General features: G+C 39.6%; 9 protein-coding genes and 2 long non-coding RNA genes across 13 annotated transcripts; 5 read left to right on the top strand and 6 right to left on the bottom strand.

Moving 5' to 3' along the window:
• Window positions 1–12,466: 12,466 nt before the first annotated feature.
• Window positions 12,467–15,121, bottom strand: LOC103715019 (laccase-11-like). The gene is made up of 6 exons (XM_017844694.3): window positions 14,919–15,121; window positions 14,688–14,839; window positions 14,355–14,599; window positions 14,136–14,264; window positions 12,956–13,879; window positions 12,467–12,852 (listed from the first exon to the last, which is right to left on the bottom strand). The coding sequence occupies exons 1-6, from the start codon at window positions 15,015–15,017 to the stop codon at window positions 12,722–12,724; spliced, it is 1,680 nt and encodes a 559-aa protein (XP_017700183.2). The 5' UTR covers window positions 15,018–15,121; the 3' UTR covers window positions 12,467–12,721.
• A 2,298-nt stretch (window positions 15,122–17,419) lies between these two features.
• Window positions 17,420–19,385, bottom strand: LOC108511571. Its single transcript, XM_039131564.1, has one exon. It carries the CDS (start codon window positions 18,795–18,797, stop codon window positions 17,640–17,642), a length of 1,158 nt encoding a protein of 385 aa, XP_038987492.1. The 5' UTR covers window positions 18,798–19,385; the 3' UTR covers window positions 17,420–17,639.
• Window positions 19,386–25,917: 6,532 nt separating this feature from the next.
• Window positions 25,918–29,828, bottom strand: LOC103714988 (anaphase-promoting complex subunit 10). Its single transcript, XM_008802487.2, has 6 exons — window positions 29,483–29,828; window positions 29,277–29,337; window positions 29,064–29,156; window positions 28,764–28,834; window positions 26,391–26,495; window positions 25,918–26,308 (listed from the first exon to the last, which is right to left on the bottom strand). The coding sequence occupies exons 1-6, from the start codon at window positions 29,659–29,661 to the stop codon at window positions 26,239–26,241; spliced, it is 579 nt and encodes a 192-aa protein (XP_008800709.1). The 5' UTR covers window positions 29,662–29,828; the 3' UTR covers window positions 25,918–26,238.
• A 7,041-nt stretch (window positions 29,829–36,869) lies between these two features.
• On the top strand, window positions 36,870–38,254 carry LOC103714989 (protein RADIALIS-like 1). The gene is made up of 2 exons (XM_008802488.3): window positions 36,870–37,452; window positions 37,959–38,254. The coding sequence occupies exons 1-2, from the start codon at window positions 37,218–37,220 to the stop codon at window positions 37,961–37,963; spliced, it is 240 nt and encodes a 79-aa protein (XP_008800710.1). The 5' UTR covers window positions 36,870–37,217; the 3' UTR covers window positions 37,964–38,254.
• Window positions 38,255–39,119: 865 nt separating this feature from the next.
• On the bottom strand, window positions 39,120–46,507 carry LOC103714990. The gene is made up of 3 exons (XR_605296.3): window positions 46,180–46,507; window positions 41,939–42,034; window positions 39,120–39,544 (listed from the first exon to the last, which is right to left on the bottom strand). It is a non-coding gene; the product is annotated as an uncharacterized LOC103714990 (long non-coding RNA).
• A 316-nt stretch (window positions 46,508–46,823) lies between these two features.
• Window positions 46,824–48,200, top strand: LOC103714991 (protein RADIALIS-like 3). Of its 2 annotated transcripts, none has more exons than XM_008802489.4 (2): window positions 46,824–47,392; window positions 47,929–48,200. In XM_008802489.4, exon 1 carries the CDS (start codon window positions 47,111–47,113, stop codon window positions 47,345–47,347), a length of 237 nt encoding a protein of 78 aa, XP_008800711.1. In that variant the 5' UTR covers window positions 46,824–47,110; the 3' UTR covers window positions 47,348–47,392; window positions 47,929–48,200. The 2 variants fall into 2 exon arrangements, 1 of the variants encoding a protein (XP_008800711.1); XR_003387148.1 differs by having other exon boundaries at window positions 47,101–47,379.
• Window positions 48,201–52,622: 4,422 nt separating this feature from the next.
• On the top strand, window positions 52,623–53,969 carry LOC103714992 (protein RADIALIS-like 3). Its single transcript, XM_008802490.3, has 2 exons — window positions 52,623–53,107; window positions 53,675–53,969. The coding sequence occupies exons 1-2, from the start codon at window positions 52,824–52,826 to the stop codon at window positions 53,697–53,699; spliced, it is 309 nt and encodes a 102-aa protein (XP_008800712.1). The 5' UTR covers window positions 52,623–52,823; the 3' UTR covers window positions 53,700–53,969.
• A 2,101-nt stretch (window positions 53,970–56,070) lies between these two features.
• Window positions 56,071–60,382, top strand: LOC113463248. 2 transcript variants are annotated; one of them, XR_003387149.2, is made up of 3 exons: window positions 56,071–56,402; window positions 56,510–56,604; window positions 57,938–60,382. It is a non-coding gene; the product is annotated as an uncharacterized LOC113463248 (long non-coding RNA). The 2 variants fall into 2 exon arrangements; XR_003387150.2 differs by having other exon boundaries at window positions 56,072–56,402; window positions 56,510–56,600.
• Window positions 60,383–63,767: 3,385 nt separating this feature from the next.
• LOC103714994 (zinc-finger homeodomain protein 6) lies at window positions 63,768–71,985 on the bottom strand. The gene is made up of 2 exons (XM_039131562.1): window positions 70,639–71,985; window positions 63,768–69,252 (listed from the first exon to the last, which is right to left on the bottom strand). Exon 1 carries the CDS (start codon window positions 71,729–71,731, stop codon window positions 70,739–70,741), a length of 993 nt encoding a protein of 330 aa, XP_038987490.1. The 5' UTR covers window positions 71,732–71,985; the 3' UTR covers window positions 63,768–69,252; window positions 70,639–70,738.
• A 19,726-nt stretch (window positions 71,986–91,711) lies between these two features.
• LOC103714995 (probable DNA-3-methyladenine glycosylase 2) lies at window positions 91,712–93,091 on the bottom strand. Its single transcript, XM_008802494.4, has one exon. The coding sequence runs from the start codon at window positions 93,058–93,060 to the stop codon at window positions 91,987–91,989; it is 1,074 nt and encodes a 357-aa protein (XP_008800716.2). The 5' UTR covers window positions 93,061–93,091; the 3' UTR covers window positions 91,712–91,986.
• Window positions 93,092–99,478: 6,387 nt separating this feature from the next.
• Window positions 99,479–110,722, top strand: LOC103714996 (sugar transporter ERD6-like 6). Its single transcript, XM_039131561.1, has 17 exons — window positions 99,479–99,924; window positions 100,023–100,112; window positions 100,241–100,300; window positions 100,403–100,468; window positions 100,563–100,628; window positions 100,745–100,820; window positions 101,117–101,181; window positions 101,255–101,347; window positions 101,516–101,596; window positions 101,694–101,778; window positions 106,009–106,055; window positions 106,195–106,257; window positions 106,344–106,403; window positions 106,604–106,669; window positions 106,754–106,813; window positions 109,985–110,099; window positions 110,246–110,722. Exons 1-17 carry the CDS (start codon window positions 99,640–99,642, stop codon window positions 110,356–110,358), a joined length of 1,491 nt encoding a protein of 496 aa, XP_038987489.1. The 5' UTR covers window positions 99,479–99,639; the 3' UTR covers window positions 110,359–110,722.
• Window positions 110,723–116,245: the final 5,523 nt, after the last annotated feature.

Raw genomic sequence — 116,245 nt, 5'->3', positions numbered from 1 at the left:
TTTATATATGATAACTGAGGCATATTATGTGCACAAAACAAGAAATCTTTTATTGATTTCCAAGACTGCTTTTAGTTAAATGCATGTATTGACTAGAAAATTGCACAGCTTCATATTAGCTGATGTGGGCCTATAAGAAAGATAACCAAGTTTCCATATCAACATTTTTTTTAAAGTTATGTAAGATAAAATTTGCCATAAAAAGAATTAATCGAATTGGTTTGAGCGTGTCCAATGAAAATTTAGTAAGGCTCGATTGAGTAGATTAGCTTTGGACCGTTGCGAAAAATTTAGGCAAGAAGGGAAAGTCCTAAGTGATAGAAAATGCAAGCAAAAAAATGAAAATTAACAGAGGGGAAAGCTTGTAGTGACAGGAGGTGTAATAATTAACAAAATTTCTCTACATCAAAGTAAAATTTTGATTTATCAATTATTGTCATAAGTGGTCAAGACCGAGATAAATCGAGAACTTAGTTTATCTTGGCCAATATAGTAAATGATGAAATTTGGAGAGAACCATGATTTTTCTAGATCCTGGGTGATATTTTGGGACAAAATATCGAAATATTAACCAATACAGTAGATTAAAATTACATTTAAAAATTAATTTCAAGATTTATTAATTAAAAATAAATGTTTTAAAAATAAAATAGATTGAAAATGAGAGCTGATATAATATATCGTATCAGTTGATATCCTGGATTTTATCATTTAACGTTGATTGAGGAAAGGAATGAGAATTTATATATATTGCCTCGAGGGTTCCCATTATTAATACAAACCAAGATCTCGGCCATCTCAATGGAGATAAAAACTTTGCTCTATACGCAAAGAAAAAGGATTTGTAGGTGGATTAAGGTAATTTTGGGACACTTAAGGGCACAGATAGCTGCCAATTCCAAATTGATGTGATCAAACTAGGTAAGGCTGGCAAACCAGAACTAACCACAGCCATCTATCTTCATATGCCAAATACTAGATAACATGTAAGTGATTTTAAAATGTCTTGTATTACCAGCAGTAGCAGATGCTTAACTTTTAATTAATACAGACAATTTTTTAGCAAATCTGTAATGGAAATCACTGGCATAAAGAATTATCAAACACACTGAAAAGATTGGAGCAATTCTCCACGATTATGGTGCATGTCATAGTATTATAGGATGAGCAGATGGTACTACAGTGTATGAAATCAAACATGGTGAGCGGAACGAAACAAGGCTTAGGCCTTTTAGAAGGTCAACAATCATAGTTAGGAAAAATATGCCCTTGATACGCTATAGTGGATAAATATACTTGGGTTGTACATGGGTGATGCCAATTTGAACCAAGGCCTGCCAAACTCTGGTTGAGATCTTGAGCCCCTAGGCCTAAGCCCTCTCCTTCTTCCATGATGAGATGTTCAAGGTTTTGCTGCTAAATTGGCATTGATAATTGTGATTAAGCCTCAAGCAACAAGAAGGTTAAAAGTTTCGGCTGCACATCTACTTACTTTTCTTTCTGTTCTAAACCCTAACAGCAATCCTGTATATTCTCTTCTTCTTCTTCCCTATCAGCTTTCTTACTGTAAATAATTCAGTTTCAATAAATTTTGGGTGGCTAAGCCTCCCTTTTCATCACAAAAAAAAAAAAAAACGTAACTGTGATTATTCCTCATGGTTTGACAGCTAATTTATGTGAAGTCATTTCTTGACTAGAAGTTTTATCAACTGCATATTCAAATTCTAAGGAGCTCAAGATCATCTGAAAGTTTTATATTAAAGGCTCTATGTTAAGCTATAAACAATTAATGATGAGTCGTTTGATCTTAGATTTTGAAGTCACTTAGCATCTCTTTCTAGAGTCATGACATGATTGCACATCATCGAAAGTGATAAATCAAAACACCTAGCTCTACTTCTCCAGAATCTTTCTTTAGGTGGCCCTGGAAAAAAATTCTACTGAAAGGTCCTTAAGAGTATATCAAACATTCTGAATCATAAGGGAGGAGTTGAATATTTGCAAACAAATTTGTCAGTTTAAATGTCCACTTGTCCAGTTGTCCTACAGAAAAGTCTAAATAGTCATTTCGTGTTCGATAGGCCAAAACATTTTAGCCAATTAATGGTTTTGCTTTTAATGATTGCCGCTGAAACATGCCAAAACGAGATAGATTTGATTGACCAATCTGTGAGAGGAAAGGAGGAGAGATGGAGAGATGATCCCAGCAGATGGAGCATAACTGTATAGCTTTTTAATTTATGTTCAATCCAAGCAAACTGGACACGAAGTTATCATACAATAGGTAATGGAAATAATTTAATTACTTCAGAAATAAATTCTAAGTTAGGATCCACATGAAGAACTGGAGACTCCGATTCGAAAAGTTGTTGTTCATAAATCAAGATTTGTTTGCTTCTTCTTATTGTTTCTTCAAGATATATGAGCTTTGTATCAACCATCTTCAACCCAACAAACAAAATAAAATAAAATAAAAATAAAAAATCAGGCTCACTTTAATAGACTAGCTTTTTAGCTTCAAGAAACAGATGGGTGATGCTTAGCGAACCAAGAGATATACGGGGCAAAAAAAAAAACCAATCTGAATTAAATCAATGAATTGAATCTTACCAATTTACAAGAACTGCTATTAATGTTCATCTCTTATATAAAAAAAATATCAATCTTTACACCAGATCCATACCAGTAAAGGTCGCACGTTCGTCACCCAAACATGCCCAAGAACAGTCAACACACTCTCTTTCTTTCTTTCAATCTCTCTTTCCCTCTCTCTCTAGTTTTCCCAAGGCCAAGGGGCGGTCGCAACGCTTTCAAAGGTAAAGCAGTACTCGCGCAGGGCCTTCCTCCCCCTCTCCTCCTCATCCTCCAGCTCTGCCATCAGCTGCCGGAGCCGATTCCTCTGCCCGGTCGACGCCGCCGCCATCTCCTCCTCCCGGAGTTGCCGCCTCCGTCTCCACCGCTTGGCCGCCTGGTCCAGCTCCTCGTCCCACCCGTCCAAGATGGAACGGAGCTGGTCCAGCTTCTCCTTGTACTCGCCCACCTCGAACCCCTCCTGCTCCGCCGCCTCCACCTTGGCAGCCAGGTGGTCAATTCTCGTCCGTGCGTACGGCCTCTTCTCGAGCGACAAGAACCGGATTTCCTCGGCCGCGAGCTTGAGAGAACGGTGCACGGCGAGCCTGATCTTCTCGTGCATCGATGAGCGGCTTGAGACCTCCATATTGCTCTCCATATTCTGTTCCTGGAAATCCTGGAGGTTAGAGATTTAAAGGAAACGCTTCCCACGGAAGGAATGCCAAATAACAATCCCTACCACTGCAAATTGACTCCCGTTTAAAGATTAAGGCCGAGCGTTAAAGCAAAAAGAAAAAATATCATAAAATTAAATAGAAGGAGGGAAGATGAAATCCATTGAGAGCACCCACGGATAAAAAGTCTATAAGTCTAAAAATAATCAATAAACGAAAATTTTGTTTTCTAGAAAAAGAAAAAAAACAAGCCCCTTTTCTTGATACTATCTCAGTCCTCCCATCCTGCAATTATGCAAGTGAAGCAGGAAAAGAAGGGGATGAAAGAGAGGAGGTGCTCAGAGTCTTGGTTTGAATGGATTCGAGGTTGTCCTCATAGCATCGTTATAGATCGGATTAACGAGAAAACCATCACTGCTACCTCCTCTCTTCTTCTATTCCCCATCCATTGTGCCTCAAGAAAAAGAAGCTATTTGGCAATGAAAACAAGCAAAATCGACAGAGAGAGAGAGCTCTTCCCCTCTAAACCCCCGATGGATGGTGTCCAACGGGCGCCGAAAAACCCTAAGCTGGATTGGGCATGAGGACGAGCGAGGGGCCTTTTAACGTGGGGATTTTTAGGGCTTCCTGGGCCAATTACCGAACTGCCCGTCATTATGACATGTCAAATTTTGAATATTTTTCCAAAAAAATTACGAATTAGTTGCATAGTGACATCGTTTTCTTTCAATATTTTATTTCAAACAATTTTTTTTTCTACATTATTATTATTATTATTATTATTATTATTATTAAAATTAAAATTAAAAAATTAGGCCGACTCTAAAACTTGAAACCTGAAAGTTTTAATAAATTTGATTTAGGTCCTAGCCAAGATCGGCAAGGGTTCTAGGTAGCAAACTTTATGAAATGGACTAACAGAAACCTAATAACTCTCCAATCATAACAAACGCTAGATTTGAATCCAAAAATCTTAAATATGCTTGGATGGTGGATTTAGGGGTGACAATGGGATGGATCGTGTTTGGGTTGGTTTAGAAAAATTGCCAATTGGATCGTTACATTGGCTTGGCCCAAACCTAATTATTATAGTTGGATTCTTGTCGGTTGGCTAGATGGGTCATAGATTACCACTCCTACATAAAATTTAATACTTTTCCAAAAAAACAAATTGACCATAAAAATTTGAACTTTTACAGTTGAATTGAAAATCTATGGAATACAACATGAAAGGCTGCATTATTTTTTTTTTCAATTCTTGCAACATTCTCACCTCAGCTGGCACAAGCCAGTTAAACGTTAAGCAATAATTGTGAACCGTCTGCCATTCCAAGTTACATAGTTGGCATGAAATCGCATTAAGGGTTGTGTATGTCGTTGGTCATGCTTGTGTAAGCTTTATGGTTAGTAGTAATTTCAAATCTCTTAGAGCCAGTATAGAACCCCCATAATGAGCTAATATACAAATATAAAATCTTGCGAAACAATTTGTAGGAGGATAAGATTGTTCTTCTAGGCTCCATTTGGTTCGGGATTATTGTGGAATAAGAGGTATAATAGGCCCCTTATTTGCCAAACAATTACCTGCACATCTGGACCAATCCAGGTTAAGCTATTGCTATCAATTCTTCCAATGAACCAACTTTAGCCAGGATAAGATTATTAGTTCGAAGGAAGGGTACAGTAATTCTATTCCAGTTCATTAATTTTACTCTGTTATTGCTTAAATTCATTCTAAGATGCAGCTGGATGCAGATTGGAAATTTTGGAAATTTATGAGAGGATTAACATATCCTATCACTGCAAATTCTGTCCATGTTCTCAGTTTATGTTCAGAAGTTTCCTATCTCTATAGAAGATATCTCAAAAACTATTGCTCTATAACATCATAGAAATATCTGTATCAAAGTGAAGGAAATGAACAACTTTGACAAGAGCTATGAAAGTATGACTCAACAGCCTTGGGTAAGTGATTTCCATCTACAAAGATTTTCTACACCCTCCTTGCAAACTAGTAAATCTTAAATCTGCTACCTTATCATCCACTGCTGCTAAAGGGATCTCCCACCCTTTGTTGTTGAGTACCAAAGAGAACCTTTGAGACAACTAGTTCCCACTAGCTTTATGATTGGAACCTAAAACCCCCTTTCATCCTATGAACTTCTGTTTCATTCCAAGAAAAGCCAGTATGTACTTCCATATAGTTCACTGCTGGCATTTAGATTATAATCAAGAGTTACCAATAAAACTAATTATAGCAATGCTATTATAAAAATAAACACTAACAATGGTATCTTATTCAGCTCAGTTTCAGGGGGTTATTGAGTTGGTGTCCCTAAAGTCTATCTATTTTTTGTCTTTCTTTTTGGTAGCCATCTCTTACGGTCATTAATGGAGCTGTCTCTGAAAGTTTTTCTCTGAACCTCTGAATCTTATATGATGGCAGAGATTTCACCTACAAGACCTCTTATTTTTCTGTTCTTTCCTCCTTTTTCCCTTTTTTCTTGATGAAAAGGTAGGGTAAAGCTCAGTTTCAAGTACAGGCCATAAGGTCTATCACTGGAGTCATCTTATCTCCTACCAATATTTGCTTATGGTGCAATGAAGCTTGTTTGCAGATATTCTATGCCTCATGTCTTGATAGACATAGATGTGTAATTATAGTGGTTCCGAAAGGAATATTCTTGCATTTCTTATGCTTGTCAATATTGATCATTGAATGAATATGGTCCTTATCTCTATTGCAACCACCCTACTGGAGAACCCCTTCAAGTACCAAGCATTAGCAATAGGATCTCAATTCCAAGCTAGAGAAAGTTAATTGAGAAATTTGTCAGGTACACTAGTGAAGAACTGATCAATGATGCCTTTGTCGCTACTCAAAGAGACATTACAAGCCAAGAAGTTAGCCAACTGATGGCTGAAATTGAAGGCATTTCATGTGATCCATCCGCAAAATATTCAAGAGAAGATTGATCGATCTGCTGGAGGTTTCTCATCACAAAATTCATTCCAGTTTTTTTCCTTTTTTTTTTTTGAATTGATTTAGGCAAGACTTTTGGCCAAGGAGTTTTACCACCTTGATCTTCTTGTCCTAATGCTGTGCTCTGAATTGCCTCTTCTTTATTTTTTTGAGGTGGTACGGAGCCCCTTGACGCCGATTAACATCAAGATTTGTTTGCATCTTTTCATTACAAGATATATGAGCTTCGTCTCAACCATCCTCTCCCCAAAAAACAAAACAAAATAAAATAAAATTAAAAAATCAGGCTCACTTTTATAGACTGGCTTTTTAGCTTCAAGAAACAGATGTGTGATGCTTAGCGAACCAAGAGATACATGGGGCAAAAAAAAAAAAAAAACTTGTCTAAAACAATCTGAATTAAATTTTACCAATTTACAAGATCTGCTATTAATTAAAAAAAAATATCAATCTTTACACCACATCCATAGCAGTAAAGGACGCGCTACTCACCCAAACAGGCTCAAGAACAGTCAAGACATACTCTGTTTCGCTCCCTCCTCTTCCTCTCTCTAGTTTTCCCAAGGCCAGGGGGCGGTCGCAACGCTTTCAAAGGTAGAGCAGCACTCGCGCAGGGCCTTCCTCTCCCTCTCCTCCTCATCGTCCTGCTCTGCCATCTGCTGCTGGAGACGCTTCCTCTGCCCGGTCGACCGTGCCGCCATCTCCTCCTCCCGGAGTTGCCGCCTCCGTCTCCACCGCTTGGCCGCCTGGCCCAGCCCCTCGTCCCACCCGTCCAAGATGGAACGGAGCCGGGCCAGCTTCTCCTTGTACTCCCCCACCTCGAACCCCTGCTGCTCCGCCGCCTCCACCTTGGCAGCCAGCGACAAGATTCTCGTCCGTGCGTACGGGCTCTTTTCCAGCGACAAGAACCTGATTTCCTCGGCCGCGAGCTTGAGAGAACGGTGCACGGCGAACCCGATCTTCTTGTGGAAGGGCGAGCGGCTTGAGACCTCCATATTGCTCTCCATATTTTGTTCCTGGAAATCTTGGAGGTTCGAGATTTAAAGGAAACGCTTCTCAATTCCTACTATGATTTGGAATTGTCCCGCGATTCAGAATTCTTGTGAAGTTGGAAACTTTTCCTGTTCCTAGTAGGATAACGAATTATCATGGATTTTTTTGAAAAATAAGAGGGGATATATATATATATATATTCAAAAAGCTCACAATCCAACAACTCTTATATGCGTGTTACTGGGTGAGACCTTTAAAAAATAAAGTAATTATAGGCTTCCTCCACTCAATACAGGATTTTGTTATATTAATTATGCTTGAAACACCTTTCCCCTGCCACCCATCTATTGTAATTCATCATGCGTGTCATCGGGCTTCAGCATATGTAGCCGGACTCGAGAGTCTTAATGTCACGCCCGCGATCCAGCATATGAGTTGTCGCACCCCAAATTCCGCGCATGATATGGCCGTGCTATTATAAGATATTGCCCATAATAACTGTGAGGACCCGAAAAAAAAAATATCCTTTAGGTTGATGGGCCGGCCTTGGGCACGATCGTGCAAGAGGGAGCGTCAGAGGACTCGCTGGGGGAGATAAATCACCGGAGAGGGGACGGTTCCGAGAGCTGGCCTGCCGTGGAGGATGTCTTAAAGCCTTTCTTCCCTTCAGCGAAGATCTCCCCCACAAATTTGGTGAAGATGCCTTGGATCCATGGGTTTTGATCCGAGTTTGTTCATGGATTTCTCCTTCGATTTCTCGCCGGAAAGGTTGCCAGAGCACCCCATCGGATTGAGGTAATCATGACTCGTCCCCTTGTGCTTCATTTTCTAGATTAAGGGCTGTGTTGGCTGGGTTTTGGCCGATTAAATCGTCAGAGAAGGATCCGAAACAGGGTACCCCTGTTTTGGCTCCTCTCTTCCGGATCTTGCCACCACCGGCCGTCGGGTTGGCTGGGATCCATGCCATTTAGGGGTGAATCGGGACTGCGTGAGGGATTTCTGGGTTTAGTTGATAATGGGGAGAGGTGGATCCGAGGTTTTCTTCCTCGGGATCCCATCCTCTTCTTCTTTTCCTCTCGTCGGTTGGCCACCGGTGGCGACGACTGAGTCGTGGGCCACTGTGGTTGCCGTCGGGTGGGGGCCGAGCCACCATCATGGTGGCCTTCTGTTGATGATGGTGGAGGAGGGGGAGTCCTTCCGGTTCTTGGGGGAAGAAGAAGAAGAGACCTCTTCTACCCTTCCTCTCTTGGCCACCACTATTGCCGGTGACTGCGACAGTGGCAGCCTGCGATGGTTCGGCCAGTGGTGGCCGAGATGTTGTCGGGTTGGGAAGGAGAGGGCACAGCCACCATGGCTGCTGCCCTTGGACCAAAGAAAATTGAGGGAGGGAGATGTACTCCCATCCATGAAGAGAGAAGGGTCTTCTCCCCTTCTCTCTCGTTTACCCCTTCTCTTGGTCTCTTCACCGAGATCGGCCATCGTCGTCGGCATGGCAGCGGCCATGGCTGGCGATGATATAGGCCAGTGGTGAAAGGGTGGGGGGCCGGGCCACCCCGACTGCCCCCTAGATCTGGAGGGATTGAGATGTTTGGGGACCTGGTAATGGGCCCCATAGTAGATGTGATTTATGGTTTAAAATATTTAAATATTACATAATTTAGTTTGTGATTTGTAATTGATGTTGTAAGGGGAGAGTCAGCGGTGCCAGGAGGTTTTGATCAGGGGACTCAACACCCTAGCTCGTAGGTTATGATTTGGATCCGTGTTTGAGTCAGTCTTCAAATTGCAGTCAGAATCCTTACATCTGAACACCTCTATTTATGCATATATTTGATTTATCGTTGGATTTATTTTATAAGTATGTTGTTATTAGTTTTATGAGCTGGTATGACATATATGAGGTGTGCATCTTGGTTGCTATGGACATATTGAAATAATTAAATTGAGAGGAATAATCATATTTTTGAGAATACATGAAAATATGTGATGTGATTGAAATTTGATTAAACATATAAAATTAGACATGTAAAAATGGGTTGGACTAGCCTCGTCATGAGATAGCCTCTACGTTATGCGTAGGATAGATGCTACAAGCTGATGCGTGGGATAGCCTCCACGGGCTTACGCATGGAATAGCCTTTACGAGCTTATGCGTAGGATAGCCTCCACAAGCTTATGCGTGGGATAGCCTCCACGCGTGGGATAGCTGCTACGAGCTTATGCGTGGGATTTGTGCAGTCTTAGACTGGGTCATGATCTTAGTTAGTCCAAAGCCAGAGGTGAAAAACTTTGAAACTTGGGAATCATATTAATACGAAAGTGGATAACATAATGTGTAAAAAGTTATTTATGTATATGTACTGGTTTATATATACTTGTTGTTTATTGAGCTTTTCAAATGATGACATAACACTTATTTGTTACTTGGATTATTTTCTTATTATTACTGGTGTGGCTGTTGGGATTCTTACTGGGCTGGAAAAGCTCATACTACACTTACTTTTTTTTCAGAGGCACTGGATTTGTAGAATCCGTCGGGAAGGACGAGAAGTGAGATCGATCTGGGGTCAGACTACTAGATAGCTAGAAGTTAATTTATCTTTTGCTTATGGACATTTGAAATTATGTAATCAATCGGTATATTTTTAGTTGGTTTGATTTAATTACATTAATCATTAATTTTTGGCATTTTTGTGAATATTGTATTTTTTAGGCCTTACATGATCTCTAGGATTTTACTTTAGGAATTATGTGGCCGTGTCACGTGGTCGACTCGAGTAGTGGGTTCGGGGCGTGACAATAACACAAAGCTCATGATAATAATATTCTTTCATATTACACGATAAAATTTATTCAATTTTATTTGCTAATCAAAAAGAAAGAAGTACAGAGCATCTAAAATCTAACATCATGTCCAATCCATCATTAGCTACACTACTATTTTTTTTTTTCAATATTGTCAAGCTTGCTAGTGTGACCTCCAAACTAATTTTCGTCCCTACTGATCTTATTTGCCTGGAGAGAAAAAAAAATAAAACAAAGGTATATGAGCAATACAACTCAGTAAGTAAATCTTATACTATCTTATCGGATCAAGCATAAATTTTTCATATCAATGCATCATTAATTTAAAAAAAAATAAATAGATATTATAAAATAAAATATTTCATAGTAGAGTATATTAAAAGAAGTCATAAAGCCAATCATGCATGCATAAATCCGTCATAAAACATAGTTTCCGGTGTATATTATAAAATCATAAAGTATTTATTATTGATCAAATTATTGCTCTCAGACTAACTGCTAAGATCATTATTATACCCGTGACAGGGCCGTAATCGACGAACACCAACTATTACCCGTTGGCAGGGTTGTATGCGAGCTACTATTACCCATTGGCAGGGTCGTATGCCAATTATTATTACCTATTGGACAGGGTCGTATACTAACTACTATTATCTGCCGGCAGGCACAAACTTTGGCAGGCACAAGTTCGGACAGCCATGAGCTCAATCGAGAGAAAGGAGGAAGGAAGATAGTGGAAGAAAGGAGGATGGAGAAAGAGGTGGTGGAAGCCCAGTGGAGTCAGAGTTTTTTATAACGCCCTCTGGAATGGATAGGGATGTTGAACGACCGTACCAGCCATACCAGTCGGCTATTGGACGATTGCAACTGCCTCTAACGGCCGCAACCTCCCCTGACCAGTCTCTGTGGTGCTCGTTCCGAATCTCGGCAGGGGATCGTGCCCCTGCCCTGACCAGTCTCTTGACTTTGGTCCAGGTCAGGCCCAGCTGGCCTGGTTCTTACACTTGATATGCCATCTTAGTTCCTTTATCAAATTGGGACTTGAGTTGGCATTCCTTGTTCAAAGCTCAATTAACAAAATCAAGCAATAGCAATTTGATGGACACATCACCAGCCCAAACATTTTCTCAGAATCCACCGGACTTGCTATTTCCAAGACGAAAGGATATCCGTTCTGTTTGGAAGGTGAAAGCCATGAGGCCCCATGAGGGAGAGCTCCCGTTTAACGAAGCGAAGGCTCCTATTATGATCTTTGGTTGCCTTGTGTGTTTTACCCAAGTGGAGATTTATATTTTACTTATTAGTTATTTTGTACTATAATAAATTCATGTGATAAAAATAGTTTCTCGTATTAATTTTGGGATAACATATTTTAATTATTCTTTGACACCACCCTAAAGCAACAAAAGCTCGAAAAATTCAAGAACTTCAAAAAATGGTATACGGACAAACCATCTAACCATTTCATTTTTTACATTCATGCTATATGCCTCCAAATCCGTGCGGACAATATTTCCATCTTCAATACATTGTTGCCTCAGCGTTTTCTTTGCAAAAGAATGCTCAGATCGCACAGAAAACACAATCTCCTGATTCTCTTGATTCTGGGAACACATTTCTTAACTACAATTCACCTGCCCCTTACAGAGAAGAATTAGCATAGGTTGGAAATCAGAAATCCAAATAATCCAAGAGAAAAGGACTTTTTAACGATTTTATATCAAATTAGAAGAAGAAGAAGAAGGAGAAGAAGAAGTTGACCTGCCAGGATAGAAGTTTAATGAGACCTTGAAAGTCTCATTTCCTTCAAAAATCTGGAACCCTGGAGCGTAAATCTTGGAAAGAAGCAACTTAATGACTTCGTCTTTTCTTTGTCGATTCCAACAGAGTTTGTTTAGCGGGTGTTTCAAACTTTATCTTGTTCCAGAAATTTTTAGCTGCAGAGTACAGATTAAGATGTCAAATCCTTGGAATTGAGCCTCGACGCATATGCAGGCACATATCAGGTCTTGTCAGCGTAGGGCTTCATCAAGCACCAGGAAGCACAATTAAGCCACATATTACTAGTGGATACAGCTTTTACTTCCAAATGCTATGAGTTGCAGGTTTTAAGAAGAGGGAACTCTGATTTCCCATGCCTTTTCTATTTTTAAGTTACCATATACATCTGGTTTAAGCCATCTTACTCCAGCTCCATTGGTCCGAAAGCTCTTTGAGAACGTCTCTGTTGATCCTTGATGCATATGACGACTGTGGTACATAAACCAGATGTATAGGCACTTTGTTATCGTATTATCTAATTAAGAAGAGATTCTTGACTGATCTCTAGACTCATAATTTCAAATTGCCAATTTCATGCTTGTTTTCTTAAATGTGCAACCATTCACATTCGGATAGCATGTTGTTATTTGCGGTCCTGCCAATTGTACTTCCAGCCTAGTAGTCAAGAACAAAAGAATTCATTAAAAAGATGTAATATATATATATTGGTTGACATTAGCCTCCCTTGATTCCTTGGCAGGGCATCTTATTCACCCAGAAAGGCTGCTTCTGTGGAGCCTCTTGAGAAATCTTAAATTACATCAAACAGACCAAATCAATGATTATGTTAAAACTCATCATCCACAAACCTCCTGCAACTTTTGCAGGAAGGACATCACAAAACCCACAAGCAAACACCTCATCCTCCAGTTCACTAGCATGGTGGCAGATCCTTTGGAGGAGGTAAGATGGATTGTTCTGGCCCATTTCCATTTTCCACAACAAATGCCATCTTAAGCCCCCAGCTGGTGTGGAGCTCTAGATGACAGTGCATGAACCAAACACCTGAAACAGTAAGGGAGAATTACACGATAGTTCACTTCAGAGAGCTAAGGTCGACATAAACTAGTTTAAGAGAAGATGCATGCAAATAACTCGCAATATTGACCTGGATTATCGGCTCTAAACCGGATTGCAGTCCAACCTCCTGTAGGAACACCAACTGTGTTTCTTTCTGGTGGATCGACCAGGTTATATTTAGCTGGATCTTTCTTCGGGTCGAAGTTTCCGATCCCCCTCCCGACAACAAAGAAGTTGTAACCATGGAGATGGAAAGGATGAGATTCTGCTGCCAGGAGATTTGTGTCTTGCAGCACCAATTCGACCGTTGTGTTGTAAGGAATCCTGCTCAGCCTGGTGCCCAGGGATGTGCCGAGGTTTGCTGTGAGGGGCGCACCGGTGTAGTTGAACGTGGTCGCGGGCTTGTCAGGGAAGTCCAGCCTGAACACGCCCTTGACGTTGAAGTAATGTGCTTGAAGTAGCCCAATTTTGGGCATCACAAAGGTAATGTTGTTCAAGGATGCAGTGAGTCGAGTTCCATTCAAGCAAGTCGGGCATGAGTCGACGCCCAGGCTAGCTGTGTAGAAGAGATGCCTGTCGACGCTGCGAGGCACATTAGCAGGAAACTGGGGAGAATTTAGGCTTCTGAGCTTGTTGAGGAAGTCGTGAACAAATTCAGTATCATTTGGTGCAGGCAGTTGAGGCAGGATGGGGATGATGGTTGTTGGGATGCCTTTGTATTGTAAAATAGCCGTTGCAGTTTTGTTATCTACAGCAATTGGGGCATCCATGAAGGGTCTTGCGGCCATGAAGTATCTACCAGGGGCTTTGTCAGCCTTGACGAGGACATTAGTGGTTTGGCCGGGTGCAATTTGTATGGCTTCAGTGGTGAAGGGCTTGCAGTAGACTCCATCAATCTCGACCACGGTCATGTCATGACTGGCGACCGCAAAGAAGAGATCGTCGTTGAGGGCAGCGTTGACAATTCTAAGGAGGTAGGTCTTGCCCCATTCAACTTCCATTGCAAATGTATCTGAAACAAGAGTAGGAAGAAGAAATGAAATGCTATCAACATCTCCTCCTGAGTAAATATGCTTCACAATCCTGCCATGTGTTTTTCAGGAAAACGGTGCCATGTCTCGTTAAACCATTCTACTTCTACCTTTTGTATTTCACCAGGATTATATAAGAAATAATATACAAAATCATACTGTATGTCATCGAAACAGGACGGGAATATAATGAGTGCAAGGCCATTGAGCTAATGAAACTGGTCCATATGATCTTACGTTTCTCTGAGCATGGGAAGAGAGGTCCTGGCTTCCCATTGATCGTATGGGCATCCGACATATTTGGTGGCAACCCAAGCATGCTGCCTTGCTTCTCAACCTCTTCAACATCTGCATGCCACCATTCTCCTGCAGACCAATATCAGAGTTAGCTCCATATATAAAGAAAGACACCGAGCTCACTAGCTAGCTAGGCTGCAAGATCTAAGCTGAAGTCACCTAAAACCAGTTCAGTTTCTGCATGAGGTTGTGGGAATGGGTATGGAACTCCTTCCTTCGGCATGATCACGATGGCACCATGGATGGTGGCCCGCAGCCATAAGATATGAGCATGCCACCACAGCGTTCCTCTCTGTCCGGTAACATTGAAATCGTAGGTGTAGCTCCTTCCACTCTGAATCGGGCATTGAGTAATGTATGCCGGACCATCAGCCCATCCATTTCGGAACTGCTTCACTCCATGCCTACATTGACACTCCTCTTTAATTAACCTTCTAATCATTGTCATCTAGAGTACAAAGGCATCAGAGTATCGATCTAAAGAGATCCTACCAGTGTATGGATATGTTATATTGCGCATAGTTTGTAACGTTGATGATGACTCTATCTCCTTCACGGGCATAGACGGTCGGCCCAGGGAACCTCCCATTAACCGTGACAATTGGCTTAGCATGGCACAATCTGCTCACATTCTTGAGTACAACCTGAGGCCCGAAGAGAATATGAGAGGAAAAAGATGGAAGTTTTAGGGAGTTGGCTAGTATAATTAGAGGAAGTACTCACGTCAAACTGATAGTTTTTTATGGCAGCCTCGGTAGGTATTGACATGAAAATGAGAAACACCGCGAGCAAAAGAAGGGATCCGTAGAAGGAGAAGGCCATCTTTCTCGATTGAAAAACGACTTGGACTTGAATGGTGGTGAGACGTGGGTTGATTGGTTCTTATGTATGTGGAAGGGGCTCAGGGCGATATTAGTTTGTTAAGAGAGAAGGGTGTTGGTGAGCCAAATTTATGCGAGGAGATCCCCTGGGTTGTATACTGATGCTTGGAAGCAAATGGTGATGGAGACTATGAAGGAGGGAAATGGCAGGAGTCTAGGCTTGAGAGGTATGTTCGGCCAAGAACCCGCCAACAGAATGAAACTTTACCTTTAAGACAAAGGAATTGTTGGTCTCTGATTTTGTTTTAAGAGAGAGAGAGAGAGAGAGAGAGAGAGAGATGAGCAGTGGAGATAGGAATGTACTTTTTCAGATATGTTTGAGTTACTTTGAAGAGCAGTTCAGATTATAGTAGTCTATTTCAGATTTAGTCAGTTGAGGTGTCACTATAGTGGATTTGTTTATTTTCATCACAGTTTTGTGAAGTCAGGAAAATTTGTACGGATGTGATAGCCTTCTACGAGAGGGAAGGATGCGTACGCCTGATAAGCAAGTGAAGTCTAGGTAGGTTAATTAGTTCTGTGATTGTCGAGTTAAATATGAATATTAATCTTGACCGGATCATCATCATCTTTTCAACCTCATTGGCCATCATAATCCAAAATTCAACGTCTATGCCAATCCGTATTTCAATGCAATTTTGACCTTCACCTTGATCTAATTCTCTGTGCAAAATTTTGACCGTCACTTGCACCCACCTGATTCTAATCTCCATTTTGATATTGACTTTACCTTGGACTTCAAGCCATCTCCAATTTTACCTCTATAGTGACTTCAATTTCAATTTCGGTGTTATTCTCAATTCCACTTCCGTCCATGCTTGATTGTTTTAACAGAAGGTTAGAAAACCCATGGATAGGACTAGTTCCTAACTTTCTGAAAGTGGTATTGATTTCTTTTGCAATACTCATCCAAAAAGTCGGAGGCAATATGCAAGCATGGACTTTGTTTTTCTTTTCTGAAAAAATATAAAGGAAGTGAGAAACTTTCCCCATGGTTTATTGGAATTCAAAATTGAAATAGAATATGGTGTAGGGAAAGGAGTTCCAGATGAGGAAAGAGAAATAGTGCAAGGCCTTGTAAAGGATCGAAGAAGCCGACGTCTTCCTTTTCAAGAAAATCCTTGCATTTCTTTCAGATGCGCCGCATGGCTGCAATGGCTGATTCGGTCGTTACTTTTTCTGTGATTTTCCTACAATTTCCGCTCCTCCAGGAGGTCCAGAAACAATTAAGATTAGAAGGCAGACCTCTGAGACCAAGGCAAGAAACAATAGGCAACCAGATCGCTCGGGACAAAGACTTCCCTCTTGTGGAAGGCTTAGATGTGTCGTCTTCCCTCTCGCATGCATATGAGAAAGCCTTCGATTGTATGCAGGCAACAGATCATTTACAGCCCAAGTTGTAGAAAGTTCTAAGAACATGGAATATTTTGGCAGGCTAATGAATAAATAAATAAATTTTAAAAACATGACAGATTTTGATAGGCTGAAAAACATTATATTAAGCACTGAATATGTGATTGCATTGGTCTTAAATGACTTCTCTAGAGATGGCAGTACCTATGTTGGGAAACTGAGGCAAGTGTTCTCGTTGATTCCGCCATGAGTTGCTTCTGCATCTTCCTTGCCAACTTATAATGATCTTTTGGAATTCTAATCAGGTCAAATTTTTATGGCACCAAGTTCACTGTTTAGTACATCTAGCCTCCTGGTGATGCTACGGTTAGATTGAATAGTTCTCCGAGTCGAAGGATCCATTTGAAACAGGTCCCTTCAAGAGTAGCTGCTGGTAATTATAACGTTGCTATCATCTCTTATGAGCACAATGTCTTTTGAACCAGGGGGCCAAGGAGAATGCATGTCATGATGCATTCAATTCCAGCCTTGGCAATACAAGAAGGGGGAGATGCACCAGGTTTTTCTCGCAGGGAAAGAGCAAGTGATACTTCAGTTTCAGAAACTAGGAAGCGACATCTTCACGATGGATTATTGGGTACCCACTCTCTGCATTCGAGGCATTTGCTATCTGTTTGAGCAACTTCGACGCAAAACCTGCAAGTGAATGAATAATGGAGACATGTTGAAGCCTCCTAGATTATTTTCTACTCAAAATATGATGCTGTAAATATATTTATTTATGGACAGCTTTTGGCTCATCAGCCTTGAACGCTATTGAGATAGTTGTACATGTGCTGCTTGTATCTGGGGGATCAAAGTTGAACATGGGAGGTTACTTAGATTGCTCTTGCATGTGGATACCATGCTTTGCGATGTTGTTACTGATTATGTAGAGATTAAGTGCAATCAAGTCTATTTCAGAAAGGAAATCAGACATAACTTTCTTCTTCTTAAATTGAGAGTGCTTACAATGTTTAGAAACTACAGACACATTCATATTATTACAGTCATCAAACATAATTTTATCCCGGATGGAAGGAAACATTGCTGAAACAGACTAAAAACTGATCATTTTAGCCAGCAGTTCTCAAGAAAAAATAAAAGAGGATTGCTGCTGTAGTAGCTGCAGCCCATGTCATTGTTGTTTGCGCAACTGCGAATGCTGGTTTCACGCTCTACTTGTACCTTCCTCCGCTTGCCTTGCCCTTGCATTGCTGTTAGGTGTGGAAGTGGCATCAGTATCAGCCTTTCCCTTCTTTTTCTCCTCGCAGCAAAAACGGCATCCATGCCGCTGTGGCTTCTGGGGGTTCTCCGGATCGCTCTCGCTGGATTCCATAAAGAGTCCTCGAAGGCACCGTCTCCTGACTCTGGGCTCGTGGGACGGTCTCTGGTCTGGGGTTACGCGAGGGGCAGTCTTCTCTGGTTTAAGTGGCTCTGTTTGTCCCCTTGGGCTTGCGGCCTCCACCTTCTTGCTTGATAGGTTCAGGTGAACCCCAGGGTCTCTTGCGTTGCAGGAACTACGGTGCAGGGCCGAGTTGTTGATGCTTTGCGCATTGCTATTTACGTTGGCAGTAAGTGCTGGGTCTTCGGTACATCTATGTTTCCACCTCTCTTCAGCATTATTCCAGCTTGCCTCAATATTGCCCCTCGGAACTTGGGTGTCGGAGCCTATAACCATGGAAGCTCCGTTGTTTTCACCAGCTAAGGTTATCATACTCACTGGTTGTCCATTCCCTATCCTCTCTAAGTGCCCAACGTCCAGCTTCAGGACCAGTCTAGAAAGGCCCTCCTTGGTCTCCTTTTCAAACGGAGCTCGCTCACCATCGGAGAATGAAGCCCATGGCATGGTGGAGATGGCAATCTTACTCTCTTTTCCGCTGGAACCATTTTGTGCTGTCTCCTTTCTGGCTACGTTATCTTGCTTCTTAGAATGCTCAGGTTTTGAGATTCTAAGTTCCGCTCTGATTTCGCCGGCTTTCAGAGGAGTACTGGATGGCTTGGCTTCGTTTCTTTTCTTCAGCTCGTCCCTTGCTTCAGTTTGGGGTTTCTGGGGCTGTATTTCTGGCTGTGTTTTGGACTCGTCTTCGTTAAATCCTTCGATAATTTTATCTGGTTCTTGATTTTTGCTCGGATTTATCTCATGGTTCCCTTCTGCTTTTGCTTTAGGCTGCTCTTTTGAATCCGGTTTAGAATTTTCTCCCGACTCGAGGAGTTGGCCACCCTGCTTGTCTAGTTTTCGTTGAGAACTAACAGGCTTTGGTTTGGACTCTAGATCTTGTGCTGGCTGAATATCTGTCGGCTTCGAAGCTGGTTGGATTGGATTCATTTCTTGTGTCTGAGAAAGAGTTTGTAGCTGCAATTGTGCAGGTGACTTGGGTCGTACTAAATTCGGAGATTCATGTGGCTGGTTTGATGGTGAAGTACTTCGAATTGGCGATTTAGGTGGTGAGGAGGGAGGCAGAGGTTGAGATAGGAGCTGAGTTTCCACCTGAGTTGCTACTGGTTGTGCCTGAGAAGCACCTTGGGCTGGTGATGGAGGTCTAGAAGTCCTTTGAATTCCAAGTTGTTGTTTTGGCCGTAATTGAGTTGGCCGTGAGGGCTGAGACGCTTTCCTGGCTGTCGTCGGGGACTGAACCCGGTCGAGATTGAGATGATTTTTGCGGTAGCGATGGAGGCTGAGAAACTCCTACGTCTGGAGTTGCCGATCCTGGTGGGGACTTTGGTTGGGTCCGAGACGGGAGGAGTTGAGGTTTAAGTGGAAGCGGTGGAATAGATGCTGGAGTTTGGAGCAGGGGCTGCTGCCGAGTTGGGATTGGAGGACGCGGAGGGGTTAGGGATGGCTTGGCCCGGCGGAAATGGCTGTGGCCGGTTGGGTCTCTCTGCCATGCCTTCTTTGTTGGAAAGAAAAACAAGATTCTGATGAACAGCCAACGCATGGAGGTTCGCAGATTTCGTACATAATTATAGACAAAGTGACTTAATCGCAGACCCTTCGGTGTGGATTTGCATCTGATCCTTAATACAGGTATGGTTCATAAGTTTGGTATATTTCGGTAGCTTCTTAAGGGCAGACCTCTTGCCCTAGCAAGTTGCATTCTTGTTGGAGCTGCCTTGGTCATCAGGCAATGATTCGCTATATATATATATATATATATCATAGTTGCCAAGGAGGTGTATGAATGAAGGAAACGTAGAAGTTGGAGATGTGAATCTATGGTTAGAAAAGGATGTATGCAGTCTAAGGAAACAAGAAGCATGCAAGAGAATTTGCAGGACAAGCAAGTTCCACTTGTTTAATATTTCTAGCTCACAAGAAGCATGCTGTCTTAATCTGAGTGCTGCATACTTTTGTGTTTTAAATATACTATGAACCAAGCTTCTAATGTCTATCATCGTCCAAGGACATTATCATAGATATACTTCTTTTTGCTAAGTTCTTTCGGGTTGTCTTCATGAAACCTAAGAGGTTAGCTCATGGACCAGAACTACTGGGGACTTAAGGTGAAATAAATTTATCTAATAATTTCGTCCTACAATGAATTAAATCCACCTAAGATTATTTTACCCTAGGTTCATAATGGATTGGATCCATCTAATATTTTTTCCATGATCGTAAACTGAACATGTGTATTAATAATGTAAGCTGAGAAACCTTCACTTCTTAGACCTTATTACATGTCGCAAATCTCTTCTTAAGTTTGTGCCATGTCAGTTTATACCAACTTCAACTGATGTTGCAGTCAAATTAAGACAGATTTCTAATTAGTTATAATCATTTTTCAACATAATTTTCCCCCCACAACTAGGAGCAAAGAAACCAGCCGCACAAACAATATTTATTGATATTTCGACCTAAAACTACAATGCGCAGCTACACATGAGAGGAATGGCCAGTGTGACTGGCTAGAAAAGAGGGAGATTGAAATGGAACAAGCAACTTGGAAAAGGAATTTACACTAAAAAAGGTGACAGATGTCTGACACCACAATTCACCAGAACTACTTTTTTTTTTTTTATGGCAGAATTCAAATCTTTAGAGTTGTATATAGCATAGATAATTAGATATAGATGTCTTAGCGAATGAACAATTGTATTCAAATCCCTCTATAGACTCTTGATGTAAGAAAATATATGCATATCTACCAAAAGCGCACTAGTGGATTCAAATGATAAACGATCTTATCATATATAACAGGATAATGATCATATATAAAATATTTCTTCCCCTCGACAGCCCCTCGACAGCAAAATTCAAGGTTGCATGTCCCATATGCCCATTGCTTTTATGGGGGATTATGGGTTTAAATTTCTTGGTAAAATGCATGACATGAAATAGTTTGAGCAAGACAGGACAGAGGATAAATGCTACGAGAGCTTGAGCCCAGATAAAACTAAACAAGAATGGTGTTACACATTACACAATTGGAAAAATGTCTATCGCCAATGTATAATTATCAAATAAAAATTCTGCAGATGATTTTTTTTTAACAAAAGAAAATTTTGCTTAATCCAAGAAAAATTTTTCATATCGCCAGATCAGGTTTTGCAAATCCCATAGCACGGCTAAGGAAAGAATGCCCCTCCACGCCGATTAACATCAAGATTTGTTTGCATCTTTTCATTACAAGATATATGAGCTTTGTCTCAACCATCCTCTCCCCAAAAAACAAGACAAAATAAAATAAAATTAAAAAATCAGGCTCACTTTTATAGACTGGCTTTTTAGCTTCAAGAAACAGATGTGTGATGCTTAGCGAACCAAGAGATACATGGGGGGGGAAAAAAAAAAAAAACTTGTCTAAAATAATCTGAATTAAATTTTACCAATTTACAAGATCTGCTATTAATTAAAAAAAATTATCAATCTTTACATCACATCCATAGCAGCAAAGGTCGCGCTCCTCACCCAAACAGGCTCAAGAACAGTCAAGGCATACTCTGTTTCGCTCGCTCCTTCTCTTCCTCTCTCTAGTTTTCCCAAGGCCAGGGGGCGGTCGCAACGCTTTCAAAGGTAGAGCAGCACTCGCGCAGGGCCTTCCTCTCCCTCTCCTCCTCATCGTCCTGCTCTGCCATCTGCTGCTGGAGACGCTTCCTCTGCCCGGTCGACCGTGCCGCCATCTCCTCCTCCCGGAGTTGCCGCCTCCGTCTCCACCGCTTGGCCGCCTGGCCCAGCTCCTCGTCCCACCCGTCCAAGATGGAACGGAGCCGGGCCAGCTTCTCCTTGTACTCCCCCACCTCGAACCCCTGCTGCTCCGCCGCCTCCACCTTGGCAGCCAGCGACAAGAGTCTCGTCCGTGCGTACGGGCTCTTCTCCAGCGACAAGAACCGGATTTTCTCGGCCGCGAGCTTGAGAGAGCGGTGCACGGCGAACCCGATCTTCTTGTGGAAGGGCGAGCGGCTTGAGACCTCCATATTGCTCTCCATATTTTGTTCCTGGAAATCTTGGAGGTTCGAGATTTAAAGGAAACGCTTCCCAGTTCCTACTATGATTTGGAATTGTCCCGCGATTCAGAATTCTTGTGGAAGTTGGAAACTTTTCCTGTTCCTAGTAGGATAACGAATTATCATGGATTTTTTTGAAAAATAAGAGGGAATATATATATATATATATATATATATATATATATATATGCGTGTTTGGAAAATCCGAGACTAAAAGATTATCATAATTAACCAAAAAATCGTATATTCAAAAGCTCATAATCCAACGACTCTTATATGCATGTTACTTAGTGAGAGCTTTAAAAAAATAAACTAATTATAGGCTTCCTCCACCCAATACAGGATTTTAGTATATTAATTATGCTTGAACACCTTTTCCCCTGCCATCCATCTATTGTAATTCATCAGACCTAAGCTTCGGCTTATGAAGTAGGTAGGACTCAGTCTTAATATTCCATTTGTCAATTCTTTTATCAAATTAGGTTTTTTTTTTTTTTTTTGCTAGACCAAAAGGGGAGGGGGGAAGGAAGGGACAAGCCCACCCCCGCGTAGTATCCCCCACTGGGCCCCCGCCCCGCTAGGAGAATGTTCGATGCGGATAGAAATGGCCATGTATTGGGCACCTCGACCGGTTTTACTCGTACCCTCCCCATCCATGGGCCCGGCTCAGTTACCCCTCTAGGCTTTGGCTTGAGTCTCACGTGTGAGTACGTCACACCTGGCACCACCCGACTACTAGAGGTCCAAGAAGCGTTCCTATGCCTCATGTCCAAGCAGTAGCCAAAGCCACATTTTTATCAATGCCGCAGCGACTCGAACTTGGGACTATGAGGATAGAAATTACGTCCAGTACCACTAGGCTACCACCTTGGTGGCTTTAAATTAGGACTTGACATAGCATTCTTTGTTCCCAAGTAAATTACACTGGCTTAGTCCTGTAGGACCGAGCGCTTACCATTACACCAAAAGCAATTGCTGTTAGTGAATGCGCTACTCTAATACCTCAACCATCCAGGGGCCCTTATAGCGCAAAGCGCCTCGAGTCGACGCCACTGACACCCAACCGGCCTCTGCCACGTATGACCCACCTGCCAGAAACACCAGGCATCCACGCTGGCAGGCAGCAGGACTGACTCGGTTCTTCAGGCCTCCGCCAACAAGTCCAAACCTAATTATTATAGTTGGATTCTCATCGGTTGGCTAGATGGGTTATAGATTACCACTCCTACATAAAATTTAATACTTTTCCAAAAAAAAAAATTGACCATAAAAAATTGAACTATTACCATTTGAATTGAAAATCTATGTAATTCAACGTGAAAGGCTGCATTATTTTTTTTTTCAATTCTTGCATTTGTTTTTGGTTTCATCTGAGAGCTTCATGTGCAACATTCTCACCTCAACTGGCACAAGCCAGTTAAACGTTAAGCAATGATTGCGAACTGTCTGCCATTCCAAGTTACATAGTTGGCATGAAATGGCACTAAGAGGCGTGTATTTCATTGGTTATGCTTGTGTAAGCTTCATGGTAAGTAGTAATTTCAAATCTCTTAGAGCCAGTATAGAACCTGTCTCCACCAGATCAGCTTGTCCCCCATAATGAGATAATATACAAATATAAAATCTTGCAAACAATTTGTAGGAGGATAAGAGTGACCTTCTGGGCTCCATTTGGTCGGCATTATGGTGGAATAAGAGGTATAATAGGCCCGTTATTTGCCAAACAATTATTTGCACATCTGGAGCAATCCAGGTTAAGCTATTGCTATCAATTCTTCCAATCAACCAACGTTAACCAGGATAAGATTATTAGTTTGAAGGGAGGGTACAGTAATTCTATTCCAGTTCATTAATTTTACTCTATTATTGCTTAAATTCATTCTAAGATGCAGCTGAATGCAGATTGGAAAATTCATGAGACATTATATGATGGAAAAAATACGAGTCAGAGGTGAAAAACTGTGAACTAAAAAAGTGTCGGAAAAGGCTTTTTTTTTTTTGTAGCGTAGGAAAATCCTTGTGGCTAAAATATTGTTTCTAAGTGTCTTTATTTTCGGATGCACTCAAACTCCATTTTGTATAGATTGAAACTCAAATTTTCATTCCGCATACAAAGAGGTAGATTATTGATGATACATAACTAATGCGCTATTAATGGAGTCATGGTTCTGGGAAATTTCAGCCAAGAAATGTAGCATTTAATCATGAGTTTCTTCAGCGGACAATCAATCCAGAAAACTATTGATGATTCCACTTCTAAAACAGCTTTAATCTTGACTTCACACCTTCAATTTCTGTTAATCCAAAAAGTTTGATTAACTAACCTTCCTACAAATGCACATATCTTCTGATTATTCAGTTGAATTTGATATGGCTGTGGATCTTATTTCACGCATTGGATATGCAAGGTGTTGCTCAAGCAATATGTTTCTCGCATTCTACAGCATATTGGCAAGAAGGACAAATTTTCCTGGTCTAACTTATTTAGGCTCTTTGAGGGTGCTACTTTTACTCCTACCTTACCTCATAGGGGATTGGAGAATGCAGCAATTGTAGAGCTCCTGAAAGCAAAGGGAGAAGATAAGGCAGGAGCGGGATGCCAGTGTCTTACCACAGACAGTCTGATACTGCAATGAATGCAGGAACTCATTCAATTTTGGTTGTGCAGAAGAACACAAGCTTAATTAACTGATTTGAATGCAATCACGGTCCAGATAACATTCACAACAGAAATTTATATTTGCATATGACACAACACAATATTGGAGCTTTGGTTGTTGTAAGCCATGGAAAGAAAAATTGCTTGCAGGAATAATAACTGAAAGAGGTAATCAACATTTACTTGTTCCACTATCCAAGAACATGAAGTTTAAACCTATTATGAGCAGGAAAACTTATTTCTGATTCGTCTCAAAGCTTTGGTAAACAAAATGAGTTTCAAAATATGAATCATATAATATAACAAATGCTTATAAAAGAATAAATATCCCATGGATGGACTTAATCCGACATAGGATAACCAATGTAGTCCTTGCAAGCATTTAGACGATCATTAGCCATAGAGGAACATGATTTTCTATGAGAAAGGAAACTACAGGTCTGACCACACACTCAATATTTTGGTTCCAATTGAATTTCCAATTCTGTGGCAGATTATCTCCAAAAGATCCTTGTGCAAGGAAGATCTTCCAACATCACAAGAGCTGAGAAATTATGACTGAAGACTTACACTCTTGCATAGGTTCCGTAACAGTCTGAGAATATTTATTATAATTCCTTCATCTTCTTCCATTTTTCTGAGCATGATCTACAGAACAAGTTCATAAAGGTGTCTTCTGAAACAAATATTCTCCAAGCAATGCAGTCAATGACAGTTATGCTATTATCAACCATTCCTTGAGAGTCCTCTTACCCAAATTTTGTCTGACAAATCATCAGAATAAGCAAATAATGAAGAAACCAATTTTAACGTTTGGTGCAGCCAGATAAACACATTCGACAAGTATCCGTGAAAGATTCAGAAGGTAGCTGGCATGATTTCCATTGTAGATTTTGTCCGAGCAGTAGAACAACAGCGTGAGGAAGTGAAGCATCTGAATGAATTTATGAGAAGGGATTACCATTGAATGTAAACAATCAATAGTTTAAGCAATATTATTTATTTGTGGATCTGTCTTGACGGTCAATAGATGGGTAGTTAAACACCTATTGCCAATTTGAAATAAAACACAAACAAACTCTCGGATCCCTGTTCTTCCATCAAATATTTTGGTTGATCCTGGATACTCGGGTTCTAATTAAAAAAACGTCCGCTAATGCTCATGGGATAAGATCTTTTTGAGACCAGGCTTGAAATTCCAATCGGTCCTCCCAAATTGTTCCAGCAACAGAACAAGTATTCCTACTCGTAATAATTGCATCAAGCCAAAAAAAAAAAATCGCTTATCTGTAACAATCATAGGCTCATAGGGTATGTGGAACATGGAACATCTGGAGCAGCCACATATACAAGGCTTTTGCATTCTGTCAAAGCTAACAGACTGCATAAAAATAAAAGCATACAGGTTTTAAGGCTGTTTCATAATATAACAACAATAGAGTCCATGTTACCAGCCATAAAATGATGCACAATTGGTAAACCAGTAAATATCCTACTCACTACACCAATGTATGTCAAATATAAACTTACTACAAGTCTTAGGAGAAAATGGTGGGTTGCACATTTTAAAGTTGTGGATTCCAAATGCTTTCCAAGATGTATGAATTTCTTCATGCTTGCTATTGCCACCATTTTTTGCCTGTTTAAAATATTGTCACCATTGATCCTATCTAAGAGTTGAATAGGTGATGAATTCCTTCGAAATAAAATGAAATGGTTGATGGGGAACAGGGTTCCTGCAAAAAAGCACAAGTAGAAAGGCCTTAGTAAGGGAACTTGTAAAATTACAGATAAGAAAATTTGATAATTCTGACGTACGGACGAGGCCCATATATTTTGATCTGGCGCACATGTGTGTCCCTCCCATTTAAGTGATTGGACAAAACCGCAAGTTGGAGCATGAAAGTGTGAATAAATGTCTCACTGCAAGATGAAGGTATTCTTAGAGTACTTTTAGCATATAGAAGAAAGTTTGTATCAGAATACTAATTTGATTGTCTTCCATCTCATGCCTTAGTATTGCTAATGGGGGTCCCATCATTAGGACATTTTTTTGACTAACAGAGGTAATACATCAGGTATTTAAGATGACAAACATGATGGTAAACCCTCCATTGTAGGAAAAATATTAGACTAAACATGAACAATGGTATTCTCAATAATCAAACTTTTAATTTCATGCTTTTGGAAAAATCTAGATCAAAAAAAAAAAAGAAATTTAAAAAGTGAAACAATAACACACAGAGGTACAAGTAAAGAAGAGCATTTTAAATTTGAAGCCTCTAATGTAATCCAAATTTTAATCAACCTAGCTTCAGCTGCAACATAACAACGCTGTGGCGTACAAATGGCTGTTAACACAATTTTTCATTCTATACTACATATTCAGATTTTAACACTAAATCTCCTAAGTACCAATCTGAGATCTCAACCACAATCATCACCAATGCATTCTACCAACAAATATGGGGTTCTCTACATAGCAAAACTCAAAGCCAAGAATTCTTGGCAACAGCAAAAAAGAAAATGTCTACAGTAATGAAAAGGTTTTCTAGGATGAGAAACCTAATCCCGAGGCAGAGAAACAAAATTATTTAAGTGAAGCACAGACTAAATTCCCATAAACCCAACTTGCTTTCTCAAACACTTAAAATAAAAGATAATGGAATTATATTTTCCCAGAAAAACCATTATATCCCCCACCAGTCTCCTCTGCAGAAATCACTTGAAAGGGGAACCAAATTTCAACTTAGTTAGAATACTTCAGTAGATTGAAAAGGGTTCCCAATTAGTTATATAATGATTCTAAAACAGTTGTTAATATATAGATATTCAGAATTTCTAAATAATGTTAAACCATGGAATGGCTGCCCAATTTCCTTTGCGAGTTAACAAAAGGGACATTTTTCTCTGAAAAGTGGTGAGGATTTCTTTTGAAATCCAACAAATGGCACCCTACAAATTTTGACAAGTACGGCCAACATTATAACATAAAATAATTTGAAATGCACGAAGAAGTGAAAGATGTTCCTAACAAGGATAAGGGTTGGATCTTGTGGAAAAATACCTCAGAAAGCTATAATCAAAGAGGAGAAAAAAGGGAAAAACATGTACCATCTAATGAAGAACATGATATTTCATAACAATAAATTATAATGGTAAACCTTGTTGGTTTATAGCTAAAAGGTCCCATAACACTTGAACTTCCACCTGGAAATCTTAAGCCATTAATATGGAGCCCACTATAAAAAAAAATAAAGACGAAGCAATTAACATTTTACAACACAAACAAAAATAACTAGAGAGAAGAAAACAGTTAGAGGTAAAATGCAGAGAAAAAAATTAGTATCTTCTTTTGAAAGAAAAAACAAAATTCTTCTTAAAACCGAGAGATAAGGCCCATTCTTCATGTTTATATTGCTAATAAAGCATAAAATTTGTATTATTAATTAAGAAGACAGTATTAAATAAAATTCTTCATAAGATCTATGATATCTACATAAGCACGGACCAAAAATTGAAAACAGGGCATAACAAAAGTGGAATCTGATGTGTTTCAGAAAAGAATCAAGAAGACATTACACAGCTTGGTGAAACTCCTGGTATGAAGAACATGAAAAAGGACATCAACACAGGTGCAGAATGTCAAAATTGTCAAAGTTATTCCTGCATATCATTATGATAAGCCTTCAATTACGTAATGGCTAAATGACACTTCTAAAACGAATTCCAAAGCATCCTCCCAACTACAATAGCAAAGATTATAATAGTGACTTCAAGCACAAGCACTAGCATATTAATTTGTTATTTAATTTATAGACCATATATGACATCGCATCATCAACATCTAAACATTTTAGTATCCACTGCAGAACACAGGACAGCATACTGAAAAACAACTTTAATGTGAGTTATGATAACTCAAATGTGATTCTCCAACCAAAATCCTAAAACTTATTGTAGCCAGATGGAAAGAAACATAACACTAAGCTCAGTGATGCCAAAACATCTGGCTCCAAATCATCGATAAATCATTAAACAGTACTGGAAAAAAATTAATGGTAAGTATAAAATGTAATGTTTCATCTACTTCAAGAGATGCAAAGAAAGTGGTTCTCAAACGTTACAAGAGCTAAAGTATAATGTACCATTTTTCATAACCCTTGAAGTAAATGTGGAAGTGACACATACCGAGGATCAGTTCCAGATAAAGGTATGTGAACCCAACCAACTGGCTTCACGAGCTCCACAGTTTTTATCTCCTGGAGCACAAAGAGCATGACATTCAAAGGGCATCAAGCCACATACTAAGAACAAAGAAAGAATCACTGACTGCTAGTTAAGTTCCAATTCTGTCCGGGCTAAAATTATCAGAAGACAAAGTGGGGTCATCAATAAAATTCTCTGTATATCCTATCAAACCTACTGACAGGTGAAAGGAAAAAGATTGAGAAGTAATTTTATTTAAATTTCTGGATCAAGAAGGACCACCTTCAGGTTGTGGAAACCATCGCCAGCACGAATAGAGATCTTGCTCGGCGTGTAGCTCTCATCAACATTGAAATCCACATAGAGAACCAGAAGCTGAACCAGATGTTAGGCATTCCATTCAGCACCAATTTAACAACAAACTTCGTGCACAAAAATTCGAAAAAAGGGTTTAAATCGACAAATAGAATAGCTAATAGGGAATCGAAATCATACTTGCAGCTTAACCTTCTTCTGGAACTGGATATTCACCAAATGGGGCTGAGCTCCATCCGATCTGAATCGAAATAACTCAACTTTCATCAATATTTCGACTAAGAAAAACCTTCTTTTTAGGGTTTCATCGATTTTTAGAGATAAATCTTTGGAAAAAGGGGGGCAAAGATTGAAACTTTGGAGGGAAGGGAGATGGATGGATTAACTGCCAGTAGGTGTCGAGGTTGTCGTCACGGAGGGCGAGGACGCCATTGCCGGGCTTGCAGGAGCTGACGCTCCAGGCGGCCTTCTTGGCCATTTCCCGGAGATCGTCGTCGACGTCCAGGTGCCGGCTCCCCGTTAGCTTCCCTGCCGTATCCTCCTCGCCGTCGGACTCCGTCGCCATTGCCGACCGCTACAAGCCCTCAAGATTTATTTTTACCTTTTTTTTCCGGTAAAGTTTAGATTTGATACCGGGTTGGGTCTTGTTGTCCGCATGATCCAAAGGGTGCCCATGTTTGTGATGGGTAGGGATCCAGCTTGATTCAAATCTGGGCCATTCGCTTATTTTTTTTTTATTCTAACTAGAGGGTTTATAAAACGAAAGAGAAAAAAAAAATAAAAATGGATGTTTCCACCGTCTAAGTCTCACCTTATATCATAAAAAAAAAAAAGTATTTATTTTTAGTTATAAGCCTCCTCCGTGAGGGTATAGATTGTTGCGACAAAGGTTTATATTGTAAATTATTAGAGCTTCCTAAAGGAGGAAGCATCATCCTATTTTCTGATGATCGTTAGTCATTAGGATTTGAAAAATGCACTTAAAGGAGACAGCTACAAATAAAAAAAAGTCTAATAATTTACAATTTCTTTCATGGTGGTAGAGGTAGACTTCACTTGGAAGGAAAAGCCTGAAGTCGTTTGAGAAAAGAACAAGAAGAATGAGGAAAAATAAAAAGAAAAAAAGAGGAAAAAGGAATGTGATAGGTTAACGAAATCCTAATTTATCAAATTACTCTAGATTGTCCAATCTCTCCAAGTCTAGAAGGTCTAGTAATAATAGAGAAGCTTAGTTACAAAAGAAGAATTTTAGTCCCATGAGATATGCTCCCATTAAATAGTAGATATTAGGTCTAATCAAGTTAATCAGATTGGCCAACTTTTGATACCTGTGCTTGACCTAATTGGACATGTGGGGTTTAACTTGGGATTTATGCTATAAACTAGATTTGCTTCAGTCGTCCCAGCCCTCTTCTTAGCAACTAAAAGTTCTGAGCTCGAATTTTGGATGGTGCATGGAGCAAGAGTTTGGCGTTGGCCTAAGACCCATAATTGACATGTCGATGAGCTCGAACTACTTGCTCTTATGGTTACATAAAATTAGCTTATCTTGATCCTGCTGATGATTCTGATTGAGACCTCAGTTACCTCTAATATTTTGATCTTGAAATCATATTGAGATTGCTTTCAGTTGCACAGAAACTTGTCTTTGTCTTAGCAAGCACGGTCTTCTGTTTCATTGAACAGATATAATTTAGAGTTGTTTGTCTTCTATTAATTCATTCTTACAGGTTTGCCAGACCACATATTCAGAAAAATAAATGGTTTACTTGGAAAAGAAAAGAGAAAAAGATTATGGACTATATTCCTTTTGAGTGTTGCATTATTTGTCTAATATGGATCTTAGACTTTAATTCTATTATTTCCAGATAGAAGCAAAAATGAGAGCTAATAAGTTTTTTCTTTTCTTTTTCGATAGAGAGAAAGAGAGAGTGTGATTGGACAATAATATTTTCCGGTCCCTCTTTTTTCTTTTTATTTTTTTCTGTTTCTTCGAGAAAGACAGGAAAAACCCTTGAACCTGAAATATAAGAACAGGCAATAAAATGAACTAATTAGTTGATTGCTGAAAGCGGTGATTGGTGCTATGCTATGTTCCGATTCAAATAGTTAGTTATTTGATTATAGAGGTTACATTGTGACATGGATCCATGAATGTCTTAGGCACCGTCGCAGGTGCACTCATGAATCTGCATAACTCTGGATGATCAATGGCTGTGTCAAGCCCACCTCATGCAACTGCTTGCTGCAAGTCATTGAATAGAAGATATGATGGGTCTACCAGCTCTCATGACATCCCAACTGGTGGACAAGTTATGTTACAAATTGGGTCAATCTGCAGTAGTATCATGAGAGCATTGTTATGGCCAATACCAGTGCCCGGACATCAAAAGAGGAAGGAGAAATGAAAAATAAACGGACGATGCACTCGTTCCAAGCGCAGATCCTAACTAAAATTTACCCAAAGAGTGGACCTCTGGATCCAAATACTTTGGTGTTACAGACAAGTGCTAACTTCGCGGTGATTAATCATCTATTTTCATGAATAGTAGTAGGCATCCTCTTAAGTCATATCAAGGAAATCCATGGAAATATATAGCTACTATTAATTGGGTCGTCATCAAGTGGGATCCAATGCAATGATAAATGTCACTCTCGTCAAGGCAACCATCCTGGATGTGCAACCTACCAAGACCATTTGTTGGAGAACTCTATCTCGCTTCAACCATCCTAGGCGTACATATATAAGCGATCCGACCCCAATTTAAGCTATAGTGGCTTACGAATATTTTTATTTTTCAGCTTCTCTTTACATTCAGAGAAAAGAGAAGATTTATCGGGCATGATGGACACGAGGGGATTGAGACCATGCAATGACTACTACAGCTTCAACCAAAGACATGGTGCAGTAGGGAGGACAATGGGATAGGCTTGGAGGTCTGAAATTTTTATTCTCATCAACCTCTAGTTGTGAAGAAACCACTGCAATCCATTACTTCCAAATTCTCAATGCTACTTATCTCTAAGTTCGAGCATTGGTTTGGAAAATAACCAACCTGGCTCCCTGACAAGTACTACTATGTACTTTCTGCTTACATGGTTCCTCAAGGGAGTGACTGGCCTTTTAGAGCAGCATGAGAAACTAAATGCATGTCATACTTCATGTGTAGTTATTGACTTGCTCAGAAGCAAAAGAAACATTTTCAACAAGTTTACACCAAGTAAAAAAATGCAGCCTGGTATCTGTTGTGGGGGGGTGCACCCGAATTTAGTCCCACATCGGCTAGTAGCGGAAAGGTTCTGTGCCTTAAATGGGGGGTGGAAATCCTTTCCTCCCGAGGGCCCTTTTGTGGGACAAAACCGTGAGGGCACCAGTCTCCCCCGCCTGCGCTGGACGCGCGGGCCGGAGCGCCCAAAGCGGACAATACCTCGGGAGGAACGCAGTCCTCTTTCTCTGCTAGCTTAATGTGGGCTAACTGTTGCGTGAGGCTCCGGCCAAAGCGTCCGTCCCCGCAACAGATTGGCGCTAGAGGAAGGGCCGCGCCCCTTGCCGCAGACTACCCCCTAGGACTGGGAGGCGCCACAGGAACCTTCCCGCTAGGGGGGCTATGTTGTGGGGGGGTGCACCCGAATTTAGTCCCACATCGGCTAGTAGCGGAAAGGTTCTGTGCCTTAAATGGGGGGTGGAAATCCTTTCCTCCCGAGGGCCCTTTTGTGGGACAAAACCGTGAGGGCACCAGTCTCCCCCCGTCTGCGCTGGACGCGCGGGCCGGAGCGCCCAAAGCGGACAATACCTCGGGAGGAACGCAGTCCTCTTTCTCTGCTAGCTTAATGTGGGCTAACTGTTGCGTGAGGCTCCGGCCAAAGCGTCCGTCCCCGCAACAGTATCTATCCCGAGGATTTTTATATCTTATCTGCACCCTAAAGCTTCAGAACCTTCATCATGGCAATTTGAGGATTGATTTAATTAATAGAGAGACCAAAGGGAATGTCTGCTCTTTTTCCAAAGGGCTTGCAGAGTATCCCTCCAAAGCGCCCTTTGTTCTAAAGATTTCCGTCAAAAGGTGGTTCTCATTTGTTTGGACCAGGTCTGGTGGCTCAAGTCCATCAATTCGTGCATGCAAGGTCCAAATACCACCATTTAAGCAAGTGATTTTAGACCACCTGAAACCATATGTTTATCTTATCCTGGCTCCTCTCTTCTATCCCTGCTTCTATCATAAAGTCATTTTAGGTGAGACGAATTGAATCTTGGTATTGGATGGTCTGCAGAAATTCCATTAGATAGATACGGAGACCGACCCGGATTCTTCCAACCTGTGTGAAGGGACCACAGAACTTGAAATCGTACCAATCCTGTAGTAATATAAAAGAAAGGAATCCACAGCCGTTGCTTTATGGAGATTGGCATGGGATAGAATATGAGACTTCTATTTCGTCTGGAGTCGATCTCAAAGGAAACTTTTTTTAGCAGCATAGATTCCCAGCACAATTGGCCTTTCTTTCCAAGGAGCACCTAGTTGGATGAGGGGCTGTTCTTTGAATGGATCTTAACCTTCCACACCTCTCAAGAAAGGAGAACCTTTTGATGTTGTGCTCCCAAGTCTTGGGGAGATTCTAGCTTAGCCGACTTCTGTTCTTGTCATTCAGTGATTATATTATGTGAGATCGACACATGATAGGTTTGAGCATTAAAGACCAAGGTCGTAGCAGGAGCAGCATACCTGTATCCCTTCATGCGGATGTCGCAAAATGATAAATACACTTAAAGTTATGGTAAATCATATCAAAATGGAAGAATTAATGACTGATAATACCTATTGCTAATGATAATTATAGGACTAAATATAATTTACAGGAACTTGAAACTTACCCCATCAAGTAATCTCTACGTTGATTTTCATGCCCAATTAGGACCATCCTTGTTAACTTAGTCATATATATCAAAAAGTACGAGCTGACGAAAAAATTATTATTCGAGCAAATAAAAAAGCTCTATTATTTAATTAGTCTGATAAGTTATTATATATTGTTGTTATTGCTATAATATTGGCGATGACTGCCTTGACAAGTCCAATATTATCGGCATGAATTTCACAATGAAAGGTAGTGTTGTAGGTCCATTACTTATCCTTCCTATACATTATCTTTTACTGTTAGTCCTTTAATTAGGTTAAACTTTAAACTCTATATATTTGAGTTTGATTTTTAATTAGAGTATGATATTTTAGTGAGAGAGAGTGTGTGTGATTTTATAATTAAGAGGAGAGTTACACAAAGGAACTAGAAGAATTTTTTTATTTGGTGAGATGGAATCTCTTGGAGAAGCTTGAGGCTTCTTTGTGAGAGAATACAAACTTTTTATTCTAGCTTTTATTTTTTTTTAAATAAATATATTTTTTCTCTTCTAAATTATTTTTTTCTCAAGAAAGAAGTAGCTCCGTCTTAAGAAAGAGCAAGCTCTCGTTAGGTTTCGTCCTTGCGGCCTCCCATGCTCTCTTCTGCACCGATGCTCATGAACGCCACTCGCTTCTGAGAGTGGCGATGACGTGCGGCGGAAGGTCGACATCGGTGCTGATTCGTTGGTAAGCGTTGATGTCCAAGACTTTGTCCATTCACATGATGCCATCTCAGCGACGAACACCAACCATGACGTCATTCCCTCGGCAAAGAATTGGATCCGATGTCCATTGGACCATCAATGACAGTCTGATTCCCTTCGAGGGGTAAAAAAGGGGGGCTTAGGTGCGATGCTTATCAAACCATGAAATGATCTGATGCATCACATTCATCGGACCCTTGGCTCTTTATTCTTATTCATGTAAAGCACGTCCCATGCCAGCATTCAACGAATCAAAATTTATTTTTTTCCATGAATATTGTTGAGATCATCATTTGTCCTCAAAACTTAAGTTAATAGATGAAGTAGATTTATTTATATATTTTATATTTTCTAACACTCCTCCTCATACGTGGGCCGGACTTTCTTTTGATGGATGTGAAAATTTTTAATAATAAAGTTATAGAGTGCGAGGATAGGATTCAAACTCAATACCTCTACTTTGATACCATGTTGAAATCACCACTTATCCTAAAAGCTAAAGTTAATAGGATGAGGTAGATTTATTTATATATTTTATATTTTCTAACAGATATGACCTTGAGAAATAGAAGGGATTATAATTTCCATTCCATCTAAAATCTTAAAGATTTGTCAATAAGTAGAATAAATTCTTAAACCAGGTCGTCCATATACTTTAAAACATTTCTATATTTTTCTTTTCAAGTCTTTGTATGTTATAGGGTTAAAACTAAAAAATATTTATACCTTTTTATTGAATGTACATGCTACATTGGATAATCAAATGGATTGATGAGGGTCACAACCTATTTAACTCATACCCAACCTAAGCCTATGTCGATATTGTGGGTCGGATGCTTTATATTTACCGCAAGAACACTCTCTCCGGCAGAAAAAGAACCGAGAATCTATCAATAGGGAGAGCACTCGATGAAATTTTGTTTTAATTACGACAGGAGAGCGGAGACAACAGCAAAGCAAGGACGAACCACAGGCCATATGATTTCTTATCCCCTCTCCTGGACAGGGAGACAGATAAGGGTGATCAGAAACAGAAAGAAGGCCAAGTCTTTCCCTAAAAGGAATAAAGCCAGCTAGATTTGTCCAAATCCCTTTGGAAAGAGCGTTTCTTTAAAGTAAATGGCATCCTTACGCTCTAATCCCAAGTCATGATGAGACTAATTTAAGGTCAGCACAAAGTTGGAATTGGTGGACTTGCAAACTAGAGTAGTTGTCGGGATCGGAAACAGATAACAAATAAAAGTAGAGAAAAATGCCGTCTCCTAGGTAACCTTCCACAAGCAGCTGCAGACCACGAGTTTAGGGACTGCCATGGACAAAATTGGCATTTTTCGTCCAAATTAACATCCATATCACACTATGAACCTGTGAGGATCCGTACTGTTTAGTTTCACATTGATTATTTGCTGGATAGATCTCGGATATTTATACAGAATCAAGGAACCCAAATAATAACTTCTAGCTAGCCATTTTAAATAAAGTCCAAGGCTGTGACAAATGGTATCAGAACGGATCCAGCTCATAACCTATGTGGACTAGGAAACACTACAGCACGGATCCATTGAGGCTGACTATGAGCCAGTCGTAGTGTTTGGGATTAGATTTGAATCTTTAGTCTGACGAGGACGTCAGAACTCGAACGAGAAGAGTATGTGAGGACCCGTGTAGGCGTGTGTTTAGTCCCACATCGATTATTCGCTAGGTAGATCTTGAGTAATAATATCTTCCGGCTAGCCATTTTAGGTGAGGTTCTGAATTGTGACAAAACCACCCTTTTCTGGGTGGGGTTAAAGAGAGACGCAGCAATATCTTATTTCTCAAAAAATGTAAATGATTTATTTGAAAGATTTTTTTAAAATAAAGAAAACGTTTTAGCCTAGTTCTTTAAAAAATGATCCACCTCAAATAAGATGTCAACGCATTATTTAAAATAATAAGGGCATTGCTCTTAATCAAAATGCCCCAGGGCAGTTGTCAATGGAACCCAAATTTTATCAGCAAATCATGAGACTTGAAACCATAAGAAAGATAGTGTTGATCTTAGGATTTAATATGACAGTTAAGAAAGATTTAATGTATTAAAATACTGAATTCATATTCCTTTCTTTTTGCTTCCAACTTATATGATCATCACAGTAAGATTAGAGGTCATGTTAGTAAAGATCCCCTGCCTCAGCTGAGGCCTACGCAGCCTTGTTCTTGGTCCTCACTCTCTGTGGTTCCCCTCTCATATTCTGCTATCCTTCGCTCCTTTATTCGCCAACTGGCTATACCTGAGCACCATCCACAACCTCACTCCCCTCCTATTTATGAGGAGCACCATGGGCAACTGCCTCCCCACATCCGCCCACACTAAGTCCATAGAGTCTAGAACTCAGAACAGCCTCGTTCCCTCTAAACTCACCATTTTCCTCACTGCCACCAACTTCTCCACTACTTAGAATTATATCACCTCCCTCTTCAGCAATCCTTTCAGTTCCTTCTTCTTCTTCTTCTTCTTCTTCTTCTTTTTTTAACAGATGGCATCCACTTCATTGAGCTCTCCCTGGACACCAAAGCAGAACAAGATGTTTGAGACAGCCTTGGCGAAGTACGACAAGGATACGCCTGACCGCTGGCACGATGTGGCCCGGGCTGTTGGTGGGAAGTCCGCCGAAGAGGTGAAACGCCACTATGAAAGGCTTGTTGAGGACATCAGGCAGATTGAGTCAGGCCATGTACCATTCCCCAGTTACCGGTCGTCCGGCGGCAGGGGTACTCTGTTTCACTTAATCTTAACTCCTGTTCCGTTCTTTCCTCTTCTCTTGCACTTACTGTTTTCCTGAAGTATAAGACTTGGATTTAACACTTGCTTTTAACTGTCTTAAGGGCAACCCAAATAATCAATAATTCTATTCTAATAACGGGAGCCTTGATCCCTTTGTCAATCCACAACAACAAGGCCGCATGAAACAAAGATCTTGCATAAATTTTATGCGTAAAAAGAGGCTTTGATAAGCTATCTTGGCTCTGCTAGATTGAGCTATGGCTGACTCAGGCTTCATAATATGCCTTTTGGGGTCACTTTCACTTGTGACACCATTTTTTCCGTGTAGTGCTGCTTTCCTGCCCTAAAAGCTATACGTTTATTATTATGCTTCTTCATCGCGTGCAGCCAAAATTGATTTTCTTGGCTTGTTGAGAATAGTGTCTGATGGGATATCCCTTTGGGTCTTGTTCTAACTCTTCTCTCCTCCTCTGTTTTTGCCCCCATTTGTCAGGCTGAAGTATCTAAAGCTCCACTGAAGCAACAAGTAGGAAGCAGTGCCTGTGTTTGTATCAAGTAGCTAGTAGGGGGCATAACTCTTCTCTGGAGATGCAGATAGAACTCACAGAAGTAAAATGCATGCGACTTTCAGAAGAAGATCACATGTCACTATTCTTATCGAGCCTTCTGTTTCTACTCTTACCTACCTTCCCTCCATTTTCATCCTACTGTAAATCTATGCCATAAAATGTCTGTCTAGTCTTCTAGTTGGTGTGCTTATTGTTTAATGAAGCTAAGTTTGACACGGCACCATCTGGTGTCCTCTCTATTCTTCCAAATGAGAAAACCTAGTATAGTCATGGAGCAGGTCTTGCAAACAAACTTCAGTGTCATTAGAAGTTAATTTTAAAATGAAAAAACTTAGTAGAGCAAGTGCAGCAATCTATGGTTATTCTTCATTTTGACATGGCCCAGAGACTGATTCCTTCTTTACGAACTATGGATTTCTTTGAAGCTAACCAGTTCAAATATCGCCATCAACACCTCTTTAAGCTGCCAAATTAGGAGTTGAAACCAGACTTTCTTTTAATGGGTGAGCCCAACATGTGAAATTTTTAATAATGAGGTTAAAAAGTGTGGAGACATACTTTGAACTCAGAACTTCTGCTCTGATACCATGTTAAAATCACCACTTGTCCCAAAAGCTTACGTTGATAGAACGAGATAGATGTATTTATATGCCCAACCCCTTCCTTTCTCCCCTCCCTCCATCTTTTTCTAGGAGTCACAATATATTAACTAGATTCCTCTCTCTCTACTTGAGCCATCAGTTATTTCAAATGGAATGAATTCAATTTTGAGTTGAATTATATATTGAAATCCCAGGCAGATGGATACCGAGACCACCATGGATTCCTTCAAGTTCGAAAAGGATCAAACCTATGGTGATAGCAATGTAAGGAATCCACAAGACGCAAGATGGCTAAGATTTTTCCAGGGAAAATTCATTTCCGCCCCCCCAGATTGTCCATCATTGTATATTAGTCCTCATTGGCTGGACATGTTATTTCCAGCCCTTGATTTTAGTAGCGTCCTGGTCCGTGCATAAAGTAGACACATTTGCTTTACAGTCGGTTTCCGAAGGCAAGCTTAACCATGCATAAAGAAGTAAACATAAGAGGACTCACAATGCAAGGATTAATCATTAAACGTAGCCAAATGAAGGACCAGGTGTCAAACATTTTGATTTTTATAAATGTCAGTAGAGGCTCCTTATCAACGGCTCCAAAATATTGTTCCAACTGCCATCAACAGCTCCGCTGCTTGGAATCACGCTTCCTTTCACCTTGTGCTCTACAAACGTATGTCAAGGACACTGCCCACTGCTGTCACAATGCGGCTGGGATGTCACCTGGAAGCCTCGAAGACGCCCGCAGAGGTGAAGAACCACCATGAACTGCTTGTCAGGGACATTAGGCATACTGAAACAGGCCATGGCTGCCCTGCTATGATCCCCTGGTGGCAGGGGTGGAAGCATGGTAGCCAATGAGAGGCGGTTTTTATTCTCATGCTCTTTCCTATATAGTTTCTTCTCCTTTCCTGCATTCCAAAGAATAAGCCTTGAATGCAGCATTTGGTTTCAGTTGGTCTCTTGTTCAACCCACCAACTCCACATGAAATCTAATCCTAGCACAAAACAGTACATAATAATAAAAGTACAGCTCTGACGACCTTTCCCAGCTTGTGGCTGACACAGCCACCCAGGCTTTACAAGATGCTTTCTGAGTCACATTCGTCTAGAAGTTGTTCCTGAAATTTACATAGTTGTTGTTTTTTTTTTCTGCCAAAGCTACATACAGTTTGGTCATATAGTAATAAATTTCTATGAATACCAGAAGACAGACCTCGTGTTCGTTTATTCTAATATATTTGGCTGGCTGAAATTGAAAAGTATTAATTAGCTAGGTCTCTATGAGATAGTGGGAGCATTAAACTTCTTTATAGTTTCAGATAGATGTGAAGTATCAGATGCAAATAGTGCTGGATTAAAGATCACAAGTGACTTCAAATGAACTAATAGCAACTGCTGAGAGAACATTAGTTATTGCTTATCTTATAGGAGGAAGGCCTTCTGTTTCTCTTCTTATGTATATGCCCACCTACACTCTCCTACCATCATTTTTTGTCCCTTCATCTTATTTTTGATTAGGAGAAAGATAATCAACATAAGTCTAAAGACTGTCAAGGTCAAGACAAACAGTTGCCATGTTAGCAACCAAAAGCTGACCCAGCTCAGATCTATGATTGGTATCTTCCCAAAGCCAATCCCTCCCTGTACAACGCCCAAGATCAGCAAGCTCCCCTTCCATCATACCGTAAATCTACTGAAGACTGTGATAAGCATGATTCTTATTTCATTTTTTGACAGATTCTCGAAAAAAATGTCATAACATTATTTGGTGTATTTAAAGCAAGTGAAGTATACTTTCTTGAGTGGACATTTCTATGATTCTCCCTGTAATTCTCCTTATCCCAGTACATCTTCTTTTATAACTTTAAGAAAACTGGGGGAAGTGTCTTACTTCCTCCATTATCCCTGTAAAGACATCTCTTCTTATCCCTGTAAAGTTCTGTTTTCTCCAAAAAAGAGAAGGAAAGGAAACCAGAGGAACATGTATTGGCAGAGTTGTGGAGTAGATCTCGCAAACTGATATTGGTAAATAAAGTTAGCCAAAAGGTTTTTTGAGCCAACCGGTGGTAGAACTACCTCTCAGTCCATAGATGAGTGAAATAGGAAACAGAGGAGAGGGAGAACAACCCCATCAGGAATTATTCTTTATATGACATGGCTTGGAGTTTGAATGCTACTCTTATTCTCTTTTGTTTAAAAGCACGAAATTTCTTAAAAAACAGAGGCATCTCTCTTTTAAGAAAAATTCTTGTCAGCTATCATCCTTCGTTCCATTCATTCATATTGTTTCTATTTATTTTTTCAAACTTTCAAAATCATTTCTTCAGCAATCCCCTTTCAATGCCAAAAGTCATACCATCTCGTGGCACACCTTTTCTCTTGGCATGCTCATGACTGTGCACTTCCACATGATCTTAGTCTATGATAAGCTTATATCAGAGGTATTTTCCATAGTATTTGACAGAAGCTTACTTTTAATCTTGCTGTCTTCTTGAATGGTTTGTACTTTATCTATAATGTGGTAGTCATATCTCAATTGTTTGGCAGGCTAGTATTTACAGCTTGACTGATGCACATTCTATAAAGCATTATCTACTTCTCTCTAGGAGCATTTTTTGACTCTGAAGTTCCAGAGATATAAATATAAAGTCAGATGCATCTAAGTGGCCCTGAGAAGTAGATCACTGATCACTGATCTTATAAAATCCAAAGTCTCTCTTCTTGTAAACATCCTATTGACTACTGTAAATCCACTGAAAACTGTCATCAAAATGTCTGGCCAGTCTGCAAGTTGGTCTGCCTATGCCTTTGAGAAAACAAGTTTGGTATTATTCCATATGACTCTATTTTCTTTTATTTTCTTTGAGAGCTAGGATGGGTGGAAGCCCAGCTGAGTACTGGAGTGAGGGCAGGATCAAACCCAGCTCTCATGTATTGAAGAAAAAGCATCTTAGCAAAGCAGTGCAGCAAATCTATTTTTACCCTTTGCATGGACATCGCCGGCTGGTTGAATGGTATTTAATGTGGATTATTGATTTCTCTCAGGTGAAAGATTTGAGTGTCTTCATAAAGAAGTCATCTTATCAAGGGACTTCAGAAAACTAAAACAACATAGTATTTTATCTTGATCCTCCTCTTTCCCTGCCTGTATCATCGATCGTTGTGGTAGAAAATGAATTCGATGTCGGAATTGGATAATGAACGGAAAATCAAGCTAAGTGGATAGAAGACCATCATGGATTCCTCCAAACTAGAAAAATAGGGAACCAATAATAAGCTGGATTATGGCCAAGTGTATGCACCTTTTCTCCATTTGGAGGTTCCAGGTTCAAACATTGGGTCGGATTCTTTGACCTGGTCGAATCTCACGGCTTTTCTTTCAGAAATTATTGGTGGTCCTGCACAGTAATTCTCAAGAAAATATTTATCAGAACCAATGGCAAAGGTATCTACAGGGTATATGACTGTAAATATCAGCAAGGACCACTTAATAGCATCTGTGCCTTGCAAATTGTAAGAGACCTGTCACACTTTAGAAAAAGGAGTACTTTGATGTCGCCTTCCCAGGATGTGGGGAGATTCCAATTGAACAACCAATATCTGTTATATAATTGTTTGAATTGGCGCATGATAGGCTTGAACATCTATCACAAAATTCGGAGGTTGTGGTGCAACTCTTTCTTTTCTTTGGGTAATAATTGATGCCAGTATATATTATAAGCTATACCCTTTGAAAGCAACGCTCTAAAGATTGAAAGATAACAGTAATCAAAACCAGCGTCCCTTCCTTATTTGGAGTCACAAAAGATGACAATTGTAGTAGTTTTTTTTTTTCGAGGAATACAATAGAAATCATTACTATGGTAGTTTAAGAACAGAACAAGGTGAAACCTGCAGTGGATTAACTTTTTATGAAAAAATTGAAACCTGTTGGATGCTAGTAGTATAATCTACACTCGTTGTAATTGTGGAACTGCGAATGATCGCACCGGTTCTTCACTTGAAAGAGTCATTATGCATTTTTATAAACATAAAAAAGTTTCAATACATCTAGTTACAGTCACAAGTTTGTCATTCAGGAATTATTCAGCTGAAGCCAAAGATTCATGAATATGAGAAACAAATGCAGGGAATTTGCCAAAAGTATGAAAAATATTCATATAATGTAAAAAAATGTTCACATATTTATATATGTTTTCATGTAAAAGGTAATAATGTGGAAAAAAATAAATAGCAGAGAGACTTGTTAATTTGTAACCATGCATTTTTCTTCAATTTAGGTCAGGAAGAGTTCATAAAGAAGTTGGCAACATCTTGATAAATTTATTTTTCTAAATAACTATCCTTAAATAATTTGCATAAAATAGTGATTCTTTTGAGATTCCTTAACAATCCTAAGCATATTGTTACTACGTTTATAGCCAGCTGAAAGATGACAATGGTGTTGCCTGTAAAACTGATACATCATAAATAATTAGTAAAGTAGCAGTGAGTCTGTTTATGTGCATCATTTATATATTTGCTAGAATGAGCCACGCCTCTATCAGCAGGAGTATTGGTAATGAGAGAATATAATATAAAATTCTTGTGATATTGAACTTGAATAAGGTAGCTTATGAACAATGTGTCCAATGGTTGCTAAACAAGTATACCACGTAGTGGAATCATGAATTATAAAGTGATAAACTATATCAAGACCGTCGACATGTGTTTTCTGGTATAATCCTACTACTATAAGGGCACATTTGGTTTGCAACTATAATTGGTATCAGAATCGGAATTGATTGCAATGAGAATCAGATGGTCATATTCCTGATGTGTTTGGTTCATGATCGGAATCAGAATCAAAATTGGAATGGAATTTGAATACTAGGAGACAGTAAGGATTGGATTTTGGAGAATTGAAGTATCTCATTTCCACCTAAAATCGGAATAGAACTTCCCCAACTCAAACGGTCGGACTAAAAGTCACTCATTTTTGTGAGAGAGAATATGATATCAACTTGTAAAAGTCCAGATCCTATGGGTTAAGATTCTCATTGGTCCAAGTTGTTGGTAATTTATCTCACAAAGATTTCCAGAAATCCATTTTGCAACCAAGGAATAGCTTTTCATTATGTAAAAGCTATCAGTGTTGATACGGTTCTTGATAATATATTAGAATCCTTTTGTACACAAATAACAATCCGTAGTCATAGAGAGAAGGTTAATCTTCACCTTTTGTTAGTTGTTATGCATAACCTATTTTTTTATGAGTGAGGGGGACCAGACTGGTCCAACTTGCAATCATGGCCATCCATGTATTGCATGATAGCAGTGATGCACCATATTGATGCTTTGATGCATCAGTGATCATCATGCAATACACATAAGGTCATGGTCGTGAAAGGCCATTGCCCCACGCATAATGTGGGCTTTGATGCTTCATAAATATCGTACAATACATAGAAGGTCATAGTCATGAAAGTAGACCATCAAGCTCGGTCCAAATTTGAGAGGAACCAAACTCATTTTTCATCCACATCTTAGTGGTCAAATACATTATTTCAGTAATGCTTACATTTTTATGCGATCATTTACTTACACAAAAAATATAAAACTGGAAGACTCATATACATCATTTGGGTTGATAGAATATAAAACGGAACGATATTCTGCAACAAGAGTTAACAATCAGATTATACTAGTTAGTACCATGCACACTTTATATCGGATTAGAGGGAACCAATACGGATAGAACCCCCATACCTAGTGCAGGTACCAAGAGATGCACCGTACTAACATGCAATACAACATATACTAGTAGGGTGCTGATACGAGTACCAAAACCAATACCTAAAACCTCAGTGGGTTGTATATAAAAGGGTACCTTGAGAGACAATGATGGTAGAGTTCCTAGAGTAGTGTTTATTGCCCAAGTGGGTAAGGGGTTGAGTCAACATTGAGCTCCAACATCTCCTTCTGAATACTCTTAAGGAAAAACATCAGTGTCATCAATGGCCATGAGTGCACTCCCCTATCAATCCCCCCTTCCCCAATGTTATCCTCTTCCTCAACTATGTAAATGGTCGTGGTACTTGGGAAGCTAGTGAAAGAAGAGATTGAAGCCCTCTCTCTCATCTTGATTATTCTTTGCAATGGAGGATTTTTTCTGAAAAGTTGATGTGTTTAAGGTTTTATGAAAGCACTCTCTAATATCATAAAACGGGTGCCTTTGTGATGGATGGGTCCTTATTTAAATTTTTTCAGCCTTCCTCTTTTCTTCTTTCCTTCCTCTTTTCTTTCCCCTTTTCTTTTCCTTTACTATTTTTCTTCTCCAATTGCTTCTACCCTTATTTTTTTGGTCTTTATACTCCTACTTTGTCTTCTACCTTCTATTTTTTCTTTGTTTTTCTCCTTTTATTTATTTCTAGATTCTTCTATTGCTTTACATTTTTCTGCTTTTTTAAAGTCCCCCAAGGCACAAGGACATGATTTTTTTTTCTAGTTTGCAGACTCCCTTTTGTTGTAATTGTTCTAATTTTGTTTTTTTTTAATTCTCTATTGCTTTTTTTTCTGAGGGGAGCGGGGGCTTTGGTTAAGTTGGACAGCTGAAATCATGGCAAGCGTGCAAGATATTAATTGAATTGTGATTTAGAAAATGTTTTAATTGATATAATTTGTTTTATTCTTCATACTTTGACCTATCTTGGCCAGAAAGAGAAAATATGAATGAAAATGCAGTAAATTTCTAGTAACAGAAGAATAAAGAAAATCATACATAAGAACAGCAAACCTTAGTACCTTAAGGGTATGTTTGATTGGAGAAAGTTGGGCTTTAGAATGGGGTTGGAATTGAGTGTTCCCATTTCAATCATTTGGTTGAGGGGAGTCTCATTCCAATTCCAATTTCAAGAGAGAATAGGAATGTCCCAATCGCCCAAAACCCAATCTTGATTCTATCCTAGTGTTCAAATCTCATTCCGATTCTGATGCCAATCACGAACTAAATACGTCGAGGAATATGGCTATTCCAATTCCCATTCCGATCAATTCTGATTCCACCTTAAATGGAATCAGCAATTGAGATTCTTCACTATTTATTCATATCCAAACCCACGTAAATAAAAGAAAGCAAGAAGCAGAAGAAATATTGAGGCATCTTTTATTGTAAGTGCCATCACCTTTATTAGGCTGTAGACAATACTTCAATCCAAAAAGATTCATAATTAACCCATTAAACAAACAAAAACCTAAGGAGGAAAAACTTTTTCCCACGGAATTAAACATACTAACAAAAATACAAATCAAGCCACAGCTAATACATACACATACCATCTGTAAACTTGGTCTGGTACTTCTATAGGGTCACGAGTTACGCTGAAGGGATAACATTTTTTAACTAAAATTACAAACTTTGATTCTATAATTCAGGTAATCTTAACTAATGCTCATAATCACCATCCTTCCCTATCTTTTCTGATGAACGATTTATGGAAATTAACGAGGGTGAGGTGATTCTCCATGGACGAGGAGGAGAAAGGGTTATGGTCTAATAGAATACCTTAAGGGCCGATCATGGCGGTACCCAATGGTAGTGCTTGTCGCCCTTGGGCCCGTCGGAGCAGTCGGCGTTGAGCTCCCGGATCTCCTTTTGGTTCCTCTCCCCCGACGATGTCGTCGACGGCCGTGACGGCACTCCGTCGCCAGCGCCGCCGCCGGCGGGGCTCGAGAGGGTCTTGGATGAAGACATCGCGCGCGCTCCCCACTCCCCACTTCGTAAATATCGACGCTTGGATAGCCGGAGGGCCTTTGCGGTTAAATGCGTTATGCCACCAGAAGATGAAGTTTTCTACAATTCTAATGTTGACAGGGGTCCGCGTGTAATAATGCAGCACTTAAGTTTGAATTAGTTCCGGCAAGTAGCTTGCCGAGACCAGTAATACGTTTGGTAGTGCGAGGTGTTTCTACCAGTAAATATATTTACCATCTCTTCGGCCCTTCGTCATTAGTTGCCATTAACGTGCATTGCTAAGAAGAGATACATAAAAGAGATACGAACAGGAATCTGTGGTTGATGCTATAACTTCCAAAGAAAAATATCCGCCATGCCTGCTAAGAGGGAGCTGGTGATTCCTGGTCCTTGCTCCTTGTGGTTCTCGTGTGAACGAGTCATCCCATATTCTTCCCTCATCCCTCCTTTATCTTTTTTGCCAAAATTATTCTCCAACTAGCACCACCCCACAACCCCACTCCCCTCCTCTTTATAACGAGCGTCCTCGGCAACTGCCTTCCCGCACCAGCCCGCACAGAGCCTATAGAGTCCATAAACTTACAGAAGTCCTTTCCCTCTGTTTTAATTCTTCCTTAGAGCTTAGACTCAGTGATCGCGCTTCCCATCTTCCAACTCTCCACTAGGGTCTGCTACCATTGAACATATTGAAAAGCACCTCTTCCTCTTATCAATCATCCTATATTCTTTCTGATCCTGTTAGATGGCCTCCAGTTCGATGAGCCTCTCACGCACCTCGGACTCCTCCTGGACCCTGAGGGAGAACAAGAAGTTCGAGGAGGCCCTGGCGAAGTATGACAAGGAGACCCCCGACCGCTGGCACAAAGTGGCCCAGGCTGTCGGCGGCAAGTCGGTCGACGAGGTGAGGCGCCACTATGAACTGCTCATCAGGGACATCAATTACATCGAAACGGGTCGTGTGTCAATCCCCAACTACTGATCCCCTGATCACAGGGGAGGCGGCAATGGCCGGTAAGGATCAGAGGTACTCTGTTCCACTGCACCGATGTACTGTTCCATTCCTTTTTGTCGTCCTGTTGCACCTCCCCCACAGTTCTCAACCCTTTCGGTTTCCCAGAGAATAAGTCTTGGATGGAGTTGCTTTCAGTCAGGCAAAAGGCCAACTCGGTCGCCTAACTTGGACTACTATATTTCTTTGATGAAAGGGAAACTTCCGGTATCCACACTTCCCCTTAGGCCTATATCCCTGGTTCAACTCACCATCAAACCTAATCCTATAACAAAATTTAGACCTAAACGAAAAGTATGGTTAAGATGATACCTATGGGCTTTCCAAGCGTGTGGCTGGATCGTGCTTTATAACATGCATTCCAAGTCGCATTCACTTGTAACACTCCATTCTTCTGTGCAGTCTTCCTGGTCTTTCTGAAAGTCATGCGAATGTTGAGTCTTCCTGGTCTTTATACGATATGCCAAAACTTCACAAAGCTTGGTTATTTACAAACGTGTTATATGAGTTACTACTAAGCTGATGATCTCATTGTTTTGTTTACTTGGCAGGCTGAAGCATCTAATGCTCAAGGGGAGCATATAAGTATACATATATCCGTATGGAATAATAGGAGCTTTGTTCTTCACTGGATTTCCAGATAGAAGCATGCAAACGACTCCAGGATGATCAGCGATCGCCGATCTTGTAGCAGCCTAATGTCTCTATTGTATCTTTCACCTTCCCCTTCCATTGTAATTCCACTGTAGACTGCGACAAACATGTCTGTCTGGTACTGTATATGCTTATTGCTTAATGAAAACAAGTTTGGTATAATTCCATATATCAAGTAGTAGAGCAATTCTATTTTATTGTTTGTATGGATACGGCCTGGCGTTGAATGCTACTTCTGCAGACAGCTAAAAACCATAGTATCTCATCTTGGTTCTCCTCTAGTTAGTTGTTTCATCAGTCATTGCAGGCAAAATGAATTCGATGTCAGAACTGATCAATTGATAGAAATCCAGTCAAATAGATACAAAGACCATGATGGATTCCTTCAACTTGAGAATGGACCACTTAAATAATCCAAACCAATTGCAAAGGTATCCAAAGGATATCTGACTAAGGTTTTATAAATCAGAAAGGACCATTTCGCAGTACAGATTGCAAATTTGTTAGGGACCGGTCCTGTTTAATATTTTAGGACTTTTTTTTTTTGTTGGCATATCACATCCCAGATTATTGAAATTTCGTATAACACCTCCTCTTTCATCTCTATGTACAAATGGAGCCGCATCAAATTCTACTATTTTGATACTAGGACCCTGGGTTAAGGTTCCTCTTGGAGGCCTGGGTTAAAGGATTAGCAAAGGAATTTGAGGGGATATTATTTCTCCGGTGATGACTACTTCTTCCTCCTCTCCTCTACCTCTCCTCCCTCTGCCCCCGCCGCTGCCACTGCTGACACCGCCCTCACCATCTTCTCCCCCTCCCAACTCCACTCCACCAGTCGCCATTTATAACCTCGCCTCACTCTGCTGCCTCCATTCCTCCGTTTTCTGTACATAAGAGCGAGTTCAGGTTTGGAGTCACAAACGAGGAAGCGAGCTTGGTACAGATTAACCAAGCGTAGAATAATTGTTTTCTACCGTTTGATTGATTTAAACAAGGTCAGTGGTTAATTGGAGCGACAGATTATTAACTGAAAGGATTTTTTGAAATATATATGGCCTTTATCTGGCACAATTTGTAGCTAGGGATAAGGGAAGAATCTATACGTAATTTTGATAAATTCTTGGACGTGGTATGCAAAAAAAAAAAAAACTAAATTTGGCCCTCCCCATCTCACAGAGGAGCATATTTTATGGTGTTCCAAGGTCTTGGGAAGATTCCAATTCCTCACCCGAGTGATCATTTGATTTGACACATGATAGGCTAGACATTCTATGTTAATGGCAGAAAGAATGATAATAACTGTTCTTTGCTTGACAGAGTAGATAATCATCTTCATAACCACTAAACCTTATTTTAACTATTTATACACACATTCATAAGTTCAGTAATAAGGAACAATTTGGCTTTTTGGCCAAATATTCGAAATTTCCAAAGAAATTTGAAAAGTTTTCGGAAAATGATTTTTTTTTTTAAAGAATGTAAATATGTTATATATTTATATGTTTTGGAGTATTAAAGCAAGAGTAGGATAAGCAACATGAGCAAAACATAGCAAAAAGAACGCTGCTAGCAACCTATACACTCATTACTGTGGAAGCCGCGTATGTTCCTAGAGAACGTTTGGTAGACTGGAGAATAGATGGGCAATGTGAGGCCCAATAGTCCCACATCGGAAAGACTCGTTCGAGAGCCTGGGCATATGAGGCGGGTGTCTCCAAATCCTGCAGACGCATTTTGGGAAGAAAATAAAATCGGGGAGGGGTGAAGGACGCTTGCGTGAAGCCCCAGAACCGGACAATATCTGGTAGGGGAGCCCTGTGTTCCCCCCTCATGTGGCCCCCACGTGGGCACTAAGTGCCTCACGTGCCTCTTAGAGGCGGGGGCGTGACATTTGGTATCAGAGCCGAGGACGGCTCTTGTCCGATGGTGGGAAGGGTGTGAGGCCCAATAGTCCCACATCGGAAAGACTCGTTCCAGAGCCTGAGCATATGAGGCGGGTGTCTCCAAATCCTGCAGACGCGTTTTGGAAGAAAAACAAAACTGGGGAGGGGTGAAGGACGCTTGCGTGAAGCCCCAGAACCGGACAATATCTGGCAGGGGAGCCTCGTGTTCCCCCCTCATGTGGCCCCCACGTGGGCACTAGGTGCCTCACGTGCCTCGCAGAGGCGGGGGTGTGACATTTGGTATCAGAGCCGAGGACGGCTATTGTCCGATGGTGGGAAGGGTGTGAGGCCCAATAGTCCCATATCGGAAAGACTCGTTCCAGAGCCTGGGCATATGAGGCGGGTGTCTCCAAATCCTGCAGACGCGTTTTGGGTGAAAAACAAAATCGGGGAGGGGTGAAGGACGCTTGCGTGAAGCCCCAGAACCGGATAATATCTGGTAGGGGAGCCTCGTGTTCCCCCCTCATGTGGCCCCCACGTGGGCACTAGGTGCCTCACGTGCCTCGCAGAGGCGGGGGCGTGACAGGCAAAGTAGAAAGCAGTGGATTATTTGAGATGACTCAATATTTCAGAGAAATTTGTTACTATGTTTACAATTAGCTGAATGATGGTGATGGAGAATTGGTACATCGTAAATAGTATACACAACGAGCTGTGAATTTGTGTATCAGAGTTCTTTTCTATCAAAAAGAAAAGAAAAGAAGGAATCATGTATCAGAGTGATGTATACTATTTGCTAAACTAGCAACTTTTTGTAGTTATTGTATCATCAGCAGTATCAATATTAATAAAATACAGAATCTACTTCTCTGGGTATGATAATAAATAGCAATGAGAGTGAATATGTAACTGTAAAGCAATGGTATTACTAATTTAAAACCAATAAATCAAAAAAAAATGTTATTTAAAGAACTAGCAATGTTTTGTTGGAGTTGTATCATCAGGAGTTTTCTATCAACAGGATACAATATATTTCATTCATCAAATCAGAAAACATTAATTATTTACTCAGATATCCTGTGAATGATATGTTCAACAATTAATAAAAAGCTGTACCACATAATATGATCAAGGAAAAATTAGAAACTGATAATAATTAAGGTATCGAGACCATTTGAGATTGTTTTCTGTGGTATCATCCTACTGCTTTTATGAAATTCTTCGACAGGATTCCCTCTCGGACTGCCTCTTTCACAGGATTCCTGGCCTCTCGGACTGCCTCTTTCACCTCCAACTTTGGAGGAGCTACTTTCATGAGTTTCCAGTAGTGCGAATATGCAAAAGGCGCATCAACTTGTAAAGGGCTCATCCCAACATGCTTCTAGCTTTGAGATTCTCCACTCTTTAACTTTTTGATACTTCATCCACAAAGATTCCAAGAAATCTGATTTTCCTCCAAGTTGTCAAATGTTCATAATGTAAAAACTGTCGTGTTAGATTCTAGCGTCATCGATAAATATACAGAACCCTTTTGTCAAAATATTTCCATTTGTAGTCATAAAGAGAGAAGGTTCATCTTTACCGAATATTTTTATTTAACTTAAATGTATGGTGTAAGCAATGCAACAATTACCTACTACATGCAGTGTTAAAGATTTTTTTTCTTTCGTTTCCATACTGATGTGACAATACTTGATTGGAAGCAGTTTTCAAAATCTAAAAGCATTATCAAGTTAGATTGTTCTATTAATTCATGTGCTGCCAGGTTACCAGGAATTAAAATTTGATGCACATATAAATTGCTCATATGGACAAGCTTATCTGCTTGACTAAAAATTCGGTAATGTATATTATCTGAAAATAATCTGAAACTCACCTAAAAAGATCTCGAGGGTAAAGTTTTCTCATTCGCTGAGATCGAATATAAACTTCCAGAGAAAACATTCATATTGCTTCCTGCAATGCTTCTAAAATGTATTTCTGTATTTAACTCCAACGACATGCTCGATGGCCTTACACTAAAATAATTAGAATAGCATGATAAAAAGAAGAGTACGATCGAGAAGCATTTGAATTTGACATTTTAAACCGATAAACTTAATTTGGAGAAGCAAAGATGTGTTAAATTATCTAACAGAATAGCACATTTATCGCTGGGTTAGAGGACTCTGCGAACTAAAGCACATCCTATTTTTTAATGGAGATTGCAGTGACGGAAGGACTGCAGGCCATATGACGACTTTGTTCCTACTTCTTGTGGAGTGGGAGAGACGGGTAAAGGTACTTAGTTTCAGAAGGCCAAGGTCTTTCTCTGAAAAGAATAGGCCAGTTAGTTTGTGCCAAAAACCCTGTGGAAGGAAGATCTCTTTTTAGTAAGTGGCATCCTCATGCATGCTTTTGTCACAGGCCATAATCTAGATTTATTTTTAAACTGTTGTTAGAGTAGGGCATGGTATTGGCAGCAAGTTAGGCCCTTAAAGACGACACATAAATTTATAATATAATACACAAGGAACAGGGAGGCTACAACTAGGAAATAGAATATGGGGAAGGAAAGATTCACTCTGGACTGGTCCTCACTCCTAGCTGATGGCTCTCAAGGGTACGAGTCATCAATATTCTGCTCTCCTTCATTATTCTCAACTGGCCGCCATTGCCCCCACAAACGCATTACCCTACTGTTTATAAGTAGCACCCTTGGCAAGTTCTTCCCAGATCAGCTCACATGAAGTCCACAGAGTTTGGAACTTGAAAAAGTATATTTCCATTCCTCCATCCTCCTTGGAGCTGAGTAGTCCTCTCTACTCCCTTTGATCTCACAGTTAGAGACCACTCAGCTTCTCTTTGATCACTTCCAAACTCTCCTTTAGCAATTAGAACTAAGCTTTGAACTTTAGCCCTGAGCAATGGCCTCCAGTTCTCTGAGATCCTCAGGCAGCTCGAACAGCTCCTGGACCCTGAAGGAGAACAAGCTGTTCGAGCAGGCCCTGGCGAAGTATGACAAGGAGACCCCCGACCGATGGCACAAAGTAGCCCAAGCTGTCGGGGGGAAGACACCTGAAGAGGTGAAGCGCCACTATGAACTGCTTGTCGAGGACATTAAGCACATTGAGGCCGGTCATGTGCCGTTCCCCAATTACGGGTCCTCCAGCAGCATGGGAGGCCGCAGGGTGGCTCGTGAGGAGCAAAGGTAGTCAGTATATTCCACTCCCCACAGCTACTGTTCCATTCTTTTTTTCTTTTTTTTTCCCTTCTCATTCCCTTGCTCTCTCTCCTTCATATTTCTTACTCCTGGTTTTAAGGAATATGGCATCAATGGAACAGTTGCTCTCAGTTGGGGGTTTTGTATTATTTTTTGATAACAGGGACAACTCTTCACTATCCACTCTTCCTCAGCCTTTTGTCCCCCTATCCAACCCACCAAGACCACATGACATTATTCTAGCGCAGAACTTACAAAAAAACTATGTGGCTCTGATAATCTATGCATGGGATTTCCAAGGCTGACTTAGGCTTTTTAATAGGTTTTCCAAACGGCACCATCACTTGCGTCACTTTATTCTTTCATTCATATAGTCTTGTTATCCTACCTAAAAGGTACTTTTTTATTTTGAGAATTTACCTAAAAGGTACGTTGTTCTTGTTGTATCCCTTCTAATTCCCATAATGCTAAACTTCTTAAAATTTGGGTGTTTAGAATCATGTTAAAACCACTAAGCAGAACTAATGAGGTTTTGTTTCTTCACTTCTTTGGCAGGCTGAAGAATTTAAAGCTGAACTGAAACAAAAGCTAGAAAGCAATAGATATGTTCGCTTGCAGTAGTAGGAGTATCGTTCTCTCTGGAGATGCAGATACAAGTAAAGAATTCTATGCATATTGGTGAATCTAAGAAGATCAAATATCACTGATCTCTGAAGCCTTATCCCTTGTGTATCTTCCATTGTCTTCGCTGTTCCATCCTATTGTAAATTAACTGAAAAACTATGTTGTAAACATGTCTGGTTAGTCGTCTTGTTGTTGTGCTTGTTAGCTAATAAAAGTAAGTTTGATATATTTTCATGTAGTAACTTCTATTGTCTCTAACAAATTTCAGCAAAGAGGTGCAGCAGATATTTTTCTAAAGAAAAAAAGAGGTGGGAAAAAAGAAACAAAAGTGATAGCTGGTAGTTTCGGCTTTTCAGGGTTTGGTATTGAGTCAGAAGGAAATTTGTTGAAACATTTTAAGCACAAGTTTTCTAGAGTAGTAACTAGTACACCAAACTCTTAACAAGATCAAAGCATAAGCATGCAAGGACCTCCATGGTATGGGGATACTGCTTTATAAGCGGATGCCATGCATGATAGCCATCGCTAGTGGCTGGTTGCAATATTCTTCTCTCTCTCATGAATAAAGATATTAATACCTCAGCCTCTATCTAATGATCACAATAATAAAATATTCTGGCCTATGTCTTGCGACTAAAATATCGACACGTCTTCTCTCAAAAGAAAGACTAGAATATTGAAATATCGACATACACCTAGTCCTTTGCTTCGCTGCTGTTTTATCTATAATTCTTGTGTAAATTTAACCTAATGTTATGCATGCATACAATTATGCATGTTTTCGTACATAATTATATATGTTTTCTACATAGTTATGCGTAGGTGAATAAAGATCAGAGACTTGTGTACTCTCTCCCTTTCTTCTACTACTTTACTCTGGGATCCCCATCTTCACAAATCTGATGTTTTCATCATTTCACAAACTTAATGAAGTGGTGATGACTCTATTGCCTTTTTTTCGAAAAAATATTTTTTTATTTATATTTTTGAAGTATTATGAATGGAAATATTAAGGTATAATTGTTTGATGCAATAGCCAGTGATTATCAGCAGAACAGTGGGTGCCACCACCCTATATATGACCACTAGCTCCAATGTTGTTCTACCAGGGTTTTTTTTCGCTTAAAACTCGAAATATTATGTATGGAGGTACATAGTTAAATTTCATACGCATTAAGCTAGCCCATCGTAAACTTAAAAAACTAAAAATCTCTACCTTAAAAAGCAGTAAAAAAACTAAGCTCCACATAGTTATTACTGAACTTTTGATATGAAAAATGAACACCTAGATCCAAACCATCAGCAGCAACATCGGCCAAATCAATCATCATCAAAGTTCTCGGAGTCACCAGAGTCCTATATACAGGGTAGTGTATTGGCATAGCAGGCATATGGAAAACCTTTTATATCCCACATCCTTATATATGTAGTTGGGATGCAAGCAGTGACCATATGGCAAATCAACATTCAACAGGCACCACGTCAATCTTGAAATCCTCCAGGCATATTCCGGAAAGGATAATTATATGCCATACTTTGACTACAGTTCATGCTGAAGTACATAGTAAAACCCTGATAAAATAATGGAGCACAAATTGGTGAATTTTTTTCGGCACAAGATATCATAAAATTCCTAGTTCGCCATCTGTGGAAACCTCTAAAACTCTAGAAAGTATTACTAAATACCATAGACACACCTTCCTTGCAACAAGGGATCAGAACCTGAGCCTCATGGTGGATGATGCTTCAGCAAGATGCCCGAGGCATCGCCTCCATTGCCACGAGCATGCGCCGATACCCATCTCCATGCACGCGCTAATACCCGTCACCATGTATATGAACCTTTTTCACTCCCTTTATAGGCCAGAAAAGCACATCCATATTCATCAAATATCCAAAACCATGTATTGGCACATGAAGAAATGTATTAGTTTCCTTGTCGTTCACCAAATCAAATTAATGCAAACAAGAACTTGGTTCACATTAAAACACATTAAATTGAGTAGGAAGGAGCTGTTACTAAATCAAAAGATATGGCTCATATGGGGGTGAGTCTCGTTCACAAATTCAAAATATAGAAATAGTCTTTCTACATAGAGAACAACATTACAACCAATCCTCCCCCCACTTTACAGTAATTAGAGCCTTGTATTGTATATGGGGTCATCCCTCGGCTCATATGTTGCTATGGTTGGATGGGCACATATTTACAATACACTCCTTGGGGCATCTTAATAGCGGAGATTTCACTTATTTTGTATCATTTTAATTTTTCTAACTTAGCTGGTTGTACTTACATAAGAGCAGCTATATAAATGTCATTTTTTTATCCAAAAAAAAATAAAGGGAAACGATAGCGATTTTTATCCAACGCCATGTGTTTATCCAGCGCTATAATGCTATTACTCCTCGGGTTTCATAATTAGTTCGATATGTGTCTAAAAAGTCTTTCTTTCTTGGTGCCAGATTTGGGAGATCAAAACGGTCAATCAAAGCCATGAAATAATACAACGCCCGTTATTTTACACCACGCTTCGATGTTCATACTAACCGGCAACGGCTGAGGGGGGTTCGGATGGGATTGTGCGCTACGGCCCGCGAGTTCGGGATCATCCTTCGGAAGGGATACGAAATCGATAGGTGGTAATGGAGTGGGAAGGTAACGGGCGTCTAAAACCCTAATTCCTTTCTCGGACGTGACACCTTTGCTTCTTTGGGATTTGAATTTGCCTAATTTTCTCCTCATTGGATTCTTGTGTTAATTAGGGCAAAGGGCGGCCTCGAGTCCCGCGGCCATGCTTGCGGTGCTTATGATCAAGAAAGAGAAGCTCCAACAAGAGCTCCGCAACATCGAGAAGTAGGTAGTTCTTTGTTCTTTTGTCCCCACTTTTTTCTCCCCTCAAGTTTGATGACTGGTAATGCCAGCGAGAGAGGTCAAAAGTTTTAACTTTTTCTAAGCAGAGTATGATTTTTCTCTACTTCTACGATGGATTAGGTTTTTAGATATTCCTTCATGATGGAATTAGACAAAAGTGCCGATTTTTCCGACAGTATAGTGAATATAAATGTGAATGTTTTCGATGAACCTATACTCGAATTCAGGACAGGGTTCATGATTTGTTTGACTGACCAGGGTTCACTTGCATTCACTTTTTTGTGAGCTGATTGGTGCCGCGCACCAATATTTAAGGATGGGTGCTGATGTTTTTGAGAAGCCATAGTTTTTAATCAATATTGCTTGCGGTATTGTTAGGTATCAGTTCAGTTGATTTGTCGATTGGTACTCGCTGTCAACACAATATTGAGGTCGCTTTTGTTCTCATTAGCCCTATGCTCTTAAGCATTAGGAAATAATTGGTAATATTGTGTTGACAAAAGGTTATTCAATAGTCGAGCATCTTTACCAAAAAATGGTTTTATCTGTAAAGATGGGCAGCATTTATTCACTCATTACAGAAATTTCAAACAGTCAAATATTCTAGATATTGATGGATATGAAAATGGATGCTTATCTATAGGTTGTTGAAAGAGCAATAAAGGCATCAATATTTGCTGGTATTTATTTCTTCCTTTTGCAAAATGGTATTATTTAAGTTTACATAAGTGCTATGGAGTGCCTATCAATTCCCTTGCCAGTTCTCTATTTAGTGTTGCATTGGCGTGGATACTCCTTGCAATACCTTTGATGGTCTACGACTTAGAGACTAGCTACCTACAAGATTCAAATCAGTGGGGAAATGTATTGAGAGGTTTTGAAGGATTTCTATCATCATCAAAGAAGACTATTAAGTAAGTTGATTGAAGCTATCTTCCTCACAGAGCTTTTGCTTTGCATATATCTGGATGAATGGAGGTACACTTATTACCAGATTTATATGATAATCAATGACTATTCCTACATGCACTATCAACAACTTCCTTTACTATTTCCTAGAAATCTTTGGTAGGATATCACATTTATTTTGATGCATCTGCTGCCAGTAAAAGTCTGACATGTCATCATTTTATATCTATGTTTATTGCTGTTCATGTTGTTTTACATCAAGTATTGTCATTTCTGTAGTTTATTTGTCTCCTCAAAGATTTAATTTTTACTTGAGAATTGCATGGTCAACAAAGACCTGATCAATAGTGCTCCATCCACTAGCCTTTAGTGTTCTAAAGTATGTATGCCATGTTTCTATTAATTTTCAGTAAGGTGGAAGTGCTGGAGGTTAGGACCCTGGTCCCTGTCCCCTGGCTGTTGAGTTGTGACTTCAATGCCATCTCCAAGCCATCTGAGCGCAAAGGTCTTGCTGAACCCAGGAAAGATCCATTGACTAAAAGGAGATAAGAATATGGCCTCTACTAGAAGAAGGTTCAATCATATCTCGGCGATATCTTGGCATGGAGCTGATACCTGAGATCCTTCCCTAATGACGAACAATCTAACCAGCTGTTTTAAAGACATCCTGGGAACACCCTCGCCAGCCTCTATTGACTTGGATCCGAACTCTGTTGTTGATGGACTCTCAGTCAATCTTGCAGACCTTGAGGAACCCTTCACAGAGGAGGAGATCAAAAAGGCCACTTTCGGCTTGCCCAACAACAAGGCACCAGGGTCAAATGGATTCCCAGTTTTCTTCTTCAAGGTCTTCTGGAACGTCATCAAACAAGACTCAATCGATCTTTTTAATCAGCTAGCTATTTTCAAGAGATGCAGACCTTGGTCGCATAAGCTGTTCTTATATATAGCACTTGTTCACAAGAGAGAAGCTTCCAAACATCCATCTGACTTTAGGCCTCTCAGCTTGTTGGGCAACTCCTTTAAAATCATTACAAAGGCTCTTGCCGACAGATTACAAGCTTTCCTTGCTCGACTCCTTGATCAATCCCGATCTAGATTCATAATAGGCCGATGCATTTTGGAATGTTAAGTGCCTGTGAGGTAATTCTTTACTGCCACAATACAAAGAAAGAGGAATTCTATGTAAACTAGACTTTGAAAAGGCGTTTGATTGAGTCCAGTGGAATTTTCTTCAGTTCATTACAGAGAAGAGGCTTTGGACCTAAATGCAATAGTTGGATCTCCTCAGTTTTTACTTCAGGATGGCAGTGCTCCTTAACGGCAAGCAGGGCAACTGGTTCTCTTGCTAAAATGGGCTAAGGTAGGGGCTCCCAATCTCTCTTTATTCATACTAGTGGAAGATGTTCTCACAAAAATTCTCAACCGGGCAACTGCTAATAATCTGATAAGGGGATTGGGACCTAATCTTTGCAGTGGTAGACTGCAAAGCCTCCAATATGCAGATGGTGCCATTCTATTTCGTGGAGCCAATGAATCTCGATTGATGGCTTTAAGCATGCTTCAAGCCTGAAGGTTAGTTTCAGAGTCCATTGATCTATATGGGACAGCATATAATAAGGGAGTTCACTTTGCTTCGATTCTTGGATACAAAGTGCTGGAAGCCTAGGAGTGATAAACTTAGCTGAGTTCAATAGAGCTCTCCTCACAAAATGAGCTTGGAGATTGTAATATGATAGTTTAATACCATGGGTTCAACAAATCGGTTTGGCCTACTGCAGGAGATCAAACTTCAAAGGAAGATATAGCAGCTTTTACAAGTTGGAGGAACATGTGTAAATGCTTAAATGATTTCTGGATGAGCATTAAGTTTCTGCGTGGAAATGGATCTGAGATATTCTTTTGGAAAGACACCTGGTTGGGAGAACATGCTCTATCTATGCTTTTTGCCAGTCTCTTTTCTTTCTCCATAAACAAAGAAGCAATGGTCTCAGATTATTGGAATCCATGGATGTCTGCTGGACTCTAATAAAGCTTTAACCTTCCTATGACTCCATGAGCTATAGATGAGGTTCAAAGCCTAGCTGAGTTACTGGAGTTTATTAGGCATCAAACTCAAGGGATGTATTTCGTTGGAAATGTACTGCTAACAAAGTCTGCTCGGTAAAACCCTTCTGCCAGCTTATAAATCATGGTGGAATTATTTGTTCAATTGCGCTAGCCCTTTGGAAAGCTCAGTGCAGAGTGTCAAATTTTGTGGAGGTCATTAGTAAGAAAGGACAGCATGCTTTTTTTAATTGTCCTTCATGCAAAGCAAATTCAGAAGAAATTTGAACCCCTTCAACTACACTACCGTTTTGCTTCGAGGTCTTGAAGAAGTGTTAACATGGCTGTGGGGATGCATCGGCAGCACAGAATAGCTCCCAGATCTCTTCAGACAGATTGGAGGAGGACGCCACATCTCAAAAATTTTATTAATGCTTGGGGATTCCTTCGTTCTTCTCTTGGAGATTATGGATGGAAAGGAAAGGAAGAGTTTTTTTGTCAACAAGGAGCATACATTGGAGGCCACACTTCAGAAGGCTATCAGACTTTTATGCATTGGAACGCTTTGTTCCCTGTGAAGCTTCAACCAGGATGCAACAAGCTCCTCACAGGTCTTCAACCTCTGCTTCTGAATGATAATAACCTATATACCTAGTACTTAACGCTTGTATGTTCCCCATTTTGGGGGGGCCTTTTTTCTCGCTCTGGCTTCAAGAGAAACTCCTTGTAATGCCTTCATTTCCTTGATGAAAGAATGGTGGACCGTAGATAACTCCTTATTGAATGATGGACCTTATTGACTTTTTTCAGTGTTTCTTTTTTTCGGTTGTGACTTTTGTGCATTGATCAAAAATAATACCTCCCTTGGACCCAACTGTTTTCCTACGGAAAACACGCGCGTCCTGTCTGCTTCCATGCACGGTGTCGCTGAGGATCCGGCCAACCTCCCCATACTTCATTGCACCACCAAAGACCGAGACGAAGGCAGGAATAGAGAGAGATGGCAACGAGGGGAAGAAGGGAGTCAAGTTACGTTGCGAGTTCGCTCTTGCTGGCAGGGATTTTCCTCCTGCTACGGGGGACAGAGAACGGCGTTGGCTGACGGTTCGGCCATGGAGGAAGCCGAGGAGAAGACCGAGTCCTGGGCCAACTGGAGTCCAGGACAAAGTAACCGAGTCCGTCCCTTGTCTACTTCCTCTACCAACTAGGCAACTATTAACGTGTGAATGCTCTAAAATTCTTCCATGTTTGTTGTTCTTGCTTCTGTACTAATGGTGGTGGCAATTAATAGTGGTGGTAGTAATCATGGCAGATAAAAGGATTGCCGCAGGAAATGGTGCCAGCAAGCTATCCAGAGTTGCATCTGGTATGATTCAGACATGAATTATCGAAGTAACATTTGAGGTTGACGTGAAATCTCTTTTGTAATAAACCACGCGAGTTAAGGTTCCATGACTACCGGATCATGACCGTCTTGATGGTCTGATTCAATACTAGCCACACACCACATTGAGGTGCATGAAATGCAAGCATGGTCATGTATGCATCACAGATCAACAAAGTTGCAAGCATTGACTTGATCTATGGTCTGTGCTGCATACGATCATTTGATAGCCCTACTTTGCTTTCTAAATACAAGTTGCAGTTAATTATTTTGGTTGTGTGTTCTATGGAGAGGGTCTATATGCGTCCGTGTTTTAAATTAAAATCTTTGTTTTAGATGGAAAACGCTTTAAATTTGATGAATTGTGGACTGGGTAGATAATACCACTAGTCCTTTGTTATTGACATTTTTTAAAAAAAAGTTAGCCAGGCCCTCAAATGGGAGTCGAGGTGGATGATTGTTGTCGTAATCTAAGTTAGAGATGGCAGATCACGGCAGGATTCTAAAATTTCCAAATTTGAGATAAGACAAACGAAGGGGAAGGGTTGACACGCTCTTACTTTTCCTCTTATTCCCAACACTGAAAAATATAATAAAAAATTGGAAAAAAAAAAGAGAGAAACCGGATCACTTATCTAAATTAGAGAAGTGCTACGCCACCACGTGTATTCATAAAATTGTGCTATATATATTGCATTGTCTTGCCACATCACAACCAACTAGTTGGAAAAACAAAATGGAGTGACGAAAGATTCTTCCAAAAAATCTTATTTAATCATTTCTCTGAAGGAGAAGAACGAGGGCAGATGCATCATGTAACTTCGATGACGGTACAAAAGTAAATGGAATTCATTGATTTTGGGTGAACTCAGTAGAAGAAACATAGATTAGGCCGGGAAGAAGCTACAGCAATCTGCTTTGTAAATTAAAAGGAGAAAATCCACCGAGCAATTCTTCAACCAAAATCCTTCTCCAAATTACTTAACCCATGAATCCAAGCTAGAATTGGCCAATGCAAATTACCTCAAATTTTTATATGAATTGAGTATAAAATAGACTCGTGGATTGTAGTTATTCTGAGCTAGAAAACTCCACTTGGTGGTGCTTCCCCTAAAAGAAAATTTAAAAAAATAATAGAAGAGACAAAAAAGAAAGACAACTTGCAATATCGTACTATGTTAAATTGGAAAACTTGTCCCAAAACTGCAGGCCAGAAAAAAAAAGTCCAAAACTATTCCACCAACCTCTTATCTCACCTAAATACACCTAAATACAAGAATGAGAGCTCCTCGTCTCACTGTTGGCTATCTTTATGCAGACGCCGCCGAGTACGCGGCTGTGACGGCCGGGGAGGTCAAAGATGCCGTGATGGACAACCTCATGACGATAAGCTGCATGCAATTCTGAAGACAAAGGGTGGCAGCTCAGATCATCTTGAAGACTTGAAGCTGAACGCAATTCTGATGGCACAGTCAAGTAAAGACTCGAAGCCTGCCATATCAGATGAGAAGCTTATGGGAATGCTGAAGGCAGAGTCTCCCATGTCAGATGAGAAGTTTCTGGCAATATTGCTTGCATCTCCCATAACAGAGGAGAAGGTTATGGCAATTGGACTCGAAGAATTGCAAGACAGATCAGCTCGAAGAGACAAAAATAAATGCAATGCGGAAGGCAGGGACTGACAAAAGCTAAGATGAAAGATGAAGCAAATAAGGCCGAGAAGGCCTACCAGGAGGCGAAGGAGAAGGTCAAGGAGACCTAAGACACTGCGAAGGAGAAGGCATACCAAGCCACAGGTGATTTGGGGGGGGGGGGGGGGGGGGGGGCAAGATGAAGCAGAAGGTGGCGGTGGAGTTGTGAGCAGCCAGACCGAAAGCCTTCTCAATCTATGGAAGAAGTTTGAGAAGATCAGCTGCTCGTCACTTATTGAACTTCCAAGAGTTTTGAGACTTCAAGTTGTTTGTTTATGTAGCCAGTGTTTCTGAATTTTGGTGCTGCTGCTGCTGCTGTACCTTGTATTGCAGCATGTTGTATGAGAAGATTTGTTCAGCTGTTGAGCTGTTGCTTTTGGTACCATCAAGATACTGAGTTCGGCCTACGTGCAGGGAGAAACTTTACCTGGGCCACTCCTGTATTGCAGTATATTTTGTGGGAACTGGTCTTTGGATTCTCGCTTGCTCGTTTTACTGTTTTTTTTTTCTGGTGTTTAGTTGTTCCTAGCTTGATAAATTTGAAGTCTAATTAACACCATGCAATAGCTATCCTGATGGAAGTGTTGTCTCTTATGTGTTGCTTTCCATATCATTGCACTTACCTTAAACTTTGGTGTTTCTTGGAAACTTATAGAAGTTGAGATGGGGTATTTGGCAGATCACCAAAAGGTACAAGCAAGCACTGTCCAAATTCAAGAAATAAAAATAGGTTGCTCTACCAAGTCCATCACTAACAGTTTGGACTCTGAATCGCATTAAAATCTCAGCTTATTCGCATTCTTCACCACTCGAAAGGTTTTCTGGCTTTGGACCTTGGTGGGGGCATGTGAACCCTGATGATGGTATTCTTTCATATTTTTTTTAAAAAAATAACTAACATAGAAGTAAAAATTTTAAATTTGAATCAGCTGCCAAGCCAAGGAAGAAAAACTTTTAGTGTTATTTAGTTTGATTAATTCTTTTGAGCGATGACCGCAACCCAAAAAAAATGGGAGCGGTCATATATTCTTCATTCCATTATAAAGATTGTGCTGGTTATAATGTAGACGCTTGAGGCCAAGACATGCAATTTTATTCAAATTTTTATAGCAATATATGGAACTTTAGTCACGAATCACTCTTTTACTGGCATTCGACCAAGAGGAATTTTTCAGTAAATGATAAACAGATATCACCATGCACACATGAGTTACAAAGTTAATGGCTCCTCAGACCTGTTCATTCCTCTCTCTCCATCCTTGCACGGGGCTACCCATCTCTCTCCTTGATGTCCTACAGTCAGGAGTTCCTTTGATTTTAAGGTAAATACATTGAAATGACTTGAAATTAAGAAGTTCGCTCTTATTTGGAGAATAAACAATTTCTATGAACATTAAGACAGCTGAAACCCAAACTGCACTGATCTTAAAATAATTTTGGTCAGTGAGGCATCGAGGAAGTGGCTCCCATGATATAGTTGCCTGCCATGGGAAATGGATGGAGAAGGACAACATGAGGGGAAAAAAAGAGAGGAAGAAATAAAGACTTGTAATAGCTGCTTCAAAAAATGAACGGAGGACAGTGCAAAGAAATGTATAAGTAGGAAGCAAGGAACAAGGATTTATAGTTGCCATCACAAGAAATGGATGGAGAAGGACGACACAGACAAATGTAGTTGGAAGCAATGAACAAAGATTCAGGAAAAGACCCCAAAGTAGGGAGCAATCCTATATATTTTTGTATTATCTACTTCTCTTCTATGCTGTAACTTATGCTGATCGTACTCTCTTCTCTTCTTTTGTTTCTGATTAAAATTTGGTGACTGATTTGGACTACACCCAATAGTGTCCTTCCTCTTCAAAAAAAAAAAAAAAAAATGCTATTCATGCCTGTTACCACTTATAGAGTCGAATCCCATAGGTAACCTGAAAGCATTTCTAATTAGTTAATAATATGCAACTCTGTTCTTTTATTTCACAAAAAAATAAAATCATGAAAACTTATAAACCGGCTCGAGCAGTCCTAAAATACAATGGGTTCAACTAAATATCCACGGTCATAATTGATAGTCATAGATGAGGACTCTCTACCCATATAAATATATCTCTATGTCGTGTTTTAGAAAGATATAACAATCCAAAACCTCATCCAAAACAACTAGCTGAAAGATATTTTTTGAGTTTCTTAATTTTACATATGATCGGACTGTGGCTAGTCTCTATAAGCCCATGCTACAATTTTTTCTACTCCATATGGACCATAGGCTGGGCCTACTTTAATATCATTGGTAACAACTCAGGACCTCACCTTAAATAGCTAGCCAAAAACTATTTTTTTGTGCTCCTTAGTCCTATTAAGTACCCAAAATCTTCTGACAAATAATCAACATGAAACTAAATACACGCCCACACAGATTCTTGCAATAGATTACAAAGTATAGACATAGAAGCACCACTTCTTTTTCTAAAAAAAATCTTGAAGCATATGAGCTTTTAACCAGGAATAAGGACATATGAACTCAAAATCTATTATGATGGTGCTTCCTCATGTTTTAATTACTTATCACAAATAAGGCCAAGTTCAGTGGGAACTTCTCTTCAGGAGGAGAAGGTTCTCTTACAAGTCATGAGAAATGCTAGCAGTTAGTCGTGGTCTTTGACCTTCATCACTTATATGGTTTGCAATAATTTATATCAATATAATAGTCTTGGCCTATGGTTTTTTTTGTATAAAAAAATAAAAATATAGATTGACTAAATGAATCAACCAAGATTCAATTAACTATTTATGAATGATACATGGAAGGTACATGATTAGTCTTAGCCTATGCCTGTTTATATAAAAATAAAAATATATATTGACTAGCCATATCAACCTGGATTCAACCTGGCTCATGTTGGTCACTTGTCACCCATATGAGAGGTCACGTATGGATATTTTCGTTCAAATCACTCAGCAATATTAAATCCTCTTACTTGAGGTGTGAAAAGAACCTCCATTCGATCCTCTAATTGATCTAAACAAAGATCAATCTTGAGAGAAAATTCAAAATCTGAAAATAATGCTGCATGTGCATTGCAAAGAAGCAGAAGGTTTTTACAAAAAATCTAAACAAAAAAGACCACTGGACAGTAAGATGTCGATTTCAAAATTAAAAAGAATTTCTTCGACATAATTTGAAATATTTATATTTCTCTTGTACATCATGTATCCTCAAAAAGTTAGGCTAAAACTGCATGGTTATAATTATAATTATGATACACATATATGAGACGTGCAAAATGAAATATAGCCTAAATATTCTCCTCCATCATCCGACCTTCCATAATCACTACCCAAGTCGATGCATACATCACAAGATTAACTCAAAAGTGATGCTTTTGTGAAACTTTTCTTTCTTCAAATTAGGCCATTGGTGAGAAGATTTCTTCCTTCAAAGTTGAGCTATTATCCAAATCCATTTCTCCTATTTTTGCTACTTTTATTGCTAGCAGCAGTTAAAATTGACCTGACCAAAAATCCGCCTTCAGCTATGCTTGAATTTTTCAGCACGACTCAGATTCAGGTCAAATTGTTTGAACTGGACTTTAAATAGATCAGGAATGGTCAGCACTTAGAACTGAATTGGTTGTCAAGAGTAAAGTTTATTTGGGAAAATTAGTAGCAAACTTGACTTGCCCAACATATTGTCATCCCTATATACAGATACATTATCAATTTCCAAATAGAAGTGCAAATCCGGCCAGGTTTATTTAATTTTCCCAATATAAAATAAGTGGAAAATGTAAATAAGAATTGACTAAGATATTAGATAGAAATTTATGCAATTCCTGTACAATAATTGGGAGAAAATCATTGCAAGCTAGGAGGGTGCCGCTTATGCAATTAGAAAATTCTTTGAAAGCTTAGACTAGCCAATATAACATCCCTTACATAAGTGGGCCCTATATGGCCAATAAATAGATTAAAAAATTATTATTTGAATTATTTATACAAAAAATAATTAAAAAATTGGTAGAATTTTAGTATAAGATTACTTCCAACCAAATACAGTAACTTTTTTTGGTTACCATTTTTCAGAGTAATTTTTCACCAACCAAATGCGGTAAACTTTATTTTCTCTAGCATTCATTTTCTCAGATAAATGCCTCCCACAAACCATCAAATTTCCAAGAATCATCAGATTACCCTTAATCTAACATACGTCAACCAAACAAACCCTCAAAGTTTTGAGAAGATTCAACCCTTTTGATCTTAAAAATGTGGTAAAACGATTCCATTTTCCTGATACCCACCCATTAAATAATTAAAAAACATGTGTAAAATGTTAAGAAGTCAAATTCGTTCAATGTTATATTGAATTGCAACATAAAATTTTATCAAAGGGAGAACATAAAAGTATGTTCTTTTTGGTTGAGCGGTTAATGAGCCAAAAAATGTGCTAGAATGCGACACGAAGGCACATGCAGGCATAAAGTACTCGATCGTAATAATTGTACTGATGTTTCAAAAAAAAGAGTCCGGCAACACAAAACGTTGTCATCCAAAATAGTATACTTTCTTGCACATTTGATGCACCTTAATTGTTTTTTTGGCAAGCCATGCACCTAAATTTTTCAGTAATTAAAGACACAAGACGCTTGTTATAGAGGAACCAAGTTGCATTGAGACTCTAATAAAAGCAAGATCACGCCTTACCAACCAAAACAGGTGAAGCCACAAATGAAGAGTCCAGCCACAATAGACTTTTCTACTTAACAAACAATAAAGATATGCATTATTTTCTTTGGCATTTAAAACCTTGTAATCTCCCCCACAGTAGTAGTTCTTGATATGGTTATTACGCCGATCACATAGCAAACTTATATTTGATGGGCAACTTTTGGAAAAACAAAATAACAGACATTTTAATCACTAAACATAGTGTATTTGAGTGACCCAATCAAGACAATCAGGTGATAATTATCCAATAATTATCCAAATGTATATGATGGCTTTTAACTGAGACATTGTTTTGGAGAGTGTTAATTAAGTGCGAGTTTATTATTCTAGTGTGATGGATTCTTTTGTAAGAAAATATAAATATATAAATAAATCTATCTCATCCTATAAGCTTAAGTTTTTAGGACAAGTGGTGATTTCAACATGGTATCAAGGCCAACATATGAGGAGTGTAAGAAAATATAAATATATAAATAAATCTATCTCATCCTATCAGCTTAAGCTTATAGGATAAGTAGTGATTTCAACATCTTTCACAAAATCAAAATATTAAAAAAAAGACACTGATCTATTCTAAAGCTAAAGCCATGATAATAAGAAATGGTAAACATGTTAAGTCATCTAAATAGTATATAAAATTATAGTACAAAGTGCCCGAGAAATGCTTGAGAGAGCCATAATTTTCTAATTAATGAATATTTAACAGCAGTTGGTAGTTCAAATTTTTAAGCAACACTCAATTTTTAAAGCCAAAAAATTTCTACATAATTTTTATGGAAAACCAAGAGAATTCATTCGGTAAAATAGAATTTTGAAATGTTGAACTATTTCCAGGAAAATGAAAATTCATCTTACTCTATTTATGTGTGATTTTTCTTTCCCTTTGAAAGCCCTAGAGAAAGTTTTACTTCAGGAAAAAAAAAAGGGCCCTAGAGGAAGTATATAGAGTGCTGTGCAAAAAGGTATAACCCATTTCAAGTTCAATTACAGGCACGTGATGTATGGGAGAATATTTAGCCATGGATCAAAAGAACCAAGACGCAATGTTTGAGATCCAAAATACCAAAATCATATTACTGTTCAATTTTTTTCTCTTTAAGAGTACACATGAACTAGGTTGGATAAACTATATAAAAAAATCAGCTTTCTCTTACCGCATGCCAATGTGATATGACTTGATTCATTAAAATATTTGTATACCTTTTATTATAGTTTGTAAGAGGTTTATTGGAGACAAATTCAAATACAAATTTTGAGACAAATTATTTTAACCCTATTTGGCTAATAATTTTTTGTTTACAAGACATGAAGTTGATATGGTGAGCAAGATATAATATTTGGCATGCTCTGATGACAAAATGTGAACTCAGATGATTTGCAGAATCATGATATTTTGTTACTCTTGCATTATTTTTTAAGCAAGAATGTTATGAGTTTATATGTCATCTAAAGTTATTGAATTTAATCCATGTAAAGATTAATTTTCTTTATTTCCCAAAAACTTCAAAGTCTGTGATTTACAACTTTTTCATCCTACAACTTTGCTAATACTCTATGTTTAATAGCCAAACACCTCTCAAAACATTGAATTTTTATCCATGAATTATCTCATTAAACAAAAAGAAGAATAATTTTCAAGTCATTACACCTTAAATTTGAGACTCAAAATATCATGAAATGAATTAAATTTTGGACTGCACACAACCTTGTCCTTGGAGTCAACAGACCTCTGGCACCTATTCTGCCAGCAAGCCTCCCCCCACTCTTTAGCCCTCAACTTATACAGGTTTGCTTTTAATTCAACTGATATGCACTTAAATGAGCCCTCACCTGCTGCTTTGTTGCCTTTCTAATCAAGAGTGGGTGCCTTTCCTCATTTCCTCTAGAAACAAGATGTCAATTGAAAGAATGCATTTAAGCAAGATAAATATCACAGAGACAAGTACATAAAAATGTAAAAATCGTAATTAATATGGTTGCAAATGTGCATATCATGCCCCAAATTTACATGAGTGCAGCATTCCCAAAACGTTTTAAGCATGTGTGAGATCTCAAAACGTTCAAAAAATAAGTTACATGAATTTGTCCTCTAGGGTCTAACATAACATGTCTGAAAGTTCAAAGAAAAGCATATTAGAGCCCCAACTAATAGGGATAGGACTATAAGATAATAAATAGCCAAATAACATTTTAATCCATTTCGAATAGCTCCCACGGCAATTAAAAGAAACGGGATAGAAGAAGAAATTAAAACCATTTACAGCATACTCATGTTTGTTTTTGTTTCTTATGGCTGCAGGAGAATCCATCTCTCTCTCTCTCTCTCTCTCTCTCTCTCTCTCTCTCTGTGTGATTAAATTGGTTTCCGGGCAAAACAGGTTCTTTAAACACAAAAGAGAAGAAATGGGATAAAGGGTTTGATCTCTTTAATGCGCTTCCTACCAAATACCAATGTATTCACTACTATGATCAGTGTGAGGCCTCCCTTCGGTTAAAAACGGAAAAGAACAGCACCTTAATTAAGGACGCTCAGCCCAAAGAACCCAAGGGACACACCGAAAACTGAAGAAAAGAAACATCTTGCTTTGTTTCCGATGCCAACTTTAGGTCACCGGCAACCTAAAGAAACCGGAAAAATAAAAACTTTCAGAAAAAAAGCGTAAGGGGCACCTGTAGCGCGTCCTATTGCAATAAAAACAAAGACAAAATTAGATGGTGCAAACTAGCACAAAAATTAAACAGAAAGAAGTTTATCCTTGGACAAAAGACGGGTGTCTCATCAGGACGCATTGCACGTACTCTCTTTTATCATGTTACCGAGAAGACTAGAATGTCAAACGAGCGATCCCATCCTTGGATTTGAAGGCACTCTCGTTAGATGCATTATTCTGCGGAAAATTTGTCCTCCTGGTCACAGTCTAATATCTAGTCATTTCAGAGGCCGTGCAGCCGGCAAAGTTGAAAACATGAAGAAAATTTAGAAATTCCTTCGCACGGCGGAGAGTGCTCAGAGTGTACGAGCACCGCCGTTTGAAGACCTTTACCCACAAACCCAACCACTTTGGAGAACAAATGGTAGGGCCGGTAAGGCAGAACGACTATGCTAACAAACTGAAGAAATGAAATGAGATGGGTTTCATTTGATCGGAAATTAAGATCCTAAGTAGATGAAAGCAAGGATTTAGATCATAACATATGTAAAAAAAGAAAAAAAAAATCACTGGAAAATAATGCTGAAGAAGAAGAGATTAGAGGGAAGTAGCCAAACCAGTGGTAAAACTCTCTCCTTTCTTCTTTATGCTGTGCGCCTCCTTCTCAACCCTTTTGTTTCTTCTCTTTCATAATGAAACCAGCCTATTAAACTGCTGTCAAGGCTGCTGCTCGTGTTGCTGCTGCTGCTCCTCCTGTTGCGGTTGCTGCTGGGGTTGCCTTCTGATGGTGTGCTTGTTGTTGTGCATCCAAACTTTCAGAACTTGCCTTCGGACACCGACCTCGGCGCAGACTTGCTGGACCAAGGCCTCATCTTGCTTGTGGATCCGCCACCCGACGCTTTCCGCGAACGCCAGCATCTTCTCCTTTTGCTCCGCCGTGAACTTTGTCCGGAACCTTTTCTTGGACGCCAACCCCGGTGGCGGCGCCCCGGCGTTCATCCTCTCCTCGCTCGACGACTCCGTCGTCGTCCCGCCGCTGCCGCTGGTGTTGCCGCCGAACGCCACCGCCACCGACGACGACCCCGGCGCCGCATGGGAGGGGCTTGGGGGGAAGCCCAAGGGATACGGCCTGTGGTGGTGGGCCAGGGGGTGAGGCGGGGGGAGTAGGATGGGGAGGCGGGCGACGCCGCGGTAGTAGGAGGAGGATCCGGCATTGGGATCGCCGTCGACCTCCCTGCGGTGGAAGCTCCGGTGGCAGCCGCAGGCGGCGCACTTCAAGGCGTCTGGCGTGCCGACGTCGCCGGAGGGCATGAACTCGCCGCAGCCGTCGACGACGTGGCCGCCGATGGCGGCCGCGTGGTTGCGGAGGCACTCGCGATAGCGTGCAGCGGATTCTATTGCAGTCGCCGGGGTCCTTCCGCTGCTGGCCGACGCTATGGGTGAAGGCGGTACGGTGGGGATGGCAGCATCTGGATCGGGGTCTTTTCCGAGGTAGTGAGATGGATGGGGATGTATGGGTGGGTTGAGGGGTGGCGGCGTTGGGGTGTCGCCGAACACCTTGTCGTTTCTATAACCAGGTCTAGGACTAGGAGAGAGGAGAGAGGAGGAGGGGGAGGGCTTTGAGAAGGCGGATCCACTGATGGGAGGAGGGTGGTTGTAACCCAAAGAACTGGGCATCCCTATATCTTCATCTTGATTCGTGAAGTCCATCAATTCTATTACATCTCTGATACATATATAGCTGTTGATCAGTTCTTCTTTTCTCAATCCGTGAACGAAAGAGAACTGAATGCTTGCGAGCTAGATCAGGCGAGGCTCATGGGATGGATGGGGAGGAAGGCCAGGCCTTGGGGATTGGGGTGCAATAACGCCCACAAGACGAGGAGCAGGTGGGGAGAGAGAGAGGGAGAGAGGGGTGGGGGTGGGAAAAAGGAGGGGGTGAGAGGGACCTAACAGCGGAGCGCAGCACTGACAGCTTCTTTCCTTTTTTTTCTCCCCCCCTTCTTACATACGCAAAACGCACACACCTCCACAACCTTTTTCACCATGCTCTCTTTTTTACCTGGGCACAGTTCTTCCACCCTGCTGGCTTCAACTTGTGGACAAAAGCATGGTACAGAGCGGTGGAGCGGTTATCCTCCAAATTTAAGGCATATTTGGTTTAAAAAATTAGACTCCAAAATTAAAATAGAAATAAGTAATTTTTATTTCAATCTTAGGAAGGAGTCCTACTTTTATATTTCAAAGAAAAATATGAATATTCTAGTTCTCAAAAATCTAATCTCTATTACTTCCTAGTATTTAAATTTTATTTTAATTTTTGTCACGAACTTAATATGGTATGGCCATTTCAATTTCGAACCAAATACGTCTTATATATTTTAATTTTACTTTCTAGTATTTAAACTTCTTACTTTTTCAATCAGCAAAAAAAAAAAAAAAAAAAGCCTTCCTCGTTATTTGCTTAAGATGACTTGACATGGTTCCGGAAAAGAAGGCAGACAAGAAGGTAGTCAAATTAACTTCACATAAAACTCCCTGGGTGTTATCTTATGGAGACAATCAAGTGACATTTTGGCGAGCTTAGTTAAGTGCAGCCCGCAAATCTTGCCTTCCATGTATTAGCCAGCCAGCTGGTGGCTTTGTCTGAACGTCCAAAGAGTGTACATGGCCCACAGCCTCTGTGAACAACTTGAAGGAAAGCGTGGCTTACGGTGTCCTTTATAAATAACCTAATCAAGCACGAGGGCTTCGATAAGATAAACAGATTCTGCCAAGTACCGTCGCTTTTTCAACAAATTGAATTGGGATCAGAATTGGGTACAGTCCACGATACAAAATTTCTATTGAGGTAGGTTGCGAAATAATAATGTTACGTTTGGTAATGGGGAGGGCATTAAAAGCCCTGAGGACACTTTGCTGCAGGGCACTGCCATGCAACATGCTGTCCACTAAGTAGCTGATGTGTATCTGTATCCAGCCTCTGTAACATTCAGATACAGTGTGGAAAAGGACCCTAGAGACAGTGCCTTCCTCGACAAAATCAAGAAAAAGCTAATTACCCTTCACATCCTCTGTCGACCAAATGATCTGGACTTTGCAGTGAGCTTCAATAACTATGTAGAAGTCCAACTTTTTAGCATCTAATGTTATGAACTTTGTCACCGTGGTTTCTTTTACTATATATGTTGTCGGGATAAAGAGTTTTGGACTTAGTTCCACATCAACTATATAACGAAGAGGTCTATTGTTTAAATGGAGAGAGGCAATCCCTTTCTCTTCAGAGGTATCTTTTGAGAGGCAAAATCGTACGTTGAGAAGAGACTATGAAACCCCCTTCAAAGCGGATAATATCTCTGAGGAGAAGTAGTCGTCTCCGCTGTCTGAGACCGATGGAGACGAGATCGAAGGGCGGAAGATTCTCCTGTAGCGCTGGACGCGCGGGCCGAAGCCCAACCACACTTGACCTTATCAATGGTGAGGTCAGAGGGCAGAAAATCCCTCCGTAGCGTTAGACGCGTGGGTCAGAGCCCGACCTCATCTTGACCTCAACAATATGCAAAACATCTTCTAGAAATCTTTTGAATGTTAATTAAAAAATGTACCTTTTTCCACCCATGAAGTGAAAGTTGGCTTCCTCTTGTTATATATATATATATTAGGGGTAATTAATTCTCCACCTTCCAAAAGACCACGCTATAACAAAAAGTTCCCGTTGACCGGTCTTAAAATCTTCCGTTCATTATCTCTATTAAGTTTAATTCCCAGTCCTTGAGCTCCTTTTATTTTCTCATAAAATACCGAAAATGCCCCTGCCCTTTTTGATCTCCCATTTCTAGAAAAAGAAACAGGGGCAGCCGCCACCGACCACGGCCCGTCCCCGCCCGAGCTCACTCCCACAGCCACCACCGGCCCCGTCTCACTCCCTCCCGAGCCCCGTCCAACGACCCCGCCCCCTCCCGTGCCCCTTCCCCTCCTAATCTCCCGTTCTCAGAAGAAAAAGAAGAAGAAAAAGGCCCGACCGCCACCGACCACTGCTCGCCCCCGCCCGAGCTCCCTCCCGCGGCTGCCGCCGGCCCCTGCTCGCCCCCTCCCGCGGCCTCGCACCCTCCCGAGCCCCCTCCCACGGCCCGCCCCCGCCCGAGCTCCCTCCCGCGGCCGCCGCTGGCCCCGGCTCGCCGCCTCCTGAGCCCCCTCCCACGACCGCGTCGCCTGGAATGCCCCCACCCCCAACCCCGCCCCTTTACGAGCCCCCTCCTGCGGCCGTCGTCGGCCACGGCCCGCATCTACCGTGGCTCGACCTCTTTCTGGAGCCGCCGGCCTCGCGGAAGGAGAGGTGTTCTCCGCCGGCCAGCCGCGGCCGCCATCGACGGCTGCCCCGCCCCTCCCACGGCCGCCACAGCCCAGCCCCCCTCTGGTGCCGCCGGCTCGCGAGAGGAGAAGAAAGAAGAAGAAGGGAAAAAGAGAAGAAAAAGAAAAGAAAAAAGAAAGAAAAAGAAGAAAAGAAAAGAAAAGAAAAATAAATAAATAAATCATAAATAAATAAATAAATACATATAAATGAATAAATAAATAAATAAATAATTTATTTTAATAAATTAAAATAATTATAAATAAATAAATAAAGCTGCCATGGCCGGGCCCTCTCCTGTGGCCCCCTTCTGCGGCCGCCACGGCCGGGCCCTCTCCCCCGGCCCCCTTCCAGCGCCGTCGACTCGTGGGACGAGAAGAAAGAAGAAGAAAGGAAGAAGAAAAAAAAAAGAAGAGAAAAAAAAGGAAAGAGAAAAAGGAGAGGGAAACAAAAAGAAGAAAAGGAAAAAGGGAAAAAAAGAAGAAAAAAAAGGAAGAAAAGGAAAGAAAAAAAAGAAAAAGGAAAGAAAAAGAAAAAAAGAAAAAAAAAGAAAAAAAAAAAGAAGAAGAAAAAGGAAAGAAAAAAAAGAAAAAAAAAAGAAGAAAAGAAAAAAGAAAACAAAACAAAACAAAACAAAAGAAAAGAAAAGAAAAAGAAGATTTAAGTATGTGCAGATAAGACTTAATTGTGTACAGAGAACACTTAACTGCGTGCAGAGAATATTTAACTTAACTGTATAATGTATAGAACACTTAACTGTGTACAGAGAACATTTAAATGTGTGCAGAGAATACTTAATTATGTACAGAGAAAACTTAACTGTGTGCAGAGAAAACTTTATTATGTACAGAAAATACTTAACTTAATTGTGTAATACATAAAACACTTAACTATGTGCAGAGAAGATTTAAGTGTGTGCAGAGAAGATTTAGGTGTGTGCAGAGAAATACGTAACTGTGTAATGCACGCAGTTAAGTGTTCTCTATATACAATTAAGTTTTTTCTGCACACACTTAATTGTGTAATGCAGAGAATATTTAACTGTGTGCAGAGTAGGAAAGAAAAAGAAGAGAACAGAAAGAAAAAGAAGAAGAAAAAAAGAAAGAAAAAGAAGAAAAGGAAAAAAAGGAAAGAAAAAAAAGGAAAGAAAAGGAAAAAAAGGAACGAAAAAGAAGAACTTAGAAGAAAAAGGAAAAAAGGAAAGAAAAAGAAGAAAAAAGAAACAGTGTGTGACAGTTAAGTTAGTAAGCTTGGTACACATGTAATATAGTATGGCACATATTTAAGCAAGCTTAGCAATAAGAATTAAATATGTGCTAAGCTTGCTTAAATATGTGACATACTATATTACATGTGTACCAAGCTTACTAACCTAACTGCCACTCACTGTTTTCTTTTTTTTCTTTTTCTTTCCTTTTCTTCCTTTTTCTTTTAAGTCTTCTTTGCACACACTTAAATCTTCTCTCAACACAGTTAAGTATTCTATACATCACACAGTTAAGTTAAATATTCTCTATACACAATTAAGTCTTATATGCACACATTTAAATTTTCTCTGCATACAGTTAAGTGTTCTATGCATCACAGTTAAATGTGTGCAGGGAAGACGTAATTGTGTACAGAGAACACTTAACTGTGTGATGCGCACAGTTAAGTGTTCTCTATAAACATTTAAGTTTTCTCTACACATACTTAAAAACCACGCTATAACAAAAAGTTCTCGTTGACCGGTCTTAAAGACCCCTATATATTATCATGGAGAGCATCAATAATGACATAGATGTGCTGATGCTTGGGAACATTGGAGATTCGAACATTTAGCTTCGATCATCTAATTTGGTGGAATGACCAAGAGATGCTATTTATGCACGTTGTGAGCCTCATGATTGTACAACATGCCATAAGTGGCTTTGAATCCATCGGCCCATTCGGGATGATTTTTTTTTTTTTTTTATACAACAACTTACACCATACGCATACGAGTGCATCTGTAAGAGTCAAAAAGCACGAGTCGATAAAATGGTGGAGGGAGAGACTCTATGCCTTTCCAAAAAATTCCTTCAAAGTGGTACACCACGAAGAAAGCAACTCAATCGACCATACTGTTCGTCTCCTGATTGATATGGATGGTCCGAAATTGCCCCGTTCGAAATGATCTTTTGTTGAGAAAAAGCCATTACAACCGCCAACTTGTCGGAATTTGAGTCCGCTCCCTAAACTTGAAAGAGTCCGAACACCGTTTGAGAAGATCCGTTTTGATCATCCTGAGTCTATGAAGTCCGTTGGGTTGTATCATGTTGCATCTTATCTTTATACCCCCTTGGTTGTCACTATTCGGATCGACTGGACGAAGCGGTATCAAAGTTAAAATTATGAGTTAAAAGGGATTTTTTTTTCAAAGTAATAAAAAATTCTAAAATCCAGTTGATCATTCCAGTCTTTAATTCCACCAAATTATATAGATTTCCAAAAGTACCCACCTTCCAACCAACTTATGACTCGTTTTGTTTGCCAAAAACTAAAAAATATAATCAACAAAAAATAAAATTATATTTTATATTTGATTATTTTTTAAAAAAATAAAAAAAATAAAAAGATTATATTTTATGAGAAAAAAATTTATATAATAATTGAAAGGTCCAATTTCATCGACCAAAAATTTGGATAATCATGCCAATTATTTTTTTTTAATGAATCCGATATATTATATGCTTGTCTCAGTGAATACTTTATAAAGGTTGATTAGTGTGATGCATGGCCGCTGCTTAGAAGACATTCCCGCCCCGCCCTTCGGTGAAACGGAGAGATTGGTCGGAGATGCGTGTTTGACCAAACTTGTTTGGTTATGGCGGTGGGGTCGTTCCCGCTGTAAGAAAAAAGAAAAGTATTAATGGACGTCACTATTGAAATTGGGAATACCACGCCAAGTTGAGCGGTTTCCCAGGTGCTACGGTATCCGAGCAATCAAAACTAGATTATATTAGAAGACATAAGCACAGCAAATCTATTGCTATTAATTAAATCCGACACCATATCTATCTATTTGTTTGAAACGAAAGGCTAATAAAATACTTCACCAAAAAAAAAACAAAATAAAAGATCAAGTGGAGACACGTGGCGCATCCCGGACCACGAGTGGCTCCACGCCTCAAAGTCCGTGCTCCCGAGCCGTCTCCTCACGCCCTCCTTTTTCTTGGCTTTCGGCGCGGACCGTGCGATCAGACGGTCAGCTTTTGAAGTTTAAAAATAACGCGCTTTCATAACAGTTTGGGTCCGTATATTATAATGATGTAATTAGAGTTATATTAGAGTACGACCAAAAACATCACGTCGGATAGTACGTTAAAAAAACTATTCTTAAAGTAAAAAATAGTACATCGAACATATAAATATATTTTTAAAAAAAGAGAAAAACTATAGCTTTGAGTCGGTTATACTTTGATCTTGAACTTTATAAAAATTTTAACTAGCCAAAAAAAATTTAATTTTTGTTCGAATATGATCCATCCATCTATCTTCATTGGAAATCATTATCATGTGATGGTTATGTGATAGCAAAATATTTGTAAAATCTCAAAAAAAACCCTTATTACTAACTTAAGAGGAAGGTTCTTATTTTGGCAAAAATTGAAGGAAAAAAAGATTGTTGAAAAAAAAAATCAAAATGATCCAATAAAATTATCCATTGGTTGCTTTGAGATATGTGAAGATAGATAAATAATAAAAAATGAAGCACTTTGAGATCTGAGTAGGCATATATGAATGATAAAGCACAAGCGCTTTGAGATATATGCAGGTGAATGAATGATAAAAGACGGAGCACTTTAAGATTTGAGTAGGTATATAAATGATAGAGTATAGAGCACTCTGAGATATATACGGTGGGCAACCTGGTGCAGAGAAGGTGGGAATCGAGGCTAGTTAGACTTAAACCAAGGAGTCTAATATCAACACCAAGAGGTATTACCAACTCAATCAGCTGGGAGCTTAAAAATCCATCAATTATTATTGTTGAATTTTTGGCAAGAATTTGAGAAAAGATTCACAACATATCCTAAATTAATACAAAATCAGCTTCATGTCCCGACCTTTTAATGTTCATAGTAACTCTCATTTAGGCTTAAATCATACCAAATTTCTATAAAAACGATCCTAATATTACTAGATACAGAGGAGTCCAAAAAAAAAAAAGAACTCCTTAATTAAGTTAGAATTCAATGATTCCATGCATAGTAGAAATAACATATTGTCTAAAATTCAAATTAAGTGCAGCTTACTCGTCATAGCAAAATTTAAATTTATTTAGATCGAGCGCATAATATACGAAAATTTGAGCTCATATGGATGAGAGGAAGCCCGGTTAAATCAAATGAGGACTGGATTGGAATCTAGATCACTAATATCGGCACCAGCGGCTTTACTAATTGAGTCACTTTACCCTCTCTCGAACCAATTATGTATTAAATGAACTATTCGATTGCTTACAAATTTATCAGTTAAAATGTAACCTAGCAATTTCATCAAAATATCAGCCCTAACATGACATGAACCTGACGAAACAGATCCATTGCCACCAATAGTATGACTATGTGGACGTACGCCTGCAACCTCTTGAGCGAATCCCATAAAGAGAAGGATGAAGGCTTACAAAGGATTAGATTGCTTGATAACGTGTTGACCCCGCAGTAGCCGACACAATGACACGATCTCCTTCGCTGCAAGTGAAGCAATCTCAGCAAAGATATTCGCACGGCAAGCCGGAAGCCATGGGTGGGAGGAATCCAAAGTTTTAAAGGCCAAAAGGAACCTCTCGCATGCTTTAGTCTTAAAAGTTAAACCATAACCACGAGCAACGTCGGAGTTCGACAGCAGACCGTCATTTACGGCCAGCAGGCGAGACACATAACCCCCCGTTGGCATTATTTTTTGGCCCCCCTCTTCCACCTTCATCAAATTGCCGAGCCTTTTGTAGCTGAGGAACTGCTTTTACTAGTGCTTAGGCTCCTTGGGCTATAGAGACTCTTGTATGGATGATCTACCATTGGAGGCTACGGTTACAATTCATTGAGTGGCCAATGGTTACTTGGGTACCACCTAGAGGATGTCCCTCTAGGGACTATTCAAGGCTTGATGTTCCAAAGTTGTGACAAATGTTGGTAAGGGTTCTGTCGGTGAGTACAGGCAATGATGCAGACGATCAAACTGAATGATTCTCCCAACCAGTTTGATCCTCAGTATCGATGTTGTTATCTTCTGATAGCATGTTTATTTTGGCTCGCTACTTGTTACCGATCATATGAAGAGGAGGGGTCATGAGAGTGATATACCAAGTTTGGAATTAACTGGAGCTACCTACCAATGATAATCTGTAATCAACGATCATCTTGTGCAGTACGAACCACTGTACTACAGCGACTAGAGGGCTTCGGCCTTCTATTTTTCCATGGTTCTGACATGAGATGCGTAAGGTCTAATGCTTGGATTGGACATTTTAATGGTTTAACGTCTTAAAGGTATTGGACATCCACGCATGGTGTGCGTAACATCTTGAAGATAAAGATGCATAAGATGCAGGGTGTAACATCTTAATGATAAAGACATGAAAGTATTGCACACCTTACACATCTCTATATATGATCTGACAGTACAAGAGAGAGTCTGATGAAATCATTAGGTCATTTTTTGCAAGAGTTTTAACAGCATTAGGTCATATTTTAGAACATTTTTGACATTGCATGTTCTCATCTTGAGTTTCAAGCTCTCTCTCTCTCTCTCTCATCAGAGTTTTTTGGTTTCTTGTATGGTCTTAAGGTTCTTCTTGTATGTTCATAATTTTGTAACCTTATGAAGAGAATCCAATGCACATGTATGGGTTCGCGAGGTCTTCTAGGGATGTAAAAAATCCTGTGAATCCAATTCGAGATGCAACTTGTTTGCCGATTTTACTTTCCACAAACTGAGCATGCACTCGAAGGTAAGGAGAGTACTCATGATATTCCATCAAGCAAAAGGCATGCATATTTCTGAAAATAGACAAACAATCTTTAATCCATGTCATCCAGCTTGTGCTTGCCATGCATGGAAGCTTCGTTTGATACGGGAGATCAATTTGAGAGCTGAAATGTTTGTGCTTGAAAGCTGAACTGGACACACCTCATATGTCCATACCAAGTTGGAACTTGAAGTGCAAAAACTAGACCCAACCATGTCAAGTTCTTATGCTCGATTCCCCAGGTGTTCTAAGTTTTAGCCTTCTAATTAAAATCTGACTTCGGCCAACCAAACCTGTCGTACTCAAAGCCAAACAACTGGAATCAACATGCCATAACCTGATGTGAAAAAATTACATACCTAACTACTATCACAATTAGGTCAAAGCCATATCAGATGGCCCATCATTCTGCGACTAAATGAGTTCCATAGAAAGCACTGTGGTTAGAGATATCATAATAAAACCAAACCTCTTTTGTTCCCTGACAACACTGAAAAGAAAAGAAGAAAAAAAAAAGACCAGGCTCAATCAGCTTCCACTCAAACAGCACACAGTGTGTCCCCTTCCTTCTCAACAAACAGAGAAAGTGGATGGTAGCTAATTAGTGAGGCCCCCAGTCTCTCCTTCGAGCTCTCTGAGAGGGATCCAAAGAAGTGGTCAGTCCTCGGCCCACCATGGGCTTGCTGTGGAGGCATGTGAGACATGTGGCTGCAGCAAAGGATTTGTGGGGAGATCTTGCGGAAAAACTGTGTAATACGACGGAAGGTACCACGGCTGCCTCAGTGGACCTCCTCCCTCGCCTCTGAAGCCTTTTTCTGGTTCCTCTAGTTTTTTCTTTGTCAGGGGATCCTATGTGATTGCCCCTGGGACTGGGGCCTCCGCTTAGCATTTTCCGTGGCTTGAGACGAGCACAATGTAAGATTATTGGTCCATGGGGATTTGTACTTTTTTCTTCTCCATTTTTTTCCCTCTGCTTTGTAACAAGGTTAAATCTTAGGGAAGCTGCGGATAAAAATTACATAGGTTTGCATCAATTTGCATTAGTCTGCAGATATGTGTGCATAGAGTAAGATAAATCTGTAAATTCATGTGAGGATGGAGGTAAATTGGTCCTATAAAATCTACATTAGATTGTTCCTACGTCTAAGGATATGAAAAAGTAGATTATTTTCTGTTTTTACACAAAATCTTGGAGGGACTTAACAACAACGAAGTAGTAATAGTGATTTATAACAGTATCCTACGCCTTATATTGTGCACTTTAATAATGTAAATTTTAATAATGGATATGATTTGGCCATTATTTGGCTATTATTTCGCCATAATGACCATTGTGTAATGGAAGTCGTAGCCTTTTCGTAGAAACATTCCAGGCTTTATTGATCAACGATGATTTAAACAGCATGTTGTTAATTTTTTTCAATATTTTTATTTAGTAATAATATTAATCACTGCATCATTCATTACTTTGATCTGAAATAAATCCAAGAAAAAGGCTGAATCAACAATTGATGCCATTATTTCTATTATGATGATGAACAAAGTTTCGAAGCTAGTTTGTTATTAACACTATTGAAACTCTTGTAAACTGCAAATTTGTGATAACCTAAGTGATTGCCTTAACTATCTTCGGTTGAGCGTAAATAACCTTCAACCTTAATTGCAGGTAAAAGAACTTCTAAAGATGGCCAATTTTTGTTGGCTGCATGCAATTCAAAGAGGCTCCTGGATATAAATGGAAGGAGACATTCTACTAAATCTTTTTGGCTTACCAAAATCTTCAATTTGATCAAGTCCTGTATCTTAGGTCACACCAGAATCTGTTCATAGAATAGACCCAACATGAATAATATTATGGCCTGGTTTCATTTGCTTGTCCACATTCATGTTAGGCTGCGAGGCTTGCAAGCTTATCTGAAGTACACAAATTGCACAATAAGCTGAAACAATATGAAGTAGATATTGGAGGACTAACCCTCAATGGTGACTTGGTTAGCCTTCATGTCATGCACTGGGACCTTACCCAGGGCCCCCAAACTTCAGCTTCAAGAACTAAGATTGATGGGAAGTGGTGATACCGTGATAACCAAGTAAACAAATAATTAGTTGATGATCGTGATGGCACGTCCTCCCTATCACTTGCAGAGCTAAGTGAGCCGCTAACGAGAGACCGGCATTTTCTTTCATGTGAGATGGTATTTTTGAAGATCTCTCTCTCGTGTAGCAGGACATGGTTTAACTTGTTTTTGCTGCAGCAATGCTTTTGTGCAGCAAAAATATGTATCGTTTCCAACTTCAGTTTAAAGGCTTTATTTCCTTCTATTCATTAAAAAAAGGAAAAAATCTGCTGGAAAGGTTTAACGGTTCTATTTCCAAATAGTTTCTTTGACAACTCTCGAAGACCAATGAGTGGTCGAGAGCTCAAAAAGTAAAGTGTTCTGCTTTTGGATTTTTCTTTTAAAACACTAGTAAGAAAGTTGTGTTTCATCAGTCTTGGACAAAGACGAGCAACAATAGAAAAACATGGTTTTTGGTCACACCTTACCACCTAGAGTGTTGTGCGGCGCTCAATGGCTGTCATTAGGATATAGACAACTATCAACAGCAACACGCCGTATATGGTTTATTTGATAGTTGTCTATTTTCTGATGGCGGTCATGAAGCACTGCACACTACTCTGCAATGCAAACCATGCATCACAAATGATCCGTGCTCCATACGCTCCAGCAGATTAATTCTGACAACCATTGCAATTTTTTGTTTGCTTTTTTGAAGAAAAGGAAGATGGAGCCAGAAGGCAACCTTTGGTTGCATATAAGAAAATTGCCTATAAATTTGACAGAGGAAGAATTCAGCTTCCACTCTGATAACCTAAATCCAAGATATGTTACCAGCAAACTAATTAACACCTTTAATTGTGGCATTCATAGCAAACTATGCATCAATTCGGAACATATTGTTGAAACTTTTTTCCTTCTAGGAAAACAAACTGTTGTCTTCAGTATTGTCACAGTAGGGAAGCAACCTCCGTACTCCAGCTGAACTCAGATCCCCCTTGCAAATCCCCTCTTTCACAAAAGGGAAGACAAGGACAATGATCGACCAGCACTTCCTAGAGCCAGCATTGGAACGTCAACTCCTAACTCGCTCTTCAACCTCGCCACTCCCCACTTCCTCCTCCTCTGATCTCCTCGACCACCACCGATAAGTCCGGACCACTGGAAATCTCCCCTTCAACACCATATCCTTCGCCAACCACCTCCCTAGCTAGCTTCAAAAAACTGCTTGTCTTCAGAACACTCCACTCCACCAGCACCGCCCACACAACCTGGAACCCGTCTTCCTTCACAGCACACTCTCTCATCACCTCACATATCCTTCCATAAATACCAACTTTCCGGGCCCCCTCTTTCCTCGCCTATACCATTCTCTTGCTCGACATCCGCCATGCGACATTGGGGACAACTACTATAGGCAGCAGTCTTGATGTAGTTTGCACGCATACAGGATTCCGGCCATCATGCATCCTAATCCCATCGAGGGTCCGACCGAGTACGTTGCGTAAAGATACCTCTCATCTTCCTTGCGTAGCATCCCACGAAGCACTTCGTGAGTAAAAGGATGGGTGTCCGAGAAGAGACCCATATCTCTCACTGGCTCGCAGGTTTCTTCGTTCACGATGATCATATCCATCTCCTCTCCTTCATATGATGAGGAGGAGGAGGAGGAAGGCCGACGACAGCCTCGCCGAAGGCAAAACCTTGCTGCGGGACGGCATATTTGGTTGCCGATTCCGCTGTCCCCGGTGGAGACAAAGGTGCAATTCTCTGCCGGCCCATAGGCTGGCGAGATCGACGATGGGCTGAGCCACACACGTGCGGATGATGCGCCCACAAGCTCGCCTTTGCACATGGGCTCGTTGATCCGAATAGGTTCCTCACCTTGGCCCATACCTCACTCTTTTTGCCCCTGGAGCAACGTGAAGGAAGGAACTCAGGGATGTGCTCAGCAAGCCAGAAGCGAGGCCAGTGCAAGCAGGCCCCCAGTGAGGTAAGAAAACGGTCAGCAGGAGGAATTAGAGTCCTTTGCCCACGCGCACGCCGACTTGTATTGGAACTTAGCTTGCTTGAGGTAGCAGTCCATAACCGGCTTCTCCATCACCTGTTGATCGGTCACCAAGTTGCCCCGCCGAAGAATCAACGAATGGACACCAAGCCATCTATCTACTAGCTTTTGTCCACGAACCCTGCTTGATAATTCACCCGCTAATTCAATACCTAGTTCATCGATCCAGCAGCTAATGAACACAAATTAAAAACGATTATCAACCGAAGCGAATACACTCTCTGGTTATCCAAGTTCTGGGACGATCTTCTCATAAGGTAGATGTTTGCACCTGTGTTTTTGCCAAAAAGGAATCGACTTGCTCCTGATCTCTGCACCGGCATATGGCAACAATCAAAATGAACATGCCATGCAGTCATGGAGGCCCAAGTACAGATGCCCATAAGTTTGTGAGACGCTTTCAGTTGAGAATTTGGGACGAGCCAGCTTTAAATGTAGCATGAATAGTGCCCAGGGTCCACTGAGTACGAAGTATGGTGCCATACCGTGAAGGAACCAACCACGAACACGTTCGTATAGAATACGCATAACCCTATTAATAATGTTCACTTGAAAGATGAAAAACATTTACTAGGAAATATTACTTTGACATGATAGATTCTACGATGAGTATCCTCAGAACTCATGGACTGGCATTCTTTAAAAATTTATCATACATGCTCGATCTTCATCAGCATATCGAACATAATGAATTTTCTTGGATATGGAAATATTACTTCGACATAATAAATTCTACTATGGGTATCCTCAGAACTAATGGATTGCATTCTTTAAATATTTAACATATATGCTTGATCTTCATAAGTATATTGAACAAAACGAATTTTCTTGGATATGCTTTGCTCGCATCATACCACATCAATAACTAAAAACCACTGACTTAACCTAAGGGCAAAAAGAACTTTGTAAAATTTGGGTCGAGCAACTATCACAGGTGCAGATATGTATTGGAATATATGCTGGCCTAACAGTGAATATCTTTTGCTTCAGAGGAAATACCTGGTGTGACGAGATATCTAACTCCCTAAATATGTAAGGTTGGTATTTAAGACAAGGCAGATACCAAACCAGATAAATATATGTGGATACCGGACCAGTGAACCCTCAGCAATGTTACATACCTCACAAAACAGCGTGCTGCAAAGTGACGCTTTGAAATTTGGGGACAAGTCCTACTGGGTTTTCTTAACAATCAAAGGGAAAGAATGAATATGACTTGTTGAAAGTTATGGCAATTCAGATAATTTTTTGATTTTGAATTCTTGCATGTTCTAGCTTTAGAAGGCTCATCCTTTCACAATCAATTCTTGAACACATTTAGCGTCATTTGAGTAATTCAAGCGGAAGCAACATGCTTAATTTAGTAGGTGAAGATGAGAAGACTAAATGAACATGGATACAAAATTCTGCTCTATCCAGGTTCTCAAACTTCACGATTAATGCATGTCAGTCAAACAATGTTCTGACAGAAGAAAAGAGGCCTTAGGGGGCTGCATGAGATAACTTTGCGATTCACTCTTATTGGACAGTATCCATATCAAGTGCTTTAAAAAAATCATCATTTCGTTGCCAGCAGTCAAAAGGCAACATGGTTAGGCTCCAAGAAGAGCACAAGATGGTAAAGAAAGCAATGCAAAGAAAAACTACTACTTTTTTATGGAAAATATTTCAGCAGCACGAAAGAAAAAGGCATGAATGAGTACCGAATTTTGCAAATAAAAGAGAGAAGCTGAATCATGCAAGGGGACTGTTAACTCTGCCTCTCATGAATCACCTTAGATCTAAATTTAATTACTTGAAGCGGTAATAGATGAAGGGTTGGGTACAGGTGCTGGAGTGGGGACGCAACATTTCATGAAATTTACAACAAAGAAAACTTAGCAAGCAGGTGTAGTACTGAGTTTTAAGGAAAAATTCTCAAATGGGCACAACACCCTTTTCGACTAGTAAGGATCTGAATATGAATTTCAGATATTATGTCATCACAATATGAAAATAGTGGTCTTAATGGCTGTAAATCCAGATATTTGGATCGTATTAGTATTCTGAGGCAAATCAAGCCCTAGACTAGATTCAATTGGACAAAAGTAAGAGAAGCAAAAACTTTTCGGTATTCAGTAAAGATCTGATATTAGCCAAAGTAAGAGGGTTACGATTCCCAGAATGCCCTTCTTAATATGCATACCCAAAGTAGCAGTTGACCAGGGTTAGTGATGGGGCTGTATAACTTCAAACAATGACTATTTAAGGCCAAAAAGGATTATGGTCGAGATCTAGATCCAGTCTTTTTTGACTAAAAAATCAAATTGGGCCTACAAATGGGTCCTTTAGACATGTAAACCTCACATTCCTTGACCCGGACCACATCAGTGAGGCACTAGGAAATTCTAAGGGAGCACTAAAACACAAAAATACAAAAATATGGGAAGAAACATTGTGGGGAAATGGAATGAAACTGCAATATTACTTATAGAGACTCAGTCAGCAAGCGCTGGGATAAGAGCAATCTCCCTGTCTAATACACCTTCAAAAATCCTCCATGCAGAGAAGAGAGAAGTCGGTTCTCCCCCCGCTTCGCTCTCCCCCTCGGGGGGACGAGAAAAGATACATGAGATGGTCGGTTAAAATAAATGAAGAACCTGCAACATAAAGCTACAACTTCATATTACCCTGTAATAAATTGAAACTTTGGCCATGGAACTATTCTTCGTAATCTAAAGGTCTGCAAAGGTTTGCCAGATAGGATTAACCTATCTAAGAAGGAACAGTTCACCTTGTACTTAAGGGATGAAAAATACGTATTAGCATCCCATTTGAGGATCTAAAAGAATACATGGACTTGGTTAAGAGTGACTTGAACCGAAGGAATGCAACAGTCATTTAGTTAGCCACTGGTAACATATTCAACTAAGCACCTTCTTTGACAGTCGTCATCATGACGACAAGAAGATGCAACACCAGGGTTGCAACTAAATTTTCAAGAAGTGGGCAAGAACTTCACATGCCAAGGCATCTTTTAGAGCATGTATACCCAAAACAGATATGCAGTAGCCATAGAATAGTGATTTCATATCTTATAATGAAAGAATCAGCCAGTTGGACAACAAATATACAAGAATTTTTTTTCTGCTATTCTAGATAATAAAGCTGATAGCACACCACCAAACAATATTTTACTCAATGTGGAGGACAAGATTGGGATAATGATCAATCATCAATAATGCAGAAAAGGATCCAAGGGTTTTATGGAGTATTATTTTTCCCCTTCCATATCATCTGCATGAAATTATGAATTTTCTCTATAAGCTTTTTACTGTTTACAAAAAACATATTGCTCCAACTTGTTTGATGTCGGATCTGGTTCAGATTATCAATATATTGTGTTGGCATCAGCATGCATGTATCTTCAAAGTTGTTAACCTCAAAGTGAAGACAACAATAACAATGAAGCTGGGAGATTTGTTATAAGATATAAGAGAGCAAACAAATGGTACTCTCAATTTTTCCTCTCAACCCACTAAAAAGTGATATCACAATTGTCCCTTTATGTATCATTATTGGTTTTATCACCTCAAACACCTCCATACACTATTTGTACTATCTGTATGTTATTTGCTGATAAATTAGATTTAGGATGAAAGATTTAGAGGGTATATGCTCAAAAATCAGCAAAATAAAAGACAAAGTAGAATGCAATTTTAGTAAAAAAGAATGAAGCCCCAGATAAAATTAATGGACAACAGATACTCTAAAGTGATCGTTTTGTTTCATGAGATCTACTATATATGATTTTTATTGATTTGAAGGCTCAAACAGCCCAGGAAGATTACCTAGCAGGGATGAAAGAGGCATATTGAGCTAGGTTTTTAAGACAAGATCTAACCATCTTGGTGGGTGTTAGAGACAGCGATGGACCAAGAGATCTATTTGTCTCAACTGAGGTGGGAAATGGTAAATCAGGAAGGGTACAACATATCTTGAGATCTGGACCAAACTTATAGGAACCACGATATTAAAATGTCAGCTAATATTAAATATAAAAGACTAATATTAGCCAATATTTAAATATTATACGGCTGAGATTTTGGAATATATTTGTGAGAACCCGTGCGGGCGTGTGTTTAGTCCCACATTGGTTATTCGCTGGGTAGATCTTGGGTACTTATACAGGATCAAGAAACCCAAATAATAACTTCCGGTTAGCCATTTTGGGTGAGGTCCTGGGTTGTTACAAATGGTATCAGAGCGGACCCGGCCCATAACCTATGTGGACTAGGGGACACTACAGCACGGATCCATTGGGGCTGACCACATGCCAATCATAGTATTTGTGATTAGATTTGAATAGATATGAACCCTTAGCCTGACGAGGACGTCAAGGCTTGAACGGGAGGAGTATGTGAGGACCCGTGCGGGCGTGTGTTTAGTCCCACATCGGTTATTCGCTGGGTAGATCTTGGGTACTTATACAGGATCAAGGAACTCAAATAATAACTTCCGGCTAGCCATTTTGGGTGAGATCCTGGGTTGTTACAAATGGTATCAGAGCGGACCCGGCCCATAACCTATGTGAACTAGGGGACACTGCAGCACGAATCCATTGGGGCTGACCATGGGCTAATCGTGGTGTTTGTGATTAGATTTGAATAGATATGAACCCTTAGCCTGACGAGGACGTCGGGGCTTGAATAGGGGAAGTATGTGAGGATCCGTGCGGGCGTATGTTTAGTCCCACATCGGTTATTCGCTAGGTAGATCTTGGGTACTTATACAGGATCAAGGAACCCAAACAATAACTTCCGGCTAGCCATTTTGGATGAGATCCTGGGTTGTTACAAATGGTATCAGTGCGGATCCGGCCCATAACCTATGTGGACTAGGGGACACTGCAGCACAGATCCATTGGGGCTGACCATGGGCCAATCATGGTGTTTGTGATTAGATTTGAATAGATATGAACCCTTAGCCTGATGAGGACGTCAAGGGCTTGAATAGGGGGAGTATGTGAGGATCCGTGCGGGCGTGTGTTTAATCCCACATCGGTTATTCGCTAGGTAGATCTTGGGTACTTATACAGGATCAAGAAACTCAAATAATAACTTCCGGCTAGCCATTTTGAGAGAGATCCTGGGTTGTTACAATATCAGTCTACATCAATTATATCATTTTAGTGAGTTGTCGATAGAGATACAACCCAATATCTTAACCAAGATGAAAACCTTGATACCTAGTATCTTAGAAGGCAGGAGACATGCAGCAGGGAATGATGACTTGCAAAACAATGCCTTGTGAAAACACTGCAAACAAGCATATGCAACGCACATTAGAGACAGCCATTACTAAGATACCATATATTGAAGAGAAGGTTGTTCATGCCAAAGACTTAGTGGTGATCCAAGATCTGGGACTTGGTAGAGATTTAGGAAAAAGAGAATTACACAAGCAAAATAAGGATCAATAAAAAAAATCCATGGTTTGGAATAGATTTTGTAACTTACAAAAATGAAAACTCCATATCATAAACTTAGAGTGATTCACTAGTGGGGAATTTATGAGAAAAGTAGGAAGAATTGGAGAAATATACTAACCGAGCAAAGCAAGAATGGTTGAGAAGAGCTTAATTCTTTTTTTTTTTTTTGTTACGCCAAAATGTAAAAATGATCCATGTCAAAATTCAGGAGTGATCTAAGAGTAAGAAATCCAGTGATCTAAATAATATAGAATAATTGGAAATATGGCATGTGAGAAAACTCACTTGTTTCATTTTTCTTTGTTATAGAGAAAAAGGAATAAACCATATAACTGAATAGGAGTGATTTATGGATCGCGATTTAGGAGAAATTTCAGAAAAATTAGAAGAGAGAAGTATGACAACAAATCGGAATGAAGAAGTGTGCAATTTAGGATGAAGTCAGATAATCAAAAAGCACAGAAAAATTTGCATAGAAAAGCAAATGACAATTTTGGAATAAACTCTGAATAAGATTCCATTATAGAATTATGGAGATACATGAGAGCCTTTAAGGGTGTGGCAGGGATAGACATTGACAGACAAAATCTTTTAACAAATACACCAAACTTAGAACTCTTGTTTTTAATACAGAACCAATCAGGGAGTTCATGGTGGCAATAGGCTTTGACCCAATGACATGTTTAACATATCACATGTACCATCCTAGTGCTTTAAAAACAAAAGCAACTCTTGTGATGCATACTCCAATGATACACAAAGATGGTCTAGGTAAACTTAGAATAATTTGTAGCTTCATAATCATAGATGAAGATACTTTGAACCATTAGAATACATGATTGGTTCTTATGAATATTAAACAATGCAACTTGCATATTTGTAGTATTGATCTTGAAGAAAATTATTGAGATGTAAGTACTACGTTATAACTCAGGCAGTTAATTGATACTAGATTAACATTATTTAGAAAAGTAACTCCTATGGAATATCCAATGAAAAAAAGAGAGAAAAGTTTCAGTTGAGCAAGCATCAATTTTATAAATACGCATCACGTAAAACGTGTATCATGGTGATATAGCAAAGAAATTAAAGTGTTAAGATGGAGCAATAAGATTAAATAATAGGTTGATGCATGTATCCTCTTAGAGATGAAGGGTTAGCAAGGTCCCCAGCACAAGACACCAGCAAACATCACGCCAACTAAGCACCAGTAATGACATGTTACTACATATTATGCTAGAAAAATCCCAACACAACATGCTGTCGAACATTATCCCAGTAAAACCCCATCATGACACGCTATTGCATGATATGGTACTGTTCAAATAATTTAATCTTCCCTTTTATGCATTCGACACTAACCATTATCAAAGAGGAGGTACCCTAGAGCTTGTTGCTTGCAAATGACAAGCAATATAGGATAAGAGTGGGGTAAGGTGAATGCTACATTGTAATTTGAAGTTCAGGAAAAGCAGGTTCAAGGAAATTATGAAACAGAAAATTGAGGGACAAGAGATCCCTCAAACAGTCGCTTGCACTATCTTGGATACACTTTTCACAAGATGGAGACACAGAAGAGACTGCATTTTTTGAAAAAGTTAGACGGGATAAGGTTGGAGATATGCCTGTGACCGGCTTGCAGCTCTTTTAATTTCCAGTGAAATAACCCATTTTAGTTATCCTGGATTTGCATAGGATCGTAAACAAAAAGCAATCTTAGACAAAGCTTACAGTTCTATAACTGCTGATGTGTACGAAACAAGTACCAAACTCTGCCGTATATATTAGAAAGTGTTTTCTCTTTAAAAGCTACATGGGCAGAGGAAATGCCAATCTATCTTCTATAAATAGGAGTCTCAAAAGCAATGCTTTGGAAGTTCGCTAGTTAATTATCAATACAACATGGACATCCAACAAATAAAACATTACGAAAGCAGAAGACTAGAAAACAGGCAGCAACTCGGCCTGTTAAGTAGAAGAAGTATAAGCAAAGATCTGAGCAGAGTACCAGTATGCGAAGCTTTCTCTCACCCTAGATTCGGGAGCATCTGGATAGGGTCAATGAGCTGAGTCTGCTGTGGCGTAGCTCCTCCTCCTGGTCCTTCTCCTCCTCCAGTGATAGCCACACCAGTCCCACTGCCCATGGAAGCCATAGTGGGGGTGCCCCTGCTCTCCAGGAGGCGCCACATGTACCAGGCGCCGACGGAGCGGTAGGGCCGCCAGCGCTCACAAAGCTGCTCCATCTGGGACGGGCGGGGGATATCCTCGAGGCCATAGAGCATCTGGACGCCCTTGCGGACGCCGAGGTCGCTGACAGGGAGGACGTCGGGACGGTGGAGGGAGAAGATCATGAACATGTGGACGGACCAGGCGCCAATGCCCTTGACCATGGTGAGCATGGCGAAGAGGGAGCGGTCGTCCATGCCGACGATGGCGGCGTCGGAGAGGATGCCGTCGTGGTACTTGCGGGCGAGGTCATGGAGGTAGCTGGACTTGCGGCTGGAGACGCCGATCTGGCGGAGCTGGTAGGGGGTGAGGGCGAGGACGGCCTCGGGGACGACGCCGGCTTCGCCGCCGCAGAGGGCGAGGAAGCGGGCGTAGATGGAGGCGGCGGCCTTAACGGCGAGCTGCTGGTAGAGGATGCTGCGGGCGAGGGAGTGGAAGGGCGGGTGGAGACACTGGAAGGTCGGGGGTTCTTGGGCGTCGATCACGGAGGCGAGATGGGGGTCCGCCACCCGGAGGTGGCGGAGGGCGGTGTCGATCTCGCCCTCGGCGGAGAGCGGCCGGGGGACGACCCGGAGGAGGGGGGCGCGGCTGTTGGCCGCCTTCTTGGTGGGGGCGGAGGAGGAAGAGGAGTCCAGTTGGGGGTCTCCCTCCGACGAGACCTTCCGGATCTTTCGAGGGCGGAAGGGGATCTTTGCGGTGCCGGTGACGGCGGCGGTGGCAGAGGGGGATTCTTGGGCGGCGGCGGTGGAGAGGTGGGGCTGGGAGAGGGTTTGTTCCCCCATGGGTGGAGAAAGACGGAGAGGAGGAGGTAGGCGTGAGATCGGGGAGATGGGGATCGGGTGCGGGTGGGGTTGCGGCCAGGGGCGTTGGGTCATCCCTCACGGGAAAAAATTAACAGAAATTTGAAAGTAAAAAACGATAATGGGAGAGGGCCTGCTCTTTTTACTGTTCTTGTTAGTTTTTACCTGTGAGTGTGAAACCTTTTTTACGATAAGGCAGGCAAGATGCCACTAAACTTTCTTGATTAATTAAGGCTTAAGTATAAGAGATGCGTGCAAAGGTACCGTAACCTGCGGTCCAAGGAGAAGGGCGAACAGAAGTCGGTCTTTCAGATGCCGACAGAAATTTGTTTCAGAAAACAACGCGAACGCAACCAGTTTGTAAAACATGTGAGAATGCAAACCTTCTGTGAAAGGACTCAAGCTGCTATTCAAGAGAGGAACTGTGAAGATTTGTCTTTCAGGCATCAACCAATCAGCAGCTGCAAAATTGCAGAGCTATGTTTCTGCTGTTCAGGTTACTGTCCTTGGAAATCAATCATTGATGGGAAGAACCAATGTCTAGATGAGTCCAAGAAGGATGAAGCAGGGACAGAACAGAAGCTTCTTAGGATCTATTCAGATGATTGGGCTGAAAATTCAATGGAATTCATAGGTTGGGCTGGCACAATCAGTAAAATTATAAGACTACAGGCTAGAATGAGCTTATATTCATAAATATTCAGGAGAGGCTTTGAAGTCGTGGAAGAATCCTTCAGGCATGGATAATCAGAGCGGCACAAACAATTCGTCTTCCAAACTGAACTGCATGGAATCTACGAAACAATTAATCGTCATTCAAGACAATGTTCAACTTCTTGATTTTTGACCAGATTGAGGTGAAGGCTTAGAGATGTTTACCATAACAGCGGATTGGCTGGTCATTAAGATAGCAGAGTCCATTCTTGGCGACAGCAGCAGCTGATGCAGTTTTGTTTAGAAAAATCCTCGAATTTCTCTCCTTCCGACATGCCCAAGCGAAGGCAGCCATAGCCATGCGGATGATTGGTCGATGATTCTTTGGAAAAGAGCTTTTAATCCACACAAAAAAGAAGGATTCAAGCCTGGGGGGAGGCGAGCAGGCATTCAGACTTGAACAGAAAGCATTCCAGATTTCTTGAGTGAATGGGCAAAATTAATTAAAAGATGATCCACTGATTCTCTATGCTTGCCAAACATCTCTCAAGTGTTGAGCTTGTTTTTTAAACAGAGAGAATCTGCAAAAGAACAAGTGATTCCTCTTTTGTTAATGAATTGTTGAAGAGAAGCCAGGGCAAAGCCATATCTTTAACATCATTTCTCCAAACTGAACGTTTGCCAAATCAAGAGAGACCTCAGCTAAGAGATTTCTGACTCAGTTAATTCAGCATGAGCTCTTTGAGAGGCCGACGGTGGCTGGTGATTTTTCCATCAAATTAATCTTGAGGTGAAAATTTGAGATACCCCTCCTGATTTCTTTTCCTGCATGCTATATGGAGAGGGAAACAGTACATTCAAAGGTGCTTCACGAAGCCAGGTGTCCTTCCAAAACAAAGCTTCCAATCCATTTCCAACTTCATAGCGAATCCTGTTCCAGAAGGGTTGGAGACCCTTTTAGGCTTCCAATATGGGAATAACTTGACTTTCTTATAGTAGGCCCAATGGACTTCTCTTCTCCAAGGACTTGGGTCATTTTTAAGGTATCCTCAACCGTATCTGGCAAGAAGAGATTGCTTCATAAGTTGGAGATTTTTGACGCCAAGGCTACTTTTTTTTTTTCTTTTTTTTTTGTCTAAATAAACTATTCTCCAATTTACCTTCGATGAGATGCTTTTAGAAGATGCTTGATTCTTCTTCTAGAGAAAACCTCTCCTGCACTCATCAATTCTTTTAACCACCCAAGATGGGTGTAAAAAGAGACATGACGTATAAAGGAATTGAAGAGAGAACTGATTTAACGAGAGCGAGTCTACCTCCAAATGAGAGAAGTTTGCTTTTCTAAGTGAGCAACTTAGATTCAATTTTCTGAATGAGAACCATCCAATCAGCTTTGGTAGGCTTTTTCGTGGCAAGTGATGAACCTAGGTATTTCAAAGGCAGCGGTGAGTAGCCACAGTCGAGCCATTTGGGACATCTTTGTCCAAGAAGAGAGATTTCTACCATGTCCGAAACCGAGTTTTTTTGATAGTTAACTAGTAGCCCTGAAACAAGTTCAAAAGAATACAAATGATCTTCAGGATGATCCATCTTAGCTTGAACAAAAATGAGTCTCATCTGCATACTACCATGTTGTGCATCTTACATAATGGATCAACAACAAGGATAAATAAGGAAGGTGAGAGTGGGTCTCCTTGCCTCAAACAAGGTCTATAAGGTATCCAATCATTAATATCACCATTGTAGTTTTTTTTTTTTTTGTATATTAAATTTCTCTCTGATCCTTGCGTTTGATACCAAGGAGAACATTGTGGTTGTAGTTTTTTATAATCTAAACAATTTTTTTTTTTATTTAACCCCCATCATCACCAATATACATGAAAATGACATCGTCGGGATGATACCACAAAACTAATGCCAATGTTTTCTCCATGCATGGGCCCATCCTTCCTTTTCAAATAACCAATCATCTCGTGGAGAGTAGAATCATTGGTCTGATCATACAAAGGATGTGGACATGAATGCTTGGCAAAAAGATGCCCACTCCGTGAAGCAACATCTTGATTGATTCTTCATTTTTAAATTTTCTTGATACAAATATTAATGTTCTGACAAAAATATATAAATATTACTATGTTAAAATTAAATTATCATATATGCATCTATACTTTTCCCTTTTTTTCTCAAAAAAAAAAAAACAAAGCGTCGTTTTGCACTCTTGAAAATGATTCCAATATAAAAATGATGAATATTTACAAATTTCATGTCACTTCCAATATAAAAAGTCCAGCAACTATCGTATGCTAAATCCAATTCTTAACTGAATAATTAGCACCTGCCTAAAGCTAGCATGACACCTAGTTCTCATCGACAAGGTCAATGCATCAAGACTAGCAGTTGCAGGATGGGAATGCTCGTCCAATCACATATTTGTCATCCTAGTTACGTTTGTCCATGGATTTTAGATCAACACGGGAACCAATTTAGTTTTTGTTTCCCCTGGTCCACATGAGGTCCACAAGCATGTATATGTATCCGTTGTGGACTGTGGATACCCTTAATTTTCCCACCTTGCGTACTCCCTTGCCCTAACAGCATGCAAATTAGCTGCCATGTCTGTGGATGATCAAGTCGATAAATTATCCTATGTTCAAATGCCACCTTCAACATCATTTATGATCTCAATGAGTTACTCATGGGCATATTGTTGAAAGAAAAGTATGAAAAACAAAGCAAAGTCTCAACAAATATAGGCCAAATCTAAAATATGCTATATTGTGGAAGAAATTATTGCTTGGATCTGGTCCATGATTCCCTACCATCTCAGCAATCCTTCCACTTCGGCCATTCCCTTCTAATAATTAAAAAAATAAAAAAAAAATAGATCTTCCATCACTCATAAAAGCTGTCCGGAAGGTATTATTTGGGTTTTTTAATTTTGTATATATATTTATTACCAAGCTAAGGATTCAAATCCATTCAAATTTATTCATAAGCACCACGATTAACGTGGGGTCAGCCTCAATGAACATATGCTGTAGTGTCTCCTACTCCACATGGGCAACAAGTCGGGTTCGCTTTGATACTATTTGTAACAATTCAGAACCTCATCAAAAAATACTAACCGAAAGGTATTATTTGAGTTCTTTGATCCTGTATAAATACTCAAAATTTATTCAACAAATAATCAATGTGAAACTAACGCACCAATGACTAAGATGATGAGATTATTGAGATGGCTGGTAATCACTAGTCCGATCTACAACTAATGCTAGCAGAGCAAATCTAAACAAAAATTTCTTATATTAGGGAAGGAGTAATTATGACCTTGTTGCACATAACCAAGACTGAAAGGAAAATATGAGGACCGAGGCATATTGAGCACTATCCTTGCTTTCTTGGAGAAGTTCCAATCACCTTATTTTATGCAAAAGCTTTAGGCTTGACTTTTCAATGAACAATGGCGAATTCAATTTACTCCAACAACGCAGGCATACAGATAATTTCCCAGGAACTTACTTTTTCCAGAATTAAGATAGAAGATATTTCTGCTGGAATCGAGATTAGTGTGGGGCTTGAAATCCTGTGCTCGAAAGCAACCCACCCTCAAAGACTCTATCAATTACGCTTGTTCATATTCTAGTTCCTTAGAAAATCACAAAAAACAGATTTTTAGATCATTGGACGTGAAAACGCCTCATTATTTTGAAGAAACTCAACAACTTAAATATAAAATGCTAGCTGTTACAGGCTCATCAACGATTAAGAAGCAAGGTAACGAATCAAATTTAAATTCAAATTTAAATATAAAAATCAAAGAAAAGAATCTCGTTCTGGTGCACACCTCTCCCCAGTCCCTAATACCTTCTGTAGATGTCTAAATGAAGTTTTCTAGCCAATATGATACTACCTGTCAGTGCTAGAAACAGAAGCACAAGACATTTCCATCCAAGAGAGTTTCAAAATTGAATTTTGTAAAAGTCACCATAACAATTTTTATTTTTTATTTTTCAAAAAACCCAGAACAACAAGTTAAGATTTGCAGAATACACCTTCCTTCAAAAACAAGGAGGCAAGCTTGTCCCTTTTCGATCATTGCACAACCTCATGAGCTGGCGTGCGAATCTCTTGATTTCTAGGGCAAGTTCCACGTGCCATGTTAAGTAAGACATATTGCAAAGGTTGAAAACAAAAAAAAGGAGATGATGGCTTTTACCTGTTCTTAAGAATACAAAAAAAACCTCGTCGTGAATACAGACAAAAACGTTCCAGCTCATGGGTATTAACCAATTAAGAGAGGGCAACACGATGGTTAAGTACAGCCGAAACAATTGCAATCACTTCCTCCATGTGGAAAGCAAGCGCCATGTTTTATACTTCCACGTGATCTCATCAAGTTAATTTAATATGGAAAGTGGCAGCTAAATGATGCCGCATCAAGCACCCATCCATGACTGGTAGGTGGAGCCTTGAAATTATTTGGCTGGGATATATCAGATTACGAAATAATTTGATAATTTTTAAAAATTATTTAACTAAAAAATTATTACAGGAGAAAATAAATTTTTACAATGTATGTTTGGTTGGTGAAAAAATTATTCTTAAAATAGCATTAAAAAATATTCTATATGAGATAATCTTATATAAAAATATTACAAAACTTTCAACAATATTGTTGAATAAATGCTATTAATATTGAGAATTTCGAATATTGAAATATATTTAGATGAGTTAATAAATATTTTTAAATTAATTATATTTCTTATTAAAAATAAATTTTAGCATATTTAGTATATAAATATTTATTTATAAATAATTAATATATTTAATAAGTACATTAATATATTAAATATATTGTTATTTATAAATATTATTAATCAATATATTATTATACTTATAATATATTAATATAATAAAGTAAAAGTATTATTGTCAAGAAATGATATTTTCAAATTATCTTCATTCAATAATGCAACGTAAGAAAATAATACTATCAAACAAATACTTTCTCTAGCGGTTCTTCTCTCTTTGGAAAATAGTTATGGGACCACTATTTATTTTTTTATTTTTCTTATCTACTTTTGGCACTAAACATCGTAGCATGATGTGGGATTTATGTTTGGATTTTTTGCGTATATATCCTTCTAAATATTAAAATTTGCATGAATATCCTCTTAAAATTGATATTTGCATGTATATCCTTATAAAATACTTGTATTGCATATATACTTTTTATTTTTTTTCTTAGATATGAGTCCACACCATTTAACACCATCAAAAAATTAACAGTTTAAAATTAAAAATAACGAAAATATTTTTAATGAGCAGATATGCAAAAAGAATCATGGGCAACCCTCACCTGTTAGAAATGGCATTTAGTTCACTCCACCTTAGCCATTTTCTAATTTATCTATCTCCTCAATGCCGCATTAATTTAAAAGAACTAAATGCTAATCCTCACCAATTAGGAGCCTGATTAGCCCCCCACAAATCACAATATAGCAAATCTTGTTAGGAGACGAGATACGAAGGAGACCAGAAGCCATTTCGGAACTCCCCAATCCAAGTCCCCAAAGCCACCTGCTAACCGGTCGGCACTTAACCAAACAGAGAAAATACCTCGGAGCCCCGACAATGGCACCAGAATGGGTCTCTATGTCACGTGTTACGTTACAATTGGTGGTTCGCCCATGGACCCACATTTCCTCAGGCTATGTGGGGTGGAGCATTTTGGTATGTCGGGGCCGCGTAGTACTGAAAGACCAGGGCCATCCGCGTACGACACATGGCCCCCTCGGGTTCCCCCCCCTCAGTTTCTTTCTCTCCTCCGCTCATCCGCTTCTTTCTTGTCCTGGCCGCCACCCCTTGCCTCTTCGAGATCGAATCGAGGCGAGGGCGAAAGCGAGAACAAGTGAGGGAGGAAAACAGTAGCGAGCGAGAAAGAGGAGAGGGAGGAGAGAGAGAGAGAGAGAGAGAGAGAGAGAGAGAGAGAGAGAGAGCATGAGTTTTAGAGGGGAAGAGAGCGGTGGGGAGGATGGGAGGGGGGACCTCAAGAAGCCCTTCCTCCACACAGGTAGCTGGTACCGGATGGGGATGGGATCGAGGCAGTCGAGCTTGATGGATAGGCTCGGCTCCTCGGCCTCCGTCCTCCGCGATTCCTCCGTCTCCGTCGTGCTTTGCACCCTCATCGTCGCCCTCGGTCCCATCCAGTTCGGCTTCACCGGGGGATACTCCTCCCCTACCCAGGACGAGATCATCAACGACCTGGGCCTCTCCCTCTCCGAGGTCAGCCTACCAACCCTTCCTTTTTCGTCCCTTCCTCGCTTCTTTCTACTCTGGATCGAGGTTTCTTACCGGATTTGATTGATTTTGGGTTGTGCTAGTTTTCGATCTTTGGCTCGCTTTCGAACGTGGGCGCCATGGTGGGAGCAATAGCCAGCGGACAGATTGCGGAGTATATTGGGCGTAAAGGGGTTAGAAAGCTTTGATCATTTTGTTTTTAATCCTCTTTCTGGACATTTAAAACCTCATCTTTTGTTATCTTTTTCCTTTTTACACTCTTTCAGGACCATCAAAATCTATTTTGGTTTTTTTTTTGCAGTCCCTGATGATTGCTTCTATTCCTAATATAATTGGCTGGCTCGCCATATCGTTCGCCAAAGTGGGTGATTGATTTTGTTCATGGCTTTTCTATTTTACCCCTGAATTCAGAATTTTAATAGGCTGTTCTGAGAATGGATGTATTTGCTTCTTGTCCATGCAGGATTCGTCGTTTTTGTACATGGGTCGGTTGCTGGAAGGATTCGGAGTCGGCATCATATCCTATACGGTTTGTTACAATTATTCAACCCAAAATATAGTGAACTTACTAAACATACATATCAATTGGTTCGCTTGATCTATGCTCTGATATATGCTTTCAGGTGCCTGTATATATAGCAGAGATAGCTCCTCAGAATATGAGAGGTGGTCTTGGCTCTGTGAATCAGGTTAGTTTTTGCTTGTCAAATTTCTTGTTCTTCTGATATGGTCGTTCTTGGATATTGATTACTTTCTAGTAAAAGTTAGATTTGAATCATCTTGATGATTTCCACCTTGTTTGCAGCTCTCTGTAACAATTGGTATTTTGTTTGCTTATCTGTTGGGTATGTTTGTTCATTGGAGGTTGCTTGCAGTGATAGGTAATGCCTCGCTGTTCATATGTCTTGTCTTTTTTTCTTCTTCTCATGGAGAATTCATCATAAATATAAGTTATTATTCAATGATGCACAGTTGCCTTTGTTATTGTGGTGCCCCTGAAGCAGTGTTCTCATGTGGATGTTTATGTTATCTTAGATGAATGAAAACCAATTCGCAATTTGATTCATATTTTTCTCTAAGAATCGTGTTAATGGGTTGTCCAACTGCAAGTTCTGTACTTTTGTATAATCACCAAAACTACCAATTAATTGATTTTTGCCCTTATCATGGCTTGCAGGAATCTTACCATGCACAATCCTGATACCTGGTCTGTTCTTTATCCCGGAATCTCCAAGGTGGCTGGTAAGATTCATGAGGTAATGGCCAACTCAACAAAAATGAAAGCTTCTTTATATAACTAATCTTCCTAATCCAGGCAAAAATGGGCATGACGGAAGATTTTGAAGCTTCCCTTCAAGTATTGAGGGGATTTGATACTGACATTACTGTGGAAGTGAATGAAATCAAGGTATTGCCTTGATCTTCATCCATCCTGTAAACATCATAATTACTTATTCATTTGTTGGTGCTTCTCTCCAAGGTGGTGTGTATATCTGAATCGAGTGAAAAGCTATGAGCATTCAGTCCAGCTATAGGCTAGCTTCTAGAATATTAAGATTCAACTTACTTTGTGCAGAGATCAGTAGCATCATCAAGCAGAAGGACTACGATCCGGTTTTCAGATCTTAAACAAAAAAGATATAAACTTCCTCTCTTGGTAACTTTGCAAGCTTTCACTTCTAGTTTAATTCAATTCTCTTTTGCTAGCAACAATTTTTTCTAATGAGGAATTTTTATGTCTTGTAATTCTGCAGATAGGAATTGGTCTACTTGTATTGCAGCAGCTAAGTGGAATCAATGGCATCTTATTTTATGCTGGCAGTATTTTTAAAGCTTCTGGTATGTCCAAAACATTTAAAAAATTGGCATGACTTGAAACTTTGACGTGACTTCATATCTTACATCGTTGAATACTGTTTACTCAAATTTACAAGTCTTCTGGAAGCATGGAGCTATTGAAACAAGGTTCATCATAATTCAGTTTTGTCTTCTAATTGGACTAACTCATGGATTTGAACTTCTAATTGGAATCGCTAGTGATCCTTTTCTTTTTGTTGTGAAAGACTCTTTTTATTCTTTAGCCTATTTCAGATCAATGCATTAAATTGCTTCCCTAATCAACCTGAGGAAGAAGATCAAACCAGAAAACATTATGCGAGAAAACGTGGTTGTATTTCTTATAAAGTTTTGAAAACATAACCATGATAATCTCTCTTTTTAAACTCAAAATACCGTCTCCAAACTTCTCTAGGTGGGGTTAGAATCCTTAAGTTTTCTCCTCAATAGAGAAAGAACATGACCTTTTGGCTGAAAATAAGAAACCTCTTATGAAGCGTTTGATGATCGACCATCCTATGTGGTGCTCTCATGGGCTCATTTTGTGGTAGGAAAATGCCACGCGTATCATTTCTAGACTTGTACTCCTATTTACATCTCTTTTCTATTAAGAGTAGGCTCTCTCCTAGGATATTTTCCCCAATGAGCTGGTGTATTACTTAATCTCTAGATTACTTGAATTAAAGGTCCACACCACTTAAATTTGGCACCAACATGACATTCTATAGTCTGATAACTTTTTTTCTGATTTCATCCTTGCATCAAAATGATCACAAGTATGTGCTAAACAAAAATCTCCAAGGTGCTTTACACCAAAAGTTAAAGCATACCGTTCAATTTCTTCATTCTATCCTGTCAACTTGAAATTCTCGCATTTATCCTTAGATCTTCAAGGGGATTTGATTCCGATGGAGGGGCTTGATTATGTGAAGATAATTGCCTTCTTTTTTATCCATTTATTCTCTTCTTGTGACCTTAAATTTCTTCTAAGGAAGCTGACTGATGTAGAAGTTTTTATGCCCTTAGCCGTTTCCTAGAACATAAACTGGAGAGTCTCCTCCAAGGAATTGTTGCAGCACTTTTGGTAGTACTGCCATGTAGGTTTCCCTAGAAAAGGACAAAGAAGCGCAGATGGATTCAGTACTCAGACCCTTTTTACCTGAAAAACTATTTCCTTAAACTCTTCAAGTTTACTTTCCAATTATCAAGTGCCCTTTCCAACTTCTCACACTCGAAACAATCTGTGGTCAGTCCTCTTACCTGCTCTTTGGAAAAAAAAAATGTTGCATTATGTCCATCATCTCATCACAACCTAGTTTTCCCCATGTATCCAGTAAACACCATATGGGGAATAAGCGGTATATCAATATTAACATGTAACAATTTCTCCAATTTGCCTACTGAAATCTTACAACTTTGCTCTCGTGGAAACATGTCTTAGATCCATGGTTGGTCTAAGAGGATATGAGTTGTAGTAGTTGGAAAGAGTCACCAAACTTGTGCACTTGATATTTCCCCAACACGACTTAGTAGACATCTTGTTCCAACTTCAAACCATGTTTTTGTCGTTGTGCCCTAAATAAGATGATGAATTGGTTTTGATCAAGGTATGCTGAACCGACCGGAACCGGTCGGTTCAGCCTGTACCGAACCGGTGCCGACGGGCACCGGTATGGTACAGCGTATAAAAATGGTTCCGACCCAAACTGGGTTGGAATTGATTGGTTCCGTACTTGTATCGGCGCAAACCGGCATGGTTCGCACCGGTCCAAGCACATTTTCCCCGCGCGTGGGCGCGCGGGGAAGAGCGCCCACGCGGCTGGAGCCCGCGTGGGCCTCTTAATGCCACAGAGTGGCTTCTGTGGCATTTAACGCGTCCGCGCGGATGCGGTTTATTTTATTTTTTTTGGGGAATCGCGCACGGATGCGCGAGCGGAGAACGCGCGCCCGATTCCCCAGCAGGGAATTGCGCCCGCGCGCGGCACCGTGCCCACTCGGGCTGCCAGCCCGTGTGGGCCATTTAATGCCACAGAGTGGCATTTGACGCGTCCGGACGCGTGCGGACGTGTTGTTTTTTTTTTGTTTTTTTTTATGTCCGCGCGTGCGGGGCCGCTCGCGCGGCTCCTGTTCGGTACCGGTTCCAAGCCGGTACCGAACCGGAACCGTACCGGTGCCGGTGCTCACCGGTACGCCAATATGGTCGGTCCGGCGAACCTTGGTTTTGATTGTCTTGGTCTTCCTACGGCCCTTTTGGATGATATAAAAAACTATCATATTTTGTGCATGCTTCCATGTTTTGTTCTGATGAATAAAGTCATGGTTTCCACTAGTTGATAAAAAAATATCATATGTCCACTATCAATGACTGAATCGTTATGTTTCCTATGGCATATTAATTTAATGCGAAAGTTTGCTTTCTTCTAAACTTCTTTCTGTGCATGCTGCCATGTTTTGTTCTAATGAATAAAATCATGGTTTCAAAAACTCTCGAAATCGGATGGTACGACTAGTACTGCATTGTTCCAGTGCAAAATCAGCATCGATACGAGTGCCAAGACACTAAAATAGCTGTATTGGTACGCACCGGCTGTACCAGTCTCTACCCTTGCGTATCGGCAATATCATATAGGCTGTACTGGTCAATGCTTTTTCAATTTTTTGACATAAGCTAGTTTTGGTGTATATATATATACCATTGGTATTGGTACTGCACCATTCTAATGAAAAAAGGGTACTGGGATTTAAAATCTTGAAAAGAATGCTTGACCATTTGTATCACCCAAATTGACATGTTTTATGCCTAGCTCTATTTCATCAACTGCTGGGCAACAAAATTTTGACCTAGCAATTTGAAAAATATGGCCTGTGCAAACATGATAGCCAGCCCATATAGCTTAAGTTTTGCCCAGATCCCAACCAATTGCCGGTAATTCTAAATATTTGATTTGTAGGGAAACTATTTGATGGGCATCCTTCCATTTAAAATTTTTGAGAAAGGAGGGGTAACAACCCCATCAAATAATGCCGAGGGGCAGAAATTGAACCTAGGTCTCTTGTATCAACACCGAGAGATTTCACCAACATAGCCAGTTGGTACCCTCTACTTCTCACTTCCTTTTTCAGCTACAACTTTAAACCTGCTTTCTTCTTTTTCAACTCTCTACTGTCCAGTGTCATTAGCCATTCGTGATATTTGGGCTGAACATAGTTGTAATGTCATTTGATAAGTGCTCGCATATCTTTGAAACTTATCTTTCTCATGTAGTGCTACTTGATATATTTTCTCTGTGGTCCTTAATCTATTTCCTAATAATCCTAATTTGTATAAAAGCACCTCTTTCATTTTGTCAATTTGCTTCCAAGATCAATTTTGCAAATATTTTCTGTAATTATTACACACTTGTATAGACAAACAGATACATAAATGAGCCACTTGATTTTTATCCAAATTCTGCACAAACCAAACTAAATTTTGCCAAAGTAAGCCATTTTCGATTCAAGACAAGTAACTGCTGAAGTGTGCCCTTTGGGTTTCATTGGTCAATGTGATGCAAACTTGTATGCCTTGTATCCACCTGAAAACTGTCTCTGAGCTCCTTTTCTTTGTTGAACCTCTGAGCTCCTTTTTGACTCTCATATGCAACTTAGTTGCCATGTATTCCATTTCTGTCTCATGCAATAACAGGCCATTGATCGCATATGTTCTATTCTGGAGCTCATTACTTAACCTAAAGTCTGATAACTGGCCTTACTTGTGTCATCACTTGGTACTTATTCACAGCTGCTACTCAATGACACAAATGCAGAATTTTCTGTAAGCTAGGTGACTAGAGCTGCAGTAGGGCATGGGCATCAGTTATAACTATTCATTGTTCAAAACATTAATTTGTTTACTATAAATTTTCCTTTGTAGATAATATGCTTCTATTCCTTCATATTTGGTTGGGGTATAATCGAACTATAAAGCCAAAGCTTGAATTTTGAATCAGCCTTGATGACATTTCCTAACTTGAATCTTGACATATGTATTTTGATCTGGTCTGTACTTATACTTTTTGGAATGTGGAGATGTGGGCTTTTTGTTACTTGACATTGTGTGAATTTATTATGCTCCTGCATATATGGATTTTTTTGTCCCCTCAGCAGAAATAGGAAAAAATTATTGTGCCTTATCCATTATTGAAAGATGTAATTAGTTTTCAAGTTTCCAATCTCTGATTCTGTCTTGAACAGGTCTTTCAGATAGTAACTTAGCAACATGTGGTCTTGGGGCTATTCAGGTAACAATCATATTTTCTTGGTTCTGAAACATAACATGTAGTTCATGATGTTGTCAAAAAAATATAATTTATGATTTCCTTGAGTGTCATGTATATTTGATTTATTATTTATCACTTATTAGTGCTGAATGTTGTTCAGGTTGTTGCCACTGGAATTACCACTTGGTTGCTTGATAAAGCTGGTCGACGTCTTTTACTTATAGTGAGTTTATGCAACAATTCTTTTTCTCCTTTTATGCAGGTTGATTACTCTTAACAATTTATGAAAAATTGTTTCCTTGGATGCAGATTTCCACTGCTGGAATGACTATCAGTATTGGGATCGTTTCTGTTGCATTTTATCTGAAGGTAAGCTACGTGGTTCGCTGTTTTGCAGATTATATGCACTTTCAGTTCTGCTTTATACATGTTGTGTAAATTTATTTGTTGATACTGGTCATCATCAATTTTTTAGGTCATGAATATACTTTATAACCACATATTAGGTCTTTTTTTTAAAAAAAAGATGGAATTCTGTTCTCATGTTTTCTATGTTCTGTTAAAAACAGGGTGTTATTTCTGAAGATTCTGATTTTTATTTTACGCTGAGTGTGCTCTCGTTGGTTGGACTTGTGGTATGCTTTTATATGTCAAACTCCTTCCGTAATCTCTACATGTAAAGTTCACTTTGGTCATTTAAGCCATTTATGTTCCTTCAGGCTTATGTCATTTCTTTCTCTCTTGGATTGGGAGCCATTCCATGGATCATAATGTCTGAGGTATGTAAACTCATCCTTCTTGGTAGTTTATCATGCAAAATTAAAGTTAACTATGAATCATATGATCTGTCTCATAATTATCATCTATCAATAAAATAATAACCTAAACAGAATCATGATAATGATCTCCTTCCTGTTTTTGTTTTTAACTTCTAGAGACAAGGAATGCATTTTAGCTTTCCATCCATTTGTCTTCCAAATGTGATGCCATTTAATTGTTAAGAACATAATTCACCTGCACAGAGTCCAAGTGTGATAATGTACCCTTGCAATTTGATCATGTTACGGCTTATTGCTTTTGTACTAATAGGGGATGAGGATGTGTCAGCATTTTGGAACTCCTTGAATAATGAACACTTAACCATCATCAGTCGCCTAGGCAAAGCCTACCTAGGGCTTTGCTGGGCTATGCAACTTGTCAAATATTTAGATACCTGTTCGGTTAAGTGCCCACGTCAAGCTGTGTGATTTTCTTACATTTATTATTTGTTATATATTATTAAACAATTTCTTGTGTTATAAAATATATAACTTAATTATTCATATCAACGATTTAAATCTTATAGGATGGGGGCATCCCGATTTCTTCATGAAACGGAGCACCCAGCTGTCCCACACCGCCCCAATGACCGTCCCGATTGAGCATTGTAGTAGATACCTTCCATCACTCTCCACTTCTTCCCTTTATTTCCATCTTTCTTTATTTTTTTCTTCTTCTTTCTTCTCTCTCTTCCTTCTTTCCTTCCTTTCCTTTTCATCTTCCTTCCTTCCTTCCCTTCCTTTTTTCTTCTTTCTTTCCCTGCTTCCCTTGCTTCCTTCTTTTTCTTCTCCATTGTTTCCTTTTTTTCTCTTTTTCTTTTCTTCTTCTTTCCTTCCTTCCTTTCTTTTCTTCCCCCTTCCGTTCTTTCTTTTTTCCTTCATTTCTTTCCTCATTCCTCTTCTTCCCTGTATGGATGGTTTCAGAGCCACACCCCTCTTCTAGTTCCCTTGTTTTCTCACAAGTACGTGATGCCCCCTTCCCAGTGGGATTAAACACTATGAAATATCACTTAATCAATTAGATTGGAATTAACTCATATGTGCTTATTTTATGCTCGCCTATGCTTAACTAAATTTTAAGTTTAAACCCTTTAATCGGCTACCGTCATTCTGTTGAATTATCAGGACCCTAGCAAGGATGCTTATTGTCCCATATATGAGTGAAAAAAAACCTACTTATCCTGTGATCTTCTATTGTTTTTTCTATACCCTCCTCTTTTTGTCCTCTTTCTACTCATTTTGGTACACGATTCATTCCTCTTATTTCTCATGTACTCTTATTTTATTACTTTTATTTCTATTCTTTTCTTTTCTTTTCTAGTTTCTTCTTCCATTGTTCCTTTCCCCCTTGGTTTAACTTTTTGTACCTCTCTCCCTCTCCTTTAATGTTTTCTTGCAAGGACTTTTGTGCCGGAACCGAGGCCCGGATCGGTTGCCCGGCGGCAAGGGTTGGTGTGGCCCCATGTTGTTCTGTGCCAGGCTCGTACCGACACAGTAGAAGGGGCGGGGGAGAAGGAGAACAGGAGAGAGAAAAGGAGAGAATGAGGAGAGAGGGAGGGTGGCAGAGGGCTAGCGAGCCGCGCGGAGGGGTGGAGGAGGGGCTTCGCCTTAGGGACCCTTATTTCGAACGAAACAGAAAAACCAGATGGCTCCCCGCCCTCCGCCATCCAGCCTTCACCTCCCTCTCTTTTCCTTCCTCTCCCTCTTCCTCCCTCCCCTTCTCCTTTTCTTTTCCTCTCTTTTCTTCTTCTTCTTTCCTTCCGTTGCCGGTTTTTTGTTTTGGTTGCCGGAACCGTCCTAGTTCGCTGCTAATATGGCTCCAGACGCTCCGAACCGGGCAGTTTGGGACGGTTCCACTGACCATGTTTTCTTGTTTGGCTGAACCTACCTTGTTCTTTTTTCATTTGTTTTCTATTGCTTTACTTTATAGTTCTCTTCCCTTTTGTTTTTTCATTTTCTTTTGAAAATCTGGTTGAACCTGTTCATATGATTCTTCATTTTTCATGAACCATCACAAATTTTCTCTTTCCAGTTTGACACCGAGCAATTGCTTGAACTGCCCATGCGAAACTTTGCACCCCCTTGGTCATCTTGAAATCGAGTATAACCTCCAAGCTAGGAAACTATGATGTCCTGTAAATAATGAGATGTGGAAGATATTGTTAATAATCCTATTATCAAGGTATGATAAAAATGATGCCATTGCTAATGAGCTTCACCAATTCGCTTATGTAAAAATCCTTTACCACAGTCCTGAATAATACTTTCATGATGAAGTTTTGAAGATGGAAAATGCATTGGTGCAATCGCCAATTGCTTTGGAGCAAATGCAAATAATGTTGTGCTCATGATTGAACATATTACATAGAATGAGTATCATGTAACTGGTTGATGGTAAAGAATATGAGAATTCAATTCTTTTTTATCTGCGAGGGTGTCAACTTCTTACACCTATCATTGATTTGAGAAAAGAATCTTTTTTTTTAACTGACAGGTTGATGAGTGGGTTGATGATAGTGTGCTTCCGTATACTAATTATAGCACAGTGTTTTTAAAAGTCAATAGTCAATTAGATGTTGTTTAATTTCTGGTATTTGTCAGAATGACTTTGCGGGTTACTTTCATGATTGGTCCTTTGTTTGTTATGATTATTGTTTAGAGATCATATATAGCTATTGGCTGGATTCAGGTGTCCTAAGATTGCTATGATCAAGTTAGAGTGATTGGTGTCTTTTCATGCAAGACTTTATGGAGCTTTGATTTTTGTTATTTCTTTTCCTTTCGGTTCTTATCTGAATCATCATGAGTTGCCACTTATGTTTGAACGGAAGTTCTTAAAGGTAAAAAAACGGAAGTGAATGTTGTATAAGCAGACGATCTTATGTTTGAACTTGTTTTGTACTATTTAGACCACTTTTGCTAGCTATTCATGAAAAAACCACAAAAATCTTTTTTCAGAACTTCCTGGGTTTCAAGTCTGACAGACCAGTATACCCTAGTCTTAGAATGCTCGTGAAAAAATATTGTCAAATGACAAAGTTATATATTGTAAATTGGCTTGCCATTGTAAATTTTATTTGAAACTGTAACTTTTATTTTAGATGCACATTGCTTACTATTTTGCCATTGCAGATACTTCCTGTTAATATCAAGGGCCTTGCTGGTAGTGTTGCAACACTTGGCAACTGGTTGAGTTCATGGGCAATTACAATGACTGCTAATTTGCTTTTAAGTTGGAGCAGTGGAGGTTGCTCTCTCTCTCTCTCTCTCTCTCTCTCTCTGTGCGCGCGCGCGCCCGTGCACGCGTGTGCATGCGCATGCAGGCACTTGCATTTTGTGCTTGTATGCGCTCTGTTCATTGCAATCTAATAAGTCATAATTCACCTTCACCAGGGACCTTTACCATCTATGCGGTCGTTTGTGCCTTCAGTCTAGTTTTTGTGATCCTATGGGTGCCTGAGACCAAGGGAAGAAGTCTCGAGGAAATTCAATGGTCTTTCAGATGAATTCTCTAAATGTCAACATACTATCCATTCGATCGTGTGATTTCTTGAGATGAATCCAGGTCATGCTCGTCTGTGGGGGGAGAGATCAGTATGCACAGATATCATATTCAAGCTCCACCACTTGCCTGTTGAGTCAGATGGCAGGGCCAAGTTTGCTTTCCAATTTGCGTCATAGACCTTCTTGTCATTTTATGTAGATCTTCCGGAATTGGTTTAGAGTGAACTCTGCTTGCAGCGGGAATTGCCAAAAGCACTGAAATTAATATTTATTTATATTTTATTCAATTTCCATATGATGAGATGAATAAAATGTAATGCAACTTCGCAATCTCGAAATGGAATATGAAATATGTGAATTTGATCACTCTTGGCATGGACCTGGGCAAGGAATTGCTCGAGGCAGCGGTTATGAACAGCAGGGCCTTTTCAGGTGAGCAAGGTGGCCAGTCTTCTCCCCCAGTTGCCTGCATCAAAAGAAAACAGTTTTGTCAATCTGAAGTGTAATAGATAGGATGCAACTTGAGATTCAAGGCAGTGGATGGAAATTTGTTTGAAAGGAATGAATGGTTAAATAATTTAAACAGGGAAGATAAAAGAAAGCTTTTGGTAAATTTCTAGCACTTGCTGAGGGTGCTTGGTATTGCTTTGTTTTCTAATTTTGTTTTCAAAAAATCCAAAAAGAAAATGAACTGGACCGGACTATATGCATGATTTTTTTTTAAGGTATAATGTACAACATGTATGATTTTTTGGGTACAATGTACAACATTTATGATGAAACCTTTTTGTTTCTTGAAATTGTTGGCAAGATCTTTAAAGCATTTAATAACAAAGATTTATTGCTTCCCCACAAAAAAAATTTAAAAAAAATACAAGAACTAGAAGTTTTATGAAAAATGCTATCTTCGAGATCAACGTCGATATGGTGTTTTACTAATATGCAGAGAAACAAAGGTCTTGACTAAGGGGTTACTTTTCTTGCACCTTAATATAGTGGCTTAGAAACTGTTATTATGTTATTATTTTTTAAATATACAATCTAAAAATATTTAAAGTATTGTTTTGTTACTTCACTAATTGGAAATCCAACAGGAATTTTTTTGTTAATACCCCGGTAAGGAGGAATGCTGATTCTATAGCAGATGTTAAGTATATGCATTTTCTCATGGTTGCTATTTGGAAAATTTTGGATATCTGCTTGAAAAATTAGAAGCATGAAAATATAAGAATGAAGTGAATAAAGTTGGAAGGCTTTTAAAAAGTACAAGCTTGCTAGTGTTTATTGATCATAGTAAGAACATCAACATCATATATTGGATGTGTAGTATATTTAAAATTCAGATTTACAATGAGGAAAAAAAATTCGTGCATCTTTCTAATATAAAAAGGAAAGAAAAAATTACAGCTTCATCATCTCAAGTTTGGGTGATATCCCTTCGTGTTTAAAAATTTTTAAAGTGAACTTTCATATTTTTAAATCATTCTAAAATAGTCTTAGGCTCGTCAACCAATCACCTCCATTAGCCTATTATTTTAAATGACTAAAATACTCTCTTCTTTTTCAAACATTTTCAATTATCTTTTGCATTATCTCCAATTTCGTCCTTGCGGATCCTCCTTTTCCCAGCCATTATTCGATGTTCACCGATTATTTTTGCAGCTCGCCTCCTCACTCGAAGAGAGAGAGAGAAAGGAAGGAGAAAGGGAAGAGGAAGAGAAAAGAAAGAGATGGATGCCACCGGTAGCGGCGGCGGCGGCTCGACCATGGGTGGCGGTGAGAGTTGCAATAGAATGGCCGAGAGAGACAGAGTGGCTTTTCAATAAAATAGAAGGAGAAGCTGATAATCAGATTACTCCAAAAATAATACTATATTGTTTAAAACATCAACCGAGAAAAGCCTGCACAAGATATAGAGAACTGTAACCCATGGAAGCAAAGCAAGAACAGAGCAAGAGATCCACCCAAACACACTACCAAATACATCAAAACCAACACGAAATCCCAAAATCAAGATTGGAAATTTCCAATCTCAAAGCAAAATAAAGAAGGCAATTAAACACCAACAAAATTCTCCTCTAATCCCCACCTCAAGGTAGAGGTGCAATCGTGCCAGAGTCAAGTCGAGCATCCGAGTTTGATTTGATTCAAAATACACGAGCTTAAAACTCAACTCGAGATAGATCAAACCTTAATGTCTAAGCTTGAACTCGATCCGATAAAGAAAAAAAATCAATACTCGAGATCAACTTGATTCGACTCGAATATCAACTGAGTCATACTCTAGTTTGAGTTCAAGTTCAAATTTGAGCTTAAGTTATAATTCAAAAATATAATTAAAAATTAGAAGTTAGATCGAACCAAAAATATATAAATATTATATTTTTAAAATATTAAATTAATAATATATTATAAATAAAAAATATATATACTCGATTAGGCCCGTAAACTTTCGAATCGAGTACTTTGCTGCTCAAACTTGATTTGTAAAACCATTCGAGCTGCACAAGCTCGACCCGGATCCGATAATAGCCGGATCGAGTTTAAATCAAGGCTTGAGTAACTTGGATATGAGTGGTTCCCTTGTGCCCCCACCACTCCCTCACGCCGGTAGCGTGCTGATCCTGCGGCCAGCCCCGGAGGCAAAGTTCGAGCCTTTTTATCCCAGAGAAAAAGGCATCACCATTTTGTCGTCATCACAGTGGAACAAGCCGGGGACAAATGTTGCTATCCCTATAAAATACCTTCCAATGGGGCCATGAATGTTATACTTGACATTAGTCAACCATGGCATATCCTTCCGTAGGTACCTTGGTTAGGAGTTCTAGGATTTCTATTCCCAATTAGCTAATTTTGTTTAAACTCAAGAATACCCCTAAACTCTCATAATTTTAGTAAAATAGAATATTTAATAATAGTAGAACTATTATTATATCATTTTGTTATATTATAAAAATATCATGCATTATCTTAACATATTATATTAATATATATATTAATTAGAAGTACATTCATTATTATAATTATATTTGTACTGTAGTATAAGATTTATCATGTTATATTTCATATATGGTCGATACATTAATGTAATATAGTATTATGGTGAACTAATATTATTATTTATTGCCAAACGGTTCAAGAGCAAAGAAAATTATGAGAAGAAATTGTTTATTTCACCAAAATATCATTTTCTTTTCTTAGTTTTGGTAGCACCGAAAAAGGGCAATGTCAGCTCAACTAAACTATAGGATATAACACATTTTGGCTAAATCAAATTTCTAGTTATCCTACCTTACTATGATCTCACTCTGCCATTCTTTTTTTCTCTTTTTCTTCCGAGAGAGAGAGAGAGTACACTGTCAATGTCCCATTCGAAGATAAGGGAGGAAATGCTGACTCGGAAAATTCTCGTTTCCTTTGCAAACTAAGCCTTAAGTTGGACACAACGGACAGAAGAAAGAAGAAATAAGCAGACGAGAAAGAATAGACATGGAAAGAGAACGGGGTGCGGTGATGGCGATGGATAGCCCTCACCCCTTCATAGCCTTTGCAACCTTCAGATCCAATATGCTGTCATTCCCTCCCCATAGTAAAAGCATCACCTGCAGTCCAAAAAAGGCTGAGTCATAGAGGATCCTTTGCCTACATCTAGGGTGGCAATCAGGTTGGATCGATATCGTATCTAAGTCAAAAATTCATCGATCCGAACCCGACCTATTTGTTAAATAGGTTAAAATATAAGATTTGAAACCGATCTATTTATTAAACGATTAATCTGTTCCGATCTGCATAATCTATTTATTAAACAAATCAAATCAAATTAAATAGATTAAATAAATTTAAACAAATTAAGTAAGTCGGGTTAAACAAATCATTAAGCAAGCTTCAATCAGATTAAACAAGTTTTATATAGATTAAATGGGTCAGATAATGATCCAGCCTAATTATTAAACGAGTCAAAATTCTAGACCTAAATCCAATCTATTTAATAAACAGAACTAGATGGGTTGATCCATCTATGATCGAAATTTGTTTATGTTAAACCTGAACCTACTTAAAGCAGATTGTTTGTAGGTCGGATTGACGAGCCGGATGATAAATTGCCACCTTTACCTACATCCAATATATATGATGATTGATTTTTTTTTTCCTTCTATTTTTTTTTTTTTTTAATCTATCAAAAGTTGCTAAGTGCCAAAACAATCCGCAAACAACATTAGTGGCATGGCTATATCAGCAGTGTTCCAATCCACGAAGCATTCCCCGGCCTCATTATTTTAGCCTTTAAAAACTAACACCTAGACAGTCGCCTACTAGCCTAAGTTCTGGGAATTTTCGGCAAGTCCAGCCAATTTAGATCGGACTCTGATGGTGCCAAAATTTAATGGAATATTGGGCCCCTTTTTTCTCCAAAACAAAATAAATTAAATAGAAAGTCGAGCTCTTATTTTATTTGCAACAATTATTTTTGTTGTTGAGGAGTTACTAGTGTCATATATTTCCATTAATTGGTTGATACACTCGGAAACCTCAATATACCATTTCATGAAGGTCTAACATGAGTTAATCATTTACTTGCAACTTGTTTCTAACCTACATTTAAGTCTCAAACTTTAATTATACCTCCATAACTCGGTTCTCATGATCTCATCCCACATGATACCGTCACACCAGAAGGCAACTGGCAAGTCCTGAGCTCAAACCGAACGCCCTCGGCCCAAGGATCAATCAGAACTGGTCCATTCCCAAGTATATTTGAGGATTGGGGGCCTCAGCTACGTAAGAGTCAAGGGCCTTCCAAAACAAAAACATTTAGTGTCTCGGCTGACCAAAGGTTGGATCGATCTACCCCATATTAGAACTCTCAAGTTGATCCAATGTAGTGTTGGAGCAGCTATTGAATCTGGCGAGCCGTCATGAATATCTTGGGTTGAAGACAGAATTAACAAGACTCATTCTACTTAGAGTTGATCATAGGATAGGCCTGAGCACAGAGAATATCAAATTTTACATAGGTCTAGCCTAAAGTTTGATTAAAAATGAATATAGTTTAGGCCTGAGACCCGCCCAATGATCAGCTCTAATTATACCATCGTGCTGCTCTAATCCAATATGACTATAAATACAGTTAAGGTGAGATATTTCAATATTTGGCTCCAAATGCTTCCTAGTTAAAATAATAAAAAAATCACACAACAAAAATCAGCACCATTGTTGATGATCTACAATATTTAGAATACTTGGAAACTACTTTTTTTAAATTAAAAAAAAAATCCGAAGTTCTATTTCATTGGTAGAAAAATGGATAGGGAAATATAATTAGTGCATACAAATATAGCATAAATCATTAATTTGCAATTCCAGCCCATGGACCTTGATCTGAATATTTGAAAACTCTATGTGAATAAATTACAACTAATTTGGATGCTTCTAAATAATTAATAAAATTGGCACATGATAAGATATCATTAAAATGGTAAATTTATTTTTGGATTTGATGTCCAGGTAATAACCTTAAAAATAAATAATTTGGATTCATCACCAATGTTGAATTTCATTTTCCCAAACATTTCATTGTCTTTGACTAGTAAGTGTTTAGAGCCAAATGCTCCCAAAAACATCCTAACCTAACTCCCCTCCTCCTCATCCTCACCCTAATTATATTGGCATTTTTTCTACCATCCGAGTTCTCAAAATGAATTTATGGGAGTCTAGACCCATAACGTACCCTCATCAATACCTAGTCACGGGTTAAAATGTAGAAGATTCGTCCTCTCAACTATATTTTGATTAATGAGGCTCCTCAGCTTCAGCCTATTCAAAGCTCCGCTGGTGAAGAAGATGAGAATGCCATTACAAAGTCATGGTTTAAATAAAGAACTCTTGTAT

Source organism: Phoenix dactylifera, chromosome 11 (assembly GCF_009389715.1).
Source record: "Phoenix dactylifera cultivar Barhee BC4 chromosome 11, palm_55x_up_171113_PBpolish2nd_filt_p, whole genome shotgun sequence".
In the NCBI taxonomy this organism is placed as follows: Eukaryota; Viridiplantae; Streptophyta; class Magnoliopsida; order Arecales; family Arecaceae; genus Phoenix; species Phoenix dactylifera.
The sequence above is the reverse complement of the archived record's forward strand: the minus strand, read 5'-3'. Positions and strand labels throughout refer to the sequence as shown.

Coding starts and splice junctions, on each gene's coding strand:
- LOC103714988 (XM_008802487.2), bottom strand. CDS start 29,661: ATGGCGACGGAGTCCGACGGCGAGGAGGATACGGCAGGGAAGCTAACG. Junction 29,157..29,276: donor AGAAGAAGGTTAAGCTGCAA/GTATGATTTCGA, acceptor CATCTGGTTCAG/CTTCTGGTTCTCTATGTGGA. Junction 26,309..26,390: donor AAAATATATGGGCCTCGTCC/GTACGTCAGAAT, acceptor GCTTTTTTGCAG/GAACCCTGTTCCCCATCAAC.
- LOC103714991 (XM_008802489.4), top strand. CDS start 47,111: ATGGCCTCCAGTTCGATGAGCCTCTCACGCACCTCGGACTCCTCCTGG.
- LOC103715019 (XM_017844694.3), bottom strand. CDS start 15,017: ATGGCCTTCTCCTTCTACGGATCCCTTCTTTTGCTCGCGGTGTTTCTC. Junction 14,840..14,918: donor TAAAAAACTATCAGTTTGAC/GTGAGTACTTCC, acceptor TTCGGGCCTCAG/GTTGTACTCAAGAATGTGAG. Junction 13,880..14,135: donor CTTCCCATGCTCAGAGAAAC/GTAAGATCATAT, acceptor CTCTTGTTTCAG/ATACATTTGCAATGGAAGTT.
- LOC103714996 (XM_039131561.1), top strand. CDS start 99,640: ATGAGTTTTAGAGGGGAAGAGAGCGGTGGGGAGGATGGGAGGGGGGAC. Junction 100,821..101,116: donor GAGGTTGCTTGCAGTGATAG/GTAATGCCTCGC, acceptor CATGGCTTGCAG/GAATCTTACCATGCACAATC. Junction 106,670..106,753: donor TCTCGTTGGTTGGACTTGTG/GTATGCTTTTAT, acceptor ATGTTCCTTCAG/GCTTATGTCATTTCTTTCTC.
- LOC103714994 (XM_039131562.1), bottom strand. CDS start 71,731: ATGGACTTCACGAATCAAGATGAAGATATAGGGATGCCCAGTTCTTTG.
- LOC108511571 (XM_039131564.1), bottom strand. CDS start 18,797: ATGAATCCAATCCAACCAGCTTCGAAGCCGACAGATATTCAGCCAGCA.
- LOC103714992 (XM_008802490.3), top strand. CDS start 52,824: ATGGCCTCCAGTTCTCTGAGATCCTCAGGCAGCTCGAACAGCTCCTGG. Junction 53,108..53,674: donor GTGGCTCGTGAGGAGCAAAG/GTAGTCAGTATA, acceptor CTTCTTTGGCAG/GCTGAAGAATTTAAAGCTGA.
- LOC103714989 (XM_008802488.3), top strand. CDS start 37,218: ATGGCATCCACTTCATTGAGCTCTCCCTGGACACCAAAGCAGAACAAG.
- LOC103714995 (XM_008802494.4), bottom strand. CDS start 93,060: ATGACCCAACGCCCCTGGCCGCAACCCCACCCGCACCCGATCCCCATC.